The following is a 121,935-nucleotide window of genomic DNA, read 5'->3' on the forward strand; positions in this document are numbered from 1 at the left end:
GAAATAAAATGTTGACAAAATTTTCTATAGAAATATGACATTTTGACAAAATTTTCTATAGAAATGAAATTTGGACAAAATTTTCTATGGAAAAACATTATGACAAAATTTTCTATAGAAATAAAGTTTTGACAAAATTTTTTATTAATATAAAAAAAAAAAAAAATTATAGATGTAGAAATTTTGACAACATTTTCTATAGAAGTAGAAATTTTGACAAAACTTTCTATAGAAATAGAATTTTAACAAAATTTGCTATAGAAATAAAATTTTGACGAAATTTTCTATTGAAATAGAATTTTGATAAAATTTTCTATAGAAATAGAAATTTTGACAAAATTTTCTATAGACATAGGAACACAGTGGATCCGTACACAGACAAACCTTTGTATAGTCCTTAATCATTCAAATAGCTTTGTTTTCTCCAACCAATCTCCATCCAGTTGGATTTTCAAAAAATGTATCCGATCATTTGTTATTTGGTAAATATTCAATAATACGTTCTTTATTTATACTTTTTTCCAAATTATTTTCCATATGAATTTATTTTCAAAATAAATTATTAACTTTTAATTTTATAACTTATTTTTAGATCGAGGATCTGATGGATGACTAGCAAATCTATGGATGATTTGGTCTTCTTCTACCACAGTCGAGATAAAATTAAAGCTACCACAAAAGCTCCGACGGTATACCATGATGGCATGCTTTGGGGACTAGCATCGGTATTGCAAAGGTCTTCGCTACATACTTGACAATCAATTAAATCAGCATAGGGCAAATAGGGATCATCCATATCACAAGCTTCTTTGGTATTCTCTAAACTGCCAAAATAGCAAGAACGACGAATGAAATAACGTTGGCCTTCAACTAAGCGAGAGGTAGAAAAAAATAAAAAGAAAACAATTAATTAAAAAAATTGGTAAAAAGGTAAATTGAATCTTTTGCAAAATTTATTACTGCATATATGTAAAAACAAAAATTATTTAGAACCAATATATAATAAGTATTCCATTCCGTTTGTAACACATAAAAATAATTATTTACGATTATATAAATAATATATAGATTTTATCATGGAGAAATTCTAAAACGGTATAATAATATCCATCCGTCTGTTAGTTACTATCTTGCTATAGCTTTCAATAAAATATCGTTCTGATATTTGGAACAAAATCGTTTTTGGTCTGTAAGCAGGTCAAATTTGAAGACCTGATATACCACCTATATAAACCAACCCCCCCGATTTGAGTTCATGAACATCTTGACCCTGCAACTTTTATCCAATTTGCCCATTTTAGGTTGGCCAATAAATGGTGTGTATCGATCCAAAATTTTGGCATAGCCTCCATGTAGACTGACCTATCGATTTGACTTCTTGAGATTCTAGAAACCACAATTTCTTACCCGATTTGTCTGAAATTGGAAATCTAAAGGTATTAAAGTTGTTCAAGTTTTTGTACCGGATACTGTGTCTATCGACCCATATCTTAGTATAGCCCGATCTTCCTATTTGATTTCTTAGGGTTCTAAAAGGTCAATATTTATCTAATTTGTCTGAAATTGATATCTAGAGGATTTTAAGCCCATAAAGAGATATATGGTAATTTTGAATTGTATCGCTATGTAGTCTCCACAAATTAATATTTTAAATTTAACTTCGGGAATTTGTACCTATTTATGCGTTACCACAACGATTTCTTTCACTAAGTCGATGAGGATCACTCCTAGTCCATTCGACCAATAGAACAATCGTCTCATTTTGCGAAAGACTTTGTTAGATGCAGTCAACTGTTTTGATTTTACCTTGGCCTTCGTTGAGTACCATTGGATGCAGATTTTGTCATTATGGGACGTAAAAATCCCATTTAGCAGAAAGTATCCATGGGTATCCATGAAATAAAATTTAAAGAAATAACAATTTTGACAAAATTTTCTATAGCTATACAATTTTTGACAAAATTTCCTACAGAAATAAAATTTTGACAAAATTTTCTATAGAAATAAAATGTTGACAAAATTCTCTATTGAAATAAAATTTCGACAAAATTTTCTATAGAAAAAAAGTTGACAAAATTCTCTATTGAAATAAAATTTTTGACAAAATTTCCTATAGAAATAAAATTTTGACAAAATTTTCTATATAAAACAAATTTTGACAAAATTTTCTATAAAAATACAATTTTGACAAAACTTTCTATAGAAGTAAAATTTTTGACAAAATTTCCTATAGAAAAAAAAATTGACAAAATTTTCTATAGAAATAAAATTTTTGACAAAATTTTCTAATGCGAAACAATTTTTGACAAAATTTTCTATAGAAATAAAATTTTTGACAAAATTTTCTATAGCGATACAATTTTTGACAAAATTTTCTATAGAAATAAAATTTCGACAAAATTTTCGATAGAAAAAACAAGTTGACAAAATTCTCTATTAAAATAAAATTTCGACAAAATTTTCTATAGAAATAAAATTTTAATAAAATTTTCTATAGAAATAAAATTTTGACAAAATTGTCTAGAAGTAAAATTTTAACAAAATTTTCTATAGAAATAAAATTTTGACAAAATTTTCTATAGAAATAAAATTGTTGGCAAAATTTTATATAGCGATACAATTTTTGACAAAATTTTCTATAGAAATAAAATTTCGACAAAATTTTCGATAGAAAAAACACGTTGACAAAATTCTCTATTGAAATAAAATTTCGACAAAATTTTCTATAAAAATAAAATTTTGACAAAACATTCTATAGAAGTAAAATTTTGACAAAACTTTCTATAGAAGTAAAATTTTGACAAAACTTTCTATAGAAGTAAAATTTTAACAACATTTTCTATAGAAATAAAATTTTGACAAAATTTTCTATAGAAATAAAATTTTTTACAAAATTTTCTATTGCGAAACAATTTTTGACAAAATTTTCTATAGCGATACAATTTTTGACAAAATTTTCTATAGCGATACAATTTTTGACAAAATTTTCTATAGAAATAAAATTTCGACAAAATTTTCGATAGAAAAAACAAGTTGACAAAATTCTCTATTAAAATAAAATTTCGACAAAATTTTCTATAGAAATAAAATTTTAATAAAATTTTCTATAGAAATAAAATTTTGACAAAATTTCCTATAGAAATAAAATTTTGACAAAATTTTCTATAGAAATAAAATTTTTGACAAAATTTTCTATAGAAATAAAATTTTTGACAAAATTTTCTATAGCGATACAATTTTTAACAAAATGTTCTATAGAAATAAAATTTCGACAAAATTTTCGTTAGAAAAAACAAGTTGACAAAATTCTCTTTGAATTAAAATTTCGACAAAATTTTCTATAGAAATAAAATTTTGTAGTTGTTGTATGGTTGACCTTTTAGTATAATTATTTGTAGAGTTTGTAAGGCTTGAGGTCATGTTGTTGATAAAATTTTCTATAGAAATAAAATTTTGACAAAATTGTCTATAGAAATAAAATTTTGACAAAATTTTTATAGAAATAAAATTTAAAGCGAAATAATTTGTCTATAAATTTTTCTATAGAGATAAAATTTTGAGAATTTTGTTTTTTTACAAAATTTTCTATGAAACTAAAATTTTGACAAAATTTTCTATAGCAATAAAATTTTGACAAACATTTTTTTATAGTGATAAAATTTTGCTAAAATATTCTATAGGAATAACAGTTTGAGAAAATTTTCTATTGAAATAAAATTTTAGGTGCAATTTTCTATAGAAATAAAATTTTTGCACAATTTTCTATAGCAATAAAATTTTGACAGAACTTTCTATAGCATTAAATTATTGACAAAATTTTTTATAGCGATAAAATTTTTACCAAATTTGAAATAACACTGAAATGTACACTGAAAAAAAGCATGCCCGGTTCCAAAGATTTTGTCTTTACTTTAACAATTTTGTTATTGATTCCGAGCCAAAGAAGCGGAAAATACAAGTAAAGATATTTTTAAGACACAATTCTCTTTTAAATTTGGGTTTTTTAAGCTTGATTCTAGGAAGCAAATTTTAATTATTCGTTTTTTCAGCTTTTTTCTTCATATGCCATCAAAGTCCTTTAAAAACGAGTTAACAACAATTTTATTTTCCAAATTAAGACTCGACTTCCAGTAGAATTTATGCTATGTTTCAAGTAAAAACGTCGTTAAAATAAAGTGGTGAAAAACATGTCCTATTTTAGAACGATTTTTTGCTTTGTAGTCAAGATGCAAAAAGGCAACAAAGTTGAAGACAATTTCATAAATTTTAAAGAATTTTTCTGAATTATTAAAATCAATTTGACCTTACCCCAAAAAATTTTTCTTTCATGTTATGATACCCATTTTTAAGTCAAATCACTAAATTATAAGGACAATACGACTTCATTGAAAAGTTTATCGACTTTTGAACAAGGAAAAAAACTTTATATTAGAGAAATGCGTCTTCTATACTAAGCAAAATTTGCATTCGTATTTTAAGGACATGAAATCTTTGGCCTCACGACAATATTTTTTTCAGTGTAGAAAATTTTCTATTGAAATAAAATTTTGAAAAATATGTCTATAGATATAAAATTAAAAAAAAATCTATAGAAATAAAATTCTAAGAAAATTTCTATAGAAATAAAATTTTGACAAAATTTTCTATAGAAAACAAATTTTGACAAAATTTTCCATAGAAATAAAATTTTGACAAACTTAAAAATGCGGTTTTTGTAGAGTTGGTAGATGTTTGGTAAAATTTTCTTAACAATTTGGTAAACTATTTTTGCCACGAGTGGCAACGGGGTTGTAGTTTTTGGTCATTTTATCCTCCGTAGTAGCCTGGATAGTTGGATCTGTTTAAAATTTAAACAGTAGCTTTTTACAAAAATTAAACTTTATTTTTTAACATTTTGTTACGTCAGCTCGACGGCGCTTGTGGCACAGTTTGGTATTGTCTAAAATAAATAAAAACTACATGAAATAAAAATATCAGATGTCTTTGCTTTATTAATAGTGGCATTCATGCGGTTAATCAGAAAAAAGAAATGTGTAAGTCCAGTATATTATTAGTATGATTAAGTCAGTTTCATTTTACCATTCATTGGAATAATATCTAGTGAATTGTGTGGGAGTAAAATCGAAAAATAAAAATAACTTTCGAAATGGTTACCAGGCTAGAAATGACTCCCACCACTCTAAGGAGATTGGAATCTTTGCTCTCCGAATTAGTAGCAAGCGAAGAGACTTATATTGAAAATCTTTCGCGAATTGTTCAGTAAGAAAACCAAAATGTCAAATGTCTACGAGTGATTTATTAAAAAATTATTCTATATATTTTTGTATCTTAAATAGATATTCTAAACTATTTAGAAAGAAGGATCCTGAAGTGCCAGTACCCAAAGATTTGCAAAAATATAAAGGTCTCTTTGTATTTTGTAATATTGATGAGATATATCAATGGCATAAGCAGTAAGAAATACGATTTTCATAGTCACTTTGGATTTTGTTTGGAACGTCTTCCCTTTGTTTTTTTAGGTTTTTCCTGATATCGCTGATAAAATATCGTCAATCCTCGATTGAATTTGCCAAAGCCTTTACCAATAGTGAGGCCCAATTTCATATGTATTGCAAGTATTGTAATAATATATCCATAGCTGAATTTATTGTTGCTGAATACAAGGATTACTTTGCTCAAGTTGGCAAATTTTTAGGTCACGATGAAAAGGTAATACTGTAAGGGGAAATCTTTTAAAACCACAAAAAAATATTTCGTCAAAATTTTATTTCTATAGAAAATTTTGTCAAAATTTTATTTCTATAGAAAATTTTGTGAAAAATTTTATTTCCGTAGAGAATATTTTGTAAAAATTTGTTTCTATTGAAAATTTTGTCAAAATTTTATTTTTATATAAACATTTTGTCAAAATTGTATTTTTATGGAAAATTTTGTCTACATTTTATTTCTATAGAAAATTTTGTCAAAATTTTATTTCAATAAAAAATTTTGTCAGAATTTTATTTCTATAGAAAATTTTGTCAAAATTTTATTTCAATAAAAAATTTTGTAAAAATTTTATTTCTATAGAAAATTTTGTCTATAGAAAATTTAGATTACATTTTATTTCTATAGAAAATTTTGTTTATATTTTATTTCTATAGAAAATTTTATCAAAATTTTATTTCTAAAGAAAATTTTGTCAATTTTTTTTTTCTATAGAAAATTTTGTCTACATTTTATTTCTATAGAAAATTTTGTCAAAATTTTATTTCAATAAAAAATTTTGTCAAAATTTTTTCAAAATGTTATTTCTATAGAAAATTTTGTCTACATTTTATTTCTATAGAAAATGTTGTCATCATTTTGTCAAAATTTTGTTTCTATAGAAAACTTGGTTAAATTTTATTTCTATAGAAAAATTTGTTAAAATTTTATTTCTATAGAAAATTTTGTTTACATTTTATTTCTATAGAAAATTGTGTCAAAATTTTATTTCTAAAGAATATTTTGTCAATTTATTTTTTCTATAGAAAATTTTGTCAAAATTTTTTTCTATAAAAAATTTTGTCAAAATTTTATTTCTCTCGAAAATTTTTTTAAAATTTTATTTCTATAGAAATTTTTTTCAAAATTTTAAAAATTTAATTTTTATATAAAATTATGTCAATTCTTTTTCTGTAGGAAATTTTGTCAAAATTTCATTTCTGTAAGAAATTTTATTTCTATAGAAAATTTTATCAAAATTTTAGTTCTATAGTAAATTTGGATTAATTTTATTTCTGTAGAAAATTTTGTCAAATTTTTATTTCTATAGAAAATTTTGTCAAATTTGTTTTCTATAGAAAATTTTGTTTACATTTTATTTCTATAGAAAATTTTGTTTATATTTTATGTCTATAGAAAATGTTGTCCAAATTTTATTTCTAAAGAAAATTTTGTAAATTTTTTTTTTTTTAGAAAATTTTGTCTACATGTTATTTCGATAGAAACTGTCGTCAAAATTTTATTTCAATAAAAAATTTTGTCAAAATTTTATTTCTATAGAAAATTAAAATTGTTTACATTTTATTTCTATAGAAAATTTTGTCAAAATTTTATTTCTATAAAAAATTTTTTCAAAATTTTATTTCCATAGAAAATTTTGTCTATATTTTATTTCTACAGAAAATGTTGTCAACATTTTATTTCTATAAAAAATTTTGTCAAAATATTATTTCCTTAGAAAATTTTGTAAAACTTGTATTTCTATAGAAAATTTTGATAAAATTTTATTTCTATAGAGAATTTTGATGACATTTTATATCTATAGAAAAATTTGTTAAAATTTTATTTCTATAGAAAATTTTGTTTACAGTTTATTTCTGTAGAAAATTTTGTTTATATTGTATTTCTATAGAAAATTATGTCAAAATTTTATTTCTAAAGAGAATGTTGTCAAAATTTTATTTCAATAAAAAATTTTGTCAAAATTTTATTTCTATAGAAAATTTTTTCAAGAATTTATTTATACAGAAAAATTTTTCAAAATTTCATTTTTATAGAAAAATTTTTTCAAAAATTTATTTCTATAGAAAAATTTGTTAAAATTTTATTTCTATAGAAAATTTTGTTTACATTTATTTCTATAGAAAAATTTGTTAAAATTTTATTTCTATATAAAATTTTGTTTACATTTTATTTCTATAGAAAATTGTGTCAAAATTTTATTTCTAAAGAATATTTTGTCAATTTATTTTTTCTATAGAAAATTTTGTCAAAATTTTTTTCTATAAAAAATTTTGTCAAAATTTTATTTCTCTCGAAAATTTTGTTAAAATTTTATTTCTATAGAATTTTTTTCAAAATTTTAAAAATTTAATTTTTATATAAAATTATGTCAATTTTTTTTTCTGTAGGAAATTTTGTCAAAATTTCATTTCTGTAAGAAATTTTATTTCTATAGAAAATTTTATCAAAATTTTAGTTCTATAGTAAATTTGGAATAATTTTATTTCTATAGCAAATTTTGTCAAATATTTTTTTTCTATAGAAAACTTTTGTCAAATTTGTTTTCTATAGAAAAGTTTGTTTACATTTTATTTCTATAGAAAATTTTGTTTATATTTTATGTCTATAGAAAATTTTGTCCAAATTTTATTTCTAAAGAAAATTTTGTAAATTTTTTTTTCTATAGAAAATTTTGTCTACATGTTATTTCGATAGAAACTGTCGTCAAAATTTTATTTCAATAAAAAATTTTGTCAAAATTTTATTTCTATAGAAAATTTTGTCAAAATTTTATTTCTATAAAAAATTTTGTCAAAATTTTATTTCCATAGAAAATTTTGTCTATATTTTATTTCTACAGAAAATGTTGTCAACATTTTATTTCTATAAAAAATTTTGTCAAAATATTATTTCCTTAGAAAATTTTGTAAAACTTGTATTTCTATAGAAAATTTTGTTAAAATTTTATTTCTATAGAGAATTTTGATGACATTTTATATCTATAGAAAAATTTGTTAAAATTTTATTTCTATAGAAAATTTTTTTACAGTTTATTTCTATAGAAAATTTTGTTTATATTGTATTTCTATAGCAAATTATGTCAAAATTTTATTTCTAAAGAGAATGTTGTCAAAATTTTATTTCAATAAAAAAGTTTGTCAAAATTTTATTTCTATAGAAAATTTTTTCAAGATTTTATTTCTATAGAAAATTTTTCAAAATTTCATTTTTATAGAAAAATTTTTTCAAAAATTTATTTCTATAGAAAAATTTGTTAAAATTTTATTTCTATAGAAAATTTTGTTTACATTTATTTCTATAGAAAATTTTGTTTATATTTTATTTCTATAGACAATTTTGTCCAAATTTTATTTCTAAAGAAAATTTTGTCAATTTTTTTTTCTATAAAAAATTGTGTCAAAATTTTATTTCAATAAAAAATTTTGTCAAAATATTATTTCCATAGAAAATTTTGTAAAAATTTTATTTCAATAAAAAATTTTGTCAAATAGAAAATTTTTTCAAAATGTTATTTTTATAGAAAATTTTTATTATATTTTATTGCTATAGAAAAATTTTGTCAAAATTTTATTTCTATGGAAAATTTTGTCAAAATTTTATTTCTATAAAAATTTTGTCAAAATTTTATATCTATAGAATTTTTTTTCTATAGAAAATTTTGTAAAAATGTTGTTTCTAATTTTCTCTAAATTTTATTCCTATAGAAAATTTTGTGAAATCTTTATTTCTATAGAAAATTTGGTCAAAATATTATTTCTATATACAATTTTGTCAAATTTTTATTTCTATAGAAAATTTGGTCAAAAGTTCATTTCTATAGAAAATTTTGTCAAAATTTTATTTCTATAAAAATTTTGTCAAAATTTTATATCTATAGAATTTTTTTTCTATAGAAAATTTTGTAAAAATGTTGTTTCTAATTTTCTCTAAATTTTATTCCTATAGAAAATTTTGTGAAATCTTTATTTCTATAGAAAATTTGGTCAAAATATTATTTCTATATACAATTTTGTCAAATTTTTATTTCTATAGAAAATTTGGTCAAAAGTTCATTTCTATAGAAAATTTTTTCAAAATTTTATTTCTATAGAAAATTTTGTGAAAATTTTATTTCTATAGAATTTTTTTTCAAAATTTTATTTCTATAGAAAATTTTGTAAAAATTTTATTTCTATAGACATTTTTTTCAAAATTTTATTTCTATAGAAAATTTACCATCATTTCTCACTGTGTCTTTTGTAGCTCAATGATCTCTTAAGGGTACCAATTATTCGGCTGGCTGAATATAAACTTTTGCTATCACAACTTGCAGAGCATTTGAGAATGTTGAATGCGGATTGGGAATATATGCATGAGGCTTATATTATGATCGAAGTAAGTGCATCAAGTGATATTCTTTGTATAAGTATTTAAGAATAGTTTGGAGTATATTTCTGAATTTAGAAAATTTTACAACACACTATATGTTTCAATGCTTTGGAAAGTATGAAAAATTACGAGGATAATATATACGATCATGGAAAGTTAATATTCCATCAATATTTAACTTGTAAATACGAGGGAAAAACGAAACGACATTATGTCATACTCTTTAAGCGACTGTTAATGTTCACCGATAAACAAGAGGGGAGAAATGGAATACCCACGTATACATTTCGTCTACAGATACCGGTAAGTATGGCTATTCGTATTCATGAAGGATGTAATTAAAATGATCTTTCTTCTTGTTTCCCCAATCAGATGAATAAGTTGATATTGAAAGATATGCCCAATAAGAGATTTATGCTAAAATCTATAGATCCTAATTCTCAAGATATTTGCTTGGTATGTAATGCTGATACAGAAGATCTGCAAGACCTTTGGTTGTTACAGCTTAAGAAACAATTGAAAATGCAAGCCGATTTAATTGCAGCACTACAAAATCCTTCCTCAGAAAATGAAAGGGAGGTATAATCGAGGGGATTATATGATATATACAATTGATAAATAAATGGATGCAAATTCACCAGGACGAATTTTAGTCTATACTAAGTAGCATCTTGTTTCTTTTTATATGGTTGTTGGAAGCTCATCATGGTGTTTGAATTACAACAGTATCTTAAAGATGTATTTTGTAGAACAATGAAGGTGAATCTACAGAAGATCTGTGAGAGATTGAAATATGAGAAGGTCATTGGGTGATTTGGACTTAGGTTCCGGCATTATTAAAATGTAGCAACTAGAATATACCGATGATCTTGGACATACGTATTCGTCCTGTTGTCATGCTTGAACTATTAAAGATGTCCAATCCGGTCAGAAAATAGATAGATAAATAAGGTCGCTTTTTGGCAGGGACGCTGCGTTGGGCGCCAGTTGAATTCTAAAATAACATTTTACCCGTTATGACACTTTACCAAGTGGTGATACAAAAGATGAAATTCGATTTTGTGACTAATCGATTTGGTTTCCAAAAACACAAATTCCAATTCACCAATGAAACTTATTTTTGATAGTTAGGAGTGTGGGTTGCAGACAATCTAGATCATGATTTTTTATAAAAATTTTATTAAAAAAAATAATAGTTAACAAAATCGATTGGAAGCTTTTTAATCATAAAAAAATTCTAAGTGAAAAAAATGATTAATGAAAGAGGAAAGGTAAAAAGTTTTTTTTTTACCTTGCATATTTAAGAAGTGTGTAACCAAGGTGGTGGTGACACCACAAGGAGATATAGGCAAAATAAGTTTTTTGTATAAAAATTGAATTTTTTCAGGATTTGAATAGAATTTAGATATTTTGGGCGTGATCGTGATTTTTTTAACTTGCATATTTAAGAAGTGTGTAACCAAGGTTGTCACCACAAGGAGATATAGGCAAAATAAGTTTTTCTTATAAAAATTGCGTTTTTTCAGGATTTGAATAGAATTTAGATATTTTGGGGGTGATCGCAAATTAATTGTTTCCAAAGATGGAAAGTCGAAAAGGGATTTGAATGGAATTTTCAATTGTTTAGGGAGTGTTAGGAGTCTATGCCACACAGTTTAAACATATCTCCTAATGTTTAGAATTATGGCTGTCATAGAAAAATTCCGATTTATTTAGGATTTGGATTTTCGATCATTGCAAAGGAGATATGGGAAAATTAAAATTTTCATATAAAAATTCAGAATTTTTCCAGGATTTGGATGGAATTTCAATTTACCGAGGTTGATCACAAATTAATTTTCTTCAAATTTTGGAAAAGTCTCCAGCTGTGTTCTCAGATGACATATTACCTGGTATGACAGGTCGGGACACAAAATATGAAAGTGGATCTTTATAAAAGTTTGTCATATAAAAATTCCGATTTTCTGGATTTTGATGGAATTTTTAATTTATTGAGGATGATCATGAATTAGTTTTCTTTTGAAAAAAATCGCATATTTGATATTTTAAAGCCAAAAACTCTGAAAAGTCGACCTACCCATATTTTTCAAAAGTTGAAGGTTTAGAAATTCGAGATATTGATACGAATTACAATCGTTGCTCTACTTTCCCCTACATTCCCAAAAAGTTTTCATTACAATTTCGTTAAATTTAAACAAAATTTATTTAAACATATGAAAATGCAATGTGCATGACGTAAAAATAAATCTATATTCAGTCTTTTAAAAATTCATTAATCCCAAAAATGAAAGAATTAAGAGTTTTAAAATATGTAGTCTCATATTTGAAATTCACAAAGTCTCAAAGTTGGTCTATTGCATGTACTTCATGTTGGACAAAGAACGTACTAAGATGTACTTCAAAATTGCTCACAAAATTTGGTTGATCACTTTTTCGCAAAATAATTTATAATAATTTATATTTTTTGACGAAAGATTTTTTTTTATGTGACACTTCTACTTACCGTTTTGAGAAAATTTTTTATAGAAATAAAATTTTGAGAAAATTTTTTATAGAAATAAAATGTTGAGAAAATTTTTTATAGAAATAACATTTTGAGAGAATTTTTTATAGAAATATAATTTTGAGAAAATTTTCTATAGAAATAAAATTTTGAGAAATTTTTCTATAGAAATAAAATATTGTCAAAATTTTCTATAGAAATAAAATTTCGAAAAAAAAAAATTCTATAGAAATATAATTGTGAAAAAATTTTTTGAAAAAATTTTCTGTAGAAATAAAATTTTGAGAAATTTTTCTATAGAAATAAAATTTTGAGAAATTTTTCTATAGAAATAAAATATTGAAAAAATTTTCTATAGAAATAAAATATTAAAAAAATTTTCTATAGACATAATATATTGAAAAAATTTTCTATAGACATAAATTATTGAGAAAATTGTCTATAGAAATAGAATTTTGAGAAATTTTTCCATAGAAATACAATTTTGATAAAATTTGCTATAAAACTAAAATGTTGACAAAATTTTCTATAGAAATAAAATGTTGACAAGACGCTAAATATTAGAAAAAAAAACCCTACAAATAGGGAATTTCCCCTACATTTGGCAATACTGACTGAGGCATACAGTTCCCCCACTAAGACTCTCAGGCTTACAGTTGGCGCACTGAGAACTTCGCAGCTACAGTTCGCCCACTGAGAACTTCGCCGCAACAGTTCACCTCACTGAGACCTACGGCCCTACAGTTTGTCAATTTTTTTTTCTATAGAAAATTTTGTCTACATTTTATTTCTATCGAAAATTTTGTCAAAATTTTATTTCAATAAAAAATTTTTGTCAAAATTTTATTTCTATAGAAAATTTTGTCAAAATTTTATTTCTATAAAAAATGTTGTCAAAATTTTATTTCCATATTTCTTTTGTCTACATATTATTTCTATAGATAATTTTATTTCAATAAAATTTTTTTAAAACTTTATTTCCATAGAAAATTTTGTAAAAAATGTTATTTCAATAGAAATTTTTTTCAAAATTTTATTTCTATAGAAAATTTTGATTAAATTTTATTTCTATAGAAAAATTTTTTAAAATTTTATTTCTATAGAAAATTTTGTGAAATTTTTTATTGTCTACATATTATTTCTATGGATAGTTTTATTTCAATAATTTTTTTTTAAATTTTATTTCCATAGAAAATTTTGTAGAAAATGTTATTTCTATAGAATTTTTTTTCAAAATTTTATTACTATAGAAAATTTTGATTAAATTTTATTTCTATAGAAACATTTTTTAAAATTTTATTTCTATAGAAAATTTTGTCAAAATTTTATTTCAATAAAAAATTTTGTCAAAATTTTATTTCCATAGAAAATTTTGTCAAAATTTTATTTCTATAAAAATTTTGTCAAAATTTTATATCTATAGAATTTCTTTTCTATAGAAAATTTTGTAAAAATGTTGTTTCTAATTTTCTCGAAATTTTATTTGAATAGAAAATTTTGTGAAATCTTTATTTCTATAGAAAATATTGTCAACATATTATAAGACTCTAAGGGCGTTTTCGTTTCGCAAAAAATATGTTGCCTTACACTACTTTTTTCGTCATTGTATTTTCACTCAAATGATAGTGTCATTCTAAAATTATTGTTAATTCATAACATTGTGAGGGATACAGGACCCAAAAGCTATAACAGTGCCCTTAATATTTTGCAAATAATTTCGAGAATGTTGCACCTTTTTTACCAATCGAAATCGCCATAAGACTCTCAGGCTTACAGTTCGCGCATTGAGAACTTCGCAGCTACAGTTCGCCACTGAGAACTTCGCCGGAACAGTTGTCCCCACTAAGACCTTCGGCCCTACAGTTTGTCGAATGCCCCTGAGACCGTCGAGCGTATATTTCGCCCACTGAGATCTTCAGGAATACAATTCCACCACTGAGATCTTCAGTTCAACCACTGAGCAAGTCGAAGCTACAGTTCGACTACTGAGGCCTTCGGACCTACAGTTTACCCATTATGACTTTGATGATGCACGGGGCGAATTAAGAAGTGGCTCAGTCGTATATGGAAGTCATCACCACAGGTCTCGAGGAAATATATTTTGAAGATTATGTACAAAAATTTTAATATTTTTGAGCGAGGAGTATCGACTTAAAATATGACTATGCTGAAAAATTAATAAGAAGTACCCAAAAACGGTTGTTGTTGTTCTCGGAACAACCTCATGTATAATGAATCAGACTTTTGGAATTATTATGAGTGGCGTCTTTTTGTTATTTTTTTGTTTTGTTTCAGTTACTATTTGCGTTCACATACACCCGTTTTAGTACAATAATAAAAAAAATCTCATTGTTTTATAATTAGAATGTGGTTTTTCTATATGAAAGATAAACGCAAAACAGCAAATTACGATCTATTGTGTAAATCACATATCAGTTTCTTTTAAACCGTATACTAGTAATTGACGACGCTAGAACACTATAACAAATTAAAATTTGACACAATGTCATTTCGATCACATGAGGATACATTGAAGAGATGGATAAAAATCCATAATATGGTCAAGGAATTACTGCAAACTGAGGAAAACTATGTAAATGGACTCTCAATAGTGGTCGAAAAGTAAGGGAATCCAATTAAAAGGGTGTATTTCCATTATAGATTGGGCATTTCGTGAGTAAGGTAAACATTGATGTTGCATTTGAGAGCAAGAGATCTACTATTTATTATAGTAAACGAATGTATAGCATGCTTTTAGGCGTGTGTTATGTGCTAAAGCAGTTTCCAACAAGAGGCGTTATATTCAATTGACGTTATTTCATTAGCTGTCATTTTTAACGCTTTGATTGTTTGACATGTGACAAGTGAAAAATATGCCATTAATGAAAATGTAACGATATATCCTTCCATAATGCATTGAAATGCTTGAAATTCGCTATTAAAGTAATGATTTTCTTCAAATTCTAGGCTGACCCTTACCACAAATTCTAGTGTTCAGTAAAAACCAAGAGTTATTACTTAGAAGACTCTCGTACCTCAACATTGTGAATGTTTGTTGCGGTTCATGACCACGGTTGCCACTCGTGCCAAAAATAGTCCACCAAAATTTGAAGAAAATGTTACCAAAAATCTACCAAATTTAAAAAACGAATGTATTTTTAGATAAATTTTTATTTCTAACGAAAATTTGTCAACATTTTATTTCTATATTTTATTTCCATATTTTATTTCTATAGAAATTTATAAAAAGGAGGTCCCTTGTCATTGAGCTTAACGTAGAATTACTTAGAAGACTCTCGTACCTCAACATTGTGAATGTTTGTTGCGGTTCATGACCACGGTTGCCACTCGTGCCAAAAATAGTCCACCAAAATTTGAAGACAATTTTACCAAAAATCTACCAAATTTAAAAAACTAACGTATTTTTAGATAAATTTTCATTTGTAGCGAAAATTTTGTCAACATTTTATTTCTATATTTTATTTCCATATTTTATTTCTATAGAAAATTTCTAAAAAGGAGGTCCCTTGTCATTGAGCTTAACGTAGAATCGGGCAGCACTCAGTGATAAGAGTGGTCTCACAATGGACTGAATATTCTAAGTGAGCCTGAAATATCGGACTGTCACTGTAACCTAATCTTCTATAGAAAATTTTGTCAAAATTTTATTTTTATAGAAAATTTTGTCAAAATTTTATTCATTAGGAAAATTTTGTCAAAATTTTATTTCTATAGAAAATTTTCTTACAATTTTATTCATATCAAAAATTTAGTCAAAATTTTATTTCTATAGAAAATTTTGTATATGTAGAAAATTTTCTCAAAATTTTAAATACATACAATTTTTGTCAAAATTTTATTTCTATTAAAAATTGTTTTCCATCGAAAAATTTTTAAAAATTTTATTTGTACAGAAAATTTTGTCAGCATTTTATTTCTATAGAACATTTTGTTAAAATTTTATTTCCACAGAAAATTTTGTCAAAATTTTTTTCTACAGAAAATTTTATCAATATTTTATTTGTACAGAAAATTTTGTCAAAATTTAATTTCTATAGAAAATTTTGACAATATTTTATATCTATAGAAAATTTTGTCAAAATTTTGTATATTTAGAAAATTTTGTCAAAATTTTATTTCTATGGAAAATTTTATTTCCATCGAAAAAATTTTCAAAATTTTATTTCTAGAGAAAATTTTGTCAACATTTTATTTCTATAGAAAATTTTGTCAAAATTTTATTTCGACCGAATATTTTGTTAATTTTTTTTCTGGAGAAATTTTTATCAATATTTTATTTGTACACAAAATTTTTTCAAAATTTAATTTCTATAGAAAATTTTTTCAAAATTTTATTTCTATATAAAATTTTGTCAACCTTTTATTTCTACAAAAAATTTTGTCATAATTTTCTTTTTATAGAAAATTTTGTCAACATTTTATTTCTATAGAAAATTTTGTCACAATTTTATTTCGACAGAATATGTTTGTTAAAATTTTTTTCTACAGAAATTTTTATCAATATTTTATTTGTACAGAAAATTTTATCAAAATTTAATTTCTATAGATAATTTTGTCAAAATTTTATTCATTAGGAAAATTTTGTCAAAATTTTATTCATTAGGAAAATTTTCTCAAAATTTTATTCATATGGAAAATTTTGTCAAAATTTTATTTCTATAGAAAATTTTGTCAATATTTTATATCTATGGAAAATTTTGTCAAAATTTTGTATATATAGAAAATTTTGTCAAAATTTTACTTCTATGGAAATTTTATTTCCATCGAAAAATTTTTCAAAATTTTATTTCTAGAGAAAATTTTGTCAACATTTTATTTCTACAAAAAATTTTGTCAAAATTTTATTTCGACAGAATATTTTGTTAATTTCTTTTTCTACAGAAAATTTTATCAATACTTTATTTGAACAGAAAAAATTTGTCAAAATTTAATTTCTATAGAAAATTTTGTCAATATTTTATTTCTATAGAAAATTTTGTCAAAATTTTATTTCTATCGAACCCTTTGTCAATATTTTATTTCCAAAGAAAAATTTTTCAAAATTTTATTCCTATAGAAAATTTTGTCAACATTTTATTTCTATAGAAAATTTTGTCAACATTTTATTTCGACAGAATATTTTGTTAAAAGTTTTTTTCTACAGAAATTTTTATCAATATTATATTTGTATCAATACTTTATTTGAACAGAAAAAATTTGTCAAAATTTAATTTCTATAGAAAATTTTGTCAAAATTTAATTTCTATAGAAAATTTTGTCAATATTCTATTTCTATAGAATTTTTTTTCAAAATTTTATTCCTATATACAATTTTGTCAAAATTTTATTTTGATAGAAAATTTTATCAAAATTTTATTTGTATAGAAAATTTTATCAATATTTTATTTCTATGGAAAATTTTATTTCTATCGAAAAATTTATCAATATTTTATTTCCATCGAAAAATTTTTGAAAATTTTATTTCTAGAGAAAATTTTGTCAGCATTTTTTTTCTACAGAAAATTTTATCTATATTTTATTTGTACAGAAAATATTGTCAATATTTAATTCCTATAGAAAATTTTGTCGAAAATTTTATTCCTATATAAAATTTTGTCAAAATTTTTTTTAATATTAACTAAGTCATTCCGTTTGAAATCGAAATAGTGATCCTATATCCCATAAAGTATATATATTCTGGGTGGTGGTGAAATTCTGAGTCGATTTAGCTATGTCCGTCCGTCCGGCTGTCCGTTCGTCTTTGGAAATCACGTTAACTTCCGAACGAAACAAGCTATCGACTTGAAACTTGGCACAAATAGTTGTTATTGATGTAGGTCGGATGGTATTGCAAATCGGCCATATCGGATCACGTTTACGTGTAGCTCCCATATAAACCGATCCCAGATTTTGCTTGTGGATCCTCTTGGAGGTGCAAGTTTCATCCGATCCGTTTGAATTGTGGTACGTGGTGTTAGTATATGGTCTCTAACAACCAAGCAAAAATTGGTCCATATTGGTCCATAATTATATATAGCCCCCATATAAACCGATCCCAGATTTGACCTCGGGAGTCTCTGTCGGTACTAATCACAAAAAAATTAGACCAATAGATTCATACATGTACATAGCCCGCATATAAACCAACCCCATATTTCACTTCTGCCTCTCTTTCCCGCGCAAAAATGCATAAATACTGGTCAAGAACTGAATTATGTAGGTTTTTAATATGCCTTTTTGCCGAATATATACCCCGTATGGACTAACTTCCAATCTAGAAGACGATGTTAAGAAGTTTTAAGATACCTTGCCATCGACAAGTATTACCACAACCCAAGTAATTCGATTGTGGATGACAGTCTTTAGTAGAAGTTTTTTATGCAACCCATGGTGGAGGGTACATAAGATTCGGCCTGGCCGAACCTACGGCCGTATATACTTGCTTCTATAAAATATTTTTGTCAGAATTTTAGTTCTGTAGAAAATTTTGTCACAACAATAAAATACAATATTCAATCACAACCCTAAAAGTATGCTCTACAGATTTAGGAATGCCCAGGATATAAGGAAAAAAATATGTGATATTCTTTGAGAAGAGAAATTTGATAAAAAAAAACAATTTTAATTATTAATTTTTTTTTGTTAAAGATATTTAAATGAATTTTTCATTGATAAACCTATAATACCTATACCACATGATTTACGAGAAGATATGCGGCCTCGTGTCTTTGCCAATATTGAGGATATCTATACGTGGCATAAGGAGTAAGTTTTACTAAATCAAATCAAAAATTTTCCATATTCACAGCAACAAAAAAAATGTTTTATTTGAAAAATTAGCTACTTCATCCTACAATTTAAATTTCGAAATTAAATCATTTGTGGAAAATTTGATGTATATTTTAATATAATTTATTTGTTTAGATATTTTCTCCCCGAGCTGATAAAACATAGTGAATGCTTATCGGATTTGGCAAAAGTTTTCATTGATTCTGAATATGATTTTGAGAAATATGCCAGGTATGGCAGCAATAGGAATATGTCGGAATTTATTGTCTCCAAATATTCGAAATATTTCAATGCAGTACAAGATAAACTAAAAAAGCAATGCCATCAAAGATTAGATGTAAGTTTTAAATTTGTGTTAATTTTGTTTAAGATATTTATTTGTTGTTGTTTTTTTTTTAATGTTACAGTTTAATGGTCTCTTAATGTCTCCTCTGCAAAGATTAGCCCAGTATAAAATTATACTCGAAGGAATTGCCAAACAACTTAAGGAATTGAAAGTACATTATGAAAATATACCAAAAGCCGTGCAAACGATTCAAGTAGGTTTAATTTTCTTTTCAAATAAAACCTAATTTATACTAACAATAATGTTATATCAATTTCTTCAAAAGTCGCTATTTGAAATTACCAATTTGCTTGAGTTGTTTAGTGTGCCAGTAATGGAAAATTTTCGTTGCAACAAAACGTGTTATATTGAATGAGGCCATATTCCAGCAGCTGTAGAGCATATCAACTTTATGTTGCTACCATTTCAGAAATAAAATTTTGTCAAAATTTTCTATATAAGTAAAATTTTGAAAAAAAAAAAATTTTATTGAAATAAAATTTTGCAAAAATTTTCTATAGAAATAACATTTTGACAATATTGAAATAAAATTTTTGACAAAATTTTCTATATAAATAAAATTTTGACAAAGGTTTCTACAGAAATAAAATTTCGACAAAATTATCTATAGAAATATAATTTTGACAAAATTTGCTATAGAAATATGATTTTGACAAAATTTTCTATAGAAGTAAAATTTTGACAAAAATTTTGTATTGAAATAAAATTTTCTCAAAATTTTCGATTGTTGACAAAATTTTCTATATGAATAAAATTTTGAGAAAAGTTTCTACAGAAATAAAATTTCGACAAAATTATCTATAGAAATATAATTTTGACAAAATTTGCTATAGAAATATAACTTTGACAAAATTTTCTATAGAAGTAAAATTTTGACAAAAATTTTGTATTGAAATAAAATTTTCTCCAAATTTTCGATAGAAATAACATTTTACCAAAATTTTGTATTGAAATAAAATTTTTGATAAAATTTTCTATATGAATAAAATTTTGACAAATGTTTCTACAGAAATAAAATTTCGACAAAATTATCTATAGAAATATAATTTTGACAAAATTTGCTACAGAAATATGATTTTGACAAAATTTTCTATAGAAGTAAAATTTTGACAAAATCATCTATAGAAAACAATTCTGATAAAATTTTCCATAAAAATAAAATTTTGCCAAAATTTTCTATAGAAATAAAATTTTGTTGTTGTTTGTTTGATTTCAGCTTAAAACCATGCATTGACTAAACTACAAGTGTAGCTTAACCAACAGAGGAAAATAATGTTTGTCAAATTTATTTGGGCAACGCCCTATAGACTTCAAGATGGTTGGATGGACTGATAATTGGTTGATAGTTTTGCTGCAAGTGATGAGGAATGTGGTAATTCCGAAATTGGGCTTTGCCCAAATAAATTTGACAAACATTATTTTCCTCTGTTGGTTAAGCTACACTTGTAGTTTAGTCAATGTATGGTTTTAAGCTGAAATCAAAAAAAACAACAGCAATGATTAAAGAAAAAACCAACAATATCAAAACAAAACGAATGGAATAAAATTTTGTATTGAAATTAAATTTTTGAAAAAATTTTCTATAGAAATAAAATGTTGTCAAAATTTTCGATAGAAATAACATTTTGACAAAATTTTGTATTGAAATAAAATTTTTGACAAAATTTTCTATATCAATAAAATTTTGACAAAAGTTTCTGCAGAAATAAAATTTCGACAAAACTATATATATAGAAATATAATTTTGACAAAATTTGCTATAGAAATATAATTTTGACAAAATTTACTATAGAAATATAATTTTGACAAAATTTTCTATAGAAGTAAAATTTTGACAAAATTTTCTATAGAAGTAAAATTTTGACAAAATTTTCTATAGAAGTAAAATTTTGACAAAATTTTCTATAGAAGTAAAATTTTGACAAAATTATCTATAGAAGTACAATGTTGACAAATTTATCTATGAAAATAACATTTTGACAAAATTTTCTATAGAAATAAAATTTTGACAAAATTTTCTATAGAAATAAAATCTTGTTAAAATTTTCTATAGAAATAAAATTTTGACAAAATTTCTATAGAAATAAAGTTTTGTCAAATTCGATTTTGATAAGAAATTTTGTCAAATTTTCATCTCTATAGGAAATTTTCTCCAAGTTTAATTTCTATAAGAAATTTTGTCAAAATTTGATTTTTATTAAAAATTTTGTCAACATTTGATATCTAAAGGAAATTTTCTCAAAATTTCATTTACAAAATTTTTTCAAATTTTCGTTTCTATGTAAAATTTTGTCAAATTTTAATTTCTATAGGAAATTTTGTAAAAATGTGATTTCTGAGGATATTTTTTGAAAATTTTGTTTCAGTAGGAAATTTCCCTAAAATTTCAATTCTGTAGAACATTTTCTAAAAATTTCATTTCTATAGGAAATTTTGTCAAAATTTCAGTTCTTGGGGAAATTTTGTCAAAATATTATTTCTACAAGAAATTTTCTCAAAATTTCATTTCTACAAGAAATTTTGTCAAAATTTGATTTTTATAAAAAAAATTGTCAAAATTTGATTGTTAAAGGAAATTTTCACAAAACGTCATTTCTATAGTAAGTTTTCTCAAAATTTCATTTAGGAAATTTTTCAAATTTTCATTTCTATGTGAAATTTTGTCAAATTTTAATTTCTATAGGAAATTTTTTAAAAATTCGATTTCTAAGGATATTTTCAGAAAATTTTGTTTCAGTAGGAAATTTCTCCAAAAAATTTCTTAAAATTTCATTTCTGTGGGAAATTTGCTATAAATTTAATATCTATAGGAAATTTTGTCAAAATTTCAGTTCTTGAGGAAATTTTCTCCAAATTTCAGTTCTATCGGGAATTTTGTCAGAATTTTATTTTTATAAGAAATTTTTGTCAAAATTTCGTTTCTCTTGGAAATTTTCCCAAAATTTCATTTCCATAGCGAAGTTTTTCAAAATTGTATTTCTATTAGAAATTTTCTCCAAATTTCGTTTAATGTTTATAAGAATTTCTGTCAAAATTTGAGTTTTGTATGAAATTTTTTTCAAAATTTAATTTTGTAGGATTTTTTTTCTAAATTTCATTTCTAGGAAAATTTGTAAAAATCAAATCAAATCGAATTTTAAATTCAAATTTTCTCAAAGTTTCATTCCTATAGGAAACTTTGTTAAAATTTCTTTTCATTGGAAATTTTTTCAAAATTTCATTGCTATGGGTAATTTTCTCGAAATTTCATTTTTATAGGAAATTTTGTCAAAATTTCATTTCTCTAGGAAATTTTTGCATATTTTCCTTTCTATAGGAAATGTTAGCAAAATTTTCTATAGAAATAAAATTTTGACAAAATTTTCTATAGTAATAAAACTTTGACAAAATATAGAAATAAAATCTTGTTAAAATTTTCTATGGAAATAAATTTTTTCTATTCAATGACTCTATTAATCATGTTCCTTAATGTAAATCTGTCCATAAAGCTCGATTAATAATTGTAAAATTAGATAATTTTTGACAAAATTATCTTTGAAAATAAAATTTGATAACATTTTTTTTAGAAATAAAATTTTGACAAAATTTTCTATAGAAATAAAAGTTGGAAAAATTTTTCTATAGAAATAAAATCTTGTTAAAATTTTGTATAGAAATAAAATCTTGTTAAAGTTTTCTATAAAAATAAAATTTTGGCAAAATTTCTATTAAAATAAAGTTTTGAATAAATTTTCCAAATTTTCTATAAAAAAAAAGTTTTGTAAATTTTCTCCAGAAATCAAATTTTGACTAAATTTTCTATGTAAATCAAATTTTGACTAAATTTTCTAAATAAATCAAATTTTGACAATATTTTCTGTAGAAATAAAATTTTGATAATATTTTCTATAGAAATAAAATTTTGAGAAAATTTTGTAGAAATAAAATTTTTAAAAAATTTTGTATAGAAATAAAATTTTGACAAAATTTTCTATAGAAATAAAATTTTGAAAAAAATTATATAGATATACAATTTTGACAAAATTTTCTATATACATAAATTTTTGACAAAATTTTCTATAGAAATAAAATTTTAATAAAATTTTCTATAGAAATAATATGTTGCCAAAATTTTGCATAGAAAAAAATTTACAAAATTTTCTATAGACATAAATTTTTGACAAAATTTTGCATAGAAAAAAAATTGACAAAATTTTCTATAGAAATAAAATGTTTACAAAATTTTGCATAGAAAAAAAAAAATTGACAAAATTTTCTATAGCAATAAAATTTTGACAAAACTCAATTTTTTCTTTAAGAGCCAATCACATACATAATCTGCATATAACTTTTGCATATTACAAAATTTGAAATATTGAAGAAAAAGAAAAAAACACACACACACACAAAATATGAAATGTGTGGCATGAAATGGCACATAAATAGCCTCGAAAGCAAAGGAAAGTGGTAATTTACTGATACTGTTATAACTGTTTTCGACTATGTATAGAGGGTTTAACCAACGAATCACCATTTATTTCTTATTAATAATTAAGCCTCTTATTATCTCAAACGTCTCTTTCAGAAAGTCTTAAATAATGTCAACGATTTTATCGCACTTCAAGGCATTAGAAATTTCGATGGATTCATATCGGATCAGGGTCAATTGATATTTCATAATAATCTGCTATGTAAATATAATGAGAAGAAAATGCGCTATTATGTGTTTCTCTTTAAACGTCTGCTGATCTTTACCGAGAGACATGGATCAAAGTGTCAGTTCTCACTCACCACCTACAATTACAAGATGAGCATACCAGTATGATTAACAACTGAATGACTTTACTTATTTGCTCTCATTGAATTTTGCTCTTTCAGATGAATAAAATCCATATAAGAGAATTACCGAATAAACGATTTTTATTAAAATCTACAACTCCCGATGGCTCGGAAATGAATGTGACATGCTATGGAGACAATGAGGATCATTATTCCCAATGGGTCCATCACATACAGGAACAAATAAAATTACAAGCAGATTTGATAAATAATCTGGTAAATCCAACAGGATTTGAAAGGGAGGTGATGTAATATCTATCTGTGTTGTGATTGAAGGAATCCACAGAATCTAAATTAATAGTGTTTACAAAAATAGTGTTTAAGAAAGCCCAGCCATATTTTAAATTTACATACCTTGTTTAGTAATAAATTCATAATAAAAATTATTTGCTTCTGAAATCCTCGATTTGATTAAAAGGCTCAACAAACTGGATACAAAAATAGTTGCCACAAGGAAAAAGAAAGGAACCTATATTGTCAGTTCAAATGCTGAGAAGTAATGGCAACATTCTATAATAAAATTTCTCAAAATTTCATTTCTATAGGTAATTTTCTTAATAAATCATTTCCGTTGGAAATTTTGACAAAATTTTATATCTATAGGAAATTTCGTCAAAATTTCATTTCTATAGGAAATTTTGTCAAAATTTCAGTTCTTGAGGAAATTTTCTCCAAATTTCATTTCTATAGGTAATTTTCTTAATAAATCATTTCTGTTGGAAATTTCGTCAAAATTTTATTTCTATAGTAAATTTTATCAAAATTATATTTCTATAGGAAATTTTCTTAAACTATGATTTCTTCAGAAAATTGCTCAACATTTCATTTCTGTGGGACTTTTTTCCAAAATTTCGTTTCTATAGAAATTGTTTTCCAAAAATTTGGATTCTATAGGAAATTTTGACATAATTTCATTTCTATAGGAAATTTTCTCAAAATTTCATTTCTATAGTAAAGTTTGTCAAAATTTCAGTTCTTGAGGAAATTTTCTCCAAATTTCATTTCTATCGGAAATTTTGTCAGAATTTTATTTTTATAAAAAATTTTATCAAAATTTCGTTTCTATTTGAAATTTTCCCAAAATTTAATTTCTATAGTGAAGTTTATTAAAATTTTATTTCTATTGGAAATTTTCTCTAAATTTAATTTAATGTTTATAAGAAATTTTGTCAAAATTTGAGTTTTGTAAGAAATTTTTGTCAAAATTTGTTTTTTAAGAATTTTTTCTAAATTTCATTTTTAGGAAAATTTGTAAAAATCAAATCAAGTCGAATATTAAATTCAAATTATCTCATAATTTCATTTCTATAAGAAATTTAATAAAGGAAATTTGTCGAAATTTCATTCCTATAGGAAATTTTGTTAAAAACTTACTAAAAATTTGGTTTCTAACGGAAAATGTGTCAAATTCGATTTTGATAAGAAATTTTGTCAAATTTTCATTTCTATAGGAAACTTTCTCCAAGTTTAATTTCTATAAGAAATTTTGTCAAAATTTTATTTTTATAAAAAATTTTGTCAACATGTGATATTTAAAGGAAATTTTCTCAAAATTTCATTTCTATAGTAAATTTTCTCAAAATTTAATTTAGAAAATTTTTTCGAATTGTCGTTTCTATGTGAAATTTTGTCAAATTTTAATTTCTATAGGAAATTTTGTAAAGATGTGATTTCTAGGATATTTTCTGAAAATTTTGTTTCAGTAGGAAATTTCCTTAAAATTTCATTGCTATAGGAAATTTTGTCAAAATTTCAGTTCTTGAGGAAATTTGGTCAAAATTGCATTTTTTAATTTTTATCAAAAATTTCAAATGTCAAATTTGATTTTTAAAATAAATTTTCTCAAAAGTTCATTTCTATAGTAAATTTTCTGAAAATTTCATTTAGAACATTTTTTAAAATTTTTATTTCTATGTGAAATTCTGTCAAATTTTAATTTCTATAAGAAATTTTATAAAAATTCGATTTTTAAGGATATTTTCTGAAAATTTTGTTTCAGTAGAAAATTTCCCTAAAATTTCATTCCTATAGAAAATTTTCTTAAAATTTTATTTCTATAGAAAATTTTATCAAAATTTCAGTTCTTGAGGAAATTTTCTCAAAATTTCATTTCTACAAGAAATTTTGTCAAAATTTGATTTTTATAAAAAATTTTGTCAAAATTTGATTTTTAAAGGAAATTTTCTCAAAACGCTATTCATTTCATTTAGAAAGTTTTTTAAAATTTTCGTTTCTATGTGAAGTTTTGTCAAATTTTAATTTCTATAAGAAATTTGGTAATAATTCGATTTCTAAGGATATTTTCAGAAATTTTTTTTGAGTAGGAAATTTCCCTAAAATTTCATTTCTATAGAAAATTTTCTTAAAATTTCATTTCTGTGGGAAAGTTCAAAATTTCAGTTCTTGAGGAAATTTTCTCAAAATTTCATTTCTACAAGAAATTTTGTCAAAATTTGGTTTTTATAAAAAATTTTGTCAAAATTTGATTTTTAAAGGAAATTTTCTCAAAACGCCATTTCTATAGTAAATTTTCTCAAAATTTCATTTAGGAGATCTATTCAAATTTTCGTTTCTATGTGAAGTTTTGTCAAATTTTAATTTCTATAGGAAATTTTGTAAAAATTCGATTTCTAAGGATATTTTCCGAAAATTTAGTTTTAGTAGGAAATTTCCCTAAAATTTCATTTCTATAAAAAATTTTCTCAAAATTTCATTGCTATAGGAAATTTTGTCAAAATTTCAGTTCTTGAGGAAATTTGGTCAAAATTTAGTTTTTTAATTTTTATAAAAAATTTTCTCAAAATGTGATTTTTATAAGGAATTTTGTTAAAATTTGATTTTTAAAATAAACTTTTTCAAAAGTTCATTTCTATAGTAAATTTTCTCAAAAATTCATTTAGGAAATGTTTTAAAATTTTTATTTCTATGTGAAGTTTTGTCAAATTTTAATTTCTGTAAGAAATTTTGTAAAAATTCGATTTCTAAGGATATTTTCAGAAAATTTTGTTTCAGTAGGAAATTTCCCTATAATTTCATTTCTAAAGAAAATTTTGTTTAAATTTCATTTCTGTGGGAAAGTTGCTATAGATTTCATTTCTATAGGAATTTTTTTCAAAATTTGAGTTCATGAGGAAATTTTCTCCAAATTTCATTTCTATCGGAAGTTTTGTCTGAATTTTGTTTTTATAAAAAAAATTGTCAAAATTTGATTTTTAAAGGAAATTTTCTTAAAACGCCATTTCTATAGCAAATTTTCTCAAAATTTAATTTAGGAAATTTATTCAAATTTTCATTTCTATGTGAAATTTTGTTAAATTTTAATTTCTATAGGAAATTTTGTCTGTGGGAAATTTGATATAAATTTAATATCTATAGGAAATTTTGTCAAAATTTCAGTTCTTGAGGAAATTTTCTCTAAATTTCAGTTCTATCGGAAATTTTGTCAGAATTTTATTTTTATAAGAAATTTTTGTCAAAATTTCGTTTCTCTTGGAAAATTTCCCAAAATTTCATTTCTATAGCGAAGTTTTTCAAAATTTTATTTCTATTAGAAATTTTCTCCAAATTTAATTTAATGTTTATAAGAAATTTTGTCTAAATTTGAGTTTTGTATGAAATTTTTTCAAAATTTGATTTTATAGAATTTTTTTTTCTAAATTTCTTTTCTAGGAAATTTTGTAAAAATCAAATCAAATCGGATTTTAAATTCAAATTTTTTTAAAGTTTAATTCCTATAGGAAATTTTGGTAAAATTTCCTTCCATAGGATTTTTTTTCTTTCAAAATTTCATTGCTATGGGAAATTTTCTCGAAATTTCATTTTTATAGGAAATTTTGTCAAAATTTCATTTCTATAGTCAGTTTTATCAAAATTTCATTTCTCTAGGAAATTTTTGCAAATTTTCCTTGTTCTCAAATTTTCAATTCTATAGGAAATTTTCTCATAATTTCTCTTGCACAGGAACAATAATCAAAAGTTCAAAAAGAGAAGTTCACCAATGTGGCATCACAATGGACTGAATAGTCTAAGTGAGGCTGCCACCTAAACTAACCTAACCTACTCAAAAGTTAATTTTTATTGAAATTTTTCGCAAAATTTTATTTCTGTAAAAAATGTCATTCTATGGAAAATTTTCTCAAGTCATTTAATTTCGATAATTCTATGGTCACACTGGACAAATATTTGACAGAAATCAAAAAAGAATCTGTCGCCAACCCAAGAAAACATATTTAGCTCATATTGGATATATAACATCATGATAGGATTATTTTCCAAAAACCGTATCAAGATATTTGGAAAATGGTTCAGGAAAAATATTTTACACTCATTTTGGTCAAATATGGTCACTCTGACAAATATTTGACCAAAATGAGTGTAAAATATTTTTCCTGAACCATTTTCCAAATATCTTGATACGGTTTTTGGAAAATAATCCTATCATGATGTTATATATCCAATATGAGCTAAATATGTTTTCTTGGGTTGGCGACAGATTCTTTTTTGATTTCTGTCAAATATTTGACCAGTGTGACCATAGAATTATCGAAATTAAATGACTTGAGAAAATTTTCCATAGAATGACATTTTTTACAGAAATAAAATTTTGCGAAAAATTTCAATAAAAATTAACTTTTGAGTAGGTTAGGTTAGTTTAGGTGGCAGCCTCACTTAGACTATTCAGTCCATTGTGATGCCACATTGGTGAACTTCTCTTAAGAAATTTTGCCAAAATTTGATTGTTATAGGAAATTTTCCAAATTTAATTTCTAAGAAAATTTGTGAAAATCAATTCAAATTTTATTGTGATAAGAAATTTTTGGAAAAATTCATTGCTATATGAAATTTTGTCATTTGTATAGGAAAATTTCTCAAAATTTTATTCCTATGGCAAATTTTGTCAAAATCTTATTTCTATAGGAAATTTTGTCACAATTTCATTTTGTTAGGCAATTTTCTTCAAATTTTATTTCTATAGGGAATTTTGTTAAAATTTCATTTTTATAGAAAATTTTATGAAAATTTAATTTCTATAGGAATTTTGCCCAAAATTGTATTTCTATGGCAAATTGTGTGAAAATTTCATTTCTATGGGAAATTTGCAAAAATTTTATATTTGCATGAACATTTCTCAAAATTTAATTTTAAGTTTGTGAACATTTATTTTGCTATCAGCCAAAACTCTATGGAAATTTTCTAAAACAAAAAGGTTTCTGCTTAGAATCCCGATGGCTAATATCCATGGTTTTTTTGTCTGTCCACAGTTAGCGTTTTTTTTTTCAAATTGTTTAACAATATATATCACTCAATAGAAAAAATACTTACTTCCTTCATGAATTTTGGTCAAACAACCGGTGGCCTCAATTTGCACACCATATTTCTTTAAATAATCTGGCATATCATCCTCATCGCAATCACTTTCCTCCACACCTTTAGGTGAAAAATATTCATTGCACTGTGGTGTGGTCATAGAATCACATTCGTAACATTTGATAGCCCATACTGTATAGGAAATAATTATAAAAACAAAAAATAATAATATTTAATTCTTTTTGATTTTTTTCTTCTAAAATTTATATAATATTAACCCGATGCCAGGAAGGTACAAAGCAAAGCCACGAGGAGAAAATATCGCATTTTGTGTTTTTGATTTTAAGAATATTTTGGTTTAAGAAGTCTTTTTCGATTTACTGTCAGCGGACAACTGGCTTCAGAACCAAAAAAGATTTTCAAAAAAAATATAGTTTTCAAGAGATTTTTCTCTTTTACATCTACACAAATTTACTTGTTTTTTTTCAGAATTTTTCTCATTTTGTTCTAATTTTTATGTTTCTTCTCATTTTGTTTGTGAATAAATTTAGATATACATCACAAATATTTGGGCAAACAAGCAAAATTAAAAAAACAAAAATGAAATAAATAATAAATGACGTGTGTGGGACAGTTCATCTACTTTGTATTACTTACCATACGAAACGTCATTGTTTGATTTGATGACATCTCTGCTTGGTCTCATTGGGTATATTCACTCACTCTCTCTCTCTCACACACACATACATATACCATGGGCAGACATGAGACATAAAATAAATCATAACGTTTAGAATATTTAGGTTCTTTTCTAGAATATATGTATGTAAATGCACATTGGTAGAATTTCTAAAAATATATAAAACATTATAATTTGATTGAGAAGAAAATATTTAATATCTTAATTTTTCTCTATCATCCCACTGTGCAAAAGTTTACCACCTGTTTTATTTGCCAATGAAAACTATTTTTCAGTTACTTGTACTTATTTCTAAAGGGGAATATATTTTTTATTTCAAAACATTTTCTTTGCCTATTACTACTAATTATTTATCTTTGTTTTTTTTTTGTTAAAATTAGGGGAATTTCAATTGGAAGAAAGCCTTAAAAATTATTTTAAAAATCCTGCTCTTTGTTTCAAAAACATTTCATGTTTAATATTTTCGCTGTCAAAATAAATATTAACATTGGCAAGAAGGTGGACCACCAGGTTTTCGCATCATGATTCCTCGAGGCTGCATTACAATAATCTTCTTCATCACACACATAACATTGGACATCGTGAATATCTATCATGGAGGGATCCATACGGCAGCCTGTGTCGGTGTCATTGACATCACCGAAATAGCAGCTGCGAATGTATTTGGTCACACTGTGTTCTAAAAAATAAAAGAGAGGAAGAGCGAAAGAGAGAGAGTGAGAGAGAAGACAAATGAAATAATTTCAAATTATATTCAATACATTATAGACAGAAAAATCCTCAACTAATTATTTGTGTCAATTTCAGAATGCACTGATTTATTGAAGCGAAACAAATATTGCAGTTAGGAGTAAAGCGATCGAAGCAATTTAGTCCGAAAGGTTTATATTCGGATGGGCGTTTGGTAAAGATTCACAGAATTAGGCTCACTTAGACTATTCAGTCCATTGTGATACCATAGGTGGTGACCCTCTCTCTTATTAATGATGGAGCTCACTAATAAGAGAACTCCTTCTTATCGCTGAGTCCTCACGGAGTTACACATTGTGTTGAAGCCATTTAGAGGAGAATTGTCACCAACATTACTGAGAGGAGATAAAATACTGTAATGAGTATAAGGCTTGGAGAGCTTCTGTTGTGTTCTTGTGTTCATTTTGACTTCTAAACTGATGGTCCTAAACTGCATGCAGTTGATAAAAAATGTTACAAAGCTAAAATTGGTCAAACTAGAAATGACAACAGCTTGTTACATTGTTTACAAGCCATCTACAGCAATTAGGTCTGACATTATTTAAAAAATGTTATTCATGATGGGGTTCAAGTGTAACAAACAAACAAAAAAAAATCTCAATGTAAACAAAATGTATGTGTAGCACACCGTAAATTCTTATAATGATACTTGTCGTTCCCTAAATCTGATTCCTATTCATTTTTAAATTTCAATTATGTTAGCGAATGGGGTAAGGACTAAACATATTCGGTATGGATATGTTGAAGAATGTCATTGCACAAGAGATTTTCAATTTGGTGCAATAGTTAAGGCCAAAGGTGACCATACCAAGAAAAAGTTAATGAATACTGGAATTAAGATTACTTCAACAGATTGTTGTCATGTGGGCAATTGAACACCAAAAAAATTGAAATAGTCTAATTTGAAAAGTAACAGAATATGCACCCTAAAATTTAGGACATGCGATTTACATTAACGACACACTTAATTCAAATAATGAAATTTGAATTAAAAGAAAGTTAAAAATCTTTTCATTAAAAAATTTCTTTCATTAAATTTTAGACATAAATCTACGTTTAGTGACTTGTCTTTGAAGTAAGGAAAATTGTCCTTAACCCTGGAAAGTCATCCTTATATTTTGTACGCTAACGTCATCCTTCGTCATTTTGACTACGGCTTATTTCAAGACGCTATGATTTGCATCGTGAGCAAAAATAAGAACCAAAATTGAATTTATTTTCTTATTAAATATGTTTTTAATTAGTATGAAATAAAAATCCATAAAATTGTTGAATAAGTATAACTTAAATTTATCATTTCCCAATCGACTAAAATCCTTTTTAGATCGAAAATGAAATAACGCGTTGCCATTTTGACGAAGGATGACTGTCCAGGATTGAAGTTAAGAAAAATATGTTTGATTTATAGAAATCGTCTTTAAATTAACTAATATACTGAATCTTTAGATTTAAGTTAAGAACGCTTCAAATATAGTCTATAATTTATTTTTAAAGATTTTGCATCTTTGACTTAAGTTTTTTTGGAATTAAGAAAACATTTTTACTTTGAAGTACATTGAACAAAATTGTGACCTAATATGAAAGATGGGAGCCACCGTGGTGCAACGGTTAGCATGCCCGGCTTGCATTCACAGGGACGTAGGCTCAAACCGAGTTTCGACCAAACACAGTAATGCTGTTGACATTTCTGAATGTTTCACAACTTCTCTAAATTTTTAGAAAATTTTCATTTCTATAGGAAATTTTCAGTAAAATTTTATTTCTATAGAAAAGTTTTTGCAAAATTTTATTTCTATAAAAGATTTTTGGAAAATGTTATTTCTATAGAAAATTTTTCGAAAATTTTATTTCTATAGAACATTTTTGGAAAATTTTATTTCTATAAAAATTTTTTGAAAAATTTTATTTCTATAGAAAATTTTCTGAAAATTTTATTTCTATAGAAAATTTTCTGTCAATTTTATTTCTATAGAAAATTTTTGAAAAATTTAATTTCTATAAAAATTTTTTGAAAAATTTAATTTCTATAAAAATTTTTTGAAAAATTTTATGTTATAATTTTTTTTTTTTTTTTGGAAAATTTTATTTCTGTAGAAAATTTTTTGAAAATTTTATTTCTATAGAAATATTTCTGAAAATTTTATTTCTATAGAATTTTTTTCTGAAAATTGTTATTCTATAAAAAATTTTCTGAAAATTGTATTTCTAAAGAAAAATTTTTTTTCTGAAAATTGTATTTCTATAGAAAATTTTCTGCAAAATGTTATTTCTATAAAACATTTTTTTGCAAAATTTTATTTCTACAAAAAATTTTATTTCAATAGAAAATTCTCGGAAATTGTTATTTCACAAAATTTTTATTTCTATAGAGAATTTTCTGAAAATTTTATTTCTATAGAAAATTTTCTGAAAATCTGGTTTCTATATAAACTTTTCTAAAAATTTTATTTCTATAGAAAATTTTCACTGCAATGAGGAACGCCGTTCGGACTCAGCTATAAAAAAGAGCTCCCTTGTCATTGACTTTAACATAGAATAGGGCATCACTCAGTGATAAGAGAGAAGTTCACCACTGTGGTATTGCAATGGACTGAATAGTCCAAGTGAGCCTGAAGTATCGGACTGCCACTATACCTAACCTAACCTAATATGAAAGATTATGCATCCTAAATTTTAGGTTACGCAATTTATTGAAGTATTTGTAATTATTTGGATTTTTAAATTGCCTTTTGTTTGTACGTACATAGCTTCGTTATTATATAACAAAAAAAGTATATACGGTCGTAAGTTCGGCCAGGCCGAATCTTATGTACCCTCCACCATGGATTGCGTAGAAACATCTACGAAAGACTGTCATCCACAAATTTCAACTCACTCGGATGAAATTTGCTCATCCAAGAGGCTCCAAAACCAAATCTCGCGATCGGTTTATATGGGGGCTATAAACGATTATGGACTGATATGGACCACTTTTGGCATGGTTGTTAAATATCATATACTACCACCACGTACCAAATTTCAACCAGATCGGATGAATTTTGCTTCTCCAAAAGGCACCGGAGGTCAAATCTGGCGATCGGTTTATATGGGAGCTATATATAATTATGGACTGATAGGAACCAATTCTTGCATGGTTGTTGGATACCATATACTAACATCACGTACCAAATTTCAACCGAATGGGAAGAATTTTGGTCTTCCAAGAGGCTCCGGAGGTCAAATCTGGTGATCGGTTTATATGGGGGCTATACATAATTATGGACCGATATGGACCAATTTTTGCATGGTCATTAGAGACATATACTAACATCATATACTAACATCATGTACCAAATTTCAGCCGGATCGGATGAAATTTGTTTCTCTTAGAGGCTCTGCAAGCCAAATCGGGGGATCGGTTTATATGGGGGCCATTAGCGTAGCTAGACAATTTTCCTAGGGGGGGCTATAGCTATGGTTGATCCATTTCCCGTAGGGTAGTTCCACACTTTTCCCAGCAAAAAATTGGGAGTTGTTCTAAAGGCACAACTTTTAACCACTTCCAAAAATGTCTTCACAAAGAAGTTAACTATTTTAACTACACAGGAAGTTTTTTACTTCATTTTTTTATATTTTAATGCGTAATTTTTTGTTTTCTTTTTTTAAATAGTTTAAAAAAAGAGTAAGAATAAATAAAATGGTACAAATTATTCAAATTTTTCCACAAAAATGCTAAATCCATTATAGAAAAATCGATAATATTTGAAAAAACGTTTCAAACAAGCGTTAGAATGCATTAAAAATCATAAAAAGTATAAAAATTATTTATTTGGGAAAATATCACAAAATTTTTAATTCACATTCAAAACACTGAATTCGGATCACACCTTAAGAAGTGATGCAAATTCATTGCAGTGGTTGTTGAAACGGTGGACATTCATTCTATGACAAGTTCATATTACATTCATCACTTCTCCGCCAATTTTGTACCACTTCCAGACCCAAAAAGAACATTTTCACTTCTTTTTTGGCGACGCGTTTTTGCAGCATTATTAAAATATTAATTTATGAAAGAATAGTTTTAATATCAATTACTATTTTTTATTCAACTAAATCATAAGTTCAACCACAGTTTTATTTCATAAATATCAGACTTCAACCACAACCCAAGTAATTCGATTGTGCATGAAAGTCTTTAGTGGAACTTTGTGCGTTGTACGAGTATATACTTGTTTAATTTTTATAAAAATGTAAAATCGTAAATAGGTTTTCAAATTCTGGGGGGGCTAAAATTTTTCTGGGGGGGTCTAAGCCCCCTCCCCAGAGGCCTTCCTACGCTTATGATGGGGGCTATATATAATTATGGACCGATGTGGACCAATTTTTGCATGTTTGTTAGAGACCATATACTAACACCATGTACCAAATTTCAGCCGGATCGGATGAAATTTGCTTCTCTTAGAGGCTCCGCAAGCCAAATCGGGGGATCAGTTTATATGGGGGCTATATATAATTATGGGCCGATGTGAACCAATTTTTGCACGGTTGTTAGAGACTATATACTAACACCATGTATCAAATTTCAGCCGGATCGGATGAAATTTGCTTCTCTTAGAGGGTCTGCAAGCCAAATTTGGGGGTCCGTTTATATGGGGGCTATACGTAAAAGTGGACCGATATGGCCCATTTGCAATACCATCCGACCTACATCAATAACAACTACTTGTGCCAAGTTTCAAGTCGATAGCTTGTTTCGTTCCGAAGTTAGCGAGATTTCAACAGACGGACGGACGTACATGCTCAGATCGACTCAGAATTTCACCACGACCCGGAATATATATACTTTATGGGGTCTTAGATCAATATTTCGATGTGTTACAAACGGAATTACAAAGTTAATATATCCCCCATCCTATGGTGGAGGGTATATAAAGATTGAAAATCTGATAAATGAGATCTGTATCGTAATTTAAATTATTATTTAAAACTTTATTGATATTAAATTTTATTGATCCTAGATTTAAGGCTAAAGAAGCTTCTCGAGAAGGTCCAGATCTTTGGATCAAAGTAAACTTTTTTTTTGAGAGTATCTACTATAATTTGGATTTTTAAACTGGCATTTAATTGTACGTGCATGGCTTTATTAATATATCGCCATTAGAGACATTTGTATATATAAAGAAACAAACAAAAGTGATAATTTTGTATTAAAGAAATTTGTTTTTAATGTTATATAATTCAAAAATAATTTCAATGTATTTAGTGGTGACTTTTTTGTTATTAACTGTCATAGATGATAAATGAATCATTCAATTTCTAAAGATTACACAAATCTTAATTAAAAATTAGAACTAGTAAATATTTATAAGTTGAATTACTCAATGACATTCTAACAAATTGTTGACATTCGTTTAATATAAAACAATTTCCTGGTATATATTTCAATTGTAATAAATTTTTGAATAATTTCTGTATAATTATATCCATTCATTAACAAAATATGTCAAAGTGTAGTAATTAATAATGTACCATAGTTACATATTTATTATACAGAGACATTGCAATAAATATGAACAAAATATTTCGGCAAAAAGAGAAACAAAACAAAACAAAAAAACTGTTAATCATTTTGGTTACATTTCTGAGTATCTGAGTCATTGAACTCATAACTTGGCATCACTTATTGTTAAGAGAGAAATTCACCACCCGTACTATCACAATGATAAGTGTGCCTAACTCTCCAAATTAAACATTTCTGAGTATCTCAAAGATTCTCTGAGTTATTAAACTCATAACTTGGCAGCACTTATTGCTAAGAGAGAAATTCACCACCCGTACTCTCACAATGAAAGTGTGTTACACTAAGAGTGTGTAACTCTCCAAACGTCACATATACTCCATTCCTTTGATTAGTAGATAAAAGTAATTGAATTTACAATGAAACTACGGGAATTAAAAATTCTAAAAGAAAAATTAGAATGTGGGCTTTGAAATTGTGAACTTACCTTTGTATACTCTCTTCATACATGCTGTTGCATTTAGATTCTCCGTTGATTGTTGGATATAACGAGGTGGTGCTTTACGATCACAATTCACTTTGAAATATTCCTCGGAGTCAAAAATGTATCCACATCCTTGCTCATAGGCTGATTCACAGCTGTAGCATTCAATGGCGGAAGCTGTTGTAATTTAGTTTTAAGTTAGTTAATCAGATAAACTACCTTAATTAAAAAACTGATCAAGTCCATTATGTAAAATTTTAGGGATGCCGAGATTGAACCCAGGACTGCCAATCATGGTACTACCTTACCTTGGCTCCTTATATAAATTTAACAAGTATATACGCCCGTAAGTTCGGCCAGGCCGAAGCTTATGTACACTCCACCGTGGATTGCGTAGAAACTTCTACTGAAGACTGTCATCCACAATCGAATTACTTGGGTTGCGGTAACATTTGCCGATGGCAAGGTATCTTAAAACTTCCTAACACCGTCTTCTAAATTGCAAGGTAGTCCATACGTGGTATATATTAAACTAAAAAAAGGCCGATTAAACACGTATAAAATTAAGTTTGACAAAAATTTTTATAGAAATAAAATTTTGACAAAAATTTCTATAGAAATAAAATTTTGACAAATGTTTCTATAGAAATAAAATTTGGACAAAATTTTGTATGGAAATAGAATTTTGACAAAATTGTCTATAGAAATAAAATTTTGACAAAATTTTCTATAGAAATAAAATTTTGACAAAATTTTCTATAGAAATAAAATTTTCACAAAATTTTCTATAGAACAAAAATGTTGACAAAATTTTCTATAGAAATAAAATTTTGACAAAATTTTCTATAGAAATAAAATTTTGGTAGATTATTTTTGGCTCGAGTGGCAACCATGATTTTGAACCGATATGGACCAATTTTTGTGTGATTGGGGATCGGCTATATATAACTATAGCCGATATGGATCAATTTTGGCATGGTATATATACTAAAACCACGTTCAAAATTTCAACCGGATCGGATGAATTTTGCTTCTCCAAGAGGCTCCGGAGATCAATTTTCAATACCATCCGATCTACATCAATAACAACTACTTGTGCCAACTTTCAAGTCGATAGCTTGTTTCGTTCGGAAGTTAGCGTGATTTCAACAGACGGACGGACGGACGTACATGCTTAGATAGACTCAGGATTTCACCACGACCCAGAATATATATACTTTATGGGGTTTTAGAGCAATATTTCGATGTGTTACAAACGGAATGACAAAGTTAAAATACCCCCCATTCTATGGTGGAGGGTATAAAAATTAAACAAAACAAAATTTTTGGAGTGAAAGTTGAATATATTTTACACGGTTTTCAAAGTTTTTATATGACTTTAAACATTTTAATTTATTCTAGGGACCAGTGTTACCGCTGAGAATTTCTCAAAAGTGGCGCAAAAAAAGTGTCATTCGCCATAAAAGTTTGCACGCTCCTTTTTAAAAAGTGTCATACTTTTTCATATAGAATAAGTAACAATTAAATGCATTTACATATATTAGTATTTTATATAGAATTCTGAAATATTTATTTTTTTTTTCAATTTAGATCCTCACATGACAATAATTTTATATTCAATTCATTGAAAACTACTCCTTGAATTTAATAGAATATTTTCATTGCATATTTTTGGGCAGTACATGTGTATACTGAAAAAATTCTGATAAAAAGAGGAAATTGCTCACAAATAAATAAAAGTCACACAACATGGCAAAAAGTTGGCACAACAACAAAAAATTGTATTAGAAAAATATCACCGTTTGAAAAAAGTGTAGAATTTGCCACCAAAGTGGTACAACGGTACCACTGCTAAGGACACAAAAGTCCACTTATCGACTTTTTGTAAAAACCTTGGAAAAGTCCGAATTTATAAAAATGTATATTTTTCCAAATTTTGAAAATTGGAAAAGGCGCCCTATCAGTACACATGGGTGTTTTTTGTTATTATTATTGGATAGTCCAAATGAGTGATGTAAACACGGTTGCCACACGTGCCAAAAATAATCTACCAAAATTTGAAGAAAATTTTACCAAAATTAAAAATTCTTATTTTGAAATATTTGATAAAATGTATGTAGTTAGAATGAAAAAAAAATGTTTTTTCTTCGATATAAATGTTTTATTCTGTCATTTGAGCACTTTATTTCAATATGTATAATATTATATATCGACGTCCTCATTCCAGAGTACGCTAAGTCGACTTAGCATTTGTTGATGGAGTTCGTTGTATTTTATTCGGATTGATGTGAATTGCATCCTGTCAAAATTTATTCGACACTTCTATCGAAAGTTATGGTTAATATTGTACGTAGCCTGTGACTAAAGTTTTAAAAATTTACCTATCCAAAAAGGTCAACAAGCTTTGTTCGGTATAAAGTGGTCTTTTTTTTATTAATGTTATATTATCATTATTTTGAATTCGTACATACTACAAAAAAATCTACAATAAATATAATTTTAAGACAGAAAAAGTGAATTTATGTCTTTAACGGGTTTTGAGAATATTAAAAAAAACTTTGACCTTGATTCCTGAAAATTCACTTTTTAGACTTATGCTAGCGTACTTTGGAATAGACACATCGATATTATGATCCTATTAGCGACAATTTTTTGGGTGTATAAATATCCCTAGAATTGTGTGTCGAATTTTAAATGTTTTAACGATTTTAGATTGCACCAACAAGGGAAGGATACTACCTCTACAATAAGGGAGAACTTACAATGGACTTTGATAGTATGGCCAAAATTTAAAAAAGTAACATTTTTAAAAATATTTAACAAAAATAGAAAACATTTTATCAACATTTTATTTCTATAGAAAATTTTATCAAAATTATAGTTTTATAGAAAATATTGTGAACATTTAATTTCTATAGAAAATTTTGTAAAAATGTTATTATTATGGAAAATTTTGTAAAAATTTTATTACTATAGAAAATTTTGTCAATATTTTATTTCTGTAGAAAATTTTGTTAAAATTTTATTTAGGTAGAAAATTTTGTGAAAATTTTATTTCTATAGAAAATTTTGTCAAAATTTTATTTCTATAGAAAATTTTGTTTAACTTTTGTTTCTATAGAAAATTTTTTCAAGATTTTATTTCTATAGAAAATTTTGTCAAATTTTTTTTTCTATAGACAATTTTGTCAAAATTTTATTTCTCTAGAAAATTTTGTCAAAAGTTTCTTTTTATAGAAAATTTTGTCCAACTTTTATTTCTATAGAAAATGTTGTTAAAATTATATTTCTATAGAAAATTTTGTCAAAAACTTATTTATATAGAAAATTTTGACAAAGCTTTACTTTGATAGAAAATTTTGTCCAACTTTTATTTCTATAGAAAATTTTGTCAAAAGTTTATTTCTATAGAAAATTTTGTCAACATTTTATTTCTATAGATAATTTTGTCAAAATTTTATTTCTATAGAAAAATTTTGTCAAAATTTTATTTCTATAGAAAATTTTGTCAAAATTTTATTTCTATAGAACATTTTGTCAAAATTTTATTTCTATAGAAAATTTTGTCAAAATTTTATTTTTATAGAAAATTTTGTTCAACTTTTATTTCTATAGAAAATTTTGTCAAAATTTTATTTCTATAGAAATTTTTTCAAGATTTTATTTCTATAGAAAATTTTGTCAAAATTTTTTTTCTATAGACAATTTTGTCAAAATTTTATTTCTCTAGAAAATTTTGTCAAAAGTTTCTTTAGAAAATTTCTATAGAAAATTTAGTAAAAATTTTATTTCTATAGAAAATTTTGTCAAAATTTTATTTTTATAGAAAATTTTGTTCAACTTTTAGTTCTGTAGAAAATTTTGTCAAAATTTTATTTCTATAGAAATTTTTTCAAGATTTTATTTCTATAGAAAATTTTGTCAAAATTTTATTTCTATAGAAAATTTTGTCAAAATTGTATTTCTATAGAAAATTTTATCAAAATTTTATTTTTATAGAAAATTTTGTTCAACTTTTATTTCTATAGAAAATTTTGTCAAAATTTTATTTCTATAGAAATTTTGTCAAGATTTTATTTCTATAGGAAATTTTGTCAAAATTTTATTTCTATAGGAAATTTTGTCACAATTTTTTTTCTATAGACAATATTATCAAAATTTTATTTCTCTAGTAAATTTTGTCAAATGTTTCTTTCTATAGAAATTTTTGTCCAACTTTTATTTCAATAGAAAATTTTTTCAAAATTATATTTCTATAGAAAATTTTGTCAAAAATTTATTTTTATAGAAAAATTTGACAAAGTGTTATTTTGATAGAAAATTTTGTCCAACTTTTATTTCTATAGAAAATTTTGTTAAATATTTATTTCTATAGGAAATTGATGCACCACTTAGTTGGAGAGGTATATTTTGCAATATCTACCAAAACATGAAGAATTCTACCAATCTACCAGACAGTAAAAAATCTACCATTTTTTATAGAATTTTACCAACTACGGCAACCGTGGATGGAAATCTCTATCGGTTATCGGCGTTTCTCCAAATTAAATTATATTCTAATTCGTTTGTAATGAGTCTAATTTTTAAATTCACCAATTTAACATTAAACTTACAAAGAAATTTAATTTAATATTTTTTAAATTAATTTTTATCCACTTTTTAATTGAATTTGTACTGCGACAAAACTATTGAAATGAACTTGATCAATTTCTGCAATATGTGGAGATATTTTTTTCCCATATGAGAGTCTCTTTCTCTCCATCATTTGAGAGTGAGAGATTTTGTCAAACACTTCAAGCATAGCACATACCTGAGATAAATAGTGAAGATATAAGTACAGAGGTGAATATCAAGTGCATTTGATTCATATTGATCTCTCTGCAGATTTTCTATGCAATATGTTGAAACTTATTTTTATTTATATTTATAATTTTAAGTTGGTGTTTTTTTTATTTTTGCATTTGGCACTAACAAAATTCCATGTTAGATAATCTTAAATTAGATTCTCTTATTGGTTTACAAAAATTTTCCACAAATGATTTGTTTAATTTTTTTTGTTTATTAAATTAAAATAATTTTTTTTATGAATTAATTTTTTCACTTTGTTTATTTCACATAGATATTTTTTTATATTTAAATCATAAACATTTCAACACTATGGCTACATTGAGCATTATAGTTATAGTAGTTTCTGTTTTTTGAGTTTTGCCAATCCCATCTACAATTGCTCATAAATAAATGGTTTGTGTACTATTCCGAGGGGGTGGAGGTTATACAAAAATTTTCGATAAAATTTGTTTGCTTTGCTTTTTGTTTATTATATTTTTCTTAATTTATTGCTCTACGTGTTTTCTTTTATTTTCCATTTTGTTTGCTCTCCAAATTTTCCTCAAAATGCCACGAAGATCATTCACGATGAAAATAATCCGATTTTGTGTCTTGTTTGCTTTAACGTTCAATGGTCAACTGAAAAGTGTCGATGTCGAATCTATTTTTCCAAATTTTCACCCAAAATGTGCGAAAAACACTAAACATTTGCCTATGGAGAGATATACAGAGAGAGAGAGAGAGAGAGAGCGAAAGACAGGGAGAGCATAAGTTCTTGCTCATCCTTTGCTCATTTCATTTGGCAAAGTGATGATGTAGTCATCATCTTCATTATCAACATTTCAATGTTGATTATGGTGAATTTCCTCCGGTTAAAATTTTTCAGTTTTTCTCTAATTTCTATGGCATTCGCTGTGTATGAATTCCCTCGAGACACTTTTTTGTTGTTTGAGGAATTTTTCAATTTTCATTTTGTTTAATTTATTATAACATTGTTGTTGGTCATTTGTGGTGGTGTCGCCCATCGCCAATCCGCCAGGAAAAGAATAAGAGCTGGCTAAAGAATTTAATTAGTTTCCATATGGGAGTACCTGAATGAAATGCTCAAACAGTGTTTTGATTCCATTCATACACAGGGGAAAAAATATTTGTTTTATTTCAATGACGAAATTAATTGATCCAATTAATTTTTAATTGAAATTGCTAATATTAATCACCGATGCCAATTAAATATTTAACCCATTCCCAGCCATTGATTCGCTTGAGTACACAAAATTGGCAACATTTAATCTCGCAGAACTTTGTTTATAAATGAAATTAGGCAACGTTTCGTTTTGTTTTTTTGTTTTTTTATTTTTTTATTTTTATGTTTTTATTTTTTTTTTATATTTTTTAACTGAAGTTAAGCGTAAATATATAAATTAATTTATTTGTTTTTATTTTAAATGGTCTTGGCGTGTAATGGGTTAATGGACTCTATTAGTTTTTGTGGTGGACTTTTATTTTGATTAAAAAATCAATTAAACTTTTAAATGCTTTTTTTTCAAATTCAATTACAATTTTAATTGTAAAAAATTCACATTGTTTTTTGTGAAAATATTACGAATTGCTCACACATCCTGTGAAAGCGAGTATACTCATGAAGTAGTTTTTTGAATCAACATGTCGGTTGTCTTGACCAGGAAAATTATAAAATTTGAGGTAGGAATTAGCTTCCATATAAGAGAACCTGAATGAAATGCTGCACAGTGGTTTGATTTCATTGATGCACTGAAAAAATAAGATGTTTTGGTTTCAATTATTAATTGACTGATCCCATTAAGTTTTTATTGAAATTTATTTATTTAAATTTGTTTTATTGAAATTTCACCCATCGCGGAATTGATAATATTAATCAAAGACGCGAGTTAAAAAATCTATTAATTATTGTGATTGCATTTATAGCGATTTAAAAAAAAAAAATAATGTAAACTTTTAATTGATAAAATATTATTGATATTATTTTTTCATATTTCATATTGTTTATACGAAGTGTTCCACGAAGTGTTATTTTGTCGAATAAAAACAAACCCTATTATTGTGAATTACTAGATCAGCGAAAGTGAGTATATAAAGTCAGATTTTTAGTACTGGGGTTATTGAAAACTAATACGAACATAGGCCCACAAAAGTTTTGACCATTGCCAAAAGAAGCTAGGCCTATTGTAATAAAAATTAAATTTTCCTTTTTATAATACATAATTTTATTTGTTATATCATTAATGCTATTTTTTAAAATATGGCAAGGTATTTTTTATCGATTCACAATGGAATATTATTTTACTCGAATTCTTATGAAATATTTGCAAAAAAGGGCAATATCCATCGCCGATTCTTTTCCTGTCCTTCGATGGCTATTTTAGAATTCTATATAAGGCAACTTTTGCTAAGGGAAAACAATTGATTCACAATAGGTCAGTATTGTGAATTATCATTTTGTTATAATTTTATTTTTAATTACTGCAATAGGTGTCAAATATTTTTTTGTGAACATTTTTCAAATTATTTATACTACGTTTAAAAGCAAGGGATTGTTCTATTGAATCATTTTGTCGATTCACAAAAAAGCCCTATAATTGTGTATTTCGAGCTCTATGAAAGTATACCCACAGCACGGTTGTCACAGTTGGTAGAATTCTAAACTTTACAACAACTTTACAATTTTGTCAAAATTTTCTATAGAAATAAAATTTTATTAAAATTTTCCAAAGAAATAAAATTTTGGCAAAATTGTCTATAGAAATAAAATTTTGTCAAAATCTTCTACAGAAATAAAATTTTGGCAAAATTCTTTATAGAAATAAAATTTTGATAAATTTTTCCAAAGAAATAAAATTTTGTCAAAATTTTTTATAGAAATAAAATTTTATTAAAATTTTCCAAAGAAATAAAATTTTGTCAAAATTTTCTATTGAAATAAAATTTTATTAAAATTTTCCAAAGAAATAAAATTTTGGCAAAATTGTCTATAGAAATAAAATTTTGACAAAATCTTCTATAAAAATAAAATTTTGGGAAAATCCTTTATAGAAATAAAATTTGGATAAAATTTTCAATAGAAAAAAATTCTAATAAAATTTTTGACAAAATTTTCTATTGAAATAAAATTTTTGACAAAATTTTCTATTGAAATAAAATTTTTGACAAAATTTTCTATTGAAATAAAATTTTTGACAAAATTTTCTATTGAAATAAAATTTTTGACAAAATTTTCTATTGAAATGGAATTTTGCAAAATACGATTTTTTTGTTTGGTAGCTTTTTGGTAAAATTTTCTCCAAATTTTGGCAGATTATTTTTGGCCCGAGTGGCAACCGTGTATCAGGCCTTATGATTTTTATACCCTGCGGCACACTGTGGAACAGGGTATTATAAGTTTTTATACCCTGAGCAACACTGTGGAACAGGGTATTATAAGTTAGTGCATATGTTTGCCACACCCAGAAGGAGACGAGATAGACACATGGTGTCTTTGGCAAAAATGCTCAGGGTGGGCTCCAGAGTCGATATAGCCATGTCCGTCTGTCCGTGAACACATTTTTGTAATCAAAGTCTAGGTCGCAGTTTTAGTCCAATCGACTTCAAATTTGGCACAAGTATGTGTTTTGGGTCAGAATAGAACCCTATTGATTTTGGAAGAAATCGATTCCGATTTAGATATAGCTCCCATATATATATTTCGCCCGATATGGACTTATACGGCCCCAGAAGCCAGAGTTTTACCCTAATTTGCTTAAAATTTTGCACAAGAAGAACAATTAGTACTATAGTCAAGTGTGCCAAATTTTATTGAAATCGGTTCAGATTTAGATATAGCTCCCATATATATCTTTCGCCCGATATGGACTAATACGGTCCCAGAGGCCAGAGTTTTACCCCAATTTGGTTGAAATTTTGCACTAGGAGTACAATTAGTAGTGTAGTCAAGTGTGCCAAATTTTATTGAAATCGGTTCAGATTTAGATATAGCTCCCATATATATCGTTCGCCCGATTTACACTCATATGACCACAGTGGCCAATCTTTTACTCCGATTTAAAATTTGCACAGGGTGTAGAATTAGCATTGTAGCTATGCGTGCCAAATTTGGTTGAAATCGGTTCAGATTTAGATATGGCTCCCATATATAGCTTTCGCCCGATTTACACTCATATGACCATAGGGGCCAATTTTTAACTCCGATTTAGTTGAAATTTTGCACAGGGAGTAGAATTAGCATTGTAGCTATGCGTGCCAAATTTTGTTCAAATCGGTTCAGATTTAGATATATCTCCCATATATAGCTTTCACCCGATTTACACTCATATGACCACAGAGGACAATTTTTAACTCCGATTTAGTTGAATTTTTGCACAGGGGGTAGAATTAGCCTTATAGCTATGCGTGCCAAATTTGATTCAAATCGGTTCAGATTTAGATATAGCTTCCATATATATGATTTTCTGATTTCGACAAAAATGTTCAAAATACCAACATTTTCCTTGTAAAATCGCCACTGCTTAGACGAAATTTGTAAAAATGACTCTAATTTTCCTAAACTTCTAATACATATATATCGAGCGATAAATCATAAATAAACTTTTGCGAAGTTTCCTTAAAATTGGTTCAGATTTAAATGTTTCCCATATTATACCCTCCACCATAGGAGTTGGGTATATTAACTTTGTCATTCCGTTTGTAACACATCGAAATATTGCTCTAAGACCCCATAAAGTATATATATTCTGGGTCGTGGTGAAATTCTGAGTCGATCATGTCCGTCCGTCCGTCCGTCTGTTGAAATCACGCTAACTTCCGAACGAAACAATCTATCGACTTGAAACTTTGCACAAGTAGTTGTTATTGATGTAGGTCGGATGGTATTGCAAATGGGCCATATCGGTCCACTTTTACGTATAGCCCCCATATAAACGGACCCCCAAATTTGGCTTGCGATTGCTCTAAGAGAAGCAAATTTCATCCGATCCGGCTGAAATTTGGTACATGGTGTTAGTATATGGTTTCTAACAACCATGCAAAAATTGGTCCATATCGGTCCATAATTACATATAGCCCCCATATAAACCGATCCCCCGATTTAGCTTGCGAGGCCTCTAAGAGAACCAAATTTCATCCAATCCGACTGAAATTTGGTACATGGTGTTAGTATATGGTCTCTAACAACCATGCAAAAATTGGTCCATATCAGTCCATAGTTTTATATAGCCCCCATATAAACCGATCCCCAGATTTGGCTTGCGGAGCCTCTAAGAGAACCAAATTTCATCCGATCCGGCAGAAATTTGGTACATTTTGTTGGTATATGTTCTCCAATGACCATGCAAAAATTGGTCCACATCGGCCCATAAATATATATAGCCCCCATATAAACCGATCCCCAGATTTGACCTTCGGAGCTTTTTAGAGGAGCAAAAGTCGTCCGATCCGATTGAAATTTGGTACGTGGTGTTAGTATATTGTCTTTAATCTAATCCATATCGGTTCATAATCATGGTTGCCACTCGAGCCAAAAATAATCTACCAAAATTTTATTTTTATAGAAAACATTGTCAAAATGTTATTTCTATAGAAAAATTTTTCAAAATGTTATTTCTATAGAAAATTTTGTCAAAATTTTATTTCTATAGAAAATTTTTTCCAAATTTTATTTCTATAGACAATTTTTTCTAAATTTTACTTCTATAGAAAATGTCAAAATTTTATTTTGTCAAAATGTTATTTCTATAGAAACTTTAAACTTAATTATATACGTATTTAATCGGCCCTTTTTTAGTTTAATATATACCACGTATGGACTATGTGGTATATATTACGGTGTTAGGAAGTTTTAAGATACCTTGCCAACGGCAAGTGTTACCGCAACCCAAGAAATTCGATTGTGTATGACAGTCTTCAGTAGAAGTTTCTACGCAATCCATGGTGGAGGGTACATAAGCTTCGGCCTGGCCGAACTTACGGCCGTATATACGTGTTTTTTACTAACATTGTGTTCCACCCTAGTGCATTAGCCGACTTAAATTTTGACTCTATAGATTTTGAAGAAGTCTATCAAATTCTGTCCAGATCGAGTGATATTTAAATGTATGTATTTGGGACAAACCTTTATATATAGCCCCCAACACATTTGACGGAATCGAATCGAAAATTTAGATCTACAAAGTGGTGCAGGGTATAATATAGTCGGCCCGCCCGACTTTAGACTTTCCTTACTTCTTAGTACAGCGGTTATTCAAAACAAATAAGCACATACAAAAATGTGCACCATTTCTAAAAGAAATAAGGCCTATTATATTAATATTTTTCCTCCTTAAATTTGTTGCACAGAAAAAAAAAATAATTGACTTATATAGACCGTTATTGTGCATTATAGGCACAAGTAAATTTGTTTAATTTAAAATTTTTCATTTTTTTCGTTATATCTCTATCACTCATGCGTTAAATCTCACCAATGCGGTTTTTATTAAAATCTTGAAGAATTACTTTTCTTGATTCCCAATAGAAAATATTGACGGAACTCTTATGGCATCCGAATATTTGCAGATTTTAGAAAACAGAGCAATATCGATCGCTGATTCTTGTCCTATCCTAGGATGGCTATGTAGAATTCGAGAGAAGGCCATATTGCTAAGGGAATACAATTGATTCACAATAGGCCATTATTGTGAATTAGCAGCATAGTTAAATTGGATCTACTAAAAAATAATCATTTTCAACTTATTTTGGTCATATCTCCTTAAATATGTGTCTAGGACATCGATCGAATAAACCTAAAAACAATGTCATCGCCATTTCATCGAAAAACTCTTTGAAATTGACAGTTCGGGTGAGTTGCCCAATGGGGAATTAATTAAAAAATCATGATAAAGCATGATAAAAAAAAAACTGGTACAAAACTTAAAAAAAATACAGTATTTAGTGGCACAAAGATACCGCACCGCTTGAAAAAAGTGGCAAATGTGCTACTTAACTGGCCCAATGGTAGCACCAAACCTAATCTAAGGCAGTACTTATTACAATTCTATTAATTTTATTTTAAAATTTATTACAATATCCCACAGATAAATAGGTTGTTTTTTTTTACAATATTATAAATAAATTTAAAATATAAAATAAATTTATTAAGAAAATAAACGAGCCATGACAATAAATGCCAAAATGGCAAATGCAACTGGGGCTTTGGATGAGGATCCATTGCATAAATTTCCAGAACAAACTTCACAGCTTAATTGTTTCACAAAAATATTTTGGGGATCCATTTCACAGCCAACTTTGGGATTTAGGACATCACCATAGAAACAGGTGCGTAATACATAGGTTTCTCCGGGAGCTGAAAAGGAATAAAAATTTAAATCAATATGAATAATAAATAAACAAGTAAGTAAAGTAGAAAGTCGGGCGGGGCCGACTATATCATACCCTACACCACCATTACAGAATTAGTAATCATACGCATTTGTGGGGTAACATATAGGTCTGGGAGATAAACCGCAGTTGCATATTTAAGAAAATTAAGGGGTACATGTCTATGGGTGCTTTGTGTCAATCTGACTATATCTCATAGTAAATGTTGCCACGGAAAATGTTCGGTTTACCCTACAAGGACAAAACAAGTTCCCTACTTTCCCATACATTCCCAAACAATTTTCCCTACTATATTTTTCGTTAAATTTAAAAAATTTTACAAAACAAAAATGGTTCTAAGTACTTTATTATCTTAAAACATGAATATGCAACGTATATAACTTAGAATATAAATTTGTATTACCACCACGGTTGCCACAGTTGGTAGAATTCTACCCAAATTAGTCATCTTTTTTGTTAAATCTCTATAAAAATAAAATTTTGGAAAAAGTTTCTATAAACAAATTTTTGTGAGAAATTTTTCTATAGAAATAAAATTTTGACAATAAATTCTATAGAAATAAAATTTTGAAAAAAAATTCCACAGAAATAAAATTTTGAGAAAATTTTTTATAGAAATAATATTTTGAAAAAGATTTCTATAGAAATACAATTTAGACAAAATGTTCTATAGAAATAAAATGTTTCAAGCCTTGCCGGCTTCTAATTTCCTCCTCTAGAGCCACCAAAATGTTAAAATTATTACAAAATGTGTTGAGTGAAAATGTCTTACATGGTGGCCCTACGTCCCTACAAGACGCTATATATTAGAAAAACCCTACTTATAGGGAATTTCCCCTACTTCTAGCAACACTGGCTGTGTTGACATTGCGCCTACGGAGTTAGTATGCCTCTAATATTGAGCCCATTATTAAAATAGCGAAAATCGTTAAATTAGTGTGGGTAAAAAATACAAATTTGTAAAAATCGAGCAATATACTTATGTAAGAGCTACAAGTACGTATAAGTACGATCGGTTAGTACATCAAAATTTGAAATTTGAGTAACATTGGTTAATAAATAAGAGTACTATGGACAAATTTGGGAAAATCAAGCGATGCATATATATGGAAGCTATATCTAAATCTGAACCAATTTGCATAATATTTTGCATGTTTGATTAATACCACAAAAGGTTACCTTGTGCAAGATTTGAGTAAGATCAGTTAAGAAATGAGGCCTGTATGGTCAAACATAAAGTTATTAAGGGCGAATTTTTCAAAATCGGGTGATACATATATGGGAGCTATATCTACATCTGAACCGATTTCGATGAAATTTTGCATATATAGTTAGTACTATAGAGGTCTGGATCTAGCCAACTTTTAGTAAGATCGGTTAATAAATAAGGGTTCTATGGCCAAATTTGGGAAAATCGAGCTATACATATATATGGGAGCTATATCTAAATCTGAACCGATTTTGATGATTTTTTGCACATATAGTTAGTGCTATAGAAGACTACATTTAGCCAAATTTGGGTAAGATCGGTTGATAAATAAGGGTTTTATGGCCAAATTTAGAAAAATCGGGCGGTACATATATATGGGAGCTATAGCTAAATCTGAACCGATTTCGATGATTTTTTGCACATGTAGTTAGTGCTATAGAAGATTATATTTAGCCAACTTTGAGTAAGATTGGTTGATAAATAAAGGTTTTGTGGCCAAATTTGGGAAAATCGGGCGATACATATATATGAGAGCTATATCTAAATCTGAACCGATTTGGATGAAATTTTGCAGACTTGAAGCGCGATGGAAGAGATTACCTTTTGCCAAATTTGGTGACGATCCGTTTGAAAAAAACGTGCAACGTGACCCCATTTGTCGAAATCGGGCGATACATATATATGGGAGCTATATCTATATTTGATCCGATTTCTTCCAAATTCAATAGCGTTCGTCCTTGTGCCCAAAAAACTCCCTGTACCAAATTTCATCAAAATTGCGACCGGAATCCTGTGAACAACAAATACATGGACAGATGGACGGACGGACGGACGGACACCAATCGCTAGATCGACTCAGGAGGTGATTCTGAGTCGATCGGTATATATTTTATGGGGTCTAAAATCAATATTTCTGGTAGGCACATTTTTTGGCCGATCAAACTTATTATACCCTGACCACTATGTGGTTTAGGGTATAAAAATGTTAAAAAAATAAATATATACACTAAAAACAATCAACAAATGTTTTAAGTTTCTTTAGATTTTATTTAAAGTAAACCTTGTTAAGATTATTTAAAAATATAGTATTACAAATATTTGCATAATTGAATGTTTGTTTAATCCAGCTATGATGTAATTTATGAGACCATAAGTCATTCTCAAGCTTACTAGAATTGCTATCTCAACAATAATAAGAACCTAGTATTAAAACAATTTATAGCAATTTATTTTAATTCGATATAAACTGTCATGTGAAAATTGAAGTGTGCTTCCCAAGCCTTCAAACCTGTTTGTCAGGTGGGCATTCTTTGCGAATGCCAATATCAAAACAATTACTGTAGAATTTTGTTTTAGTTTCAGCGATGAGTCATATTTCCACTATAATCATTTTTATAATTTCTCATGCTGGTAATTTTCTAATAGATGTAAATATGTACAACAGCAATAACAAGAAACTTAAAACAATAGTTTTGCTCTTAAAGTAGTGTGTTTTACAAAAATGAAAAATTTTACATGGTGGGTGAATTTCCACATTATTTAAGTATAGATCCCATTATTCCCCAAAGAGCGTATACTTTATTTGATGTCACTAATCCATAATCATGTTATTGGTCTCTCTCTCTCTGCCTTCGTCTCCAACTCATTTACCCACCATAGAAGAATAACAAAAATAAAAATATTTTGTCAAAATCCCTCCACATATTAGTATCACTAACACGTAATAAATCATTGCTCTCTATATCTCTCTCATATACACATACTAACCAAAGAGTTATGATAGTTTTGCTGCAAGTAGAGGATGCTGATAAGGAATGTGGTAATTCCGAAACGTGCGTCCATTCAACCATTTTGCAGTCTATAGGGCTTTACCCAAATAAATTTGAGTAACAACTTCAACTGAGAGCTAAATGTGAGAGGTTAGGTGAGAGTTATGTTGTACCAATTTATACTTCTTCAAAATATTGTGGTGAAGAGCAAAGAAACCAAATAGGTAGATGATCGGACGAATATTGTATCAAATATGAAGGGAAAATAACTGTTCACAGTGTTGGCATAATGACTGGTAAATGGTGGGGTAAATTTATTAAAATGCATTTCAATAGAACATAATTCAATTCATCGTTTTTATAATTTCTCATGCTGATAGCTTTCTAACAGATGTAACTATGTACAACAGCAACAACAACAACAAAATTAATACAATAGTTTTGCTCTTAAAGTAGTGTGTTTTACAAAAATGAAAAATTTTACATGGTGGATGAATTTCCACATTAATCCCATTATTCCCCATAGAGCGTATACTTTATTTGATATAGAGAAAACGTATTCGTCTCCCGAAACTCCAAGGATAATTATCTGTCCATCTGGCTATTTGAAATTACTATAACTCTCTGACTTGGTTTATAATGGTGAAAATGTCCTTTATAAACTAGAACAGAGAATGAAGCTGATCTATTTTTATCGGCGGCGACTATGAGATTTGTTGTACAATCAATCTTAAAATCTAAATATTCTGAGCTAAATGTTTGCAAAATTATTATAGCAACTTGGAACTGATTGAAATTTTCGATTGCAAATTTTGAATTAAAAAAAACTAGTAAAATTATACGAACCTAATTTTTAAACATGTGTTAAGTAGTTAAAGAAAAAAAAAATCAAATACCAAAGGTAATATCCCTTTGGGAGTTGAATTCATTTGAATCCCATTGATTTTCGACCATAAATAAATTCTTGGTCAGGATGTTGTTATTAGATTATCTAGGTAATTCTGTCTATATACACGCAGCTTTCATAGTCCGATCTGATTCATAGGCCTGTATAGACCCCTATCCACCGAGTTTTCTTTAGGCATCCAGAAGTAATTTTAATCCGATATGCCCCAAATGTTAAATATAGTTTTGATATAGCCGCCGATTTTATTCTTAATGCATCTTGTTCTTAAAACGATTTGACATTTATTTTGCGATATACAATTGACAGGTTTTTTATATAATCCCGACACTGAAATATTTATTAAAATCTGGTATTGCGAAACTTTTGTTTTGAAACTGATGGTATTATAAAGTCAAAAAGAAATATGTACATATATTAAGTCATAAATAGATATATTGATTGCAACCCGATATACTAAAGATCAGATTAGGTCAGATTAGTGCTTTGACCGCCTGGAATTTTTAATAATTTTTAGGGCCAGAAATATCTCTTTCTGGCTCTTAAAATACCAAGTAGTATTTTTTGTTTTAACTTATTTGCTTGCTTTTCTGGGCGAGTCAACAAGAAATAATGGGTCTCTAATTAAGTGAGCCACTTTAGTTGAAACAATCATTAATTTATGTATTAATTTGTTTTTAATATAATAAAAACTCGAGTTAGATATCTATTAATTGAATTATTTAAATTAAATAAAACATAATGTGTTGCCTTAAAAAAATTCAATTCACCATATTGCATTCACACGGATGAAAAAGACTGTTTTTCATATGTTTGGCTATAAACATTATATGTTTGGAACACAAATTTTTAAACACAATATTTTTGAGTGCAAGCATATAATGTTCATAAACTAGCATAACATGTTTGGGACATATATGTTAATATGTTAGAACATATTATGTTTGGGACATAAAATGTTTGTAAATATAATATGCTTGGATGCAAACATATATTAATTTAGAAATAGCCTATAAACATATATGTGTTTAGTAGCTTGTAGCGCTATTTAACAGGAGCGATATTGAATTAAGTTGGTGGTTGTTGCTTGTTATTACAAAATTAACATTTTATTTTTCCTTGGGCAATTGATCAGCTACTTCTTTGATCCTTACAAACTGTGTGGTCCGCTGTTCGAATCCCCGTCCGGCAAAAGGTAAAATTAAAATAAAAAAAATCATACAATTGAATAATTTCTTCTACAATGTTTGTATTACAGAAAAAGGTGCTAAGAACTAAAAAATCTCGTGGAAGTGAGAAAGATGTGGGGGAATATACAATTGGGCAGAAACAAAATTTTGAGCATTCAGGTCGAAAACCTATGTTGTTAGCACCTATATTACCTGTTTATTTTCATAATTCATTATGATTGTAAATATATAAATAAATAAATAAAATTTTGAGCACAATATTGTTTGGGAAATTTTTTTAAGCATATAATATTTTTGGGTGAAAATGCTTCCAAACATATTATATGTTCACATAATAACATATTGTTTTTTGGAAGACAACATTATTGAATTTGGATGCAAAAATACAAAATGTTTGGAACTTAGACTACCCAAACATATATTGTTTAGAGCAATATGCTTTCAAACATATTATATATTGGAAGTGATCAAACATATAAATGTTTGGGCAATACCCAAAAAAATATATGCTTGAAGCAAAATATGTTTGGGAGTATATGTTACAGAAGCGATTTTTTGTGAGCGTGCACTAGTACATAATCATGGCATTATTCTTTCTCTCCCTCTCTAAAGCATTCAGCCACCATAGAAAAATAACAACAATAAAAATTATCCAACAAATTCCTGTCACTATATTACTATTAGACAAATGTAATAATATCATTGCTCTCTGTCTCTCTCTCTCTCCCAACTTATCAAATGTGAAGGGAAAATAACTGTCCACAGTAGTTAGCTTAGTGACATAAATGAAGGGGGGTAGGTTTATTAAAATGCATTATTAAAGATAATTGAGAATAACAAGATTAAGCCTTGTGCTCTTATAAAGAGAAAACAAATGTCAAGGTGTAGAGGGCTATGAGAAAAAAATTGTTTTATTTGTCAATTTTTTCCAAGGCAACTCTGCCCAGGAATAAATTAAAACAGCAATATTCACATAAAACCATAATAAATATTCGCTTTAACACACACATATGTACGTTTTATTTTCTATAATCGTATTGGTACTGCTTTTATGGGTTTTAATTCAGAAATTTATGAAAACTACAAATGTTATGATATTTTCCGAAGCAAACGGCAGTACATTTGAGAGACGTCGACGCAAACTTAATGATATTTTGTTGGCAGAGTCCTCTGGTGCCTCAGTTTTGCAATGACAAGATAATAAACAGGATTGCCATTTTGGTCCAAAAAAAATTATTAAATTTTAAATTTGGTCCGATGGTCGGACCAAATAGAATTTTGTTGATTTTGGTCCATTTTCGTCAAACCGGTAATTTTTAAAAAGGTTAAAAATTTTGACAAAAATGTCTATAGGAATAAAATTTTAAGAAAATTTTCTATAGAAAAAAATTGTAAATATGCTGGAGAAATTGAATTTTGACAACATTTTATATAGAAATAAAATTTGGACAACATTTTATATAGAAATAAAATTTGGACAAAATTTTCTATAGAAATAAAATTTGGACAACATTTTCTATAGAAATTAAATTTTGACAAAATTTTCTACAGAAATAAAATTTGGACAACATTTTCTATATAAATAAAATTTTGACCAAATCGTTTATAGAAATAAAATTTGTAAAAAGTTGTCTATAGAAATAAAATTTGAACAAAATTTACTATAGAAATAAATAGAAATAAAATTTTTGAATAGAAATAAAAATTTGACAAAATTTTCTGTAGAAGAAAAAAAATTCGAAGATTTTTAATTTTTAAATTATATTAATGTAATTTGGAAAAATGGTCCTCTGGTACGAATTTTGGAAAAATGTTGGTCCAAAATAAAAACTCATTGTGGCAACGCAGACAATAAATAAAACAGAGAGAATAAAAACATAAGAGAACGAAACTGTGAAGCGAAACTGCGTCAGTAGGTGGCAGCCGTGGGGAAATTTTCTCTAATATCATGCAGTTTTTGTCGGTGCTTCTCTCAAATATCATACAGTTTGCGTCGGCGTCACCCATTTCAGTTTTCTGCCGACATTACGAAACGTAAAGAAAATAGGATTTAAAAGCTACTTTGTAGTAACAAATGTTCTTTTTTATAAATGTTTTCATTCCATTAATTTTTTTGGCAGAAAATTTGAAATTATAACTGCCGATGTCTTTATAAACAATTTATAAAAAAAGCGCTTCGACCGCAAGGTAATACCAAAGCTGTAGGCATTATGCGACGTCTATACGGTTCAAATTTGTTGTTTTTGTAGAAGAAAAATTTTCGTCCTCTTGTGTTTTTATTCTCTGTGAATAAATCTTCAATTCGTCTCTCTAGGAATTTTAATAGTAAATAAATTAAAAATTTGCGTAAAAATTAATTTGGCTCATTAAATTAATTTAAATTAAATTGTCGATGGTTGTTTGACCATAAATCTAAAATGTTTTCAAAAATAACAGATGCCTTTGTTTTAAATTTTTTTTTTCTTGAAACATCTCATAAGTTATACTAAACTATCGAGAAATTTAAGTTCTGGTTACAACGTTTCTAAAGGAATTTAGTATTAATGTCCATGATAAAAAAATAAATAAATTTTAATTCGTTTCTTAGTATCAAATAAGCAAAAATTCAAATTTAAAAGAGAATTGCGTCTTAGATACATGCTTAGAGCAATTATTCTATTAATTAGCTTGGAACCAATACCAAAATCATTAGTTTAAATACAAAATCAAGCCTTTTTATACTGTTCAATTGGAATTTAAGCACATTCTTACGTGCTTTGGAATTATTTAAACAAATTCCATTGGGCATAAAAAATACGATTAGTATTTGAACTAATATATTGTAACACATTTTTTGTATAAATATTTTTTTTTATTATATATAGATTATATACAGATTTACAAAATTCATGTGTTCATAAAATTGAAAACAAAAAAATTCTTAATATATTAAAAGAAATGAAACCCGATTTTTTTTTTAATTTAGATTTTACAACACAATGATTTCTTGAATATTATTAAATAAAAAATGTTTGTTTAAATCACATTGTTGTAAAAAAGATTGAATTTTAAAAAATCGTAAAAAGCGTAATTTCAAAAAAAAAAAAACACACACACACAGAAATTCTGATGTTATTCTCTTAAAAATCAATTTCAAAATAATGTATAATCATTTAAATTGTGATGTAGGTGTTGTACTTACTTTTCTCAAAAGTTTTCTTCATACATCCAGTGGCATTGGAACTGCGACCCAATAGAGTGTTGGTGAAGAAAGGAGCAGGAATACGACTACAATCAACTCTCATACTTTGATCATCCTCAAAATGTTCACCGCATTTTGAATTTTGTGTAGAATCACACTGATAACAATGAATAGCTGATGCTATAGCAATAATTAACACCAATTATAATTTTAACTAAGTAATGCACAAATATAACTTTAAATTACCAGAAGAGGCTAGAGCAGCCAATAGAAACACAGCCAAGGTATATTTTAAAGGTAACATTATTTATTATTATTTATTTTTTTTTAATGAATTCCAATTGATCTCTTACACTTGTCTTGTAGCGATCTTTTTATTACAGACACTATCTACAGTTCAAACTAAACTGTTAAATTGTAAGATAGAATTATTAAACAACTTAAAATTATCGTTTGTTAATCACTCAATCAAATCGAGTTTTAATTGAGGTATGGCTTGAGTGAAAATTGAAATAGCTTTGTAAGTTACCAGCTCAGATTATTTTGCCATCTCTGGCAACAGTGATGAGTAATTGATACTATGGGTAATGGTGTTACTGTATAAACACAACCATAGCGACCAACGATAGGCGAACACTTGTGTATAATGTATGTGTTCGGTTTCTTGATGTGTGTAAAACATTTTATTGGCAATTTATCAAAGGGATTTAAATAGGAAAAGTGGGATTAAAGTCTTCCTTAACTTTTTTTGTAAATGAGGGATATTTATGAAGCATTTATTATCCACTAATTCTCTTAAATATCTAATATTTAATGTTAAACACAATTTTGATGTAACATCTAGCTTATAAACATAAAACTCATACCATTTTCTATAGTGTACATTCGCAGCAAAAAAAGTTCTTCTACAGGCACGACTTTAAAAGCACACCCAAACATGGCCTCCTTTAGATGTTCTTTATTTTCACTACACGGGAAGTTATGTAAATTCAATTTTTTTATAAATCGTTTTTTCATATTTTTATACCCACCACGATATGATGGGGACGGGGGTATATTAACTCTGTCATTCCGTTTGCAACACATCAACATACTGCTCTAAGACCCCATAAAGTATATATATTCTGGGTCGTGGTGAAATTCTGAGTCGATCTTGGCATGTCCGTCCGTCCGTCTGCTGACATCACGCTAACTTCCGAACGAAACAAACTATCGACTTGAAACTTGGCACAATTAGTTGTTATTGATGTATTGCAAATGTATTGCAAATGGGCCATATCGGCTCACTTTTACGTATAGCCCCATTAAAATCGGACACCCCGGATTTGGCTTGCGGAGCCTCTAAGAGAATCATATTTCATCCGATCGGGCTGAAATTTGGTACATATAGTAAGTATATGGTGTCAAACAACCACGCAAAAATTGGTCCATATCGGCCCATAATTCTATATAGCCCCCATATAAACCGATCCCCAGATTTGGCTTGCGGAGCCTCTAAGAGAAGCATATTTCATGCGATCCGTCTGAAATTTGGTACATGGTTTTAGTATATGGTCTCTAACAACCATGCAAAAATTGGTTCACATCGGTCCATAATAATATATAGCCCCCATATAAACCGATCCCCCGATATGGCTTGCGGAGCCTCTAAGAGAAGCAAATTTCATCCGATCCGGCTGAAATTTGGTACATGGTGTTAGTATATGGTCTCTAACAACCAAGCAAAAATTGGTCCATATCGGTCCATAATTATATATAGCCCCCATTTAAACCTACCACCAGATTTGACTTCCAGAGTCTCTTGGAAGACCAAAATGTATCTGATTCATTTGAAATTTGGTACGTGATGTTAATATATGGCCTCAAACACCCATGCAAAAATTGGTCGATATCGGTCCATAATTATATATAGGCCCCATATAAACCGATCCCCAGATTTTACCTCTGGAGCACCTTTGAAGAGCAAAATTCTTCCCATTCGGTTGAAATTTGGTACGTGATGTTAATATAGGGTATCCAACAACCATGCAGGAATTGGATCCTATCAGTCCATAATAATATATAGCTCCCATATAAACCGATACCCAGATTTGACCTCCGGTGCCTTTTGGAGAAGCAAAATTCATCCGATCTGGTTGAAATTTGGTACGTGGTGGTAGTATATGATATTTAACAACCATGTGAGTTGAAATTTGTGGATGACAGTCCTTCGTAGAAGTTTCTACGCAATCCATGGTGGAGGGTACATAAGATTCGGCCTGGCCGAACTTACGGCCGTATATACTTGTTTTTAATTATGTCCAAAATTTAATTTTTGGACACCGTCCTTAGTAGAAGTTTCTACTCAATCCATGGTGGAGGGTACGTGGAGATTTGGCCTGGCCGAACTTACGGCCGTATATGCTTGTTAATGGGTAGTATTACTTGTTTTGTTTCAAATAAGTTAAATTAGTTAAGTTAAAAACAGAATAAGAGTTAAAAAGATGGTACAAATTGTTCAATATTTTTCGAAAATAAAATCTAAATGTATTTTAGAAAAATCGAGAATTTTTACAAATATTTGAAATTTAATGTTTCAGACAAGCGTTAGAATGCATTAAAAATCATAAAAATTGAAACAATTATTTGTTTGACAAAATATCACAAAATTTTTTAATTCACATCCAAAATACTGAATTCGGATCACACCTTAAGAAGCGAATCAAATTTAGTGCAACGGCAGTTGAAATAGTGGACATCCGTCCTATGACAAGCCCATGTTAAAGTCATCGCTTTTGCGCCTATTTTGCAGCACTTCGGGATCCATTTTCACTATTTTTATGGAGACGTTTTTTTGCCGGGTTTGCTAATAAAACTTATTTCAAATTGTCTTTCTTAAAACTACAAAATAATTTAATTACAATTAAAGTCACGAAATAATTCGTGCCAGACAGAGAACCACCGCTATAATTGCCAAGGCAGGAGTCATTGCAACGGATGAATTACACCAATCACCCGAACAAACATGACAAGTCTCCAATTTCATAAGAACATTATTTGGATCAATTTGACATCCAATTTCAGTGTTGGCCAAATCTCCGTAGTAACAAGAACGTACGGTGTGGACTCCTCCAAGTTCTGAAAGAAATTAAATAAAGACAAAAAATATATATATAGTAATGAGATTAGTTGTACAACCAATTTACAATCAAATTTTAATTTTATTCAAATTTTCGGAGCTAAATTTTTGCAAATTTATTATAGCACCTGATACTGATTGTGGGTGGAAGGTTCAAAATTTTGGCAAAAAAAATCAACAATTATAAATAAATTTTTCTGATTTAAATCAATATTTTTGCGCTTTGTAAACAGGGTTTGGTGCTAAAAATCGACATTTCGTGTCTAATGTGAATGTAATATTGATTAATTGAAGATTTGCTTTATTAAATTAAGTTTTTTGTTTCGTTTGGGAAGCGTCCTAGTATCCAAATCAAATAGCCTAAATAAATGATTCAAACCTTAAAGAAATTATTTTTGAGTGTAACTGCAATGACCTCTTACCCTCCCTTTTGTTTTGAAATTACGATCACATTACAGTCTCAGAATTCCCATTTTTTTGAAAAGATAACATGCCGATCTTTGACCACTTACGGATGAATCAACTAAATACTCACTGCTTTCCATTGTTTGTTTCATACATCCGGTGGCTTCTTTGCTATGACCCTCCAGATATGGCTTAAGATAGCGCGGCGCAGAAGTACATTCGATTTTCATACTATCATCTGGCACAAAATTTAGGCCACATTTGGAATTTTGTTGCGATTCACATTGGTAACATTGTACGGCAAATGCTAGAGGAGGAATATTTGGAAAATTGTACTCATATTTCATAATGCAATTATTTGCGATGTGAAAAATACTTACCAATATCTATTAAAAATGTGGCCAACACAATGCAAATTGTTGTTAACTTTTGGCTAGACATTTTACCAAGTTTTTGTTTTTTTTTCAGCTGGTTTTAAATATTTGTTTATAAATTGTTTACACGTTCTACAATCCCAATCCAATTATACGTCTATATGACTTTGGGTTTCTCTGTTCTCTGTTCTGTGGTCTGTTTATTTTTTCGCGTATTTTTTTTCGGAGAATATTATGAAATTATTTGAGTGTGTGTATGTGTGTGCGTGTGAGTACTTGGTGCTTGCTTTCAAGTAGCGAGAAGGAAGGGAGCGAGAGAGTTTAATTAAATCAATGGAGGATAGTGTTACCAGATTAACAAAATTCACACAAATTAAGGGACTAATGTGAGAAAATAGGATGAAATAAATAAAAATATATTAAAAATAATAAAGCATAAAATATATGTTTATAAACAAGTAGAAGTTATGTTACATTTGTGTAACCCGACTCTTAAGGTTGAGTTACATACCATGCGTTAATGCGTCAGTTGATTGAAGAGTTGCATTTTCTCCTTGAAAGAAACTGTTTTGTTAGAGTGCTTCAAACTGAACAAAATCAATCCTTCCATCAACGCACGGAATTACGTATGTTATGTAACCCAACCTTTATAGAGCCTTAACTTGATTGAATATAGAATTCTACTAACGACTAAGGATGGAAAACACAATTTTGAAAAAAGTACAAAAAATGTATTTTTTTGAGTATAAAACAAGTAAGGAAAGTCTAAAGTCGGGCGGGGCCGACTATATTATACCCTGCACCACTTTGTAGATCTAAATTTTCGATACCATATCACATCCGTCAAATGTGTTGGGGGCTATATATAAATATGTGTCCCAAATACATACATTTAAATATCACTCGATCTGGACAGAATTTGATAGACTTCTACAAAGTCTATAGACTCAAAATTTAAGTCGGCTAATGCACTATGGTGGAACACAATGTTAGTAAAAAAAATGTTTCCCATATTTAAAGCTGAAGCAACTTTAAGGAAACTTCGCAAAAGTTTATTTATCACTTATCGCTCAATATATATGTATGAGAAGTTTAGGAAAATTAGAGTCATTTTTACAACTTTTCGACTAAGCAGTGGCGATTTTACAAAGAAAATGTTGGTATTTTGATCATTTTTGTCGAAATCAGAAAAACATATATATGGGAGCTATATCTAAATCTGAACCGATTTCAACCAAATTGGGCACGCATAGCTACAATGCTAAATCTACTCCCTGTGCAAAATTTCAACTAAATCGGAGTAAAACTCTGGCTTCTGGGGCCATATAAGTCCATATCGGGCGAAATATATATATATGGGAGCTATATCTAAATCTGAACCGATTTCTTCCAAAATCAATAGGGATCTGTTCTGAGCCAAAACACTTCTGCCAAATTTGAAGTCGATTGGACTAAAATTGCGACCTAGACTTTGATTACAAAAATATGTTCACGGACAGACGGACATCGCTATATCGACTTAAGAGCCCACCCTGAGCATTTTTGCCAAAGACACCATGTGTCTATCTCGTCTCCTTCTGGGTGTTGCAAACATATGCACTAACTTATAATACCCTGTTCCACAGTGTGGCGCAGGGTATAAAAAGGTACTTTGTACTTTTCACTATATTTAAACAAAAATTCCATTGGAAGATTATTGTCAATAGCTCCTTTGACTGAATTTTAAAGAAAATAAAATGTTTGCCAACTCCTCAATTTTAATTTTTTTTCAGTTGTATAACCGCTTACAAAAATTTCTATAGATATAAAATTTTGACAACATTTTCTATAGATATAAAATTTTGACAAAATTTTGGCAAAAAATTTTCTATAGAAATCAAATTTTGACACAATTTTCAACAGAGATAAAAGTTTGACAAAAGATTCTATAGAAATAAAATTTTGATAAATTTTTTGATACAATTTTCCATAAAAATAAAATTTTGACAACATTTTCATATAGATATAGATATAACATTTTGAGAAAATATAGATATAAAATTTTGACAAAATTTTCTATAGAAACAAATTTTTGAAAAAATTTTCTATATATATATAAAATTTTGAGAAAAATTTCTATAGATATTAAATGTTGACAAAATTTTCTATAGAAACAAAATTTTTATAAAATTTTCTAACGAAATAAAATTTTGATACAATTTTCTACCGAAATAAAATTTTGATATAAGTTTCTACCGAAATAAAATTTTGAGAAAGTTTTCTATAGATATGAAATTTTCTATAGAAAGAAAATCTTAACAAAGATTTCTATATGAATACAATTTTGACTAAATTTGCTATATAAATAAAATTTTTATCTATTGTTTTGATCTCAGCTTTAAAAGATGGTTGTATGGACGCACGTTTCGGAATTACCACATTCCTCATCAGCATCCTATGCTTGGGTTTAGTGAACTACCTGAATTTATTCTTATAATTGGTTGTTCGTTTTGTTGTAGGTAGAGGATGCTGATGAGGAATGTGATAATTCCGAAACGTGCGTCCATCTTTTAAAGCTGAAAAATTTTGACAAAATTTTCTATAGAAACAAAATTGTTTGAGAAAATTTTCTATAAAAATAAATTTTTCATAAAATTTTCTATAGAAAGAAAATTTTGAAAAATTTTCTACAGAAATAAAATTTTGACAAAATTGTCTATAGAAATAAAATTTTGACAAAATTTTCTATAGAAATGAAATTTGGAGAAACATTTCTATAGATATAAATTTTGAGAAAATTTTCTATAGATATAAAATTTTGACAACATTTTCATCAGAGAAAAAATTTGACAAAATTTTATATAAGAATAAAATTCTAACAAAATTTTCTATAGAAATGAAATTTGGAGAAACATTTCTATAGATATAAATTTTGAGAAAATTTTCTATAGATATAAAATTTTGACAACATTTTCATCAGAGAAAAAATTTGACAAAATTGTCTATAAAAATAAAATTTTAACAAAATTTTCTATAGAAATAAAATTTTGACAAAATTTTCTATAGAACTAAAAGTTTGACAACATTTTCTAGAGAAAGAAAATTTTGACAACATTTACTATAAAAAGAAAATTTAGACAAAATTTTCTATAGAAATAAAATTTTTCCAAAACTTTCCTTAAAAAAGATTTAACAAAATTTTCTATATAAATAAAATTTTGCCAATATTTGCTATAGAAATAAATTTTGTCAAAATTTTCGATAAAAATAAAATTTTGACCAAGTTTTCGATAAAAATAAAATTTTGACAAAATTTTCGAACGGAAAAAAATGTTTGACTAAATTTTCTGTAGAAATAAACTAACAAGACTTTCTGAAGAAATAAATTTTTGCAAGATAATATTTTTGTGGTACTTTTTAGTAAGATTTTCTCCAAATGTTGGTAGATTTTTTTTGTCTCAAGTTTCTACCGTGACTGTAATGGTTCGCATTATTTAAGTACGCGATCGATAACTTTTTATCTAGATAATGTTCGTATGGAAGCGTAATATAGAATCACATGCTTTTTTTCCACTAACACATTCTTCGTGCTTTTTGACTATGGCTTTTACCAAATCCATATTTTCTTCCCGCTTGAAATTGTCTGTTTTTTCGAATACGTTTTTAAAGACTTTTTCAAAATATTAAAATATTTTGTCAAAACTATTGTACCATAAATCTGATATAAGCTCAAAAATGCCTATACAAAAGGTACTAAATCATTCGCGGAGGTACCACGGAAAATTTGCTTTAGTTCAAAGACATACGTCTTTAACGGAGGGTCGCAATTTACCAAAATTTGTGTCCTAAATTTAATAAAAAACAATTTGAAGCAAAGATTATAGACTTTATTTTAATTCAAATTTAATTAATTTAAACAAATCTGTCCTTAATATTTTGTAAATTACGCTTCCTTAAAGTTTAGGTTGCGTAAACTTTAATATTACGTAAATATTTTTTTTCTATGTAAGCACATTTTTGAAAAAAATGTGAACGGTACACTAACCACATAGTTATTTATGGTATATAAATTTCAAAAAAAAATTTACAAATTTCCAACATCGAAAAATTCCAAATATAGCAATTTTTGGGGAATTTTACGTTTAAGGTCTCAAACATATTTGGTGGTATTTTCTTATATGTCTACTTAACCAAAGAAAGCAGAGTGGCATCTCTATTAATTTGTATTTCCTGATGAGAGATGACGTGTATGAGTAAATGAGAGAGAGCGTTGCTCTCAGTTGAGGGAAACATTCAATGACGAAATATGGCAAGCTTATATTGTACTTTGCAATATTAGCTTTTGGATTTAACAGTAAATATTTATCTATTAGATAAATATAAATGTCAACAACAGGAAGCTGTAAGCTATGCCATGGTATTGCAAACAGTTATTCCGGTTTAAAATTTCAAATAGAAAATTAAGAGGTTCTTGAAACGTAAGGGAAATGAAACATATTTTTTTGTCAATAGGATACCAAACAAATATGTAAATAATTGTTGGGATATAATTTAATGAGTTTTCGGGACGAAATTTATAATCGAAATTTTTATTTTAATTCACTTAATTAAATTAATTATTAAAATATCTAGCCGCTTCGCTTTAGTAGAAGCTAATTTAAGAAAACAAAAAAAATATCTTTTTCCACTTTTTTATTAAACAAAAAAAATTAAAAATATATTAAAGAGGAAAAATAATCAATAAATTTGCAATTTATATAAAAAAAAAAAAAATACTTTTAAAATGTCTGTAACAAATTTTCATCTTAAGAGAAGATGCGAGCCATTCCAAAGAAAAGCACAATAGCAACCACTGCAGGAGTTAGAGATGATGATGCATTACACAAATCACCGGAACAAACATCACAGGAGGATTGTTTCACAGCGATATTTGTGGGATCAATTTGACATCCGGTTTCGGTGCGGCCAATATCACCAAAGTAGCATGAACGTTGAATATGGCTGACACCGCCATAGGCTGAAAAAAAAAAAAAACGAAAACATGTGTGAAATTTATGAAGTTGAGTCACATTTTAATGAAGTTTTATAAAGGTGAGATATGTAGCTAATTTTTCTACCAGAAATATTTAATTGACATTCTTTTGTTAATTAGGGGGTTTTTCAGAAGGCCCATAATAAAATGTCCCATGTATACGTCTGTAGAGTGTCATTGACTTATGAATTATTTTACTCAATTAAAACCATATCCATATATACGATGCGGTTAGAACATAAGTTTTTTAGAAAAAACTTTAAGATCTTTCAAACTAACAAATATGAATGAAGATTTGAACTTTGTACATCATTAAAATTTTGCAGAACTAAAAAATTTCTTTATTTATTTTTTTAACAAACATAATTGAGCTCCTATCATTAAATCACTTAGTTGAAATTATTTGGTTTTTATTACTCGTAGTATTTAAGTAATATGATAGGTACCTATTATAAATTTCTATATGGGTTCACATACATCAACTATGAAAGTAAATAAAATTAAATCCACTATGCTATCATCTTCAGGCTACAGTGCACGATAGAAATAAAATGTTGCCAAAATTTATTACAGAAATACAATTTTTACAAAATTTACTATAGCAATAAAATGTTGACAACATTTTTTATAGAAATAAAATTTATCTTTTCCTCTGTTGGCTAAGCTACATTTGTAGGTTAGTCAATGCATGGTTCTAAGCTGAAATCAAAAACAACAATAATGAAATAAAATTTTGACAAAATTTTCTGCCGAAAAAATGTTGACAAAATTTTCTACAAAAAAAAAAAAAAAATGAGAACATTTTTTACAGATATACTGACAAACTTTTCTACTGAAATAAAATTTGAGTTTCTCTATAAAAATTAAACATTGAATTTTATAATTTTGATAAAATAAAATTTTAATGACTTTGTCTATGAAAATAAAATTTTGAAATTTATAATTTTTTATGGAAATACAATTTTGCAAAAAATTTCTATAGAAGTAAAATTGTGACAAGATTTTTTTTAGAAGTGAAATTTTGTCAAAAATTTTCTACAGAAACAAAATTTTCTATAGAAATAAAATTTTGACCAAATTTTCTATGGAAATAAAATTTTGAAAAAATTTTCTATAAAAATAAAATTTTTACAACATTTTCTATAAAAATAAAATTCTATAGAAATAAAATTTTGAAAAACAAAAATTTTTGATAAAATTTTTATCGAAAATGAAATAAAATTTTGACAAAATTATTAAATTAAAATTTGACAACATTTTCAGCCGAAGTAAAATTTTGGCAAAATTTTCAATAGAAATAAAATTTTGATAAATTTTTCTATGAAAACAAAGTTTTGAAAAAAAAAATCGACAGAAATAAAGTTTTTCCTATATTTTCTATAGAAATAAAATTTTGACAAAATTTTCGATATTTTCTATAGAAATAAAAGTTTGACAAAATTTTCTATAGAAATAAAATTACGAAAAACAAAAATTTTTGATAAAATTTTTATCGAAATAAAATTTCCTACAGAAATAAAATTTTTGCAAAATTATAAAATTTTTGTATGGAATTTGGTAAATTTTTTGATAGAAAAATATTCTATAGAAATTAAAATTTGACAACATTTTCAGCCGAAGTAAAATTTTGGCAAAATTTTCAATAGAAATAAAATTTTGATAAATTTTTCTATGAAAACAAAGTTTTGAAAAAAAACAAAAAAAAATTCTACAGAAATAAAGTTTTGACAAAATGTTCTATATTTTCTATAGAAATAAAATTTTCGATATTTTCTATGAAATAAAAGTTTGACAAAATTTTCTATAGAAATAAAATTTTGACAAACTAAAATTTTTGATAAAATTTTTGTCGAAATAAAATTTCCTACAGAAATAAAGTTTGGACAAATTTTTCTATATTTTCTATAGAAATAAAATTTTGACAAAATTTTCGATATTTTTTTCTTTAGAAATAAAATGTTGACAAAATTCTTTACCGAAATAAAATTTTTATAAATCCTTATTTGAAAATAAAATTTTGAAAAAAATTCTATAGAGATAAAATTTTTACAAAATTGTCTATAGAATTAAATTTTCCACAGAAATAAAATCTTGACAAAATTTTCTATTTAAATTTCTGACAAAATTTTCTATAGAAATAAAATTTTGACAAAAATTTCCATAGAATTAAAATTTTGGTAAAATTTTCTACAGAAATAAAATGTTGACAAAATTTTCTATATAAATTTCTGACAAAATTTTCTACGGAAATTAAATTTTGGCAAAATTTTCTATAGAAATAAAATGTTGACAACATTTTCTATAGAAATACAATTTTGACAAAATGTTCAACATATATAAAATTTTCTATGGAAATAAGATAACATAAATAAAATTTTTTTGTGAGGTAGGGTTTTGGTAAGATTTTCTTCAAATTTTAGTAGATTATTTTTGACACGAATGGCAACTGAGATTGTGATCTGGCTTGCTTAGATACGTAGTGATACCGTACTGGTTAACTTCCTTCTTATCACAGAGTTTTGCCCGATTCCATATTTAGCTGAATGACAAGGAACGTTGTAGCCGACTCCGAGTGTTGGTGTAATCACTTAGAGAAGATTTTAAACACCCAGAAATGTCCCCAGAAGGACTGAGAACTGTTAAAAAAACTTTAAAGTAAACATCGACGTTTGGACAAAGAAAAACAATTTATATCAGGAAAATTTGCCTTAGTTCGATGACATAAGACTTGAACGGAGGAACGCCCCTTTCCAAAATTTGTGTCCTAAATTTAATAAAAAAATTTTAAAATAATGTTTATGAGCTTTCTTTTGATTAAAATTTCATTAATTTAAACAAATTTCAAATTTGTTCCTAATATTTTGTAATGACGTAAATATTTTTCAAGTTAGCCTGATACCGAAACAGGCAATTGACGTCCAAATGCATTATATCTAAAAATAATCTAACATAAGATTAAGGGACTTGTAAGTTATATGAAAAGATGATGTACAGTGGGAGAAGAGATGATTCAATTTGTAAGAGGAAAATTCCCAAATGTTTTCTCCATAAGGAGTTAGCATAAAGGGCCCAAAATTGAGTTATCTCTCCCAGCCATATCTATACTAAAGGCTGTGGAAAGGTTCATTCGCCCGAACCGAAACATGTACAGTCCAGGCGTGTATAGATTTGTATCTGGCGTTCTCTTTTCAATGGCTATTAACCATGTTCCTTAATCTATATCTGTCCAAAAAGCTCGAAAAATAATTGTAAATATTTGTTTCAGTGTAGGATTTTATAAGTTAGTGTTTAGGTTTGTAACACCTAGAATGAGACGAGATATACACATGGTATCCTTGGCAAATATGTATCAGTTTCAGATTTGATTTAGCGATGTCTGTATGTATGTGAACACATTTTTGTAAATTTAATATGGTAACAATCGACTTGAAATTTCTTATAAGTATGCATTTTGGTCAGAATCGATACCTATTAATTTTAGAAGACATCGATTCAGATTTAGATATTACTCCCGAAAATATACCCCTTGCGACTTTAGTATTTTCTTACTTTTTATACCCTCCACCATAGGATGGGGGTATATTAACTTTGTCATTCAGTTTGTAACACATCGAAATATTGCTCTAAGACCCCATAAAGTATATATATTCTGGGTCGTGGTGAAATTCTGAGTCGATCTGAGCATGTCCGTCCGTCTGTTGAAATCACGCTAACTTCCGAACGAAACAAGCTATCGACTTGAAACTTGGCACAAGTAGTTATTATTGATGTAGGTCGGATGGTATTGCAAATGGGCCATATCGGTCCACTTTTACGTATAGCCCCCATATAAACCGATCCCCAGATTTGACCTTCGGAGCCTCTTAGAGGAGCAAAATTCATCCGATCGGGTTGAAATTTGTTACTTGGTGTTAGTATATGGTCTCTAACAACCGTGCAAAAATTGGTCCATATCGGTCCATAATTATATATAGCCCCCATATAAACCGATCCCCAGATTTGACCTCCGGAGCGTCTTAGAGGAGCAAAATTCATCCGATCCGGTTCAAATTTGGTACATAGTGTAAGTATATAGTCTCTAACAACCATGCCAAAATTGGTCCGTATCGGTCCATAATTATATATAGCCCCAATATAAACCGATACCCAGATTTGACCTCCGGAGACTCTTAGAGGAGCAAAATTCATCCGATCTGGTTGAAATTTGGTACTTGGTGTTAGTATATGGTATCTAACAACTATGCAAAAAGTGGTCCACATCGGTCAATAATTATATATAGCCCCCATATAGAACGGTCTCTCCCGAGTTGGCTTGCGGAGCCTCTAGGAGACCGATCCCCCGATTTGGTTTTCGGAGCCTCTAAAAGAAGCAAATTTCATCCGATCCAGTTGAAATTTGGTACTTGGTGTTAGTATATGGTATCTAACAACTATGCAAAAAGTGGTCCACATCGGTCAATAATTATATATAGCCCCCATATAGAACGGTCTCTCCCGAGTTGGCTTGCGGAGCCTCTAGGAGAAGCAAATTTCATCCGATCCGGGTACATGGTGTTGGTATATGGCCTCAAACACCCATGCAAAAATTGGTCGAAATCGGTCCATAACTATATATAGCCCCCATATAAACCGATCCCCAGATTTGACCTCCGGTGCCTTTTGGAGAAGCAAAATTCATCCGATCTGGTAGGAATTTGGTACGTGGTGGTAGTATATGATATTTAACAACCATGCCAAAAGTGGTCCATATCAGTCCATAATTATATATAGCCCCTATATAAACCGATCCCGAGATTTGGTTTTGGAGCCTCTTGGAGGAGCAAATTTCATCGGAATCAGTTGAAATTTGGTAGATTCTGCTAGTTAATAACCATGCCTTACTAGGTCCATATCGGTCTATAGTTATATATAGCCCTCAGATAAATCGATCCCCAATCACACAAAAATTGGTCCATATCAAGTTCATAATTGTATATAGCCCACATATAAGCGACTCCATGTTTCAATTCTGGCTCTCTACGTACCGTGCAAAAGTCCATATGGATTCGTAATTATTTGTAGACTTACCTATACATACCTTTTTTGTCTAATATATACCACGTATGGACTAACTAACAATTTAGAAAACGATGCTAAGAAGTTTTAAGATACCACAACCCAATTAATTCGATTGTGGATGACAGTCTTTCGTAGAAGTTTCTACGCAATCCATGGTGGAGGGTACATAAGATTCGGCCTGGCCGAACTTACGGCCGTATATACTTGTTTAGTATATTTTTGTTTTGAGGTATCATCTTTGCGATGTTTTAATTTCCTATTCATGTTTTGAATTTAATTTACGTGCGCTCATTTGGAGTAAATAGCCTCTTTTTGTTTTTTTGAGGCAAATCAAAAGCAACCCTTCACATTTTATTTTGAATTTTTATTTAGTATTCCCGAAGCATTTCAATAAAATTAAACAAAAACTTGTTATGTTTTGTTTCTAAACTCTTTCACATGATCACCAAAGACACTCCCCATATTTGATTTGAGCTCAAATGAAATATTTCAATGGATATGATGAGAATGTAAATTAATTGTGGCCCCATTGACGTATTATTATAATTGGATTTATATCTCATTAATTCATATAAAAAGAAGAATTTCTTTAACGTCTATAACATAAAAAAAAACAAAAACCAAAAAAAGTTTTTTGAATTGTAGTGAATGATGCAAGGCATATTTGAAGTTTAAGGTTACACAAAGTTCATAGCAAAAAAAAAAAAAAACTCAAAATGCTCCAAGAAATTTCTTTGCCATTTGCATGCGTTTACCCCATACCCTGTCTATCATATTTATCCATTTCACGTCTTTATATATAAATAAAAACAAACCAAAAAAAAAAAAAAACAACATCAAAACAAAAACCAGAATATAAACAAAACTGACATCACCATAAGCTAACGATTTTTGAATTAATAAAAATATTACAGTGCGTTGCAAAAGATGGTTACATTCTAGAAAAAAAATGTGCGGCTCTATACACAGATCTTTACAAAAACCTGTTTTAAGCAATTATCGTTTATTTGATGGGGAGACATATAAAAAGTTGGGATTAGAAGAAAACACAAAAAAATATTTTTCTTATAAACGAAAATGAATTTTTAAATTGCGTTTTTGATTTTAGCGAAATTTAACAAGGGCGTTATACCAAAAATTAATTGCGTTATATTTTTGATCTAATGTAAGAGTCTGGCATTAAAGCCATACACTGAAAAAAATGTTTGTATCATAGTAAGTCCAAAGATTTCCTGTCCTCAAAAAACGAATACGATTCGTTTGCTTAGCATAGAAGATGCAATTCTCTGATATAAAGTTTTTTTTTACTTATTCTATAGAAATAAAATTTTGACAAATTTTTATATAGAAATAACATTTCGACAAAATTTTCTAAAGAAATAAATTTTTAAAAAAAAATCTAAAGAAATAAAATTTTGACAAAATTTCCTAACGTCGATAAACTTTTAAATGAATTCATTTTATGGTTAAGTGATTCGACTTACCTATACCTATCTATACATGAACGAAGCCCTACACTGAAAAAATTGTATAGTAAGGTCAAAGATTTCATGCCCTTAAAAATGAATGCGATGTTTGCTTAGCATAGAAGATGCAATTCTCTGATATAAAGTTTTTTTCTTATTCTATAGAAATACCATTTTGACAGTTTTTCCTATAGAAATAAAATCTTGACGAAAATTTTTAAAGAAATAAAATTTTAACAAAATTTACTATAGAAATGAAATTTTTACAAAATTTTCTATAGAAAAAAAAATTTGAAAAAATTTTCTAAAGAAATAAAATTTTGACAAAATTTCCTAAAGGCCATAAACTTTTAAATGAAATCGTTTTGTCTTTAGAGTTAAGTGACTCGACTTAAAAATACGTATCTATACATGAAAGAAAATTTTGTTTAACTTTAGGTTAACTTAATAATTCAAAAAAAAATTTTTTCAAAATTAATTTAATCGTAATTAAATTTGCGAATATGCGTTCAAAAATTTGGACATATTTTGTTTCTTTAGCTTGGGATCATTACCAAAATCTTTAGTCTCAAGGCAAAATCTTTGGAACCGGCCAACCTTTTTTTCAGTGTAATCTTTTATTATAAAGTAAATTTTTAAACAATTTTCGTGGATCGGAAAATTTTAGCCTTCTGGCCAAAGGGCCGGTATCTCTAAAATAAAAACATTTTATAGGGAGCTATCCAGATTTATATATAGGCTCTTTTAAATTAATAATACATGGAGAAAAGTATTGACATAATATTTACTTAATATTGAGGATAAAGAAATTTTAACTAATAATTAAAAGTTCATACAAACAAAAAAAAATTTCTGTAATTAATTTTTTTAATGAAATTAATAAATTAATTGATTTAATTAACAGATAAATTGGTACTATGAATTTTTGTGATTGATTTTTGTTTTAATTAAAAAATTTTTTTGAATCAATTTAATTTTTTAATTTTTTTATACCCTTCACCACTACTGTGGTACTGGGTATAAAAAGTTTGTGCATTTGTATGTAATGCCAAGAATGAAAGGTCTGAGACCCATCGTTTAGTATACCGATCGTCTTAGAATCGAATTTTGAGTCGATTTAGCGATGTCCGTCTGTCTGTCTGTCCGTCCGTCCGTTTGTTCATGTATTTTTGTGTGCAAAGTACAGGTCACAGTTTAAGTCCGATCGTTCTCAAATTTGGCATAGGGTCGTTTTTTGGGATATATACAATCGCTATTGATTTTGGAAAAAATCGGTTCAGATTTAGATATAGCTGCCATATATATTTATCCCCGATCTGGTCATAATTGGCGTGTTTATCAACCGATGTTCTTAAAATTCCTTACATCCGAAACATATTTTATAAGCCTCGAAAAGCTTGCAAAATATCAGCCAAATCGGTTCAAGTTTAGATATAGCTCCCATATATATATCTGTCGACCGATATGCACACTACGAGAAATGGATCAACCACATAAGTCCACCGTAGTTCAAAATTTCTACCGAAATAAAATCTTGACATCGTTTTCTATAGAAATAAAATGTTGACAACATTTTCTAAAGAAATAAAACTTTGACAATATCTTATACAGAAATAAAATTCCTGTAGAGAGGCAGTACAATTGACATTTTAGTGCCAAATTTGGTCGAAATCAGCTCAGATTTAGTCAAAACCCCCATACACAAAAAATGCTGATTCAATCACGAAAATAAATGATTCAATTAATTTTTTAAATGAAATATCTTCAATCACAGAACTGATAGTATAAATTAAAAAATTAATTGAAAGTCAATTAAAAAATTAATTCATTAATTTAAAAACCAATTGATACTATAAATTTGTGTGATTGATTTTTATTTCAATTAAAAAATTTGTTGAATCAATTAATGTTCGAGGAGTTATTCTTTAGTAGATTTATTATAATTTACCACAATTGGCCTTTAAGGCTTCAAATTACAAATAAAGATAATAATAATAATAATGTTTTAATTGAATATTTTTTAAAACTTTAATTGTAAAAATTTTGGTGATTTTTTTCTGCGATTTTCTTGATTTTTTTTCTGTGTATATATAATTTTCCGTTATTGGCCAAAATGGTCATATTTCAATCACGAAAAAATTTTTTTAATTGAAATGTCTTCAATCACAAAAATTATAGTGTCAATCACAGTTCTAATTGGGCATTAAAAATACTTGATTTCATGAGAAAATTTCAATTATTTTTTTAATTGATTCAATTAATAATGTAATTAATGTTGATTGCAAAACAACATAATTTACTTTAACAATTAAAAAAAATTGTGAAATAATTTTTCTTTAATTTTTTGAAAAATATTTACTTATTTTTGGTGATATCGGCGTGATGTCAGCGTTTGTAATACTGTTTAGTTTTTAGTTGTCTAAAAACAACCAAAAATTTATTTTTTTTTGTCAGTGGAGTTTTTTGTTTTTCCTTTTTAATTAGTAACAAATTTTTCCCGAGTACACAAAATCAACAAACAGTCTACCTGGCCCTCAAATGAATTTGTAAAAAAATATGCGAAAAAGATACTGAATTGAAACGTAATAATCTTGACCAAAAAAAGTGATGTCATTTCCTCAATAGCAGTGTTAGGATTTTTTTTTCGTTGAGATTTACTTTGAACAGAAAACAAGTAAGACAGTCAGTCACCCTTGATTGCATTGGGCTTGTGGCTATTCCAACTATGAGAGTTTATTTCAATACTATACACTTGCCTCATAAAATATCCAGTATTATGGCATTTTCAATTTTTTTCTATTGCCAAATATTTGGCTATTGGTCACACACTAGAGAAACACAATGAAAAAAACAAACACACACCCACACTCACACATATCTACACTTTTACAATGGGATAAAATTTCGCCTCGTTGACTTACTTGATTCCAATTTTTGTTTCATGCAACCAGTGGCATTGACACGACGTCCTGATATCAAATTGAAAAGGAATATGGGAGCATTAACACGGCTACAATCGACTTTCATGTTGTCATTACTCTCAAAATGTTCACCGCATTTTGGATCTTGCAAAGAGGAGCACTGATAGCAATGTAGAGCAAATGCTAAAAAAAACAACGTATAAAAAATTATAAATTTATATTCACAGCTAAAAAATATTACGATTTTTAAAACATACCGGAATTAGCCAAGGCAATGAAAAGGGCTACAGCTAAAAGATATTTGCTTGAAGACATCTTAACTTGTGGTTATTTTATTTTTGAATGCTTTAATGAAATCAAAATTTTCTTATTCAGTACCTCCTACGATCTTCGATTGATGATCACAACAGACTGCCCTCCAGCAAATATTCTTGTCTGTATTGTTTGAATGGCTAATATCTTTAGTTGTTTGAGAGATTCTATATCTCTCATGCACACCAACATCCCATGTATAGAGAGAGAGAGAGAGAGAGTAAACCAGAGCAAGAGAATAACCAGTTTGAGTAGATTTTGGTCATTTTGAGTGCGTATATGTGTGTATATAAATATATTTAATTATTATAATTAGTTTTTACACTGAGAAAAACTTAAAATATCACTAAATTAAAATTTATTAAAATTAATTTAAACTAAATTTAATTTTATTTAATTTAGTTTAAATTAATGTCTAAACTAAAATAAATTATTGCAATGATTAATAAATGGATATGGCGTGTAAATCTACTCAATTCCACTAGAAGCCAGCTCTTACTCTTCTTTCTTTTTATTTCAGCTCCATTCGTGAACACGGTAATTTTTAATAATTATGACATAATTCAATTCAAGTAGGAAATTATTGCTGGAAATTTTAGTTACCAGCTATACCAGTCATAATTATAACCATAGATGATAACATTTTCCATAGATGAAATTTGCCGAATGTTTCTTTATAGAGATGGAAATTTTCGAAATTCACCATGGAAACAAAATTTTTATAAAAATTTTCTATAGAAACAAAAGTTTTATAAAAATTTTCTATAGAAATAAAATTTTGACAAAATTTTCTATATAAATAAAATTTTGAAAAAGTTTTCTATAGAAATAAAATTTTGAGAAAATTTTCTATAGAAATAAAACTTTGAAAAAATTTTCTATAGAAATAACATTTTGAAAAATTTTCTATAGAAATAAAGTTTTGAGAAGATTTTCTATAGAAATCAAGTTTTGGGAAAATTTTCTATAGAAATATAATTTTAGAAAAATTTTCTATAGAAATAAAATTTTAGGAAAATTTTGTATAGAAATCGAATTTTGACAAAATTTTCCATAGAAATAAAATTTTGATAAAAACTTCCGATAGAAATAAAGTTTTAAAAAAATGTTCTATACAAATAAAATTTTGATAAAAACTTCTGATGGAAATACAATTTTGACGAAATATTCCATAGAAATAAAATTTTTACAAAATTTTCTATAAAAATAAAATTTTTACAAAATTTTCTATAGAAATAAAGGTTTGGGAAAATTTTCGATATACATAAAATTTCAACAAAATCTTCTATAGAAATAAAATTTTGGCAGAGTTTTCGATAGAAATAAAATTTTTAAAAATTTTCTATAAAAAAAGAATTTTGACAAAATTATCTATAGAAATAAAACTTTAATAAAATTTTCTATAGAAAGTAGTATTTGATAAAAACTTCTGATAGAAATAAAAGTTTGACGAAATTTTCCATAGAAATAAATTTTTGACCAAATACTCGATAGAAATAAAAATAACATTTTTACAAAATTTTCTGTAGAAAAAAAGTTTTGAGAAAATTTTATATATAGAAATAAAATTTTGACAAAATTTTCTATAAGATTAAAATTTTTACAAAATTTTCTATAAGATTAAAATTTTCACAAAAATTTTTATATAAATAAAATGTTGACAAAATTTTCTATAGAAATAAAATTTTGACAAAAATTTTGTATAAGAATAAAATTTTGATAACATTTTCTATAGAAATAAAATTTTGACAAAATTTTCTATAAGATTAAAATTTTGAAAAATTTTCTATAGAAATAAAGTTTTGAGAAGATTTTCTATAGAAATAAAATCTTGGGAAAATTTTCTATAGAAATAAAATTTTAGGAAAATTTTCTATAGAAATCGAATTTTGACAAAATTTTCCATAGAAATAAAATTTTGATAAAAACATCCGATAGAAATAAAGTTTTGAAAAAATGTTCTATACAAATAAAATTTTGATAAAAACTTCCGATGGAAATACAATTTTGACGAAATATTCCATAGAAATAAAATTTTTCAAAATTTTCTATAAAAATAAAATTTTTACAAAATTTTCTATAAAAATAAAATTTTTACAAAATTTTCTATAGAAATAAAGTTTTAGGAAAATTTTCGATAAAAATAAAATTTCAACAAATTTTTCTATAGAAATAAAATTTTGGCAGAGTTTTTTCGATAGAAATAAAATTTTCTATAAAAATAAAATTTTTACAAAATTTTCTATAAAAAAAGAATTTTGACACAAATAAAATTTTATATAGAAAGAAATATTTGATAAAAACTTCTGATAGAAATAAAACTTTGACGAACTTTTCCATAGAAATAAAATTGTGACAAAATATTCGATAGAAATAAAATTTTCTATAAAAGTAACATTTTTATAAAATTTTCTGTAGAAATAAAGTTTTGAGAAAATTTTATATATACAAATAAAATTTTGACTTCTATAAGATTAAAATTTTTACAAAATTTTCTATAAGATTAAAATTTTCACAAAAATTTCTATATAAATAAAATGTTGACAAAATTTTCTATAGAAATAAAATTTTGACAAAATTTTTTTATAAGAATAAAATTTTGATAACATTTTCTATAGAAATAAAATTTTGACAAAATTTTCTATAAGATTAAAATTTTGAAAAATTTTCTATAGAAATAAAGTTTTGAGAAGATTTTCTATAGAAATAAAATCTTGGGAAAATTTTCTATAGAAATAAAATTTTAGGAAAATTTTCTATAGAAATCGAAATTTGACAAAATTTTCCATAGAAATAAAATTTTGATAAAAACATCCGATAGAAATAAAGTTTTGAAAAAATGTTCTATACAAATAAAATTTTGATAAAAACTTCCGATGGAAATACAATTTTGACGAAATATTCCATAGAAATAAAATTTTTCAAAATTTTCTATAAAAATAAAATTTTTACAAAATTTTCTATAAAAATAAAATTTTTACAAAATTTTCTATAGAAATAAAGTTTTAGGAAAATTTTCGATAAAAATAAAATTTCAACAAAATTTTCTAAGAAATAAAATTTTGGCAGAGTTTTTTCGATAGAAATAAAATTTTCTATAAAAAAAAAATTTTTACAAAATTTTCTATAAAAAAAGAATTTTGACACAAATAAAATTTTATATAGAAAGAAATATTTGATAAAAACTTCTGATAGAAATAAAACTTTGACGAACTTTTCCATAGAGATAAAATTTTGACAAAATTTTCTATAGAAATAAAATTTTCTATAAAAATAACTTTTTTACAAAATTTTCTGTAGAAATAAAGTTTTGAGAAAATTTTATATAGAAATAAAATTTTGACAAAATTTTCTATAGGAATAAAATTATGACAAAATTTTCTATATAAATAAAAATTCAACAAAATTTTCTATAGAAATAAAATGTTGACAAAATTTTCTATAGAAATAAAATTTTGACAAAATTTTTTATAAGAATAAAATTTTGACAACATTTTCTATAGAAATAATATTTTTACAAAAATTTTCGATAGAAATAAAATTTTTATAAAAATAAAAACTTTATTTCTAAAAATTTAGAAATAAAGTTTTCAGAAAATTTTCTATAGAAATTAAATTTTTACAAAATCTTCTATAGAAATAAAGTTTTTACAAAATCTTCTATAGAAATAAAATTTTTACAAAATTGTTTATAAAAATAAAAAAAAAACATTTTTTATAAGAATAAAATTTTGACTACATTTTCTATAGAAATAATATTTTTAAAAAATTTTCGATAGAAATAAAATTTTTATAAAAATAAAATTTTTAGAAATAAAGTTTTCAGAAAATTTTCTATAGAAATAAAATTTTTACAAAATCTTCTATAGAAATAAAATTTCGATAGAAATAAAAATTTTACAAAATCTTCTATGGAAATAAAATTTTGACAAAATTTTCTATAGAAATAAAATGTTGACAAAATTTTCTATAGAAATAAAATTTTGACAACATTTTCTATAGAAATAATATTTAAAAAAAAAAAAAATTCGATAAAAATAAAATTTTTATAAAAATAAGATTTTTAAAATTAGAGTTTTCAGAAAATTTTCTATAGAAATAAAATTTTGACAAAATCTTCTATAGAAATAAAATTTCGATAAAAATTTTTGATAGAAATACAACTTTTGCAAAATCTTCTATAGAAATAAAATTTGGACAAAATTTTCCAAATTGTTGACAAATTTTCTGTAGAAATATAATTTTGACGTAATTTTCCATAGAAATATAATTTTAACAAAATTTTCGATAGAATTGACATTTTCCATTGAAATAAAAGTTTTGATTTTTTAATGTTGGTATTTTTTTTGGTAAAATGTTCTTCAAATTTCGGTATATTATTTTTGACACGAGTGGTAACCATGAGTGCGGAACGCATCAAACTTTACCTCCACAGAAAAAAATATCACCAAAATATTTCCAATTAAAAAGTTAATTGAAGTTGAAAATGTTTTCAATTAATAAATTAATTGATACAATTAACTTTTTAATCATGATAGAAACATTAAGTTAATTAAGTCAATGATTGAAATTTTTAAAATTTTTAATTAAAAAATTAATTGATACAATTAACTTTTTAATCAAATTCGGAAGACTAATTCAGTTAAAAAAGTGCTGATTTTTTTTTAATTTTTAATTAAAAATGTATTTCAAACAATCATTTGTTAATCCAAATAAAAGCTCTAAGCCAATTCAGAAAGTAATTAAAAATAGTTACCTTTTTTAATGAATAAATTAATTGAGTTTTGCAATCAACATCAATTAAATTTTTAATTGAATCGATTAAAAAATTAATTGAAATTTGCTGAAAAAATCAATTAATTTTTTCTATGCCCAATTTAAACTGTGATTGATACTATCATTTTCGTGATTGAAGACATTTCAATTAAAAAATTAATTGGATCAATTAATTTGGTGATTGAATCAGAAACAACTTTTTTTTGTGTGTCGTTAAGATAGGGTAGGTATAGGGCTTTTGCTAATGCAGCACCTAGAAATTTATTTCAGTCCTTAAATAGTGATAAATAGAGGGGTGTATAGTAGAAATTGATGGCCAACGAAACAAAAACTCTTGGAAAAAATTATGATACAGTGAAATGAAACTAAAGGGAATGCATTGAAGAAAAATTTTAATTTTTTAATTATTTAATAATTTAAGTATCGAAGGAAGGCACTTTAAAATAAAAAAACGACATTGTTTTATTAAATATATTTATTTATTAAAGCTTAAATTAAATTCCAATGGCGGACATGTGATTCGCTGTAAACTAAAAAAATATATATATATACATTGCATATACACATTATAAAGCATTTAATTAGCTTTATAAGCCTATGAAGAACAATTTTTTTTACTAAGATGATTTTCATATAACTTCAATTTAAGACAATAAAAAACTTGAAATAAAAACAATTGTCATGATAGCAACATGAGGCGCCATCGAAGGCGATAAGTTACAATAATCGCTGGTACAAACAATACAATTTCCAAGTTTTAAGCCAGTTCTTTTCGGATCGAGTATACAACCATTGGAGGTGTTATCCATTTCGCCAAAATAACAAGAGCGCAGTATTTGATTACTTTCGCCAATAGCTGAAAGTAAAAAAAAATGCTAAATTAATGAATTATTCCTTAAATATATTTTTGGAAATTTATGCCAATGATGGTGGAGGTATTAATTAAATATTAAATTTTTATTATTTTTTATTCTCAATTTCCTTAAAATGTATGTTTTATTCATTCGAAATAAACCGGCTAAAAAAATACATTTTTTATCAAAATTTAATATACATGCAGTCTTCCCACTGTCATTATTTCTTTTTAAACTCCTTAAACTCATACAAATGTAATGACCTTGTACTACACCACACAATAACCCACGCCTAAAGTTATGCACTAGTTTTTGTTTGTATTTCATACTAAACACATTGTCCATGAATTAGTAAGTAGGCCATTTGTTTTCACATCACATTGAATTCTTAAAAACTGCTAAAAATACACTTACGTGATTCTAAGATTTGTATCATGCAACCGGTGGCATTGAAGCTAGTTCCGATTTTTTTATATGGAATATAGGAGGGTGCCACTTCCTTATCACAATCAACTTTCATATCGTCCTCTGCCATGAATGGTTCACCACAATGTTTATTACCCAAAGATCCGCATTGATAACAATGAATAGCAAAAGCTATAAAGTAGTACAAAGGACATTACTAATAAATAATCGTTTTTTTAAGCATAAAAACAAATATCAACCACACCTACCCTTGATAGCCAAGGTAGCTATAATAGCGAATGCCAAAAGGAATTTAAAATTGGTCATATTTGAAAAAGGAATTATTTTTAAATTATTTCCGTCTATGTAGTTTTAAATTTGTTCACTCTCTATATGACTACAACTTACTGCAGTCCACCAAAGAATGTCAATCTGGTTAAGAAAACATTTACTTTGGGCCAAGAGAGTAAGTGTGTCCTGCATATCTTCCTCCTGCAAGGGGAAATGTCATATCACCATACTTGAGTAGAACTCAAGATACTTGAGTGAAATGAGACGTCATTTCGCCAGACTACACATCATAAATGCATTGTGGAAAACCCCCTTGAGATAGAGAGAACGGAAATAAAAGTTCAATAACTCTAAGCTAAATTTCACTTAGTAAAGATCATGGTGTCATTGACTTAAAACATTTTGTAACAGAAAAATCTTTGAAAATTAAAAAAATGGAAAATTTCTTATCGAGTTGAAATTCTCCAAAAATTTCCTAAAGAGTTAAAATTTTCGGAAAATTTCCTATAAAGATGAAATTTTTGGGAAATTTTCCTATAAAGATGAAATTTTTGGAAAATTTTCCTTAGAGATGAAATTTTCGAAAAACAAAAATTCCTACAGAGATGAAATTTTCGAAAAACAAAAATTCCTACAGAAATTTTCGAAAAATTTCCTATAAAGATGGAATTTTTAGAAAATTTCCTAGAAAGATGAAATTTTGGAAAAATTGAGACAATTTTTCAAAAAAATTCCTATAGTGATGAAATTTTCGAAACATTTTCTATAGAAATTGAATTTTTGAATAATTTCCTATATAGATGAAATTTTCGAAAATTTCCTATATAGATGAAATTTTTGAAAATTTCCTATAGAGATGAAATTTTCAAAAAATTTCCTAAAGATAGGAAATTTTCGAAAAATTTCCTATCGAGATGAAATTTTCGAAAAATTTCCTATCGAGATGAAATTTTCGAAAAATTTCCTATAGAGAGAAAATTTTCGAAAAATTGTCTATAGAGATGAAATTTTCGAAAAATTTTCTATATAGATGTATTTTTTCATAAATTTCCTATAGATATGAAATTTTCAAAAAATTTCCTATAGATATGAAATTTTCAAAAAATTTCCTATAGATATGAAATTTTCGAAAAATTTCCTATAGAGATGAAATTTTCGAAAAATTTCCTGTAGAGATTGAATTTTCGAAAAATTTCCTATAGAGATGAAAGTTTCCTACAGAGATGAAATTTTCGAAAATTTTCCTATATAGATGAAATTTTTGAAAAATTTCCTATAGAGATGAAATTTTCGAGAAATTTCCTATAGAGATGAAATATACTAAGAGATGAAATTTTTGAAAAATTTCCTAGAAAGATGAAATTTTGGAAAAATTGAGATGAATTTTTCGAAAAAAAATCCTATAGAAATGAAATTTTCGAAAAAATTTTCTATAGAAATTAAATTTTCTTATAGAGATGACATTTTCGAGAAATAGATGATGAGATGAAATTTTCGAAAAATTTCCTATAAAGATGGAATTTTTGGAAAATTTCCTAGAAAGATGAAATTTTGGAAAAATTTAGATGAATTTTTCGAAAAAAATCCTATAGAAATGAAATTTTCGAAAAAATTTTCTATAGAAATTAAATTTTCCTATAGAGATGACATTTTCGAGAAATATCCTATAGAGATGAAATTTTTGAAAAATTTTCTAAAGAGATGAAGTTTTCGAAAAATTTCCTATAGAAATTTTCGAAAAATTTCCTATAGATAGGAAATTTTCGAAAAATTCCCTATATAGATGAAATTTTTGAAAATTTTCCTATAGAGATGAAATTTTCGAGAAATTTCCTATAGAGATGAAATTTTCGAGAAATATACTATGGAGATGAAATTTTTGAAAATGTATGAAATTTTCGAAAATTTCCTATAGAGATGAAATTTTCGAAAAAATTTCCTAAAGATAGGAAATTTTCGAAAAATTTCCTATCGAGATGAAATTTTCGAAAAATTTCCTATCGAGATGGAATTTTCGAAAAATTTCCTATAGAGAGAAAATTTTCGAAAAATTGTCTATAGAGATGAAATTTTCGAAAAATTTTCTATATAGATGTATTTTTTCATAAATTTCCTATAGATATGAAATTTTCAAAAAATTTTGCATAGATATGAAATTTTCGAAAAATTTCCTATAGAGAAGAAATTTTCGAAAAATTTCCTGTAGAGATTGAATTTTCTAAAAATTTCCTATAGAGATGAAAGTTTCCTACAGAGATAAAATTTTCGAAAATTTTCCTATATAGATGAAATTTTTGAAAAATTTCCTATGGAGATGAAATTTTCGAGAAATTTCCAATAGAGATGAAATATACTAGGAGATGAAATTTTTGAAAAATTTCCTAGAAAGATGAAATTTTGGAAAAATTGAGATGAATTTTTCGAAAAAAAAATCCTATAGAAATGAAATTTTCGAAAAAATTTTCTATAGAAATTAAATTTTCTTATAGAGATGACATTTTCGAGAAATAGATGAAGAGATGAAATTTTCGAAAAATTTCCTGTAAAGATGGAATTTTTGGAAAATTTCTTAGAAAGATGAAATTTTGGAAAAATTGAGATGAATTTTTCGAAAAAAATCCTATAGAAATTTTCGAAAAAATTTTCTATAGAAATTAAATTTTCCTATAGAGATGACATTTTCGAGAAATATCCTATAGAGATGAAATTTTTGAAAAATTTTCTAAAGAGATGAAATTTTCGAAAAATTTCCTATAGAAATTTTCGAAAAATTTGCTATAGACATCACATTTTCGAAAAATTTCCTATAGAGATAAAATTTTTCAAACATTCATCCATAGGAATTGAGATGAAATTTTCGAAAAAAAAATTTATAGAGATGAAATTTTCGAAAATATTACTATAGAGATTAAATTTTCGATAAATGTTCTATAGAAATGAAATTTTTCAAAAATTTCCAAGAGAGATGAAAGTTTCAAAAACTTCCTATAGAAATGAAAATTTTTACAAATTTCCTATAGACATGAAAATTTTCAAAAATTTCCTATGGAGATGAAATTTTTGAAAAATTTTCTATAAAGATGTATTTTTTCACAAATTTTCTACAGATATGAAATTTTAGAGAAATTTCTTATAGATATGAAATTTTCGAAAAATTTCCTATAGAGATGAAATTTTCGAAAAATTTTCTATAGAGATTGAATTTTCGACAAATTTCCTATAGAGATGAAAGTTTCCTATAGAGATGAAATTTTCGAAAAATTTCCTATAGATAGGAAATTTTTGAAAAATTCCCTATATAGATGAAATTTTTGAAAAATTCCCTATATAGATGAAATTTTTGAAAATTTTTTGAAAATAGAGATGAAATTTTCGAGAAATTTCCTATAGAGATGAAATTTTCGAGAAATATACTATAGAGATGAAATTTTTGAAAAATTTTCTAAGGAGATGAAATTTTCGAAAAATTTCCTATAGAAATTTTCGAAAATTTTCCTATAGAAAATTTCGAAAAATTTCCTATAAAGATGGAATTTTTGGAAAATTTCCTAGAAAGATGAAATTTTGGAAAAATTTTTGAAAAATTTTGTATAGAAATTAAATTTTCCTATAGAGATGACATTTTCGAGAAATATTCTATGGAGATGAAATTTTTGAAAAATTTTCTAAAGATATGAAATTTTCGAAAAATTTCCTATATAAATTTTCTAAAAATTTGCTATAGAAATCAAATTTTCGAAAAATTTCTTATAGAGATAAAATTTTTCACACATTCATCTATAGGAATAGAGATGAAATTTTCGAAAAATTTTCTATAGAGATGAAATTTTTGTAAAATTTCCTATAGAGATGAAATTTTTCACAAATTTCCAATAGATTGAAAGTTTCAAAAATTTCCTATAGAAATGAAATTTTTAGTTTTCCAAAGAGATGAAATTTTGCAATACTTCAATCAATACTTTCAATAATTGCCTCTAGGGATGATTTTTTTTTGAAAATTTCCTATAGAAACGAGTTTTGTCAAAATTTCCTAATGAGGATTTTTTTTTTAATTTCCTCTTAAGATGAATTTTCGAAAATTTCAGATACAAATGCAATTTTTCGAAAATTTTATATGGAGATTTTCTATTGAGATGAAATCTAGCAAAACTTTTCTATAGAGATCAAATTTTTCTCAAAGTTTCGTAAATTTTCGTATATAGATAAAAATTTTAGCAATATCCTATAAAGACATCGTTTTGCAAAAATTTCCTGTAGCGAGGAAATTTTTTTCTAGAGATAATTTTTTCGAAAATTCTCAATAAATTGTGTTTGCTTTTTTGAAAATGCCCTAAAAGTGGAACTCTTCAAAAATTTTATAAGATGACCAGAAATGGTAATGAACACATTTTTTTGTTTTTATTTTTATTTCATAAAAAAATAATAAATTACCGAAAAATATGGAATTTCTTAACTTAAAACAAAAAGAATATAAATAAAGGATCTTGCATTCTTTATTTTTCCAACCAATTTATCCTTTTAGATGTTAGCTTCTTCCAAATTAAGAGAAGATGCGAGCCAAAGCAAAGAAGGCGGCAATGCTAAGAATAACGGGAGCCATAGAGGTGGAACCATTGCACAAATTTCCAGTACAAACGTCACAGGACAATTGGGCTCCCAAGTCTTTGGAGTCTACTTTGCAGCCAGTTTCGGTGTGAGCAATATCACCAAAGAAACAGGAACGTGTAATTACGGTGCCAGTTAGTTCTGAAATCGAAAATGAAGCAGATTATGAGATTTCGGAAGGGAAAAGTATAAGAAAATATATTAAGATTGTTGTATTTGGAAATTTTTAAAAAATCGATTTTATGAAATAATAAACAATTAATTTGATAGATCTGCAAGAAATTCATCGTTTAATGGTGATTTAAGTTAGAATTAAATTTAATTGCAATTTTTAGAAAATTTATAGTCACTGTTTTTAGTTAACTTTTTGATAAGATAAATATAATAAACCATGTATTTTTCCTCATTTTTAGCAACGAGGTTTTTATACGGAATATATTACATGTTGTTTACATTTCGAATTAATTTTTTGTTGTTGTTTTATTACTGTTGCCAATTAGTTTAATTAAATAAGAATCTCATAAACTTTATTTAATGTGACCATCATTAAATGCTGTATTAATTACCCCCTTGTATACAATTCCATGATAAAGAGAAATAAGAACGAGCCACTCTCAACAACTTGCTCTCTCATTTTCTTGTCTCATTAAATCTCCACACATAACTCAGTAAAATTGTAAAAACATTTATTGTGGTTAGATACCAGAGATACAGGCACTCTCTCCAGCTTACTCTCAATCACTTGCATTTTCTTATCTCCATAAGTCTCCATTTATAACTCAATAAAATTGTAAAGACATTTATTGTGGTTAGATACTAGAGATACAGGCACTCTCACCAGCTTACTCTCCCATTTTATTGCTTTTATTGTATGGACCTAATATCCAAAGTGATAAATTTGTTCATTGAGTAGTGTTTGTTTATGAAGATCTTGCTAAGAAACATATGTGGACTGACGTAAAGATGGTTATATGGATGAACTGATGGTCTATTTTGGAATTTTGGCGTTATAACCATTTTTTTTCTCTAGTCATATTTTCTTAACCCTCTAATGCCCAATCCCGCCTTTAGGGGCGGGCTTCATTAAATAAGGAAGCTTTTAGTAAAACACCTTAAGACAACAAAAATGAATAAAATAAAAAGAAAACTTAGTAGGACCTGTTCAAGAGCTTCTGCAGCATATACTGAATTTTAACGTATAAATTTTTCTTGATTAGTTTTCTTGCTTTTGTATCGTTAGCATTCAATATTTCATCAACTGACAAAAAAATTGGGACATTAGAGGGTTAATTCGAAATTGTTTAAATGTTATATCTTTTCTTCCTTTTGATTGATTGATAATATTCAATTTGAATACTTACTTGTTTCCATTGTTTGCTTCATGCAACCGGTCGAATTGAGATTGGTGTTGGTGAAATAGGAAATAATAGAGGCTGGAGCAGAAACTTTGCTACAATCCACTTTCATATTCTCTTCTGGCTCAAATTGATCACCGCATTTACTGTTTTCCAATGAAGTGCACATGTAACAGTGGGTAGCGAAGGCTGTGAAATAGATAAGAAAATAAATATAAAAATAAATAAATCACAAAATGTTTAATATAGAGGTGAAAAAGATTAAAATGAATCGATAAGAAAATAACACAAAAAAATTTAAATGCAGTTGGAAAAAATTAAAATAAATTCGATATTTATTATAAAAAATATAAATAAAATAAAAATTAAATTAATTATAATTTTGAGGTTGGTCGATGTTATCATTTCTGTGATTGAAAATTTTAAAATAATAATAATTATATCTGCATTGAAGTTAAAACCTTTTATATATATATTTAATTTTCAACGAAATAGAAAACAATTACATTAAATCAAATGAATTATGAATTTAGTATATAAACATATGTGCGATTTATATTCAAATTTTAGAGACTTAATTTCAAGTTTTATTTAATGAATACATTTTGGATAGAAAAAATTATTACAAAAAAAAAAACAAATGTTTCCCATTAAAAATATTCAGTCAAATGGATAGAAAAAAATTATTAAAAAAACAAAGTTTCCCATTAAAAATATGCAGACAGTAAAAGTATTTTTTAATTCAAATTAGATACAAAAAAAAAATAATATTTACTCAAAAAAAGTGAACCCACGGGTAAGAAAAATGTACGTTAATTTTAGCGAATATTTTCCCAAAAATTTAAGATAATTTTTTAGATATAATTAATGTTTTGCACTTGTTAAAGGAAATTTCGTAGTTTGAAAGAAAAAAATTGGAGTTCAAAATTGCAAAAATATCGTTAGCACCATTCGAAGTTCAAGATGGTCGTATTTGTAGTCATCTTTAGAAATTTTAAGAAATTGTGAACTATACGAATAGGAGTTTAATAATATGTTTCATTTGTGTAAACTTTTTTATATTTGAGAATTAAAATAGTATAGAGTTAAATTGCGCATTAGTGAGTGTATTAATATGTTTAAATAAATATTTAATGAAAACAAAATTAATTTATCACTTTTGAATTAATAATATCAACGAAATAATAACCAACGAAATAAAAAAATACTTTTTTAAATTAATTACGTGAAATCAAATTGTTTATTTTCTCAAATTTGTATGCAATGTGCCATTTGAGTTTTAATTTAAATTATTATTTTTAATGAACAATATTGGTTACAAAAAATGCATTAGAAAGATAATTCTCATTAAAAATATTCTTTTTTTTGTCTTTTTTTTTTAATAAACACTTTGTAAATATATATTTTTTAATTAAAAATAAGTAACAAACAAAATTTTTAATATACAAATGGGGGAAATTTTTTTATTTGGAACAATTAATTAATCCAAATGAGATTGTAATGTAATTAAAATCAACAATAAAATAAATCTGCTTTTGGTTTTTATTATTTATATACAAAAAAGACGTTTTGTTTTCATTAAAAAGGTTTTTTCTCGTTTTTTTTCAACATACACTTTTAAAAAATATTTTGAGTTAAACATTCCTTTATTCAAAAAAAAAAAAAAAAAAATACACACACAAACAAAATCTCACCAGTATTTGCCAATGTTGCCACAATGGCTAAAGCCAACAAGTATTTCATTGAACACATATTTTTTATTTTAATTTAATTAACAACTGCTGTGTTTGTTTTTTGTTTTAGAATTTTTTTTAATCCCAATTTAGTCCTTTGAACGTCTTTTGATCAGCACTGTTTGAAGCCGAATGTTTTCCTATCAGTTTAGCACAAAATGTTTGAGCCTTATCCAGAAGCAGTTTTTGTTGTTTGAGTTTGTTTTCATAGCCTTACACTTTACCCCATAATGATATTGAGTGAGAAAGTGAGAGTAATCAAGTGTGTGTGTCATTGTGTTGTAATCACTGTAATGTGGGGGAGTATTTGCTAAGTTCAAAAACACATGTTCAACGCTGGGGGGGGGGGGGGGGGGGGGGGTTTGTGTGTATCATACATACTGCAAATTCTTTAGGCTTTCTAATGTGAGAGAATTCCACAACGATTTCGTCGACAATATCACAATTAATGAGTTGTGTGAGCATTATTTATTGGTCCAGCTAGAGTACTACACCGTATTTGTTGAAAGCAGCATTTGATGACATAAACCCCATTAGATGAAGCACACATTCCAATGATAGGACAGTGGGTTCTATGGGACTATTCTCGATTTCACAATTTCACTTTTCGAAATTCATGTAATTGGACAACAAATTAAAATTTATTGCAATATAATGGAAATATCAATAATGGACCGAAGAGTACGAATCTTATGTATTTTTTTGTTTTTTTAAAACCAGATTGTAAATATATATTTTTAGAGAATTGAAACGTCTGAGACGAAGATATCTTTGTAAATATTAAACTATTTAAATAAATAACAAAGGAAATATTTATTATCCTTTTTTATCAGAATAGCTGTTCTATACTACGCAAGATACATAACATAACATAAATTTGTAAATAATTTTAGATTTGTTCGAATTTGCTAACCTTGGCACGAACTATGGCCTCCAAACGGTCGAAATTGTGACAAAATTTTCTATAGAAATAAAATTTTTACAAAATTATTTATAGTAATAAAATTTTGACAAAATTATTTATAGGAATAAAATTTTGACAAAATTTTCCATAAAAATGAAATGTTAATAAAAATTTGCTATAGAAATAAAATTTTGACAAAATTTGCTATAGAAATAAAATTTTGACAAAATTTTCTATAGAAATAAAATTTAGAAAAAATTGTCTATAGAAATAAAATTTAGACAAAATTTTCTTTATAAAAAATTTTTGGCAACATTTACCATAGAAATAAAAGTTTGAGAAAATTTATCATATCAATAAGATTTTGACAAACTTTTCTATAGAAATAAAAATTTTTCAAAATTTTCTATAGGAATATAATTTTGAAAAAATTTTCTATAGAAATAAAATTTTGACAAAAGTTGTTTATAAAGGGTGATTCTTTTGAGGTTAGGATTTTCATGCATTAGTATTTGACAGATCATGTGGGATTTCAGACATGGTGTCAAAGAGAAAGATGCTCAGTATGCTTTGACATTTCATCAAGAATAGCCGAACGATCTGCCACAACGTCGAATTTTCAGTGAATGGGCCCTAGAAAAGTTGGCAGAAAATCCGCTTTTTTATCGACAAATTTTGTTCAGCGATGAGGCTCATTTCTGGTTGAATGGCTACGTAAATAAGCAAAATTGCCGCATTTGGAGTGAAGAGCAACCATAAGCCGTTCAAGAACTGCCCATGCATCCCGAAAAATGCACTGTTTGGTGTGGTTTGTACGCTGGTGGAATCATTGGACCGTATTTTTTCAAAGATGTTGGACGCAACGTTACGGTGAATGGCGATCGCTATCGTTCGATGCTAACAAACTTTTTGTTGCCAAAAATGGAAGAACTGAACTTGGTTGACATGTGGTTTCAACAAGATGGTGCTACATGCCACACAGCTCGCGATTCTATGGCCATTTTGAGGGAAAACTTCGGAGAACAATTCATCTCAAGAAATGGACCGGTAAGTTGGCCACCAAGATCATGCGATTTGACGCCTTTAGACTATTTTTTGTGGGGCTACGTCAAGTCTAAAGTCTACAGAAATAAGCCAGCAACTATTCCTGCTTTGGAAGACAACATTTCCGAAGAAATTCGGGCTATTCCGGCCGAAATGCTCGAAAAAGTTGCCCAAAATTGGACTTTCCGAATGGACCACCTAAGACGCAGCCGCGGTCAACATTTAAATGAAATTATCTTCAAAAAGTAAATGTCATGGACCAATCTAACGTTTCAAATAAAGAACCGATGAGATTTTGCAAATTTTATGCGTTTTTTTTTAAAAAAAAGTTATCAAGCTCTTAACAAATCACCCTTTAGAAATAAAAAAGTTTTTTATAAAATAAAATTTTAATTTTTTATAGAAATAAAATTTTGACAAAAATTTCTATAGAAATAAAATTTTGACAACAATTTCTATAGAAAAAATATTTTAACAAAATTTTCAAAAGAAATAAAATTTTGACATAATTCTCAATAGAAATAAAATTTTGACAAGATTTTAGATAGAAATAGCATTTTGATAAAATTTTTATAGAAATAAAATTTTGACAAAATTTTCTATAGAAATAAAATTTTCTATAGAAAACAATTTTGACAAAATTTTTTATGGAAATAAAATTTTTGACAAAATTTTCTATAGAAATAAAATTTTGACAAAATTTTCTATAGAAATTTAATATTGACAAAATTTTCTATAGAAATAAAATTTTGGCAAAATTTTCTATGGAAATAAAATTTTGACAAAATTTTATATAGAAATTTAATATTGACAAAATTTTCTATAGAAATAAAATTTTGACAAAAGTTTTTTCTAGAAATAAAATCTTGACAAAATTTTTCATAGAAATAAAATTTTGACAAACATTTCTATGGAAATAAAATCTTGACAAAATGTTCCATAGAACTAAAATTTTGACCAAATTTTCTATAGAAATAAAATGTTGACAAAATTTTCTATAGAAATAAAATTTGGACAAAATTGTCTATAGAAATAAAATTAAACAAAATTTTCTATAGAAATCAAATTTTGACAAAGTTTTCTTTATAAATAAAATTTTGGCAAAATTTACCATAGAAATAAAATTTTGAGAAAATTTATCATATAAATAAGATTTTGAGAAAATTTTCTATGGAAAAAAAAAATTCAAAATTTTCCATAGAAATATAATTTTGACAAAATTTTCTATTGAAATAAAATTTGACAAAGGTTTTTTCTAGAAATAAAATTTTGACGAAGAAATAAAATTTTGACAAAATTTTCTATAGAAATAAAATTTTGATAAAATTTTCTATAGAAATAAAATTTTGACAAAAAATTCTATAGAAATAAAATCTTGACAAAATTTTCCATAGAAACAAAATTTTGACAAAATATTCTATAGAAATAAAATTTAGACAAAATTTTCTTTATAAATAAATTTTTGGCAAAATTTACCATAGAAATAAAAGTTTGAGAAAATTTATCATATAAATAAGATTTTGACAAAATTTTCTATAAAAATAAAAATTTTTCAAAATTTTCTATAGAAAAATAATTTGGCAAAATTTTCTATTGAAATATAATTTTGACAAAATTTTCTATAGAAATAAAATTTTGACAAAATTTTCTATAGAAATAAAATTTTGACAAAATTTTCTATAGAAATAAAATAAAACAAAATTTTCCATAGAAATAAAATTTTGACAAAATTTTCTATAGAACTAAAATTTTGACAAAGTTTTCTATAGAAATTAAATTTTGACAAAATTTTCTATAGAAATAAAATTAAACAAAATTTTCCATAGAAATAAAATTTTGACAAAATTTTCTATAGAAATAAAATTTTGACAACATTTTCTATAGAACTAAAATTTTGACAAAATTTTAGATAGAAATAAAATTTTTGTCAAAATTTTCTATAGAAATAAAAATTAGCTAAAATTTTTTAAAGAAATAAAATGTTGGCAAAATTTTCTACAGAAATAAAATTTTGACAAAATTTCTATAGAAACAAAATCTTGACAACATTTTCCATAGAAATAAAATTTTGACAAAATTTTCTATAGAAATAAAATTTTGACAAAATTTTCTATAGAAATAAAATTTTGACAAAAATTTCTATAGAAATATAATTTTGACAAAATTTTCTATTGAAATATAATTTTGACAAAATTTTCTATAGAAATAAAATTTTGACAAAATTTTCTATAGAAACAAAAATTTGACAAATTTTTCTATAGACCTAAAATTTTGACAAAAATTTTCAATAGAAATAAAATTTTGACAAAATATTCTATAGAAATAAAATTTTGACAAAATTTTCTATAGAAATAGAATTAAACAAAATTTTCCATAGAAATAAAATTTTGACAAAATTTTCTATAGAAATAAAGTTTTGACAACATTTTCTATAGAACTAAAATTTTGACAAAATTTTAGATAGAAATAAAATTTTTGACAAAATTTTCTATAGAAATAAAAATTGTTCAAAATTTTCTATAGAAATATAATTTTCGAACTAAATTTTCTATAGAAATAAAAATTAGCTAAAATTTTTTAAAGAAATAAAAATTTGGCAAAATTTTCTACAGAAATAAAATTTTGACAAAAATTTCTATAGAAACAAAATTTTGACAAAATTTTCTATAGAAATAAAATTTGACAAAAGTTTTTTCTAGAAATAAAATTTTAAAAAAATTTTTATAGAAATTAAATTTTGACAAAATTTTCTATAGAAATAAAATTTTGACATTTCTTTCTATAGAAATAAAATCTTGACAAAATTTTCCATAGAAATAAAATTTTGACAAAATTTTCCATAGAAATAAAATTTTGACAAAATTTTCCATAGAAATAAAATTTTGACAAAATTTTGTATAGAAATAAAAATTTGACAACATTTTCTATAGAAATAAAAATTTGACAACATTTTCTATAGAAATAAAATTTTGACAAAATTTTCTATAGAAATAAAATTTTGAAAAAATTTTCTATAGAAATAAAATTTAGACAAAATTTTTAATAAGAAATAAAATGTTCACAAAATTTTCTATAGAAATTAAATATTGACAAACTTTTCTATTGAAAAAAAAAATTGACAAAATTTTCTGTAGAAATAAAATTTTATATAGAAATAAAATTTTTACGAAATTTTCTATAGAAATAACATTTTGACAAAATTAATTCATACAATGAGTGAAAATGTTTACAGTTTTTATTAAACAATTAATTGTTAAAATAAGCAATTTAATAAAAAAACCAATGTCGATGGCAAACCTAAATTATTTGTTTAACTAATTTAATTGAAAATTTAATTGGAAGTTAGGTTGAAACTTAACAAAATAATAAAATGAATCAATTAAGAAACTGATAAAGTTTGACAATCGTCATCGATTAAATTTTTAATTGAATAAATTAAAATATTAATTGATTTTTGCCGTCAACATGAATTAAATTTTTAATTGACATATTCAAATCCAATTAAAACTGTTATTGATACTATCATTTTCGTTATTGAAGGTATTTCAATTAAAAAATTAATGGGATCAATAAATTTCGTGATTGAATATTAAGCTTGTAAACAATAGAGTGAAATTAATTTCATTGGAATAAATCTGTCAGCTGTCAGTTAGTTGCAATACATACCAGCCACTCTGTAATCTCTATGTTATAGATCCTAGATTTAAAGTAGGAATTTTTGAAAATCAGAATATCTTTTTTTTTAGAAATTCGGTCGTTGATATTGACTTTGATGACTTACTTTAGTAATCATAGGTCAATTGAAGTCGGCTTTCCCTACTAATGAGTATTTAATTGATTTCACTTGGAGAATAATAACATTAAGAGTATATTAAAATTTGGGGTACATACACGCAAAAAAATAATTCTTTCCTCCCAAACGAAATTTTAGACAAACAAAGTTCGTTTCTCATTTGCTTTTCGCTGTAAGGAAGTGTATTTGGAAGAAAAGTATATACTTTTTGTGATAAACGTTTATTCTTTTCCAGGATGTAAAAACAATTTCATAAAGACTAACTCAAAAAAATTTTTTTTCTGGCTAATTGCATTTTCCCTCACATCTTTCTCACTTCCACGAAGATTTTTAGTTCTTAGCACCTTTTTCTGTAATACAAACAATGTAGAAGAAATTATACGATTTTATAAATTTTTAAAATTTTTTTACCTTTCGCCTGGACGGAGAATCGAACCGCGGACCATGCACTTTGTAAGCCAACACACTAACCACTGAGCTATGTACCTGTTATGGTCATCAAGAGATAAATATCCATATAAGTTATATTTATATAGCATAGCTTGCGGCGCCCACGAACCGAATAAACAAAGTTTATTTAACAGAAACAAACATTTAGTTTGGCACCGTGGAGCAGTGGTTGCTACGTCTGACTCTCATGCCAAGGGTCGTGGGTTCGATCCCTGCTTCGACCAAAGTTTTTTTTTGTTTTTTTGTTTTTTTTTACATACATTCTACATATGTTCGGAAGATTCCGAAAAAAATGTTCAACATTACATTGTACTATATTAAATTTTGAACTGTAAAATGTGTTTTATTAAAGACCAAAAGTCAGAAAAGAAGAGTGTTTGATATAAACGAAATGGACTCTGTTGTTGTTTCAAAAATAACTTTTTTTATTGAAAAAATAAAAACTTTGTAACAAACGAATTTTTTTGGTGATAAAAGTTTAAAATTTTCGAAGCAATTCAAAAAACTCTAACAAAAGAAAAACGTTTTCGGTACACGTTTTCCAAACGTTTTTTTTCTTTGCGTGTAATCAATTTATCCAGGATAAATTGAATAATTAAATAATTTCAAAAAGTCCACATAAATTTTGGCGCCAGATTTTTTCCAAAAAAAAAAACTCATATGCCCTATGTAAAAAGTTTGTGCTCTGATTTTATTTGGAGTAAAATAAAATGAGAGACAGAGAGAGAGAGAATGGAAACACTCAATTTCTTGTTTCCCTATGGTTGTTGATGATGTCAGTTTTTTGTTTGTGGCATTTTCTCTTCAATTGGCATGTGAAGTGGCGAATTAGTTCATGTTTTTTTGTTGTTTGCCCGGTAGTTGAAAAATACGCTTAGATGTTGGAGGTGAGGATATTTACCATTCATATATTTTTTTTACAGTTCATTGAAACATACGATATAATGGGATGATTAACACGCATTCACTCACATACAAATATTTTAACGAATATGTGCATTCGTATGTGTGTGTGTGGGTGTGTTCACTCTCGTTTATGTCGAAAGGAAACCCTTTTGATATAAATGGCAATTATTTACGATTATTGTAAATGCTACTATGCAATGTAGCGGTGGAGGGAGGCGGTAATGAGTGGAGGGGAAATTTGGTAATTGCCTTTTCTCGTTTTGGTTTCTTCAAGAATGCTCATTTTATTTGTTTATTTGAATTAGTGCAGATTTTACATCTAATGAGAGTGTAATCGAAATGACCTTCTGGCAAGGCTTGATTGAAAATAACCAGAAATATGAATTAAATTAAATCAATTAATGATTTTCTCTACACGGAAAGAAAATTATTTTTTTTTTTAATTTTAATTTAGTTGCCCACTTATATTAGTAACATAGCCTGATAGAGGCCCTTTATTGTTACAAAAGGTGCATTGTAAAGCATTTCGATATGTCTTAAAAAATAATAAAAAATAATAAAAACAATTAATTTAAAATTAGTAATGATTTTGAACACTACTACAACTACAAACTGTAAAAAAAAGATTATAATATATAAAAAACAAAATTTCGATTAAGACACTAACTTAAAAAATTATTAAATACAAATTAATGTAATAAAACTAAAAATTTGGGGTGCTGTCTGGACAAAAATCCATACATTTGATCAGAGAAGGGGACCTCCTCGTTGCCCGACTTTTTTTTACGTTAGAGGAGGTTATGAAGTTAATATGAGGTTCCCTATTTTTTGGTATTTGGACAAACAGGATGAACTCTCCCCTGACCAAACTTTTTGATAATTTGGCTTAAGTTTTCCGTTTTGCTAGACATTTTAAGGGAAGTTTTGGAGTGGCCTCTAGACAATGATCGGCTTCATTATTTTTCGAAATATGGTCGGTGAGTGGGACTTCCCTGTGACCGAACTTTTTTTAAAGTATAGTGAAATAACTTCAACTTCACCGATTTAATTGAAATTTGAAGTTCGAAACATGCCATAAATTACGAGTTGCTTTTTTCTGTGTAATTTATTTATTTGTTTTTTCATTTTATTTTAATTCAATTTAATTTGGTGTAATTAAATTTATTTAATTTAGAAAATAAAATTAGATTAACCTATAAAAATTTTATTTTATTTTATGTAAGGTAAGGCACTGAAAATTTTTCTATAAAAATTTCTCTAAAGACCAAATTCCTATAAAATTTTGTGGGAAAGCAAAATTCCTATTATATTTTCTCGAAATACAAAATGTCTATGAAATTTTCTCTAAAGACAAAATTATAAAGTAACTTCTATAACGATAACATTTCTAAAAAAATTTCCCCTAACGACAAAATTTATATGAAGTTTTCTCTAAAGCCAATTTTTTAATGAAATTTTCTCGAAAGAAAAAAAATTCTAAGAAATTTACTTCAACTACAAAATTTCTGTAAAATTTTGCTAAAGCTAAAATTCTTGTGAAATTTTCTGTAAAATTAAAATTTCTATGAAATTTTTTCTAGAATTAACTTTTTTATGAAATTTCCTCGAAAGAGAAAATTTTTATGAAATTTTCTCAAAAAATGAAAAGTTAATGAAATTTTCAAATTTTTATGAAATTTTCTATAAATTTAAAATTTTTATGAAATTTTCTCTAAAATTCAAATTTCTATAATAATATAATTTCTCTAAGATTGGAATTTCTATAAAAATTTCTCTAAAATTAAAATTTGTATGGAATTTTCTCTAAAGATGAAATTTCTATGAAATGTTCTTTTCAATTAACATTTTTTATGAAATTTTCTCTAAAGTATAAAGAAATTTTAAAATAGATTTTTTTTAACTTTAAAGTTAATATGTCTTTGAAAATTCTCTAGAGTTGAAGTTTTTACTAAACATCTCGAAACACAAAATTTTTATGAAATTTCTGTAAAATTAAATTTTTATGAAATTTCTGTAAAATTAAATTTTCAATGAAATTTTCTCTAACGATAAAATTTTGATGAAGTTTTCTCTAAAGACAACATTTCTATAAAACTTTCTCTAACGACATAATTTCTATTAAATTTTCCCTAAAGACAAAATTCCTTTGAAATTTTCTCTCTAGCGACAAATTTCTATGAAATTTTCTCTAACAACAAAATTGTGATGAAATTTTCTCTATAGAGAAAATTTCAAAGAAATTTTGTCATTAGAGAAAATTTCAAATTTCGTTAGAGAAGGTTTTCAATAAAACCTTCTCTAACGACCTTCTCTAACGACAAAATTTTTTTGAAATTTTCTCTAATGACAAAATTTCTTTGAAATTTTCTCTAATGACAAAATTTCTTTGAAATTTTCTCTAATGACAAAATTTCTTTGAAATTTTCTCTAAAGTTAAGATTTCTATGAAATTTTTTCGAAAGACAAAATGTCAATAACATTTTCTCCAAAGTTAAAATTTCTATGAAATTTTTCTAAAGTTACCATTTTTCTTTAAACTTAATTTTAATTTACTTGGAATTTACAGGAACTTGGGAAAAGATGAATAATTTAATGAATAAGATGCATGATTTGTCGATATCTGGTCGAGGAGTTAGACCCTCCGTTGCAACAGTTGGTCGAATTTTACCAGAATTCTTGATGCTTTGGTAGATTTTGCAAAATATTCCTCTCCAACTAAGAGGTACTTTCAAATTTCTTAATAGAAATAACATTTTGACAAAAATTTTCTATAGGAATAAAATTTTGACAAAATTTTCATTAGAAAAAAAATTGACAAAATTTTCTATAGAAATAAAATTTTGGCAAAATTTTCTATAGAAATAAAATTTTGAGAAAATTTTCTATAAAAATACAATTTTGACAAAATTTTCTATAGAAATAACATTTTGGCAAAATTTTCTATAGGAATAACATTTTTACAAAATTTTCTATAGAAATAAAATTTTGGCAAAATTTTCTATAGAAATAAAATTTTGGCAAAATGTTCTATAGAAATAAAATTTTGAGAAAATGTTCTATAGGAATAAAATTTTGAGGAAATTTTCTATAGAAAAACAATTTTGACAAAAATTTCTATAGAAATACAATTTTGACAAAATTTTCTATAGAAATAAAATTTGGCAAAATTTTCTATAGAAATACAATTTTGGCAAAATTTTCTATAGGAATAACATTTTTACAAAATTTTCTATAGAAATAAAATTTTGACAAAATTTTCTATAGAAATAAAATTTTGGCAAAATTTTCTATAGAAATAAAATTTTGACAAAATTTTCTATAGCAAAAAAAAAATTGACAAAATTTTCTATAGAAATAAAATTTTGACAAAATTTTCTATAGAAATAACATTTTTACAAAATTTTCTATAGAAATAAAATTTTGGCAAAATTTTCTATAGAAATAAAATTTTGGCAAAATTTTCTATAGAAATAAAATTTTGAGAAAATTTTCTATAGGAATAAAATTTTGAGGAAATTTTCTATAGAAATACAATTTTGACAAAATTTTCTATAGAAATAAAATTTTGGAAAAATTTTCTATAGGAATAACATTTTTACAAAATTTTCTATAGAAATAAAAATTTGGCAAAATTTTCTTAGAAATAAAATTTTGGCAAAATTTTCTATAGGAATAACATTTTTACAAAATTTTCTATAGAAATAAAATTTTGACAAAATTTTCTATAGAAATAAAATTTTGGCAAAATTTTCTATAGAAATAAAATTTTGACAAAATTTTCTATAGAAATAAAATTTTTACAAAATTTTCTATAGAAATAAACTTTGGACAAAATTTTCTATAGAAAAAAAAATGTTGACACAATTTTCTATAGAAGTAAAATTTTGGCAAAATTTTCTATAGGAATAACATTTTGACAAAATTTTCTATAGAAATAAAATTTTGAAAAAATTTTCTATAGAAATAAAATTGTGACAAAATTTTCTATAGAAATAAAATTGCGACAAAGTTTTCTATAGAAATAAAATTTTGACAAAATTTTTAAAGGAATAAATTGTGACAAAATTTTCTATAGAAATAAAATTGCGACAAAGTTTTCTATAGAAATAAAATTTTGACAAAGTTTTTAAAGAAATAAATTTTCTACAAAATTTTCTAAAGAATTACATTTTTTAAACTTTTTTTATTTGGTAGGTTTAAGGTAAAATTTTCTACAAATTTTGGTAGATTATGTATGGCTCGAGTGGCAATCGTAGTTACCCCTCTTCCTTGCCCGATTCAAAGATTTCATATTTTTCTGACACTGCTTTGTTATTGTTGGTTTCTTCTCCAATCACTTTTATTGTCTTGATTTCAGCTCAAGACGATGCGTTGACTAAACTACAAGAGTAGCTTAAGTACCCAGCAAAAAAAGCGTCGCCAAAAAGGTAATGAAAATGTTCTTTTTGGATCCGGAAGTAGTGCAAAATTGACGCAGAAGCGATGAATTTAACATGGGCTTATCATAGGACGGAAGTCCTCCATTTCAACAGCCATTGCACTGAATTTGCATTACTTTTCTAGGTGTGAATTCAATGTTTTGGATGTAAATTAAAAAAATATTTGTGATATTTTGTCAAATAAAAATTTCTATTAAATTTTCCCTAAAGACAAAATTCCTTTGAAATTTTCTCTCTAGCGACAAATTTCTATGAAATTTTCTCTAACAACAAAATTGTGATGAAATTTTCTCTATAGAGAAAATTTCAAGAAATTTTGTCATTAGAGAAAATTTCAAATTTCGTTAGAGAAGGTTTTCAATAAAACCTTCTCTAACGACAAAATTTTTTTGAAATTTTCTCTAATGACAAAATTTCTTTGAAATTTTCTCTAATGACAAAATTTCTTTGAAATTTTCTCTAAAGTTAAGATTTCTATGAAATTTTCTCGAAAGACAAAATGTCAATAACATTTTCTCCAAAGTTAAAATTTCTATGAAATTTTTCTAAAGTTACCATTTTTCTTTAAACTTAATTTTAATTTACTTGGAATTTACAGGAACTTGGGAAAAGAAAGATGCATGATTTGTCGATATCTGGTCGAGGAGTTAGACCCTCCGTTGCAACAGTTGGTCGAATTTTACCAGAATTCTTGATGCTTTGGTAGATTTTGCAAAATATTCCTCTCCAACTAAGAGGTACTTTCAAATTTCTTAATAGAAATAACATTTTGACAAAAATTTTCTATAGGAATAAAATTTTGACAAAATTTTCATTAGAAAAAAAAATTGACAAAATTTTCTATAGAAATAAAATTTTGGCAAAATTTTCTATAGAAATAAAATTTTGAGAAAATTTTCTATAAAAATACAATTTTGACAAAATTTTCTATAGAAATAATATTTTGGCAAAATTTTCTATAGGAATAACATTTTTACAAAATTTTCTATAGAAATAAAATTTTGGCAAAATTTTCTATAGAAATAAAATTTTGAGAAAATGTTCTATAGGAATAAAATTTTGACAAAATTTTCTATAGAAGAAAAAATTGACAAAATTTTCTATAGAAATAAAATTTTTACAAAATTTTCTATAGAAATAAACTTTGGACAAAATTTTCTATAGAAAAAAAAATGTTGACACAATTTTCTATAGAAGTAAAATTTTGGCAAAATTTTCTATAGGATTAACATTTTTACAAAATTTTCTATAGAAATAAAATTTTGACAAAATTTTCTATAGAAATAAAATTTTGAAAAAATTTTCTATAGAAATAAAATTGTGACAAAATTTTCTATAGAAATAAAATTGCGACAAAGTTTTCTATAGAAATAAAATTTTGACAAAATTTTTAAAGGAATAAATTGTGACAAAATTTTCTATAGAAATAAAATTACGACAAAGTTTTCTATAGAAATAAAATTTTGACAAAGTTTTTAAAGAAATAAATTTTCTACAAAATTTTCTAAAGAATTACATTTTTAAAACTTTTTTTATTTGGTAGGTTTAAGGTAAAATTTTCTCCAAATTTTGGTAGATTATGTATGGCTCGAGTGGCAATCGTAGTTACCCCTCTTCCTTGCCCGATTCAAAGATTTCATATTTTTCTGACACTGCTTTGTTATTGTTGGTTTCTTCTCCAATCACTATTATTGTCTTGATTTCAGCTCAAGACGATGCGTTGACTAAACTACAAGAGTAGCTTAAGTACCCAGCAAAAAAAGCGTCGCCAAAAAGGTAATGAAAATGTTCTTTTTGGATCCGGAAGTAGTGCAAAATTGACGCAGAAGCGATGAATTTAACATGGGCTTGTCATAGGACGGAAGTCCTCCATTTCAACAGCCATTGCACTGAATTTGCATTACTTTTCTAGGTGTGAATTCAATGTTTTGGATGTAAATTAAAAAAATTTCTGTGATATTTTGTCAAATAAATAATTTGTATAATTTTTTATAATTTTTAATTTTTTATAATTTTTAATTTTCTCGGAAACGTTTGACCTCAAATATTTTCAAAAATGCACAATTTTTTCAGATTGGATTTAGCATTTTTTTCGACAAAATTTATACCATAATTTGTACCATTTTATGAATTCTTACATTGTTTTTAACCTATTGAAACAAAAAAAAAAAGTTAAAATTACCCATTAAAAGTATGAAAAAACCAAGTTATAAAAATTTGAATTAAAAGAACTTCCTGAGTAGTTAAAATAAAGAACATCATTGGGAGTGCATCTTCTGGAAGTGCTTTTAAAATTGTGCCTTTGGTAGAACTTCCAAATTTTTTTGCTGGGTAACAGAGGAAAAGTAAGTTTGTCAAATTTATTTGAGCAAAGCCCTGCAGGATCTAAAGGGCTTTGTTTATATATTTAATATTTATATATTTTTTTATATAATTCATTTTAAAGAAAATAAACTCTTGGAGTTCTGCCATTGAATCATTCCCCTTCACCTTAGGTAGGAATTTTATTACAATTGACAATCGATTAGGTCTCTTCCCAATCGCCTTTTATTTGGCGCCTGCTCTGATCTAGATGGTACGATTTTTTTTTCAATCACCACCAATATCAGAGGTAACTAACCATTGCCATGTTTTCTATCTTCATTATCATTTCAGGAAGAACACCCATTGGTGCTGGAGTAATATTATCAAATGATTTGCATAATCAATTGATTTAATTAGACCTAAAATTTCTGATGATAGAAGACAAATTGAAATCAGATGATTCGATTGTGATGTCATCATACTACCCGAACCATAACCCCATATTTGTTGACATCTCTATATCATCCCTATAGGAAGCTATGGCAAAATAAATGGGATTTCATTTTAATAACATTGTGTACATGAATTGATTGGTGAATACTCGTGAATACACACAACCATTACCACCCATCACCACCCACAACTAACACCCTAACTATTCATCTCCTTAACTCTGTCGCTCTCTCTCGCTCCCTCACTATGTGACATCATACTTGCATGAAACTTTTTAGAAAATCCTTAAGCCAGAAAATTAAACTTTTGCAAAAGGAAGTAAGTGTATGTAGCCTTTTTGCTTGCTACTAATAAATTTTCCTATTTAATATTCCACCAAGATTATAGTTGAAACCTTAAAAAAAAATGTTTACCAGACACGCATAGGCTTGGCGTCTAACCGCATAAAAAAATATAAAGAATTTTTCTACGCAGTTATTCTAATAAGTCTGGCCAACTTGGATGGATTTATGGTAAGAATGAAGAATGAAGTGGTGATATCACTTCTGGGTTGGGAGTGTGGAAGATTTTTCGGCTCATTGTAAATCAAACAATTTTTACTCACACTCTCTCAATTACCACCATGATTTTATGTTGTGAGTGAATTTGTTGAAATCTCTTCCCCACGCATGCTTCTCTTGAGAGTGGTTGTGGTGATTCCGTGTGTGTAGTAATACTCATTGTAAATATATGTAAATTATTGAGATACTATGTTACTGCAACTCATTGAGAAAGGTTTTGTTGAGTTCAGTCTTCAATTGAGTTTACAGAGTAACACTCCTATGATGTTTCTCTTACATGATTTGACTAACGAATGAGCATGACTTGTGGGGCAAGTGCATGTGTAATGAATATTAAATTGATCCACGATGCAGTTGTTGAAATAATCTTTTAATATATAAAAATAAGTCGGGGTTTCTTCCCTGACGCAATAACTCCAGAACGCACGAACCGCTTTTCATGGTTTTGCATTTGTTTGAAAGGTTTCGGGCTCCGTAAGGTTTATAGCAAAGAAAATTAAAGAAAAGTTTCAACGGAAAGGCGGGAAAATATTTTTATATACAGCGCCATCTCTGGTGCAATTCCAGAACGCACAAACCGATTTCCACGGTTTTGCATTAGTTGGAAAGGCCTCGGGCTCCGCGAGGTTGATAACAAAGAAAATTGAAGAAAAGTTTCAACGGAAAAGCGGGAAAATCTTTTTTACATACAGCACACATTACAAAAATGTATAATTTGAATTCTTCGCAGTTGCTTTTGTTATAAAATAATTTTATTTTTTCACATGAAACATGTTCGGAGAACGTAGAGGGTAATCATGTGGTGAAAATAGGGTACCTTATTTTTTGATATCTGGTGGGGGAAGGGTGACATCCCCCTTGCCCGTCTTTTTCAAAATTGGGCCAAAGTTCTCCGATTTGGGTGCAATTTCCAAGGAAGGTAAGGGGTGATGTCAAGACAAAGACCCACTACTTTATTTTTCGTTATTGGGCGCGGAGGTGGTCCACCCTTTTATACGATTTTTGTTTAAAGTACAGTAGAAAAACAAAAAAATCTCAGAGTTACTTGAGATTTACAGAGAACACACCGTGAGATTATGAATTTATTATGGGGTACCTGATTTTTTAATTTTTGCCGACTTTTGCCGACATACCGTGAAACTTTTCCAATTTACTTACTTCCCTTTACAAAAAATAGAGCAAAATCTAACCTACTCCGATTTAATTGAAATTGGCAGATTAAATTTATACAGGGTACATGATTTTTCGATGTCTGGGTGGGGAAGGGGGAATAGTGAAGATGGGTACTTTGTGAAATGAATATAGGGTACGTGAATATACGAAAATAGAAAGTAGAGATTGTCGATAAATGGGAACTCGGTACATAATTTTATAATTTTTCCACAGGCGTCTGGCAGACTTGTTTATGTAAAAAACTGAAATTTACATGAAGTTGACAGGCAACGTAGAGGGTGCTTCATTTTCCCCTATATGGAAAAGGCATGTTCTCCGTGTCCACCACAAATGTTAATATGGTACATTTTTAAGTACTTTTACTTTTTCCGATTTATTGGACTGTATGTTGAGGAGAGGTATACCTAAACAGAAAAAAAAATTCACCCAAATTTTTCCAATTAAAATCTTAATTGAGTTTTAAAAAATATTGAATTAAAAATTTAATTGATTCAACAAATTTTTTAATTGAAACAAAAATCAAAATCAAATTAATAGTATCAATTATTTTTTTAATTGATACTATCATTTCTGTGTTTGAAGACATTTCAATTAAAAAATTAATTGGATCAATTAATTTCGTGATTGAATCAGAAAAAAAATTTTTGTGTGTACCTTTGACAAACTACGCTTGAAATTCACAGGAAATGTAAAAGATTGCCCAAAGATTTGAATACAGAACAATTAAAAAACAAAAAAAATGGTTGAAAGGGAACACCACCTACCCGACGTTTGTCTATTTCACATCCACATAGCCGCCCTATTTCTGTATTTAAACGAAAAAGCAAAAAGTCAGATTTTTTTGAATTTTTTTGTATAGAAAATTTTGTCAAAATTTTATTACTATCGAAAGTTTTGTCAACGTTTTATTTCTATAGAAAATTTTGTCAAAAATTTATTTCCATAGAACATTTTGTCAAAATTTTATTTCTATAAAAAATTTTGTTAAATTTTTTTTTGTATAGCACATTTTATCAAAATTTTATTTCAATAGAAAATTTTGTTAAAATTTTATTTTTATAGAAAATTTTGTCTACATTTTATTTCTATACAAAATTTTTATAGAAAATTTTATTTCTATAGAAAATTTTGTCAAAATTTTATTTCTATAGCAAATTTTGTCAAAATTTTATTTCTATAGGACATTTTATCAAAATTTTATTTCTATAGAAAATTTTGTCAAAATTTTATTTCTATAGAAAATTTTGTCTACATTTTATTTCTAAAGAAAATTTTTGTCAAAATTTTATTTCTGTAGAAAATTTTGTTAACACATATTTCTATGCAAAATTTTATTTCTACATAAAATTTTTTAAAAATTTTATTTCTACATAAAATTTTTTAAAAATTTTATTTCTATAGAAAATTTTGTCAAAATTTTATTTCTATAGAATATTTTGTCAAAATTTTAGTTCTATAGAAAATTTTGTCAAAATTTAATTCTATAGAAAATTTTGTCAAAATTTTATTTCCATAGAAAATTATGTCAAAATGTTATTTATATAGAAAATTTTGTCAAAATTTCATTTCTATAAAAAATTTTCTCAAAATTTTATTTCTTTAGAATGAAAGTCGTCAAAATTTTATTTCTAAAGAAAATTTAGTCAAAATTTTATTTCTATAGAAAATTTTGCCTACATTTTATTTCTACATTCAAAAATAAGTTTACTTGGATCCAAAGATTTTGACCTTCCCTTAAGGATTTTGATATTGATTCCGAGCCAAAGATGCGGCTTCTTTAAAATAAAGAAATTTTTTAGCGACCTATCTGGACCAATAAAATTAAAATTAGGGTACAGATCTCATTTATCAAATTTTCACTCTCTTTTCGAGGTTTATTAAAAAAGGTAGTCACGTACAAATAAATGCCAGTTTAAAAATCCAAATTATAACGGATGCTTCATAGTAAAAAGTGTTTTCTTAATTCCAAAAAAAATTTAAACCAAACACGCTAAATCCTCAAAATAAGTCTTAGCCTATATTTGAAGCGTTTTTATCTTAAATCTAAAGTTTCAATATTTCAGTTAATTTAAGGACAATTTCTTTATAGCAAAAATGTGTTTCTTTACTTTAAGGAAAATTAGCCGTAGTTCAAAGGCATGTGACTTTAACGGAGGGATGCAAATTTACAAAATTTGTGTCCTAAATTTAATGCAAAAATTTTTTGAAGCAAAGATTACAAACTTTATTTTAATTATAATTTCATTATTTTAAAGAAATTTGTCCTTAATATTTTGTAAATTTCGAATCCTAAAATTTAGTTTGCGTAATCTTTAATATCACGTCAAAATTTTTTTCAGTGTAAAGAAAATTTTTTTCAAAATTTTATTTGTATAGAAAATTTTGTGAAAATTTTAATTCTATAGAAAATTTTGTCAAAATTTTATTTCTAAAGAAAATTTTTGTCAAAATTTTATTTCTAAAGAAAATTTTGTCAACATTTATTTCTATGGAAAATTTTGTCAACATTTTATTTTTATAGAAAATTTTCTCAAAATTTTATTTCTTTAGAATGAAAGTCGTCAAAATTTGATTTGTATAGAAAATTTTTGTCTAAATTTTATTTCTATACAAAATTTTGTTAAAATTTATTTTCTATAGCACATTTTATCAAAATTTTATTTCTATAGAAAATTTTGTCAAAATTTTATTTCTATAGAATATTTTGTCAAAATTTTATTTCTATAGAAAATTTTGTTAAAATTTTATTTCTATAGAAAATTTTGTCAAAATTTTATTTCTATAGAAAATTTTGTTAAAATTTTATTTCTACACTGAAAAAAATATTGTCGTGAGGTCAAAGATTTCATGTCTTTAAAAAACGAATGCAAATTTTACTTAGCATAGAAGACGCATTTCTCTAATATAAAGTTTTTTCCTTGTCCAAAAGTCGATAAACTTTTCAATGAATTCGTATTGTCCTTATAATTAAGTGATTTCACTTAAAAATGGGTTTCATAACATGAAAGACAAAATGTTTGGGCTAAGGTCAACTTGACTTTAATAATACAGAAAAATTCTTTAAATTTAATGAAATTGTCTTTAAATTTGTTGTCTCTTTGCATCTTGAGTACAAAGCAAAAAATCGTTCAAATATAGGACATGTTTTTTAACACTTTATTTTAAAGACGTTTTTTACTTCGAACATAGCATAATTTCTACTGGAAGTCGAATCTTAATTTGGAAAATAAAATTGTCGTTAACTCGTTTTTGAAGGACTTTGATAGCATATGAAGAAAAAAGCCGAATAATCCAAAAATTAAAATTTGCTTCCTAGAAGCAAGTACACAAAACCCAAATTTAAAAGAGAATTGTGTCTTAAAAGAATCTTTACTTGTATTCTCCACTTCTTTGGCTCGGAATCAATACCAATATTTTTAAAGTAAAGACAAAATCTTTGGAACCGGGCATGCTTTTTTCAGTGTATAGAAAATTTTGTCAAAATTTTATTTCCATAGAAAATTATGTGAAAATTTTAGTTCTTTAGTAAATTTTCTCAAAATTTTATTTCTATACAAAATTTTGTCAAGTTTTTTTTTTTTATAGAAAATTTTGTCATAATTATATCCTTTAAACGTAAATTCGGAGCACCATCTAGTGGCGAAATAGCATAACACAAATGCTTGACTTGCCTACGATATTTTATATATGATGTTCAAACTTTTTTTTTTATTTTTTTCTGGGTGCAAAAGCTTTGGTATTATTTCCGTTAAACTGAAAATTAAAATAATATCGGACATGCGTAATGTTCAAGTTTTACATTTCTTTTGAACAGAGCTCATATTTTGAGTTCAATGAAAAAATGTTTAAGACATAAACATGTCAAATATTTTTTTTTTTTTGAATATTAAATTGTGTTTTTTTTTTTAAATGAAAGGTTAGTATTGTTTGCAGCATTTGATAATAAACGGTTCGTTGACTCATTCATTTATTATTTTTACGCTGATACGTCCAATATGGATAAAGTTTTTTAAATATGCTTTTTTTTTGTTATTTTCGAGTTAATGACCTTACAATCGCATTAGTGATGTCATATGAAATGCATCGTTTATAATTAAATTTTGGGTTGCGATTGCGATTGCTTTTTATTCTTTTTTCGATTTCGGAGAGGGCCGATATTATATATAATATTATTATGTTTAATAAGAGCGCCACTGCATATTACTCATATGTTTCCAATTTCCACCTATTGTTTGTAGATAACATTTTTCGAAGTTTTGCTTTATATTTAAAAATTTTTTAAAGTTTTAAATTTAAGTACTGCATGTCAAAACGAATAACATCCGTTTTAACTTCTCAACATATAATGAAAAAAAAAAAACGTCCTACAAATATGTTATTGTCTTCCGCTTTAACAATTTGCTTTTAGTACTCAATTTAATTTGCATTAATTTAATTAAATAGATATCCCGCATGCATCACTGTCCATTATTTTAACTTCCAATCTCCCTCCCAAAAATTTAACTAAAGTTTGCATATCACTGCAAAGAAAAAATTTAATGTTTAACGATAAAATAACAAAAGAAAAATAAAAACCTACCTAACATGTTGCAACTACGTCATCCAAAGGGGGGTCATATTCTCCTGTTGTGATATTTGTATTAGAAATTTTCTCAGTTTCACGCAAAAATCTTTTATTATTTGCACATGCTATAATAATTAATCTTAGAATTAGAGAAAGTCGTTTGTAAAACTTATAGACATATTGCGTGCCCAGGGAATGGAGTGTATCCTTGACGTTATGATGCGTGAAGTTTTTAAATTAATTTAAATGTTATTAATTTTCTAGTTGTAAAATCTAAAACATTACTAAAATTGTATGGAGGAGGTGTTTATATATCAAATAGAGCAGTTTATTATTTTTGTCGGAGTTTTATTTTTAATATACAGTTTCGTCCAAATTGAATTTAGTTTAGAAAATTTTGTCGATATTTTATTTTTATAAAAAAAAATTCGTCGACATTTTATTTTTCTTCAGGATTTTATCGAAATGTTTTTTTTTCTTATAGAAAATTTCGTGGAAATGTGATTTTTGTGGAAAATTTCATCAAAATTTTGTTTTAAATATTTTGTCAAAATTCCGTTTTTATGGAAAATGTCTTTTTAAAGAAAATATCGTCAACATTTAATTAGCGAATTTCGACGAAATTTAATTGTTCTAGAAAATTTCATCGAAACTTTAGTTTTATAGGATTCGTATTTTTGTTTTTTGCATAAAAATTATAAATATCAATAGAGTGCAATAGAGAAAGCTGACAAGAGCAGTGATGCTTCACTAGATCTAATAAGAATTTTTGTGTATAGCAAGTGTCTTATATATCATGTACCTCTGAGGAAGCAATTCAACGAAAATTGCGATGGATTAGGATGGATGAATTGAATAAATAAATAATCAAAAAGATCTCAAACTTGGCAAAAATATAGAGTATTATAAAAAAAAAAAATAAATATAAAACTTCGGTCATTTTTATAGAAAATTTTTTAAAATTTTTGTTTTTATAGAAAATTTTGTCGAAATGTTATTTTTATAAAAATTGTTGTCAATTTTTTTTTTATGAGCAATTTTGCCCAAGTACTATTTCTATATACCATTCAGACGATATTTTACTTTAATAGAAAATTTCATCGAAATTTTATTTTCAAGAAAATGTCGTCAAAATTTTATTTTTATTTCATTAACATTCTATTTTTGTAGAAAATTCCGTTAAAATTATATTTTTAAAGAAAATTTCGTCGAAATTTTACTTTTATAGAGATTTTTGTCGAAATTTTTATTTCTATAGAAAATTCTGCCGAAATTTTATTATTATAGGAAATTTCATAAAAAGTTTAATTTTATAGAAAAATTTTAATTTTGGTTTATTGATTTTCATAGAAAATTTAATTTTTATAAAAAGTTTCGTCGAAATTTTATTTTTATAGACAATTTTATCGAAATTTTATTTCTATAGGCAATTGACACGAAATTGTAATTTTATAGAAAATATTGTCGAAATTTTATTTTTATCGACAATTTTGTCCAAATTTTATTTCTATAGATAATTGACACGAAATTGTAATTTTATAGAGAATTTCGTCGAAATTTTATATGCATAAAAAATTTCGTCAAAATTTTATTTCTTTGGAAAATTTCATATAAATTTTATTTTTATTGGTTTTCCGATTTTCATAGAAACTTCATCGAAATTTAATTTTTATAAAAAATTTCGTCGAAATTTAATTTTTAAAGAAAATTGTGTCAAAATTTAAATTTTATATAAAGTTTCGTAAAAATTTGATTGTTATAGAAAATTTCATCGAAAATAAATTTATGTATAAAATTTCATATGTTTTTATACAATTTAGTACAAAAAAAAAATAATTATCGTCAAAATTTTGTTTTTATTTTATAAACATTCTATTTTTGTAGAAAATTCCGTTAAAATTATATTTTTGAAGAAAATTTCGTCGAAATTTTACTTTTATAAAGATTTTTGTCGAAATTTTTATTTCTATAGAAAATTCTGCCGAAATTTATTATTATAGGAAATTTCATAAAAAGTTTATTTTTATAGAAAAATTGTAATTTTGGTTTATTGATTTTAATAGAAAATTTAATTTTTATAAAAAGTTTCGTCGAAATTTTATTTTTATAGACAATTTTATCCAAATTTTATTTCTATAGGCAATTGATACGAAATTGTAATATTATAGAAAATTTTTTCGAAATTTTATTTTTATCGACAATTTTATTTCTATAGGCAATTGCCACGAAATTGTAATATTATAGAAAATTTTTTCGAAATTTTATTTTTATCGACAATTTTATCCAAATTTTATTTCTATAGGCAATTGACACAAAATTGTAATTTTATAGAAAGTTTCGTCGAAATTTTGTTCCCATAAAAAATGTCGTCAAAATTTTATTTCTATAGAAAATTTCATACAAATTTTATTTTTATTGGTTTTCTGATTTTTCGTCAAAATTTAATTTTTAAAGAAAATTGCGTCAAAATTTAAATTTTATATAAAGTTTCGTAAAAATTTGATTGTTGTAGAAAATTTCATCGAAAATAAATTTTTGTAGAAAATTTCATATGTTTTTATACAATTTAATACAAAAAAAAAAAAAAAAACAATTATAGAAATCGTCAAAATTTTGTTTTTATTTTATAAACATTCTATTTTTGTAGAAAATTCTGTTAAAATTATATTTTTGAAGAAAATTTCGTCGAAATTTTACTTTTATAAAGATTTTTGTCGAAATTGTTATTTCTATAGAAAATTCTGCCGAAATTTTATTATTATAGGAAATTTCATAAAAAGTTTATTTCTATAGAAAGATTGTAATTTTGTTTTATTGATTTTAATAGAAAATTTAATTTTTATAAAAAGTTTCGTCGAAATTTTATTTTTATAGGCAATTTTATCCAAATTTTATTTCTATAGGCAATTGACACGAAATTGTAATATTATAGAAAATTTTTTCGAAATTTTATTTTTATCGACAATTTTATTTCTATAGGCAATTGACACGAAATTGTAATATTATAGAAAATTTTGTCGAAATTTTATTTTTATCGACAATTTTATCCCAATTTTATTTCTATAGGCAATTGACACAAAATTGTAATTTTATAGAAAGTTTCGTCGAAATTTTGTTCGCATAAAAAAATTCGTCAAAATTTTATTTCTATAGAAAATTTCATATAAATTTTATTTTTATTGGTTTTCTGATTTTCATCGAAATTTAATTTTTTATAAAAATTTCGTTAAAATTTAATTTTTAAAGAAAATTGCGTCAAAATTTAAATTTTATATAAAGTTTCGTAAAAATTTGATTGTTATAGAAAATTTCATATGTTTTTATACAATTTAATAAAAAAAATATGGAAAATTACGTCGACATTTTTTTTTGTATATAAATTTGTTTTTAATAGAAAATTTCGTTGAAGTTTATTTATATATAAATAAAATTATTATTATAGGAAATTTCATAAAAAGTTTATTTTTGTAAAAAGACCGCAATTTGGGTTTATTGATTTTCATAGAAAATTTAATTTTTATAAAAAGTTTTGTCGAAATTTTATTTTTATAGACAATTTTGTCCAAATTTTTTTTTTATAGACAATTGACACAAAATTGTAATTTTATTGAAAATTTCGTCAAAACTTTATATCTTTGGAAAATTTCATATAAATTTTATTTTCATTGGTTTTCTAATTTTCATAGAACTTTCATCCAAATTTAATTTTTATAAAAAATTTCGTCGAAATTTAATTTTTAAAGAAAATTGCGTCAAAATTTAAATTTTATATAAAGTTTCGTAAAAATTTGATTGTTATAGAAAATTTCATCGAAAATAAATTTTTATAGAAAATTTCATATGTTTTTATACAATTTAATAAAAAAACAGAAAAACAATTATAGAAAATTACGTCGACATTTTTTTTTGTTTGTATAAAAAATTGTTTTTAATAGAAAATTTCGTTGAAGTTTTATTTATATATAAATTTTCGTCGAAAATTTAGTTTTCTTTCTTTTATATAAAGGGTGATTCTTTTGAGGTTAGGATTTTCATGCATTAGTATTTGACAGATCACGTGGGATTTCAGACATGGTGTCAAAGAGAAAGATGCTCAGTATGCTTTGACATTTCATCATGAATAGCCGAACGATCTGCCACAACGTCGAATTTTCAGTGAATGGGCCGTAGAAAAGTTGGCAGAAAATCCGCTTTTTTATCGACAAATTTTGTTCAGCGATGAGGCTCATTTCTGGTTGAATGGCTACGTAAATAAGCAAAATTGCCGCATTTGGAGTGAAGAGCAACCAGAAGCCGTTCAAGAACTGCCCATGCATCCCGAAAAATGCACTGTTTGGTGTGGTTTGTACGCTGGTGGAATCATTGGACCGTATTTTTTCAAAGATGCTGTTGGACGCAACGTTACGGTGAATGGCGATCGCTATCGTTCGATGCTAACAAACTTTTTGTTGCCAAAAATGGAAGAACTGAACTTGGTTGACATGTGGTTTCAACAAGATGGCGCTACATGCCACACAGCTCGCGATTCTATGGCCATTTTGAGGGAAAACTTCGGAGAACAATTCATCTCAAGAAATGGACCGGTAAGTTGGCCACCAAGATCATGCGATTTGACGCCTTTAGACTATTTTTTGTGGGGCTACGTCAAGTCTAAAGTCTACAGAAATAAGCCAGCAACTATTCCAGCTTTGGAAGACAACATTTCCGAAGAAATTCGGGCTATTCCGGCCGAAATGCTCGAAAAAGTTGCCCAAAATTGGACTTTCCGAATGGACCACCTAAGACGCAGCCGCGGTCAACATTTAAATGAAATTATCTTCAAAAAGTAAATGTCATGGACCAATCTAACGTTTCAAATAAAGAACCGATGAGATTTTGCAAATTTTATGCGTTTTTTTTTAAAAAAAAGTTATCAAGCTCTTAACAAATCACCCTTTAAATATTGAGCTAAAATTTTATTTTTATTTATTATTTTATTATTATTTAGACAAAGTTTTATTTTTATAGACAATTTCGTCGACCTGTTTGTTTCTTTTTCGAGAGCAATTTCTTCTAAAATACGAAGAATTTTCCAAGGAATGCAGTTAATGAAAGAAAAAATGCAGTTAGGGAGTCACCGCATTCCAACCGCAATGGTTGGCATGCCCGCCTTCCATACACAGGGTCGTGGGTTCAAAACCATAGTTTATATAGTTTTTCAGCGGTGTATTATCGCATCTCAGTAATGTTGGTGACATTTCTGAGCTTCTCCAAGTGGCTTCACCCCAATGGTGAACGCCGTTGGGACTCAGCCATAAAAACGAGGTCCTTTGTCATTGAGGTAAACATGGAATCAAGCAACTCTCAGTTATAAAAGGTAAGTTCACCACTGTGTTATAAACTTAATAGCCTAAGTGAGTCTGCAATATCTAAGGAAGGAAAACAAGTATCCGTTCAAAAAAGGTTCTCCATAATTAAAAAAAAAGTGGGGTCAGTATTTTGGACTTAATACTGACCCCACTTTTTTTTAATTATGGAGACAAAAAATTGTATGGCCCCTACCTTGCGAACTGTTTGAGATATTTCCAAACATCTTATGTAGGGTTTTACAAATTAAATCCACCAAAAAAATTATGGAAATCAGATTTGGCAGCTAAAAAATTTCCACACATTTTCAGCGCTTATAGGCCAGCCCGTGGACACACTACACACAAAAAATTTTTTTTTGATTTCAATCACGAAAATCGCGGATTCAATCATTTTTTTAATTGAAATGTCTTCAATCACGAAGATGATAGTATCAATCACCCATTTTGATTGAAAACCAACACGATTTTAATTAAAAATTTAATTGACATTTGTCACGGAATCAATTAATTGTGTGATTGAATCAATTAAAAACGTGATTGATTTTTAACATAAAATTCAATCACAGTTTTAATTGAATCAATTAAAATTTTAATTAATTTCGCGACAAAAATCAATCAACTATTTGATTCATTCAATTAAATAATTAATTGAAATTGGCTATAAATTTCGATTAAAAAATGTATATATTGCGACCCCAAAATCGTATTTAGTTTTTTTTTCTTTTGAAATAAAAGAAAATATGTGTTTCTTATAAAACATATTTAATATTTTATTATTTTTTGAAATAAATTTGGTTCTTGTCATTTGTGTTTTGTTCTAACATAACTTACAAATACAACTACTATCAATAACAACTATAGGGTGAAAAAATAAATTATATAAATCATTATCTTCCTTATAATAATAACCATGTTAGTATGTTCCTTCTAATATGTAGATGCGCCTAGATTTCCAATAAATCAGCAGCCTGTAAGCTAAATTAGTTTTTCTGGAAGTAAACAGAATAATTCTAATTTAATTTTGTTCAATTAAAAGTTAATTTTGTTAAACATTACCTGCATAGAATATCAAGTTCAATTCTTAGTTCCAGGTTGCAGATTTAAAATCTTATTTTGCAGTTGTAGTCTTTTAGCATAAAAAGATGTATTAAGAGTTCGGTAATTTAATTTTAGTAACAATTCCTTTCCAAAATTTCCACACGTTGAAATAGTCTATTAAAATTTGAACCAATCAAAGACAAAAATAATGGGAAAGCAATGTTATACTTGATATAATATTGATGATACTTTGCAAATTCTGGAAATAGAAAAAAATATAAATGGAAAATACATATTTTTATTATTTTCGAATATTTTTCATATTTTTAAATCCAAAAGAAAGAATTTTTTTACATAATTCAGCTCATTAGTTTATATACCAGAATACTGCTCTCTACTTGGGTTCAAACTGAAAAAGGCAGGTAAAACAAAAGTGCAATTTAATGCCAACGCTACTTCGCAACTTCAAGAATTCCAAGAATCTTCCAACAAACCCATACCGCTCTTGGTTTTAAGAAAACTAGGAGTGAACAAAATTTATAATTTTAAAAGATCAATACGGTACCCACTTTTTTTATTGCAAACATATTATATATTTGATAAAATGATGGAGTTGATTGGATTGATTGGTCAATTTGACGAAATAAAATTGGTCACTAAAAGAAATGAATAAAAAATATATTATTTTAGTCCGTTTAATGTAAACAGGCTTCAATGGAAAACGGTATTCACATTTCACAATTTCTTACCTTCAATAAACGTAGATTGTTTTCCATTTTTGCAATACCACAAAACACAAACACAGGTAATTTCAAATGCGTTCTGTCATATATTTTTTTCAAACCTTTACCACGTGGCCGTTTGTTGTTGCACACTTTATTTATTTCAACCTTTTGCAATGATTTGTTGTTGCGTTCAAAATATTTATGCCACATTGTGAATGCAGCAGACAGAATGTCGCCAATCATGTTTTTCAATTTACGCGAAAAACAAAAACCCAACCGTTCGTTACGAGTTACTTCCACAGACTGATCTCTCCATCATACATTATTGAATAAATACCCATTCTCTTGTTCTCTTTTCGCTCTTTCCATTGCTCAAAATTATTCAGTTTCAATCACAAAGGTGATTGGATCAATCACATGTGTAATTGGAAACGGAAAAGATTTCAATCACGTTTGTAATTGAAAATTATTTCCGAATTGATTAACAAATTGATTGAATCAATTAATATTTTAATTGGAAACGTAACAAATATCAATCATTTGTTTAATTGGTTTTTATTCGGATTTGATTAAATAATTAATTGAATCAATTAACATATTAATTGAATCCGTTTCCAAATTCAATTAAGTGTTTAATTGAAAAAATTTTGGTGATAATTTTTTGTGTGTAGAGACCCATAGACTTGCAGTCTTACTCACAATTTTTTTTCTTTAGATTCAATCACGAAATTAATTGATCCTATTAATTTTTTAATTGAAATGTCTTCAATCACGAAAATGATTTGATTTTATTACAAAATTATTTGATTTAATTTGAACATTTGAATTAATTTTTTAATTGATTCAATTAAACATTTAAGTGATGTCGATTGGAAAACTCAAATAGTTTTTTAATCGATTCAATTAATTATTTCGTTAAACTTTTTAAATAAACCAGTTAAACGATTAATTGAATTTTGCAATCGTCATCGATTAACTTTGTTAATTGAAACGATTAATTAAAAAAATAAAAAAGGAGACGTCTTTCAGCACCTGGTTTTCAAGACGATGTTTACTTTAAACATAGCATAACTTATACATTAAGTCGAGCCGAAAGCTGAACATTAAAGATTTCGTCAACACGTTTTTAAAGAATTGGGTCTTAAATTTGAAATATATTTTTGACAAAGTTTTCTGTAGTAATAAAATTTAGACGAAATTTTCTATAGAAATTAAATTTAAATTAAATGAACTAAAGTTTTGACAAAATTTTCTATAAAAAGTTGGCGAAAAACTTGTCTACAGAAATACAATTTTAACAAAATTTTCTAAGGAAATACAACATTGACAAAATTTTCTATAGAAATAAAATTTTGACAAAATTTTCTATACAAATAAAATTTTGACGAAATTTTCTATAGAAATAAAATTTTGACAAAATTTCTTTAAACATAAAATTAAAAATAAAATGTTTACAAAATTTTATATACAAAAAAAAAAATTGACAAACTTTTCTACAGAAATAAAATTTTGATAAAATTTTCTAAAGAAATAAAATTTTGACTAAATTTTCGATAGAAATAAAATTTTGACAAAATTTCCAACAGAAATAAAGTTTTGACAAAATTTTCCATAGAAATGAAATTTTAACAAAATTTTTTATAGAAATAAAATTTTGATAACGTTTTCTATAAAAATAAAATTGTGACGAAATTTTGTGAAGGAATAAAATTTAGACAGAATTTTCTCTGAAAATAAAATTTTAACAAAATTTTCTATACAAATAAAAGTTGATGAACTTTTCTATAGCAATAAATGTTTGATAAAACGTTCTATGAAAATAACATTTTGACAAAATTTTTTATAAAAATAAAATTTTTAAAAAATTTTCTATAAAAAAAATTGACAAATTTTTTTACGAAATTTTCTATAGAAATAAAATTTTGACAAAATTTTTATAAAAATAAAATTTTGACGAAATTTTCTATAGAAATAAAATTTGATAAAATTTTCTATAGAAAACAATTTTGATAAAACTTACTAAAAAAATAAAATTTTGACAAAATTTTCTATAAAAATAATATTTGACAAAATTTTTTACGAAATTTTCTATTGAAATAAAATTTTGACAAAATTTTTATAAAAATAAAATTTTGACGAAATTTTCTATAGAAATAAAATTTTGATAAAATTTTCTATAGAAATAAAATTTTGACAAAAATTTCTTGAAAAATAAAATTTTGACAAAATTTTCTATAAAAATAAAAATTAAAGAAATTTTCTATAGAAATAAAATGTTGACGAAATTTTTGATAGAAATAAAATTTTGACAAAATTTTTATAGAAATAAAATTTTGACAAAATTTTCTGTAGAAATAATTTTTTTTATGAAATTTTCTATAGAAATAAAATTTTGACAAAATTTTTATAGAAATAAAATTTTGACACAAGTTTTATAGAAATTAAATTTTGACGAAATTTTCTATAGAAATAAATCTTTGACAACATTTTCTTTAGAAATAAAATTAAGACAAAATTTTCTATTGAAAAAAAACTTAACAAAATTTTCTGTACAAGTAAAATGTTGACAAAATTGTCTATAAAAATAAAATTTTGACAATTTTTTTTTTTTTTGAAAAAAAATTTTGACGAAATTTTCTATAGAAATAAAATTTCGACAAAATTTTCTATAGAAATAAAATTTAGACAAAATTTTTTATTAAGATAAAATTTTGACAAAATTTTCTATAAGAATTAAATTTTGACAAACATCAAAATCATAAGTGTAAATAATGACAAAAATTTCGTCGTAATCATAAGTATAAATAATGACAAAAATTTTGAAACCGATTTTGACAAAATTTTTATAGAAATAAAATTTTGACGTAAATTGCTATAGAAACAAAATTTTGATAAAATTGTCTATAGAAATAAAATTTTGATAAAACTTACTATAAAAATAAAATTTTTACAAAAATTTCTATAAAAATAAAATTTTGACAAAATTTTTTATAAAAAAATTGACAAAATTTTCTATAAAAATAAAATTTTAACTAAATTTTCTATAGAAATAAAATTTTGACGAAATTTTCGATAGAAATAAAATTTTGACAAAAATTTTTTTGGGAAAACATTTTGACGAAATTTCCTTTAGAAAAAAAAAAAAATTTAGACTAAATTTTCTTTGAAATATAATTTTGACAAAAAATTTTTTATGGAGATAAAATTTAGACAAAATTTTCTATAGAAATAAAATTTAGACGGAATTTTCTATAGAAATAAAATGTATACGAAATTTTCTATAAAAAAAATTGACAAAATTTTCTATAGAAATAAAACTTTGACAACATTTTCTTTAAAAATAAAATAAAGACAAGATTTTCTATTGAAAAAAAAAACTTAACAAAATTTTCTATACAAATAAAATTTTGACAAAATTGTCTACAAAAATAAAAGTTTGACAATTTTTTTTGAAATAAAATTTTCTATTGAAATAAAATTTCGACAAAATTTTCTATAGAAATAAAATTTTGACAAAATTTTCTATTAAGATAAAATTTTGACAAAATTTTCGTCGTAATCATAAGTATAAATAATGACAAAAATTTCGTCGTAATCATAAGTGTAAATAATGACAAAAATTTTGAAACCGATGTTGACAAAATTTTTATAGAAATAAAATTTTGACGAAATTTTCTATAGAAATAAAATTTTGATAAAATTTTTATAGAAATAAAATTTTGATAAAACTTACTATAAAAATAAAATTTTGACAAAATTTTCTATAAAAAAATTGACAAAATTTTCTATAAAAATAAAATTTTAACGAAATTTTCTATAGAAATAAAGTTTTGACGAAATTTTCGATAGAAATACAATTTTGACAACATCTTCTATGGAAACAATATTTAGACAAAATTTTCTATAGAAATAAAATTTATACGAAATTTTCTATAAAAAAATTTGACAAAATTTTCTATAGAAATAAAATTTTGACAAAATTTTCTATACAAGTAAAATTTTGACAAAATTGTCTA

At 26.0% G+C, this 121,935-nt stretch overlaps 9 protein-coding genes and 2 long non-coding RNA genes across 11 annotated transcripts; 2 read left to right on the forward strand and 9 right to left on the reverse strand.

The window, feature by feature from the left end:
- Nucleotides 1-471: 471 nt before the first annotated feature.
- On the reverse strand, nt 472-30,039 carry LOC142226937 (UPAR/Ly6 domain-containing protein bero-like). The gene is made up of 3 exons (XM_075297200.1): nt 29,900-30,039; nt 29,637-29,813; nt 472-870 (listed from the first exon to the last, which is right to left on the reverse strand). The coding sequence occupies exons 1-3, from the start codon at nt 29,946-29,948 to the stop codon at nt 644-646; spliced, it is 453 nt and encodes a 150-aa protein (XP_075153315.1). The 5' UTR covers nt 29,949-30,039; the 3' UTR covers nt 472-643.
- LOC142226936 (rho guanine nucleotide exchange factor 25-like) lies at nt 5,097-10,521 on the forward strand. The gene is made up of 6 exons (XM_075297199.1): nt 5,097-5,259; nt 5,337-5,453; nt 5,520-5,709; nt 9,733-9,864; nt 9,934-10,161; nt 10,231-10,521. Exons 1-6 carry the CDS (start codon nt 5,147-5,149, stop codon nt 10,441-10,443), a joined length of 993 nt encoding a protein of 330 aa, XP_075153314.1. The 5' UTR covers nt 5,097-5,146; the 3' UTR covers nt 10,444-10,521.
- Nucleotides 14,787-24,713, forward strand: LOC142226935 (rho guanine nucleotide exchange factor 25-like). The gene is made up of 6 exons (XM_075297198.1): nt 14,787-14,983; nt 19,010-19,126; nt 19,286-19,487; nt 19,558-19,689; nt 24,061-24,294; nt 24,354-24,713. The coding sequence occupies exons 1-6, from the start codon at nt 14,865-14,867 to the stop codon at nt 24,564-24,566; spliced, it is 1,017 nt and encodes a 338-aa protein (XP_075153313.1). The 5' UTR covers nt 14,787-14,864; the 3' UTR covers nt 24,567-24,713.
- A 549-nt stretch (nt 30,040-30,588) lies between the features above and the next one.
- Nucleotides 30,589-42,527, reverse strand: LOC142226938 (UPAR/Ly6 domain-containing protein bero). Its single transcript, XM_075297201.1, has 3 exons — nt 41,863-42,527; nt 37,056-37,229; nt 30,589-31,000 (listed from the first exon to the last, which is right to left on the reverse strand). The coding sequence occupies exons 1-3, from the start codon at nt 41,918-41,920 to the stop codon at nt 30,759-30,761; spliced, it is 474 nt and encodes a 157-aa protein (XP_075153316.1). The 5' UTR covers nt 41,921-42,527; the 3' UTR covers nt 30,589-30,758.
- Nucleotides 42,528-48,925: 6,398 nt separating this feature from the next.
- On the reverse strand, nt 48,926-57,945 carry LOC142226939 (UPAR/Ly6 domain-containing protein bero-like). Its single transcript, XM_075297202.1, has 3 exons — nt 57,781-57,945; nt 57,535-57,714; nt 48,926-49,245 (listed from the first exon to the last, which is right to left on the reverse strand). The coding sequence occupies exons 1-3, from the start codon at nt 57,836-57,838 to the stop codon at nt 49,037-49,039; spliced, it is 447 nt and encodes a 148-aa protein (XP_075153317.1). The 5' UTR covers nt 57,839-57,945; the 3' UTR covers nt 48,926-49,036.
- Nucleotides 57,946-60,037: 2,092 nt separating this feature from the next.
- On the reverse strand, nt 60,038-61,658 carry LOC142226940 (UPAR/Ly6 domain-containing protein CG9338-like). The gene is made up of 3 exons (XM_075297203.1): nt 61,438-61,658; nt 61,188-61,364; nt 60,038-60,651 (listed from the first exon to the last, which is right to left on the reverse strand). Exons 1-3 carry the CDS (start codon nt 61,496-61,498, stop codon nt 60,443-60,445), a joined length of 447 nt encoding a protein of 148 aa, XP_075153318.1. The 5' UTR covers nt 61,499-61,658; the 3' UTR covers nt 60,038-60,442.
- Nucleotides 60,715-61,193, reverse strand: LOC142226941 (uncharacterized). Its single transcript, XR_012719775.1, has 2 exons — nt 61,075-61,193; nt 60,715-61,012 (listed from the first exon to the last, which is right to left on the reverse strand). It is a non-coding gene; the product is annotated as an uncharacterized LOC142226941 (long non-coding RNA).
- Nucleotides 61,659-66,085: 4,427 nt separating the features above from the next.
- Nucleotides 66,086-76,316, reverse strand: LOC142226942 (UPAR/Ly6 domain-containing protein bero-like). The gene is made up of 3 exons (XM_075297204.1): nt 76,145-76,316; nt 75,888-76,070; nt 66,086-66,427 (listed from the first exon to the last, which is right to left on the reverse strand). Exons 1-3 carry the CDS (start codon nt 76,200-76,202, stop codon nt 66,216-66,218), a joined length of 453 nt encoding a protein of 150 aa, XP_075153319.1. The 5' UTR covers nt 76,203-76,316; the 3' UTR covers nt 66,086-66,215.
- A 5,116-nt stretch (nt 76,317-81,432) lies between these two features.
- LOC142224716 (UPAR/Ly6 domain-containing protein CG9338-like) lies at nt 81,433-82,641 on the reverse strand. Its single transcript, XM_075294503.1, has 3 exons — nt 82,504-82,641; nt 82,244-82,426; nt 81,433-81,831 (listed from the first exon to the last, which is right to left on the reverse strand). The coding sequence occupies exons 1-3, from the start codon at nt 82,559-82,561 to the stop codon at nt 81,620-81,622; spliced, it is 453 nt and encodes a 150-aa protein (XP_075150618.1). The 5' UTR covers nt 82,562-82,641; the 3' UTR covers nt 81,433-81,619.
- A 4,359-nt stretch (nt 82,642-87,000) lies between these two features.
- LOC142224718 (UPAR/Ly6 domain-containing protein CG9338-like) lies at nt 87,001-90,337 on the reverse strand. The gene is made up of 3 exons (XM_075294505.1): nt 90,180-90,337; nt 88,492-88,674; nt 87,001-87,271 (listed from the first exon to the last, which is right to left on the reverse strand). Exons 1-3 carry the CDS (start codon nt 90,235-90,237, stop codon nt 87,066-87,068), a joined length of 447 nt encoding a protein of 148 aa, XP_075150620.1. The 5' UTR covers nt 90,238-90,337; the 3' UTR covers nt 87,001-87,065.
- A 26,562-nt stretch (nt 90,338-116,899) lies between these two features.
- Nucleotides 116,900-117,358, reverse strand: LOC142225399 (uncharacterized). Its single transcript, XR_012719263.1, has 2 exons — nt 117,213-117,358; nt 116,900-117,145 (listed from the first exon to the last, which is right to left on the reverse strand). It is a non-coding gene; the product is annotated as an uncharacterized LOC142225399 (long non-coding RNA).
- Between the last annotated feature and the right edge of the window lie 4,577 nt (nt 117,359-121,935).

The sequence above is a fragment of the Haematobia irritans genome, chromosome 2 (genome assembly GCF_050003625.1).
Source record: "Haematobia irritans isolate KBUSLIRL chromosome 2, ASM5000362v1, whole genome shotgun sequence".
Lineage (NCBI taxonomy): Eukaryota > Metazoa > Arthropoda > Insecta > Diptera > Muscidae > Haematobia > Haematobia irritans.

Coding starts and splice junctions, on each gene's coding strand:
- LOC142226936 (XM_075297199.1), top strand. CDS start 5,147: ATGGTTACCAGGCTAGAAATGACTCCCACCACTCTAAGGAGATTGGAA. Junction 5,710..9,732: donor TTTTAGGTCACGATGAAAAG/GTAATACTGTAA, acceptor TGTCTTTTGTAG/CTCAATGATCTCTTAAGGGT. Junction 9,865..9,933: donor AGGCTTATATTATGATCGAA/GTAAGTGCATCA, acceptor TTCTGAATTTAG/AAAATTTTACAACACACTAT.
- LOC142226935 (XM_075297198.1), top strand. CDS start 14,865: ATGTCATTTCGATCACATGAGGATACATTGAAGAGATGGATAAAAATC. Junction 14,984..19,009: donor CTCTCAATAGTGGTCGAAAA/GTAAGGGAATCC, acceptor TTTTTGTTAAAG/ATATTTAAATGAATTTTTCA. Junction 19,127..19,285: donor ATCTATACGTGGCATAAGGA/GTAAGTTTTACT, acceptor TTATTTGTTTAG/ATATTTTCTCCCCGAGCTGA.
- LOC142226937 (XM_075297200.1), bottom strand. CDS start 29,948: ATGCGATATTTTCTCCTCGTGGCTTTGCTTTGTACCTTCCTGGCATCG. Junction 29,814..29,899: donor TTGTACCTTCCTGGCATCGG/GTTAATATTATA, acceptor TTTCCTATACAG/TATGGGCTATCAAATGTTAC. Junction 871..29,636: donor GACCAAAATTCATGAAGGAA/GTAAGTATTTTT, acceptor CCTCTCGCTTAG/TTGAAGGCCAACGTTATTTC.
- LOC142226938 (XM_075297201.1), bottom strand. CDS start 41,920: ATGAATCAAATGCACTTGATATTCACCTCTGTACTTATATCTTCACTA. Junction 37,230..41,862: donor ATCTTCACTATTTATCTCAG/GTATGTGCTATG, acceptor AAATTACAACAG/CTTCCGCCATTGAATGCTAC. Junction 31,001..37,055: donor TATGAAGAGAGTATACAAAG/GTAAGTTCACAA, acceptor TTTATTTTTTAG/AACACAGTGTGACCAAATAC.
- LOC142226939 (XM_075297202.1), bottom strand. CDS start 57,838: ATGTTACCTTTAAAATATACCTTGGCTGTGTTTCTATTGGCTGCTCTA. Junction 57,715..57,780: donor GGCTGCTCTAGCCTCTTCTG/GTAATTTAAAGT, acceptor TTATTGCTATAG/CATCAGCTATTCATTGTTAT. Junction 49,246..57,534: donor GAAGAAAACTTTTGAGAAAA/GTAAGTACAACA, acceptor ATTCCTTTTCAG/CTCCCGGAGAAACCTATGTA.
- LOC142226940 (XM_075297203.1), bottom strand. CDS start 61,498: ATGTCTAGCCAAAAGTTAACAACAATTTGCATTGTGTTGGCCACATTT. Junction 61,365..61,437: donor CACATTTTTAATAGATATTG/GTAAGTATTTTT, acceptor TTCCTCCTCTAG/CATTTGCCGTACAATGTTAC. Junction 60,652..61,187: donor GAAACAAACAATGGAAAGCA/GTGAGTATTTAG, acceptor AATTTCTTTCAG/AACTTGGAGGAGTCCACACC.
- LOC142226942 (XM_075297204.1), bottom strand. CDS start 76,202: ATGTCTTCAAGCAAATATCTTTTAGCTGTAGCCCTTTTCATTGCCTTG. Junction 76,071..76,144: donor CATTGCCTTGGCTAATTCCG/GTATGTTTTAAA, acceptor TGTTTTTTTTAG/CATTTGCTCTACATTGCTAT. Junction 66,428..75,887: donor GAAACAAAAATTGGAATCAA/GTAAGTCAACGA, acceptor TTTTTTTTTCAG/CCTATGGCGGTGTCAGCCAT.
- LOC142224716 (XM_075294503.1), bottom strand. CDS start 82,561: ATGACCAATTTTAAATTCCTTTTGGCATTCGCTATTATAGCTACCTTG. Junction 82,427..82,503: donor AGCTACCTTGGCTATCAAGG/GTAGGTGTGGTT, acceptor ACTACTTTATAG/CTTTTGCTATTCATTGTTAT. Junction 81,832..82,243: donor GATACAAATCTTAGAATCAC/GTAAGTGTATTT, acceptor TTTTACTTTCAG/CTATTGGCGAAAGTAATCAA.
- LOC142224718 (XM_075294505.1), bottom strand. CDS start 90,237: ATGTGTTCAATGAAATACTTGTTGGCTTTAGCCATTGTGGCAACATTG. Junction 88,675..90,179: donor GGCAACATTGGCAAATACTG/GTGAGATTTTGT, acceptor TCTATTTCACAG/CCTTCGCTACCCACTGTTAC. Junction 87,272..88,491: donor GAAGCAAACAATGGAAACAA/GTAAGTATTCAA, acceptor TTTCGATTTCAG/AACTAACTGGCACCGTAATT.